Source organism: Desmodus rotundus, chromosome 5, assembly GCF_022682495.2.
Source record: "Desmodus rotundus isolate HL8 chromosome 5, HLdesRot8A.1, whole genome shotgun sequence".
In the NCBI taxonomy this organism is placed as follows: Eukaryota; Metazoa; Chordata; class Mammalia; order Chiroptera; family Phyllostomidae; genus Desmodus; species Desmodus rotundus.
In genome coordinates, this window is record NC_071391.1 from 152,794,339 (window position 1) to 152,902,202 (window position 107,864).

The 107,864-nt window shown below is 50.8% G+C and overlaps 2 protein-coding genes across 2 annotated transcripts; one reads left to right on the forward strand and one right to left on the reverse strand.

Moving 5' to 3' along the window:
• The first annotated feature begins 43,505 nt into the window (after positions 1-43,505).
• Positions 43,506-87,583, forward strand: CIB4 (calcium and integrin binding family member 4). The gene is made up of 6 exons (XM_045189517.2): positions 43,506-43,559; positions 44,004-44,038; positions 48,297-48,393; positions 75,539-75,680; positions 85,297-85,406; positions 86,281-87,583. Exons 1-6 carry the CDS (start codon positions 43,506-43,508, stop codon positions 86,371-86,373), a joined length of 531 nt encoding a protein of 176 aa, XP_045045452.1. The 3' UTR covers positions 86,374-87,583.
• A 1,732-nt stretch (positions 87,584-89,315) lies between these two features.
• Positions 89,316-104,065, reverse strand: CIMIP2C (ciliary microtubule inner protein 2C). Its single transcript, XM_024552916.2, has 4 exons — positions 103,992-104,065; positions 92,455-92,728; positions 91,238-91,350; positions 89,316-89,460 (listed from the first exon to the last, which is right to left on the reverse strand). Exons 1-4 carry the CDS (start codon positions 104,063-104,065, stop codon positions 89,316-89,318), a joined length of 606 nt encoding a protein of 201 aa, XP_024408684.1.
• Positions 104,066-107,864: the final 3,799 nt, after the last annotated feature.

The following is a 107,864-nucleotide window of genomic DNA, read 5'->3' on the forward strand; positions in this document are numbered from 1 at the left end:
CTCTTCTCCATCGTGATTCCTCGAGGCTCAGTTTTTAAAGATCTGGAAGAGGATAGGTAGTTTCCTCACTTCTTGGTCGGAAGGCACATGTATGCAGATAAGACACTATGGGGCCCTGTGACATCTCCTCTCCCTAGGACTCAGGTCTCTCACCAGAGCCTGATGGGAGGGCCCTGATTTGTGGTACCCACCTTACCTCTCCCCATCGCATTGGCACCCCACCAAGATCTTCGGTTCTTTGAAGACACAAACTTTCTGGCCCTGCCCCTTTGACTGTGAACCCAGCCTACTGCAGGCTTTCCCCGTTGGCATCTTCTGGATTTCTGGGAGAGAGACGCTGCCTTTCTTGGCTTCCAGGGGTAGAGGTACACGATGGATTCTATGCTCCTGGCCACAACCCGCCCAGAAGCCAGTTCCCCCAAAGCTGGTCTAGATGAGCAGTGGTTGGCCAGACCTGGTTTTCAGTGTGAAAGGCTATGTGTTGAGGGTCTGCTTGCTTCTGGCTGCCAGGACAGACTGCTGTGCAGGTGAAAGGTGATATGATGAGTGTAAAAGCTTTAGAAAAGGGAAAAAGCTGTCTTTAGGGGCAGGGCATTTATTATTAATTATGATGAAGCTTATTTGCTTAGCACATCAGCATGGGAAGGACCTACAGAGATTATCTAGCCTAACCTTCTCATGTTACAGATGAGGAAACTGAGGCCTAGAAAGTAGGAAGGGGGTTGCCCAAGGTCACACAGTGAGTGAGGGGGCAGGGCTCATGCCCCATGGTTGGGGGTCTTTCCTGTAGCCTCCATTATGTGTGGGATCAGCACACCCACAGTGCCCCTGGAGCCCAGGAGGGCAGTCTGGGTCTTCTCCTCCTGCCCCTCCTCCCCCGTTTCTCCTAAGGAGGTGGCACTGGTGGGGGATTCAAACTGGTGCCTGTCTAAGCTTCTAGGTAGCCCCTGGGACCTTTAGTCAAGAGTCCCATCAGCCCACCCTCAACCTAGGGGTGTATGGGGGGAAACTGTGCCAAAGACCTCACAGTCTACCACATACCCTTTCATCCAACATTCCTGGGACCTGCCCACACCTGACGGGCATGCCCCACAGGACCAAGGGTCAGAGAGCACCTCCGTTGCCTTGTCTGTTATACACAAGAAAGACTGCTCAGCTTCATGTCCCTGTGCTGTTCTTTTTTTCCAATCAATTGATGACTTAAGTGGAGGAAGCTTTGGGCCAATTAGAGATTTTTTTACATCTCTCAAATTATGATATTGGTCCGCCTTCTGTGTGATGATTTCCTGAAATCCTGGGCAGCAAAAAGAACAGAGTGAAGGGTTGGGAGGCCTGGGCTGGGGTGCTGTGGGGCTGTGGGACTTGAGGCCAGTCCCTCCCTCTCCCTCGGTTTGCACACCCAAAAATGGAAGTTTGCACACCCACAAGTAGAGGTTTGCACACCCACAAGTGGAGGGGTCTGAAGCAGGACATGTCTATGCTCTCTCCATTTATAACATCCGATGACCTTCCTGGCCTGCTTCTGCCTCCCTAGTTCTTCCCTGGGGGAAGAATAGGGGAGAGGAGGTCTCTAGCCACTGTTTTTAAGACTTTAGTTTGAGAGGGGAAAGATTCAGTGAGAGTTATGATAAATGATACACAAATTAATTATAATTTGTTGTTGCATATTATTATGCGCACATTATTTTCCAGCTTTATTTTTCACTCCATTCCTTCCTAAGCTCTAGGCACATCCGAGTACTTTCATGTTCCACTCCTGGCTCCCATGGCTCCCGTAACCTGGGATGCCAGCTCCTCCATTTTCTATCTGTTGAACTCCTATTCAGGCTTCACTTCCTCCATGAAGCCACTTCCTCCATGAAGCATTCCCTAGTTGCCATCAGTCAAAACTACTGGCTTCATTGTGCTTCTGAGGCACCCTGTCTAAACTTCAATTCACTCAATACTTCTCCTGTATAGGAGACTAGTCAGCGCTTTAATATTTGTCTTCTGCACTAGCTCATTATCTTCTCCAGGGTGGGGACCCTTCTTACTCACACTGTGCCTTCTGCAGTCGGGAGCCCAATGTTTTGCAGAGTTGCTCCGCATGTCTTCTTGTGTACGCAGTAGCATCCTGCGCCTGCTGGGTTAGAGACCAGCAGTGTCAGTCAGCGGCGAGAGGGGCACCGACGGTGGAGTCCGCAGGCAGAAAACCCCGGCAATCTGCTTCTGTGAGTCTTTGCAGACAGACACTTCTAAAGCTGGAGCAGGCCCGGACTGGTTTAGGGGAAGTGGATGAAGACAGGTGTGAGGGTCTGAAGGCCTGAGAAAGCACACAGAGATGGCTCTGGACTGGGAGCCCAGATCCCTGGTGCTTGGCTTCAGGGCTGCCACCAACTACCAACTCGCTGCAGGGACTTGAAAGAGTCACATAGCCTCTCTGTGGCTCGGCGTCCTTTTCTACAGAAGAAAGGGTTGACTATCTCAAAAGGTCTTTTTTTGCTGACATTCTATGGTATTAATGACAGGCCTGTCCCTGGGACCAGCAATGGCCAAGAATGTGATCTGAAGGAGGAGGGGCCCAGAGCCCTCTCTGTCCATTGCTTTGAAGCCCCTCTTTGTTGGCCAATTTGGCTGGAGGATGAGGGCAGGGGACAGAGAGGTAGGGAGTGAAGGGGTTGACCCTAAGTCAGATAGCTGAGTCCAAATCCTGACTCAGTTACTAGCTGGACTGCAGCCCCACATGAAATTCTGGTCCACCCTGTCTAGACCAGACCACACTGGGCAGGGAAAGGGCCTTACTCATCCCTGTGCCCCTCAACTCTTGGTGTAGCCCCTGATACAAAAAGGCACTCTGTAAACACCACTGCCCCGTTCCAGTAGGCCTGTCTGGGCTAGGTGGGTTGGCAAGGCCTGGGGCCCGTGGTTTGCTATGGGAAGGAATGTTCAGAGTCATCTCAACATCAAGCCAGGGGCAGGCTGGAGACAGGAAGGGGCCCTGCAGGCCCAGGAGCTGCAGCAGAAAGACAGGAAAACAGCTGACACCAAGAGCTGCACCAGGGCCTCAGAGGGAAAGCTGGAGGAAGTCAGGGTGCTCCGGGTGTGACCAAGGTGTTTCTTGGTATATCTCTGTAGGGAGAGACATGGAAGATTAGCCTGCGTTTACAGAGCATAACTGGTCCCAGTGCAGCTGGCTTGCATTTGTCAAGAGACACTATTTGTTTAACATCTCAAGCCCAAACCAAACATGAAACTCAGCTGTTCACAAAGGAGAGGCTCTGGGAGCTGCTGGGAAGACAGCAGCATGCTGGGAGGCAGACACCTGGCTCTGTTCTCAGTCCTGCCCCATGGGAGCGGTGGCCAGCTCAGGATGCAGACTTGGGTCTCCTACTGGTGAGGGTGGGGACCAGGCTGTCTTCATGGAGCTGCTGTGGGGGTCAGGCTCAATCCACTTGTTAGCAGAAAGCCTTAGTCCAAAGTCAGCATCCTTAGTCTCACCACATTTGGCAAATCCCTTCCCCTAGAGAGGGCTCCCTCAGCAGGCCCCTCTGGTTCTAACCACCGCGCTGAGATGAGCACCCTTGGGTGTGCGGCCTTAGGGACTGAAGGGGGCTTTTGCTGGGACACACATCCAGAAGTGTCAAAGTGCTTCTGCCCCACTGCGCGTCCAGGCCTCATGTCTTCCTGGCACAGCGGGGGCTCGAGTCCAGCTAACGTGACTTCCAGACCTTCGCTACATTGCAGAAATTACTTACCAGCCTCTTAAGCCTGTCCTTTGCTGAGATGCTGGAGCAGCCATGGCCTGTATTCCCTAACAGACAAGCTGTTAAGGAAAAAATGAGCCTGGAGATCTAGTCCACAGCCTCACAAATCTTGAAATCTTTCTTTGCAGGTTTATGGCTTCTGAGAATTGAGCAGAGGCAGCCTGTGCTCAACACTAAACACAATAATTATAATAGCGCTTGCGATGATTAATCAGCCAGTGAGTATGGAGTGGTCCCCGAGAGTGTGCACGGCATTGTATGTGTGTATCCGGGTAGGGGAGAGGGCAAGAGAGGTGACTTCACTCCCAGTGAGTTTGAGGTGTCTTTTCCCCCGGTGGAGCTGCTGGGTTGCCACAGAGGCTGTCTTTGGGGAGTGTCCTGTTCTGGTTATAGCTGCACTTCCTTCTGCTGGGAGAGGAATCCTGATCCCCAGGGTCCCTGCTGCAGGGCTCCTGACCATGCTGGGTGAGAGGAGTTGAAAACAGAAGCAGGCCCCAGGCCCATCGGCCAGATTAACGAGGGTCTTACCAGCATGAAGTATGTGGTCCAACCAAAGGAACTTGGGGTGTTGTGTCTGCAGAAAAGAGACAGGGGACATGTCTGCTGTCACATGCAAGAAGGATTAGCTTTGCTCTGGGTGGCCTTGGAGGGGACGGCGGTCTTTGAGGAGAGGCTACAGTGAAAGCGCTGGCAGCCCCAGATACACAGAACATTCTCTATGCCTCTGAAGAACGAATGGGCTGCCCAGGATGTAATGAGCTTTTGGTCCATGGAAATATGCAAGCATAGCTTCACTAATCGCTTAGGATCTCAGAGGCCCTTTTAGAAGGATCCAAGGAGCTAGTACAGTTCTTAGCACATAGTAGGTCTGAAAGAAATGCCTTTTGACTTGATTGCTGAATGTACTGAATTTGGGGCTGGACTAGATGCCCCTTGTGGCTCAGTTGGACTAAGTTCGACATTTACGGAGTGGTCCCTCGGTGCCAGGCTCTCTGCCCCTCCACCCGTGAAGTACTGTAATTCCCTGGCCTCGGGGGGCTGTCCCTGAAGCCCTTGCTGAGCCTTCACAGCACTGTTCCTTCCAGCTTCTCCTCTCTTGCCCAATACCACCCCCCAGCCCCTCCACGTATACCAGACACCCTGCTGTCCGCAGAGGCCCCATGCTCACAGGTGGGAGTAGAGGCCTGGAGGCCAGAGGACTCCAGCACGGGGAAATGGGCCTCTGGCAGGCTAATTACCGGGAGCTGATTCTATTAAGCAGATAGCTCGCTCTAGGCAAAGCAATTACATCTAATCAGCCCCTTGCAGTTTGAGCCAGACACACATGTGAATAGGAGCATCAAAGCAGCCTGAGGCTCAGGGTTGGGCAGGTGGGCAGGTGGGCAGGTGGGCAGGGACCACTGCTCAGAAAGTGGTCCCTGGCGCCTTCCCCAGGCTGCGCAGACCCAGGCCACAGTGGGGCTGCAGAACTGGGGGAGCAGCACTGCGTGTAGACTCAGAGACCTGGGCTGAGACGTGGTTCTGCCACTAAGAATCTGAATTTCACTGGGGAGAGCACTCTCTGACCCGAGCCTCAGTTTCCCTGTCTGTCAAGTGTGTAGGATGGACTAGAGGGACCCATTCCCAGTTTAAAGCTCCAGCCCATGTCCATTTCAATAATGTATTGTATACTTAAAATTTTCCCAAGGGGGATGATCTCAGGTAGTCTTATAAAAATAGTAACAATAATAATAAATACAGGAGGCAGAAGGAACCTTCTGGAGGCGATGGATATTTTATGGCATAGATTTTGGTGATGGTTTCACAGATGTATACTCACCTCCAAACTCATCAAGTTATATACATTAAATATGTACAGCCTTTGGCATGTCAATCATACCTCAATACGTGGTTTTTTAAAAAAACAAAACAGAAACGCCAGCTTCTAGTCCAATCTGGAATGGGCTGACCAGCTAAAGAACCTGTCTGAAATCTTAGATGTGAAAAGTATATGCTGCAGGATCTAATTATTCAGGCTGTGTTTTTAAAAATACTCAAGTATTTTTTAAAAATTATGAATGCCCTCTGGCATTCTTTTTCCTCTAGAAGTTTAATGAAATGTGTGTTCCCAAAAAAACAGCCCTGATTTTTTTGACCATGATTTATTCTGAGCCCTGATTTTTTTGACTATGATTTATTTTGAGTCCCAGATTTTTAAAAAAGATTTTATTTATTTATTTTTAGAGAGAGGGGAAGGGAGGGAGAATAAGAGGGAGAGTAATGGGGATATGAGAGAGAAACATCCATTGGTTGCCTCTCACGTGCCCCCAACCAGGGACCTGGACGGCAATCCAGGCATGTGCCTCGACTAGGAATTGAACCAGTGGTCGGCACTCAGTCCACTGATCCACACCAGCCAGGGCTGAGTCCCAGATTTTCTGAGGACGTTGGGTCATGTCAGAGCTGGAAGAAATGGGAGGGGAAATTTCAGGGGGAAATGAGGGGGTGCTGAGCAGGATGAAGACAGGTGAGACCCTAGGTCACAGCAGTCTCCTTTCTACCTGCACCAGTTTCTCTCCCTGAGAAAGGACCGCCCCCCCCCCCCAAAGGTGTTTGGACACTGTCAGGATGCTGAGGAGGGATTTTGAACATCGTTTCCTTTCCCTGCTGAAATTCTAGGATTGTGGGTTGGTACTAAGCAACTGATGTGGCCCACACTCTCCCCACAAGCAGCCTGGTGGAGAGGACCAGAAGCCAGGAGACCTCAGCAGTGACCCGCTGCAAGAAGGAGACAAGCCACGGCCCCTCTCGGAGCCCCAGTTTCCTCCTCTATCTAACAGGGAAAAGTGGGGAGAGCAATCTTCCTGTGCCTCACTCACACAGCGGTTGGGGGAATCCAGGTGAGATGATGAACGTGAAGCTACGGCTAATTAATTAATTCTGGTAAAAGGTGGGAATGTAAACAAAAAGACTGCTGTATAGCACAGACACCATCAACAAAATGAAAAAGCAACCTTTGGAACAGGAGAAAATATTTGCAAATCATATATCTGATAAGGGGTTAATATCCAAAATACATAACGAAGAGATAATAACTCAGTAGAAAAAACACAAACAACCCAAATAAAAAATGGGCAGACAATCTGAATAGGTGTTTTTCCAAGAAGATGTAGAGATGGCCCAACAGGCACATAAAACTGCTCGACATCACTAATCATCGGGGAGATGCAGATCAAAGCCACAGCGAGATCCCAGCTCACACCTGTCAGAATGGCTGTTATCAAACAGTCAACAAATAAGGTGCTGATGAGGATGTGGGGAAGAGGGAACCTCGTGCACTGCTGGCGGGGATGTAAATTGCTGCGGCCACTGTGGAAAACGGTATGAAGGCTCCTCAAAAGTTTAAAAATAGAACTACCATGTGACCCAGGAATTTCACTTCTGGGTATTTATCTGAAGAAAATGAGAACACAAACTCAACAAGATATCTGCACCCCCATGCTCTTTGCAGCATTTTTCACAATAGCCAAGACACGGACGCAGCCTGCCCACCGAGAGGTGGATAGTGGGATCGTGGTGCATATGTACAAGCGAGTGTTGTTCAGTCAGTACGAAGAAGGAAATCCCACCACGTGCAACAACACGGATATGCCGACCGGCCGCCATGCTAAGGGAAATAAGTCAGACAGAGAAAGACAAATGTTGGATGAATTCACCTATATGTGGAATCTGAGAAAAAAACGAACCTTTAAGATAGAGAGCCGATTGGTGCCAGAGCTGGGGGTTGGGGGGATGGAAATGGGTGAAGGTGGTCAAAAAGAATAAACTTCCAGATCAAAAGGTCCTGGGGACATAGTAGACAGCATGGTGACTAGTTACTGATACTGCACTGCCCACGGAAGTTTGCTCACAGAGTCGATCTTGAAAGTTCTCATGAGAAAATCGTAACTATTTGCGATGATAGATGTTAACTCAATTTATTATGGTGATCATTTCACTATATGTGTGTGTGTGTGTGTGTGTGTGTGTATCAAGTCATTGTGTTGCACACCTAAAATAATGCAATGTTCTATATCAATTTTATCTCAATTTCTAAAAGAAGGAAAAATAGGTGAATTGTCATTCACAGCTGGGATCCGGATCTCCCTCTGCGACCCAGGCCTTCTCTCTGTTTTGCTTTTTGTGGTTGCAGCTTTGAGAGCAGGATGGCCTTGCTGGGGCAGACTGTGGCAGCCACCTGACGTCCGGCTTTCCCTGGCCTTGGAGATCTCAGAGGGCTGGTGCCCGTGTTATTAGACCAAAGCCTTGGTCTGTCCTCCAAGAGGAGGCCTGGTGTGACTGGGCAACCAGTGGCCTTGCGAGGCCACGCCCAGCCCTTGGACATTTGTGGGCAGTGGAGGGTGGGGGAGGAGAAGCAACACTGGGGTTGAGGGGAGCTGGTTCCCCATCAGATTGGTGGGGAAGAGAAGGAAGGGGGCAGGATGTGGGGCAGGTGTGGGGGCACCACGCAGGCCTGGATTGCCCTGCTCCTCAGCACCACACATTAATCATTTGCCAGGAGAGAGGCTATAAGGAAGAAGCCACAGTATTTTCCACAGTACTCTGGGAGTGGTGGGAAGGCAGGCTGGACGGCGAGGTTGTGGGAAAGCCTGGGGAGCCAGCCTGGGACATCTGTGCTGCTTCTTAGATGCAGTGGAGGGGCAGGTGCTCAGGCAGGGCTACTCCTCCACCACGAGCTCACTGCCCTCAGATCTAAGTCTGCATCCCTTGGCTCCACCCCCTGTCTTGCCCGATCCCATCCATACAGCCCGCCTCTCTGGCCTTATCCCCCTTACTCCACTTAGGGCTCTGCACCAGCCAGTCTGCGTTCTTTGCAGTTCCTCCAAACGCTCCAGGCTCTTTCTTGCCAGAAACGCACATTATGCCAGCATGTTCGTGATGGCATTCCATGCTCCCGACAGCCCTCGGAATGGCAGCATTCCCCTCTTACAGTTGAGGAAACTGAGGCCCACAACAAAAAACTTGTCTAAGTTCTGGTGGGTAAGTGGATGACAGATCCAGATTCAGACTCAGATGAGCAGGACTCCAAGTCCCTGCTTGCACCTCTCTGCCACACTCCCTCTCCAGAAAATGACTGAGGGCAAGCTAGGCAGCCAAGGGGAATAGAACAGAGGGTGCTGTCAACAAGACTGGCACAGTTAAGAGGCTTAACAAACAGTGGTTGTGTGAATGAATAAGCAGCTCAGAGAGGAAGGCTATAAGGAAGGCCAGGACCCAGTGTCTGGATTTTTCCCAGGACAGATAGGCATTTGGCTTTGAGTAGGGAACAACGCAGAACTGTGGGCAAGGCCAAGGGACTCCAGCTTGTAAAGGGGCCAGAAGTCCGGACTGTCCATGAACCAGCTGGATTCAGGGGTGGATCTGAGGTGGAGATGCAGGAGGAGGCTGAGTCGTCGCTGGCCCAGGCCCAGCACAGCACCCAGGCACCTGGCCTAGATAGGGACTCAGAGGGTCTCCACCGATGGGCAGATTGGAGGAGGCCTTTGAGCTGGGTGTGTGGGGAAAGAGCAGTGTCTCTAGGGCACCAGGTGATCTGAGGGGGAAGTTACCCTTCAACCACATGGGCGAGGGCTGGTCATGGTGCTGGGTCACCAGGGGGAGGCACAGGTGGTAGCTGGGCTCTGTGCTGAGCAGCTCTCAGGAGACCTACAGATGGCAGAGCCCTGGGATCCATGGAGCCCACAACACGCCCGCCCGAGAGGTGGAGATCAGCTGGGAGGCAGCGCTCAGGCAGAGGGGAGATGGAAAAAGTGATGTTGTTAATGAACAATGTGGCCAAAGGAATGAGCTGTAGTTTGCTGGATCCAAGAGCACAAAGGGGAAAACGGCAGCCAGAGGCCCAGGGGTGTCTGGTGATGGCCTGACATTACCCTGCGGGAAGGCCTGAGCCTTAGCCTGGGGGCCAGAAGGGACTCACCCCTTAGGCTCCATGGACCTTCCCTGTCCCCTAATGCCTTGCTGAGCAAACCTTCTGGTATATTAACACAGGCTTGCTGAACTGAGTTAGGACAGACCACCTGGCCAGAGAACCCATCCTGTTTCAACTGGGTGGATCTAAAGAAGCAGTGGGGAGCGGCAGAGGGAAGAGCACAGGTTCTGGGGTTGAGTCCTCGGGTGGGCCCCACCCCCACCCAACTGTGTGACCCACCTTCTTAAGGCGGGGGTTGGGAGCATTAAGTCGGACTGGCATGTTGAAAATACTTTGCTCCCTCCTGGATAAGGGCTGGGGAAACCAACCCCCAGGAAGCCAGCTGGGAGAAGGGCCTCCTGGGTCTGGCCTGGGGTGGGGGTGAGTGGGCTGTGGAGAGACTGAGCTGATTAGAGGCAGACACTCAACAGAAATGTGTAATTTGAAATGAGTTCCAAGGGGAACTTACGTATGTGTGGAGAGGTGTCATTTGGTCTAAACTCCCACCTACCAGGTGAGGAAACAGAGGCCCAGAGCAGGTAAGGGTCAAGGGCATGTAACACGATAATGGCACTTGGGTCCTGAGTTCGAATCTCATTGCTGAGTGTCCTGATAGGAAGGAACCTTGCCTAACAAAGAGATGATGGCGTCCTAGGCGACGGCCAGGGCACCAGACTGGAGAGAAGTACTTGTGTTGACCTTTGGAATTTGAAGAAACCAGAACCTGCTTTTTTATTATAGTCAAAATTGCTGAGAACCCAATTAGCCCAGGGTTGGGCTCCAGCTCACCTCCTTCTACTCTGTGGGCCCAGCCTTCTGCAGAGTTGGGGCGAGGGGTCTCTCCTGGGAGTGTCAGGTCAGGGGGTGTGGGGGCTGGGATGCCAGGCGGTGGCCAATCTCCGTGGGGTTACCTAGGTGATACAGCAAGACAAGGCCTCTGTCCACCCCCCATGGTGACCCCAGAAATACATTCTCCTGTTTGCTCTGAAACTTGGTTTTAAGAGCACACGCAGTGTGTGTGTATTTGCACTGTCTCCATCTTTCTGAGGAGGAAGGATGGCTCCTGGCAGCGAATGGGAAAGTGGGGCCCCTGGGTTGTTCCCCACAACATGCTGCACTTCGTGCATCTTCCTCCTCTCTGCACACACCTCCAGAGCCTCCCTCCGGTCTGTGGTTCTCCTCGGCTACGAGGCCAGGTCCTCTCATTTCCCTCAATGGAAGTCCCACTTAGCACCTCCTGTGGCTGAGCCCTTTTGCTCTTGGGCCAGACCAACCTTCTCAGCAAGAGCAGGGAGAGGGACGCAGAAAGGGAAGCCCTACAGCTCTGCACAGAGAGGGAAACTGAGGCACAGAGCTGGCCTGAGCCTAGGACGGGATCCAGGCGTCCCTGTCCCTGGGTCCAGCAACAGAGGTCTGGCGCTGTGGAGAAGGCAGCCGGCAGAGAGACACTGCTCTGTTTTCTTAAGCTCTCAGTGGGGCTGAGAACACCAAATCCTCTTTGAAAAAAAACAGAAAAGGATTTAAAAAATCAAGATATTAACCTTGTGAAACTGGATATGCCCCATGTAGAGATTAACTTCTTTCCTAAGCATTTTTTGTTGTTTCTATATATATCTTAGTTCATGCCAGTGTCATGGCCACCCTGGATTATGGATGGATGGAGAGACAACAGCCTCATCTCCGTCACACCTGTGCACACACGTGCACACACATGTGCACACGCACACCTGGAGCGGCAGGAAGAGCTGGGTTTTCTTTACAGCTCTGCTACTGAACCCTGGGCCCCAGTTTCCTCATTTCTAAGGGGCATGGTTGGACCGGCCGCCTTCTGAGACTCCTTCCCAGCGCACTCTCTGGAGCTGCTGGGGCCAGCTCCTCTTGCTTATTTTCCTCTTCCTCCCTCAGCCCCTGCTTCTCAAGGCCCTGCCTGTTTCCCCCAGAACTTCTCTGACAGCCTTCAGACCTGGAGAGCAATGGGTGCGGCGGGAGAAGCATGCATTCTGGCTGTGGGAGGCCAGGCTGCTTTCACGGTGCTTCAGCTCTGCTCTAAAGGTGGTCCCGAGTAGAGCGCCCCCATGAGGCCTGAGCACACTGCAGCTGCTCCCAAAGCCCACTTTTCCCTACCCCTCCCTCTTTAGCTCACCCATCCGGCATCTGAGAATGGGCTCCCTTCATCTCCCTCAGCCACTGGAAAAGCCCGGGTTTTTATTTTTTTGTAGTTTCAGGTTCCCCTCAGCCTGTGTCACATGGTTCCAATCAGAACCCTCATTCCCGTTGCTTTTCGAATGGAGACCTGGGCCCTGGGATTGGCCTGCAGGCTCCTTGCAAGCCTTCTCCCCATCCCTCTCCAGGCTGGCTTCGAAGTCCACTCACCCTGCCCCTCTCTGGGCTTTTGGAGCATTTGTTCAGGTCTCCAAACCCACTGTGTTTCTTCTGTCTCGGCCCCCATGGAATCCCTACCTTTGCCTAGGCACATTCCTGGCTCTGCCTATCTCACAGCTGCTCCTCTGATGGTCCCTTCCTCCGGGAAGTCCTCCTGGACCCGGGAGATTAGGTCCCTCATGGTCCTCTCGTCCCAACACCATCACCACAAAAAGACCAGTTGCACCACAAGACCTGGATGTCCGTCTCCCCCACTAGACTGTAAGCTCAGGAGGGTGGGGACAGATCAGTGTATCTCTGGCTCGGTGCCGTCTCAGCAGCACCTCCTTGGTGACCGGGGCTGCAATGTCCCGATGAGCGTATGAGTGAACGGCGTCTATAACTGCCCTTAAAGACGCCTGAAACCAGCCTCAGCACCGTGTGTGAAATCGGGTCATTGCATTCCCTCAACTAACTCCACTCCTCTCTGGGGGGATGGCCGGCCTTCCCTAAAGCTTTCTGCCTTTCCCCTCCTGACTCTGCAGATTCTCAAAAACACAAGTCTCTTTTTAAATTCATCTCTGATCCACCAACATCAGCGGCCCAATCAGTCGTCAGAGTTCAGACTCACATTTCAGTTCTTTCCACCTTCTTCTGACAAGCCCAAGCATTTCCACACCTTGATTACTGCAGCCAGTTGAGATTACTCTGGGGGCGGGAGAGGAGGGTAGGTGTGGGTTAGCCCTGAGTCGGCGAGGACCAGGAGGGAGATGCTGAAGGAAGGTCCTCACTGGCCGCGGAGAGAGCCGGGTCACTGCAGCGTCTGGTTCTGGCTGGGCCAGAGGTCATGAGAATCCGTGTTTGTCAATTTGGTCAATGTTCCTCAAGGTTTTCTCATGGAACTGAGGTTCCTTGAGATATTCTACAAAAGAAAGGGCCCTGGGCTCACACACATTTGGGAGACTCTGAGCATCCCTCAGAGTTAGTTGTTTACAAGCATCAGAAGCCAACTCTGCTGACTTAGCTTGTAAGGAATTTATTCAGCTACAGAATCTCCTATAGGCGGAAAACCAAGGACAGGGGCAAAGCAACCAGGATCGATGCCCAAAGCCATGTTGTAGGACGGACCTCAGGAAGGCCCCACTGCTGCCACCACTGGGCACAGGCACATGCCACCAGCTCCACCAGCACTGGGTGTTGCCTCGAGTGCCGTCACTGGTGTAGCCTATGGAAACAGATGGCAGCTGCCACCACCGCCCCCACCAAAAGGGCTCTGCACAGCCTTTGCTGCTTCGCATCACAAGCTGTGAGCGCCAAGCCTGGGAAGTGCATCTAGTTGGTGGAGTGAGGTCACATGCCGGTACCCTAGCACAAGAGAGGTGGGGATGATGTGAAACTGGCCGCCTTCAGGTGCTGTACCAGGAGGCAGCTGTTGCTTCACACCACGGGAAACCCTCTCACACAGGAAAGGAGAGCAGATGCTGAGTGGCCCCGAAGAACGGCAACTGATCTCTCACTGTGGACCTTACATACTTCCCTTGGGAGTTCGTAATGCTCCAGGGTTTTTCACTCTTAGTGCTGTTGACATTTTGGGCCCGTTCTTTGGGGTGGGGCTGTTTTGTGTGCATTGTAGGGTGTTTAGCAGCCCAGAGGCTGCTAAAACTGTCTCCGGTTGTGACAACTAAAAATGTCTAAATGCGTTGCCAAATGTCCTCTGGGGAGTAAATTTGCCCCCAGCTGAGAATCACTGCTCTAAGAGATCTGCAGGGAATTTGTAATATGTTTAAGGATTGATTTAATCTGCTCTCCCAAACTTAGTTGACCATGGAAACAATTTTTCTCTCTCACAACTGTTGACTTGATTTCACAGAACTGACTTTGGGAAATGCTAGGCTGGTAACTGGGGACCTTGTTCTGTGTTTCATGAAGGTAGAGGTTGCACAGGCCAAATGGTACTGCGGGCTTCTCATCGTCACCTCCCCAGCTCCTCCTCTGGGAGCAAGGCTGGGTTCCTTGAGGTCCCACGCTCCACGCTCCAGGGAGTTACTTATGGCTCTGGGAAACATCCCCAGGGTCCAGGGAGACAGTCTGTGGAATGCCACTCAACTTGTAGAGCCTTTGCTCCCTGACCTGCAGGCACAGGCATCGCTCTCGCCACAGGGGATACTGTCCCAGGGACAACCCCCCTGCTGGTGACTGCCCACTGCAGCCGCCTGCGCAGTTTGACAAAGACCCCACGAGATTCAGGCTCCAACCCAGCTGGTCTGCAATACACAGTCTCAGCCTCTCAGTCTGTATCTCATAGCCTTTCACCAGGTCAAGGTATTATTTCTGCACAAGGAATGCCCCAAGGTCAAGTCTGCCCTAACCCAGGAAACATGCCCACCACTGTGACGTGAGATGAGTGGTCACAGGCCCTGGGAGGTTGGGGCCACCACCCACTGGCCTTGCCTTTGGGAAGGAGCTATTGGAACAGCTGCTGCTAGGCTGGGAAAAGGAGCATGGGGAAGCGTGAATCCTTGGCAACTCAGTGGTCCATTCTGGGGCCTTCCCCTGGGACCTGGCAGTTTCCCCACAGGGTGCCCCTGCTCCCACTTACAGCTTCACCAGTGGAGCTCCCTCACGTGGCTTAGGGAATCTCTCAGTGACCTTGGCTCTTAACCTTGGGAAATGGGTACCATGGAAATGAAGTGGTGTGAGGGTTAGACAGATCTGTGTTTCATCTTGGTTGCACCACTTATCAGTGGAGCGACCTTGGACATTTCATTCTTCTCACTGAACTTCAATTTCACAGTCCCCATAGGTTTTTAAAAAGCACTTTCCTTGCTCCTATGCTCCAGAATTCCATATATTTTAGGCACTAAAAGGTGGTTCCTAGGTGGAGCTCCCTGGAGCCACTCTGAGAATTTAGGGACCCATGCTCTGGACCCCAGGGTGCATCTTCATGGGGCAGGGGGGATAGCTAGAATGGAAAAAAAAAGGCTTAAAAATACCTTGGATCCCAACCAGCCAGAGGATGTGCGAATGGAAAATTCCTGCTGAGTGTCAGAGGCCCACCTGGCCTCGGTGACAGCCAGCCCAGCCAGACACGCAAGCCCTACTGCCTGTTTAGACAGCACTTTCCTGCCCTGGCTAGGGCTCCCCCGGGCCCTTACCAGTGCTCATCCTTGGAAAGTGGGGAGGGGTGCTGGGGCCTGGGCCAGCTCAAGAATGCTTCCCGTGTCTCCACTGCTGAGCAGCAGTGGAATGAGCTGAAATAAGAACCAATGGGCAGGGGGAGGACTAGGTTCAGCCCAGTCTGCCCTGAACTTGTCTATGTGACCCAGCAGTAGCCATGTCCCCAATCCGGGCCTCAGGGCCCTGATCTGTGCAGTGCGTGGCGTAGACAGGGAGGTCTGCAGAGTCCTCACCGGCCCTAGCGTTCCGCTGGTGGAGGCCGGCCTTTCCTCGAGCATTCCACGTCTGCCGCGGGCGGGGGTGGGCCAGGCCAAGCCCCTTTCATGGGCTGCACCTGGGTCTGCTCTCACAGCTGCCCTCAGAGGCTCACGGTCCAAAGGAGTCATCAAGTGGCTGAACCTGGGACTGACGGCTCTCAGTGCCCACCCAGGTTCACTGGGGTGATGCCTGAGAGGCAGGCTCAGGGAGAGTGCAGCGAAAGGGACTGACCCCCTTCAACGACTGGGGGCCAGACAGGGCCGGGGTGATGGGCCCAGGAGAGGCAAAGAGGAGCCCTAGCCACAGGGGCAATGTTTGTCCAACACCGGCTGGGGGCAAGTCCCCGAATCTAGAACTCCCCCAGGGACCAGGCCTCATGCCCTGCTGCAGGCTGGTAAGGTCACTGGGCCTCCCATGGCCAGGACACAGTGACCCTCAGACCTTGCACAAACCCTACACTCTCAGCCTCGGCTGTCTAGCGGGTCCAGGGCCAGGCCCTCATTAGGGTTGAACTCATTGGCCAAGGCTGGTCTGTAGGTTCCTGACTCTTGGGAGTTTGATTGGCAAGCTGGCCCCATGGATTGGATTGGTTCTGAGACCATGACAAGGTCTGGTCTAGGATAATGGTCAATTTACTAGGTTAATGCCACCTGAGAGGTCCCTTAGTCAATGCTACTTGGCCTGCTGGACCCCCACCCCCACGCCACTTCCATTGATTACCTCTTCTTGGCTCAGGTTCCCACAGAAAGAGTCTCTCTCAGTGCCTTTTAACCTCTCCCCTGATGCCGAGAAGACGTGACAAATCTGACCCAAGGCCACTGCCGCTTCTGAATTTTGCCCATCCCCAGCCTATCTCTGTCCAGACCACTCACTCCTCAGGCAAATACTTAAAGGAAAGTTCTGGAATGACACTGCACACCAGCCTAGGCTGGGACAACCCTGGCCCACACAGGCCACTCTGGCCTGTTGTTGTAGCCCATTGAGAGGGGTTTGCAATCCTGTCCTGGCCCTTCTTTCCTTCCTCCCATCCTTCTGCCTAAGGCCAGAGCCCTTCCTCTGAGCTCCCCCAGTCACTCAGAAGGAATGGTCTTTTTCTCAGGTCCTAAGTCAGCCCCCAGCACCAGGTCAGATCTTCTGAGCAGTGTGACTTAGCACCAGGGAACTGCCCCTCTGGAGGGCAGTTCCAAGGCCCCCTCACTCAGGAAACCCTTTCTCCTGCTTCTTGTGCCCTCCCAGCTTCCAGCTGTGCTTTTCCCTCTACATCCCCCCTACATGCTCCCAGAGATTCAGGTCACCTGGAAACCTCGCCCTTGTCTCTTCCGAGGCTCAGAGTCAACATCACAAGGTGCGTCGCAGAAATCCAAGGGTGCTCCAGGGTGGGTATAGGTAGGAGTGTGTGGTGCACGTGTGTGTGTGTGGGGGGGGGGGGGTTCATGTGATCTGGGGATAGGCTTGGTCCCCAGAGCGAGCACACTAGCTTTCTCTTACAAAAGTGCTCAGAGACCTTCTGCCTCCCTCCTTCAGAGTCAGCCAGGTCGGGCGAGGGCAGGTCCTCAGAGGGCAGCCGCACTCCCCCTGGGTCACATCACAGAGCAGGGCATGGTTTCCAGAGCCCCAAGCTTTCAGCCCTGTCATGGGGCCCTTTCCATCCCATGCTGCCTGAATACAAAATATCCTTGCGGGGTGGGGTGGGGTAGCGGTGGTGGGAGGTGGCTTAATCCTGGGGACGGGTCTGAGGTCGGTGAGGTGTGGGACAATGTTTGGAAGTGGTCATCAGGAGATTCACTTACTTTTCCAGAGTGTTCCTTACTTTTCCAGAGTGTTCCTTTGGTCCCACGGCTCAGGATGCACTCTGATTTATGGGGCCAAGATTCCAGCAGTTCTGGGAAGGGTTCTGGTTTCTGCCACTTGAGCTCCCAGGGAGAGGCAGAAGGGAGGGCCTCGTGCAGGAATGTTAAGAGTTAGGAAGTCGAGGGGGCAGAGACTACGGTAGGACTTAAGCAGAACCCAAAGATGTTTCCACCTGTCTTTGTCTACAGACCCTCAAGCAAAAGGAGGCAGGATGGGAGCCCCAAGGCCTGTGGGAAACAATGTCCTCAAAACGGGCAGGCTCCCTGAACCAGCAGCAACTCCTCATCCTGCTGTGGTGCTGGTTGCTTTTACTTAGAGACTGAGCTTTTTTGCCACAAAGCACGGCCAGCTGTGTTCACTGAAGCCACAGAGATGCTGTGTCTGCTATGCACTTGCCCCCATTTAACAGATGGGGAGACCAAGGCCCGAGGTTAAGAGAAGCTAAGGAGTGCAACTGAAGTCTCACAATTGGAAAGTGCTAGAGTCAGACTCCAAACCTATGCCTTCAGATTTTAGGTTCAGTCTCTTCCCATGAGCACATGGCAGTAGAGAGTGTTTGTTTAGGTGGCATGGAAGAAGGGGTACCCAGCTTTTAGGCAGTCAGGTCTGGGTTTCAACTGAGCCCCCTGCTGATTGTGTAAATTTGGGCAAGTTTCTAAATCTCAGTTTTCTCTTAAATAAAGTGCATTCGGTCAGTGATACACTGGAGCTCATTCTGGCTCCTGAAAGCCAGTTAGTCGTGTGCATTTCTTTCCAATTCCACATGCAGTAACTGAGGTTGGTCAGCTTGCTATAGGCCACGGTGGAAGTGTTTACACCACAGAAATGAGCAAACCTGACAAGTCCCGTCTTTCTTCCAATCAATGAACGTTCACAGATTGCTAGCCTTCTGCCAGGCTCCGACTTGGTGCCAGAGAAGCAAAAATGAACAAGGTAAGGTTTTATCCTAAAAGCCTTCACAGAAGAGAAAGGGGAAGTAAACATGAACAAGGGCCACCAGGAATCAGTCCAGGGGCAGAGGGGCAGTCTCTGTCTCTGCAGCCGTCGCCCCCCAACCCCCACCCCATGCACGCCTCACTGTGGGGTGATTCAGTGATCCAGGACAACGTGTAGTTTCCCTGAACAATGCACGCACTCTCATGCTATGTATTTCTGTACATGCTGTTGCTTCCAGGAATACAATCTCCCCACTGTTCTCCCTGGAAACTCTTAGTCATTCTTCAAGTCTCAGCTCAAATGCCGCCTCTGAGTCTGTGAGGACTCTCCCAGGTCATCCTGGGGACTTTCTCCTGCGCCACTTAGGGATTGGTATGCACCACCCCTGAGGGAGCCACATTGTTTTGGAACTGCCTGTTCAGGAGCCTGCCTGCCCACCAGCCTGGGGTACCCTGATGACCATGGACAGGTTTTCTTTCAGCTTTGGCTCTCCAGAGGAATGGGCACACAGTAGGCCCTTAGCAAACATTTACTGAGTGAATAAATGGCTCTGAGACTTAGTAGCTTTGTAGCTTTGGTGAGTCAAATAATCTCTCTGAGCCTCAGTTGCCCCATCAGTAATTACAGCTGCACCTAAATCACAGCATTTTGAGGAGGCCAATGAGATCATGAATATATACTCTAAAGTTCTAGCCAAATTTTTAAAAATGTAAGGCAGAAGAGAAAAGTCACAGTCTGGAGCTCTGCAGTGGCTGCAAGAACCCAAATGGCCTCAGAAGACCTTGGGCCCATCCAGAAGACCCTCTGGAGAGTGTTCCAACTCCAAGCAGCTGCTGGGGTAGCTGCCTGCCTTTTCTGGTTCCTCCTCTGCCACCCGGCAGGGTTTGAAGCTCTGGCCCTGGGAAGGACCCTCACTCTGCATTTGGAATAAGTCAATAATAACAGTACACATCCAAGCCAGTGGTAGTGAGAAGAGCTGAGGCTTCTTCTAGTAGGAGGAGGCCTGATGAAAGATACCTTGCCAATTGAATACAAGACTAATCTGTGGCTCCTCTTACAGGCGAATCCTGCACAGGGATGCCCTGACTCTGTAAACCTTGTTCTAGTCCACATCCCATCTCTTCTGAGGCTGGTCCCTCCTTTGCTGACGGTCCAAGGAGCCTATCCTCCCGTCCCAGTCCCACTTCATTCTCCAACAGCATCTGCCAAGCTCTTTCACAGTTACCCTTGTCTCCTTGTTTTCCTTCATTCTCCCTTGGTTCCAAGTTCTCTGGAGCCTCAGTATTGTTTCCTCTTCAGTCCCATCTTGATGCCACTCAGAATTTGGGAGCCTTTTTGGTTACACCAATGCATAGAGATAGCCACTTCATGGATGAGTTTATGACTACAGAGTCCCTTCCTTAGCTACAGTATATAGCCTAAAGTACTTCCTTTTACATCTAAGATGTTTAATGACCTTTCAATATATTTTCATTAGACCCCTCCTTAACATTCCAAACATTTTGCAGAACTTCTCGTGCTCTCGTTAAGACCTATGACACTCTTCGCCAAGTTCCCTGGCCTGGTATAGCCTTGTGCCCTCAAGCTTTAGGCCCAGTCCCAAGCCACTTAGCCAGTACCCAATACAAGCAAGTCCTGGTGAAAGTCCAAAATTGTAGAGACATAAATTCTTCCCAAATTAATATATAAATTTGGTGAAATCCCAATAAAAACCTAAGAGTTTTAAAAATGGAACTTTACAAGCTCATTTTAAACATCATCTAAAAGAAAAAAAAAAAAAAGCACCTGAATAGCCAGGAGAATTTTGACGCAGTAAGAACAACGTGGAAGAAACAGCTCTTCCACATACAAATTTTTATTATAAAGTTGCCAATACAGACTGATATTGGTGTAAGAACTGATAATCCAAAAATGGAATAGAGTAAAAAAAACATATTCATACAAATCTAGTTTAGCTAAAAGGGCATTTTAAGTCACTAGGAAAGGGGTGGCTGTTCACAATGGTTTAGGGACAAGAGATTACTCGGCAAAAAAAAATAAGTTAGATATTATACTGGTGATGGCTTTCCTTCCTGAAAAGAGAATTTATTCTAGCTATTTTAATCAGAAAGGAATTTATGGAAGGAAGGTATGTATAGCTGCCAGAATTGTAGGGAGTGTTGGAGAAAGACTTAAGGTTGGGCTTACCAGAATAAGTTCTAAAGTCACAGTGCAGAACCAAGCCCCTGAAGGAGGTGGCATGGCTACAGTGTGGAAGCTGCCAAATAGCAGCATGTTTTTTGCCATGGGTACAGTTCCAAAACCATACCAACTCTGCCACAATCTATGCTAGTGAAACAGAGGCTCTGCTGTCTTTTTCTCCCTATAACTCAAAGCTTCATGAAAGTTGTATCTGCTTAGGTCTTTTAGGAAGCAGACACCAACATGGAGTATAAAGGGCCAGAGATTTATTGGGAAATGCCTATAAAAGATAAAAGGGGGGAAGGAGCAGTCTTATTTAACATTGTACTGAGAGACCTAGCTAATGCAATAAGACAAGAAAAAAAAAGATATACAGAATGGAAAGGAAGAAATAAAACTGTCTTTGTTTTCAGATAACATGATTGTCTAGGTAGAAAACTACAAAGAATAAATAAAAAAACTCTTGGAACTAATAAGTGATTATAGCAAGGATGCAGGATACAAAGTCAACATACAAAAATTAATTACTTTCTTATAGATCAGCAACAAATCATTAGAATTTGACATTGAAAAATGCAACACCATTTACATTAACACAGGAAAGGAAGGAAGGAAGCAAGGAAGGAAGGGAGGGAGGAAGGAAGGAAGGAGGAAGAAAAGCAAAGCAGACTCAGGTATACATCGGACAAAATATGTGTGGAATATATATAAAGACTACAAAACTCTGATGAAAGAAACAAAGAATACCTACATAAATGGACAAATGTTCCATGTGCATGGATAGGAAGACTCAAAATTGTTAAGATGTTGGTTCTTTTCAACTTGAAATATAGATTCAACACAATCCTAGTCAAAATTCCAACAAGTTATTTTGTGGATACTGACGAACTGATTCAAAAGTTCATACTGAAAGGCAAAGGGCCCGGACTAGCCAACCTGGAGAAGAACAAAGCTGGAGGACTGATATGGCGTGATTTTCAAGACTTACTCTAAAGCTAAGTGATCAAGACATGGTGTTGATAAAAGAATAAATATATCAATGGAATAGAATAAAGAGACTACAAATAGACCCATACAGATAGTGTCAAACAGACTTTGACAAAGGAACAAAGCCAATAGAGAAAAAAGTCTTTTCAACAAGTGGTGTTGGAACGATCACACATATACATACAAAAGCCATGAATCCAGACAGAGACTTTATACCCTTCACGAAGATTAACTCAAAATAGATCATAGGCCTAAGTGTAAAATATAAAATTATAAATTTTCTAGATGATGACACAGGAGAAAACCTAGGTAACCTGAGTTTGGCAATGATTTTTGACATATCACCCATCCATGAAAGTCACATTGCTAAGTTGGACTTCATTAAAGTGAAAAACTTCTGCTCTGTGAATGATACTGTTAAGAGAATGAAAAAACAAGCCACAGGCTGGGAGAAAAATCTTTGCAGAATTCATATCTCATAAAGAACTTGTATCCAAAATATACAAAGAACTCTTAAAACTCAACAAGAGAACAACCAATCCAGTTAAAAAAAAAAATGGACCCCCCCCAACAAAAAACCAAACCCTGAACAGACACTTCAACAAAGAAGACATACAGATGGTAAATAAGCATATGAGATGTTTAACATCATATATCATAAGGGAATTGCAATACAAAACAACCCTGAAATACCACTACACATCTACTAGAATGGCTAAAATCCCAAACACAGACAACATCAAATGCTGACGAGGATGTGGAGAAATAGGAACTCTCATTCATTGCTGGTAGGAGTGCAAATGGTACGGCCACTTTGAAAGACAGTTTGACAATTTCTTTCAAAACTGAACATAGGCTCACTATACAACCCAGCAATCCTGCTCCTAGGTATTGACCCAAATGGATTGAAAACTTTCTCTATGCAAAACCTTCACACAAATATTTATAACAGTTATGTTCAAAATTGTCAATAATGAAAAGAAACTCTGATATCTTTTAAGGGATAAAAGATATCATAGTGAGTGAAGGGATAAGGAAACTATAGTACATCCACACAACTGAATCTTTTTCAATGATAGGAAAGGAGCTATCAAGCTATAAAAGGACATGGCGGAAATTTAATGCATATTGTTAAGTGAAAGAGGTGAGTCTGAAAAGGCTACATACTATATGATTCCAACTATATGATATTCTGGAAAGGAAAAAAAAACTATAGAGACAGTAAAAAAAAAATCAATGGTTTCCATGGGTTCTGGGGGAGGAAGCAAGGGATGAATGGATGGAGCACAGGGCGTTTTTAGGGCAGTGAAGCTCCTCTGTATAATACTGTAATTAATGGTGGATACATGACATGATGCATTTGCCAAGACCCATAGAACTGCATAGCAGAGAGCCAACATTAATGTGAACTATGGACTTTAGTTAATAATAGTGTATCAATATTGGTTCATCAATTGTAACAAATTACCACACTAATGCAAGATGTTAATAATAGGGGAACTTTCTGCTCAATTTTTCTATGAGTATAAAACTGCTCTAAAAATAAAGTCTATTTAAAAATGGAAAAATAATCGATATACTGGGCAAAAAATTTGGCAGCAACTATAACAGACAATAATATGGTGGGCATACAATTTAGTTTTCTCAGGGCACTTTGGTTTATACCTGTTGTCCTGGTGTCCCATCTGGTTTAATATGTGTCATTCTTGAGAGTGTTTTGGTATGAATGATAAAAAGTTATTATTGATAATAGACAAGAGCTTATTATCGATAATGTATAATGAACTCCTATAAAGCAATAAGAAAAAACAATCCAGGAGAATAATGGGCAATATATATGAATATCAGCATTGCTTTGCTAGGGCTGCCATAGGAAAATACCACCTATTGGGTGGCTTAAGCAACAGAAATTTATTTTCTCGCAGTTACAGAGTCTCGAAGTTCAGGATCAAGGTGTCGACAGGCTTGGTTCCTTCTAAGATCTCTTTACTTGGCTTGCAGATGGCTGCCTCCTCACTGGTCCTCACACAGTCTTTCTTTTGTGCACGTTAATACGTGTGCTAATCTCCTCTCCTTATGAGGATGAAAGTCACATTGGATGAGTGCCTACCACATGATCTCGTTTTACCTTAATTACTGCTTTCCAGGTCCTACCTCCAAATATAGCCACATGTGAGATGCTGGGAGTTAGGACGTCAACTTATGAATTTGGGGAGGGCACACAATTTAGCCATGCAAATTAAAAACAATAACTGACAACCTCCCCAATAGAATGACAAAAAAAATAATAAAAGAAGATTGATTCTATGTAGGTTTGGCAAGGATTAGGGAACTGCCATTTCTTGGTGGAAAAAATTGATATAGCTTTTTTGGAGGGCAACTTGGTAGGCTCTATCAAAATGAAAAAGTGCTTATCCTGTGACCCAGAAGTTTTACTTCTGAGACTTGATTCTACAGAAATACAGAGATACAAAGAAGCCTGAATAAAGATGCTAATTGCAATGTATTTGGTAAAATTTAAAAATTGAAAATTATTTAAATTTCTATTAACTAATAAGCTATGATACACCCATACTATGGAATACTGAATCGAGGTTAAAAAGAATGAGGTAGACCTATGATAAAATAAATATCACATGATATCTTATGAATAAAGTAGACCTATAACAAAATGAAATCAGAACACATTAGGTAACTCAAGAAGAGGAAATCGAGAACAAAGAACAGATGGCACATAGAGAGCTCAAATAGAAACATGGCAGATTTAAATTTAACCATATCAACAATCCTATTAAATGTAAATGCTTTAAACACCTCAATTAAAAGGCATAGATTATGAGACTGGATTTTTTAAAAGCAAGATCCAAACTACAAACTGCTTACAGAAAACTCACTTTATTTTTTTAAAGATTTTATTTATGTATTTTTAGAGAGAGGGGAAGGGAGGAAGAAAAAGGAGAGAGACATCAATATCAGTTCCTCTCACATGTGCACCAACCAGGGACCAGGCCCGCAAACCAGGTGTGTGCCCTGACTGGGAATTGAGCTGGAGAAATTTGCTTTGTGGGACGATGCCCAGCCAGCTGAGCCATGCTGGCCAGGGCAAGAAAGTCACTTTAAATATAGTCATAAACAGGTTAAAAGTGAAAGGTCGGGTAAAGATATGCCATGCTTATACTAATCAAAATAACCCTGCAGTGGATATAGTCATATTATACAGAGCTGACTTCAAGCAAAGAACATTTCCAAAGATAAAGGTCACTTCATAGTGATAAAGGGATGAATTTATCAAGAGAACATAGTATCCTAGACGTATATGCATCTAATAAGAAAGCTGCAAAATACATGGAGCGGGACAGAACTGCGAAGAGAAATGGAGAAACCCACAGTCACAGTCGGAGATTGCAAATTCTCTTGGCCTTAATTCATAATTCCCTGCTCTAGTTAAGAGGCCTTTCTTCATCTCTTTAAACTCTTAATCAAACTTAGGGTCCTTTTCAGATCGTTTTTTAGTTTCCAGTTCCTCTGGTGTGAATGACTCCCACTTGTTAAGCCAGTGGAATGGCTGTTTGGCGTTGGACTTGCCCATGTATTTTAGTTTTTGTCTGTGAGTTCATCTTCGGCAGGGGTTGTTCTTCACGACAGTCTAGTAACTGCCGGGGGTAATTCAGGCCTCTCGCAGGCTGATTTCACCCTCGCCTCTTTCTACTTACTGTTTTGGGGCTTTGTACCTTTTGACTCTTTGGGTTTCTGTTTCATTTCTGGTGCCTGGAATTTTTTCTTTTTCTTGCTTTTGGGCTCAGGTATGGGCCTTAACTCAATACAATGTTAAAGAATTTGCAAAATTTCACTGTTTGGAGCAGGTTTGGATATTTCCATATCTAGTTAGCCTTTGGTTTCGACTGAAGGTAACAATAGGTCTCCCAAGACAAACCTTTTGTTACAGAACAGACAGGGGTGGGGAGGTGGACAATATACTATTATGGAAAGGACCCCCTTTTTCTCTCTGGGGGTTCCCCCCCCGACACCTACTAGATTCGCCTTGCCTGCCACCAGAGGAAAGACGTCTCTCAATGCCAGAGACTGGTAAAAGGAAAGGAATTATTTATCTAAAAGTTATACAGACTTAGAGTAATGACTTAATGTCTCCATTACAATACTAAAGTCCTCTAGAATACCCACAGATGCACACAGTCCTTCCTTCTCCCTCTGCCCAGTCTGGGGTACCGTATCTCAGGAAAAGAAGTAGAAGTCCGTGATTCAGGCTCCCAGCACCATCAGCTGTGTCGCAGCTATGGGGTCCCCACTCTGGCAAAGCAGCATGGTTCTCTCCTTCTCTGCCAAAGCCTTGTGGTACTTTCTCCCTTCTCCCCCAAAAAACCACGTGGCCCTCTCTCCCTTCTCCGCCAAAGCCGCGTGGTCCTCTCTCAGGTATGGCTGCCGCACCTGGGTTTAAATCCCAGCGCCAGTCTTCCTCTGCAGACCCATTTCTGACTCCTTCTACAATCAGTTACACCTGCCAGCATTCCCTATTCTTCCAGCTTTACTGGGCTGCCATAGTAAGTCTGGGCAGGTGTGGCCCCATGGCATGGAGCCAATCTTCTCCAAGCTTTCATGCAGGTACTGTAAGCAGGGGGAGTTGCTTCCCAGTTACATCTTGGGTAGAAGTCACTCCTATCCCCCTGGCTCAAAGAATGGCCACAGCTATTCAACATATCCATGAAACCAGTTAAAGGCTATAGATAGGTTAAATGACCATGCCAGAGGTTAGCTGCACAGATCTTGCTGTACAAAGCAACTCCCAATGGCCCTGCTCCATGTGTCCCTTTCCCCAGCTCAGGCTTGTGGGGGTGAGGACATCCTATATACATTTTCCAAATATTTCCTGGACACCTTGAGTTCTGGACCCCATTACAAATCCCTTTTTGGGGCCCCCCTCTTGGCTGCACCCTGTTACACTTTGAAATCCGCCTTCACTCATTGCTCTCCTTATTGTCTTTGTCCTGGAATTATAAAATTGCTTTGTAATGAGTTTACAATAAGTTGGTTTTTCTAAAACTGGAAAAATGCCATTTAGGATTACAAGCTGTCTGCCTTTTAAGACGGAGGCTAAAATTTGCTTTGTGAATGATGTTCCTTTGTTTTGGAATGAACCATCTGAGTTGACCCTTTCAGCTACGCCAGTGTAAAGCTAGGACCTACTGATCGTTCTTGGTGAACAGGGGAAGGCACTGATGAGGCCCCAAGAGGGATTTCTTAGTCTGAAATGTTAGTAATACCTTTAGTAATACACACTGAATGAATGTGAGGAATTCTGCCTCTGAGTATGGTTTTATTTAGACTGGCGGAAGGTCAGGTATCGAATTCTGCCTCTGAGCATCTCCTAATTTGGAATCAGACTACCCTATACCTGAAATGGGTGTGTTCTTGCAAAGTGGCGTGTGTTTCTCTGGATCCGTTGTTTGCATAAGATGCGGGCTGGGATGGAGAAGTATGTGGGAGAAAAGCACCCACTTCTTCAGCTTAGACTGCAGAAAACAACTATGCAAATGACCCCGACTGGCACAGCCCAGCTTGCACTTGGGGGTTGGTGTTTCACAGGAGGTTCTATTTAACCTGACTATTCAACTTTCGAAAGATGTCCTGACAGGTATTTTGTTTCGATATCCCTATTGTCAGTAAAGCATTGAATGGAGGAGGCAAATTCTGGGAAAGGACAGGAGGGCTTGAGAGGCAGATCTTAGGTGTGGGCAAGAAGGAAAAACTACTTCCAGGAGCTGGGGGGGGGGGGCAGGTGGTGGGAGGAGATTCATCCCTGACCATATGGCAGCAGTTGGCAGGTGAGCTGGGCAGTGGGCTCGTGAAGAACTTTGAAGCTAGCGTGGGTTCTCAGCAGAGCCACTTCTAAAACCACTCTGGGGGTACTTTCTAATATGTACTTCCTTTGCCCCTTTAAGATTTCAGGCAGTGTTGTGAACGTGCCTTTGGCTGTGGTCTAGAGAATTAGGAGAGAGCCTGGCCCGCGTGATTTGGGTGGAGGAACCCAAGCCTGCCTGGCTCTGGGTGCAGTGGTGCTGGGGGTGGAGGACAGAACTGGGCAGGGTGTGATAGGAGGTGAAGTTGAGTAGGGACCCAGGGCCAGTGCATGGAGGGCTTTGCAAGCCACTGGAAAGAACTGGACTTTCTTGTAGGCCCTGGGGAGCCACTGAAGGATACTAAGCAAGATGGTGATGTGAGCAAACTTAGAAAAATTATATAGAAAGAAAAATAACCTAGACTATCTCATAAATTTGTAGACAGTGGATCTCTGCTGTCTATGTTTGGCTAGCACCTCCTCTATTCCCCTGCAGTAACAGATCAGCTCTTTCCTGTGGGCACCTAGTCCATGTGGTTAGGATAGAGCTGAGCGCAATCTTCTCAGAAGCAGGGAGTGTGCCTGTGACCCAGGCCTGGCCAATAGGCACACCTGACCTGCTGGCCACAGATACTGGTTCAGGGAGGGGCCTGTGCTTCTAATTTGGGCCAGTCAAACCCAGGACTTTTCTGACAGCTGTTGGGAAAGACCACCCTGTGGGGTCTCTAAACTGATAGGATAGGAATCTAGGGCCCCTGGTGGCCAAGAAGGCTTCCTGCTGCGTGGAGAGACAATACTTGAGAGGTGGCTTGAGACAGAGCCCTGGGGCTGTAGTGTGAGGCACAGGACCCAGCCATGGGTAGTGCGAACTGGAAAGGCAGTGGGAGGGGAGGGAGACAGAGACCCCAACGACATTGCTGAGCTCTGGACGCTGCCACTCCTGAAGCCTACATAATCAATCCTCTCACTTACAGTTATGCATTCTCCCTGATTTGCACTTCCCTAGACTCAATGTTCTCAGTTTATTTGACATTTAATCTGGCTTCTAGATCCTTCACCCCACGGTCATCTTCCTCTGGGTGGGCATGGCTACACTGGTATGGCTGGGGTCCTTCTGTCTAGAAGTTATATTACAATAAAGTACATGATGTCTTCTTCTCTGAAGAAATCGAGATAGAAGGTTGATACCTGTGGGTCAGGTGCCAGAGAGGCCTTTTGGAGGGACCCTGGTCATGGCAACGTATGATTTGAAGGATCTCTATTTCTATAAAGAAGAAGCATCTTGGCTCTACCACAGGGAGTTCTCGGAGGCCAGCATCTTGAACCACTCCAGTTTCTGAGAAGAACAGTAGAAAGGGATGTGTCCTCAGTTCTTGCCAAAAGGATCCCGGGGATACCCTGAAATATGGATGAAGCCACTCAGTCATCTTAACTGGCCGTTAACGAGCTGATCCATAATTTAAAGGTGGCGTTAAGAGACAGCAAGCGGGAGGGGCCGGGAGACACTGGGGCCAGACCTGTGCTTATGACAATCTGGGGGGTGGGCATGTGAGCCCACTTCCTTCCATGTTCTACAAAATTCTAGGATCCCCTTGGTGAAGGTGAGCTGAGGACTCTGCCTTCAATAGAGCAGGCCTGGACTTAGGCTCTTAGATGATCAGTCTCCCCAGGTGCCCTTACAGACAGCTCTGAACCTCACATGTCCTCTTTCTTCTCTCTGATCACTTACACACAAGATTCAAATCCCCACGGCTACCATTTCGGGTGTTCCTAAGTCTTATGGCCTTATGGAGTCACTTTGCGTCTTAATATGCAAGAGGAAAAGGATCAAACCCTCAACCCACAAAAGAGGGAAACCCAGGCTTTCCTGCCATACTTTCAGGGATTTGTTCTCAACTTACCTACTGCTTCTGTTGAATTTCCTTCCTTCCTTCCTTCCTTCCTTCCTTCCTTCCTTCCTTCCTTCCTTCCTTCCTCTCTTCCTTCCTTCCTCCCTTCCTTCCTTCTTTCCTTCCTTCCCTCCCTCCCTTCCTCCCTTCCTGTCTTCCTTTCTGTCCCTCTCTTTTCTTCCTTTTGCCCCCCCAACCCCAGGCTGTTTTCTTCTCTGCCTTGTGTCAAAACAAATGTAAAACATGGATCCTTTTCCTTGATTTCCCCAAGGTAGCCTGAGCGCAGGGCATGTGTAACACATTTTCCAAAGTATAATTGAGAGAGCTGGGTTGAGTCTTAGCACAGAAAACACCTTCAAGTTGAATATCAGATATTCCTTTGCCCACCCGCCCTCCTTAGACATCTTGTTTCCTCGAGGCCACGCCCCCTTGCGTTTCCAGTCTCCTCCCCCACCCCCTCCCTCTATCCCCACCCACCCCCAGGCAGCCTCCCAGAGCATCGATTTCTCCTGCCAGCAGCTCAGCCCCACTCCCTGCCTGAGACGGTCTCTGGGCCAATCTCTGCCTGCCCAGAAAACATTAAGGACCAGCTTTGAAATTACTTTTTTCTTTAACGCAATCAAATAATTCGTCTTAGCTCCTTCCCCTCCCAGCTGTCACTATAGGCACATAAAAATTCCTCACCCTTTTGGTATGAATTATGCCACCCCGTGGAAGGCAGAAGTGCTAGAATAATTGTGTTGGTTGTTTACATTGCAGCTTTTCTTTCCCACTGCTCCGGTCTAACTACAGCCCGCAAATATTTCTGTCACCCCGCCTGCCTGATTTGATGCATCCTTCCCCCTCCGATCCCACCCTTCCCTTGTCAGCACCTCCTTAGCTCTACCCGAACTCCCAGTACAAGAGCCTCCTGGAAACAGCCTACGCCTTTATTCCCCAGTTCTCGCTGTCGCCAAGCTGGAGCACCAGCCATGAGGCACCTGGACCTATAAGTAGGCCTGTTCTTTCTCCTCCCGTGAGGTCTTAGGAGTCCTGAGGCTTGCCTAGGGCCACTGTCTCCATGTGGCTGAGGGTCTCACAGTGTGTGTATCAAACCGAGGCCCCCTAAGCCCTCCATGGCTAAGGAATGGTGAGCCCTGGCTAGTCCCCAGCATGCACCGGAGCACCCAGCTGATGGGAAGCATCAAGAAATGTTTGCCTGCCTAATTCAGAGCCCCATAGCATCCCTGGCCCTTCAGGGGAGCAGTCAGACTGGAATTTGGTCTTCCAAGTGCCGTGCAAACCACAGGCCTGGCTCCTCCCACTTCTTGGCAGCCCCGGCAGGTCCCTTGTGAGGTAGCCCTGGGAGGAGAAAAGAGCACTGGCCTGAGAGTGAGGACGCAAGGCTTCTGGGCCGATTCTGCCGTGAACTCATCTCAGCTGTCAGAGAGCTCCTGTTCCTATGTGGGTGTCTGTCCCCTCATCTGAGGAAGGAGGGGGTGGACCAGAGGAGGCTGAGAAACCTGGAGCCCAGCCCTGGGAGGGGACCATCTTACTTCTAGGCAGCAGCTGATTTTGGTGCCTGGAGCCAGGCCTACCTGCAGGGCTGAGGCCGTGTAGCTCCGACCTGGAATGGAAGAGACTGAGCCAGCCCCCTGGGCTGGGGGTCCAGGATGCCTGGGCGGGGGGTGGCAGTTGTGGGACTGAAGGGAGTCCAGTGTGGCTGGAGCACAGTGGGGGAGGGAGAATCATTCAGGATGAGGCTGAGAGACAGGCAGGGCCATGGTGAGGGGTTGGCATTTTACTCTGAGTCCAAAGGAAAACCACTGAGTAGCTTTTTAGCGGGGGCCTAGCTGGATGGCTTGGCCTCTGTGGGGAGAATGGACTAAAGGGAGGCCCGAGGGGAGTCAGGGGGATGTGGTGGGAGGCTAGTTCTGTGGCCCAGGCAAGGGGGGGGGGCGAGACCAGCGTGCAGCAGTGGAGGGGAGAAGTGTGCATGGATGCAGCATACATTGGGGGGCAGAAATGATCGGTTGTCGAAGTTAATATGATGGTGGTGAGGGTGCTGCCTAGCCAGGGCCCCTCAGCACCTCACTAGTGCTCTTTCCGGCCATTTACATGTCAGCGGGGCTCAGTCAGCCCCCAGAGGAAGGACCGCCAGGGCTGTGGGGGGCTTCCCAAACTTTGCTGCCAGCTTAGAAGGTGATTGAGGCAGGGCCTCCTGCCTCCCTTAGAACGACCTCAGGAAGGGTAAGGACGAGTGGAAACAGAAAGTGGCGGAGCCTGTGGCAAGAGGCTGGGGCTTGGCTTTCCCACTGGATGGGCTCAGAGTCAGGACCCACCACGTGTCAGCAGTTTCCAGTCTCTGAAGGGTCTTCACTCGCTGCCCATTCTCTGCAGCAGTGAGGGACAGCTCCCAGCTGGCCAGCGCGTCTCCTTTCAGGAACCCTCTCCTCTGAGGGATGGGTCATACTCAGTTTGATCTGCTCCAACTCCCAGAGGCCTTTGGGCTGGTCTCAGGGCTCTCGGTCAGGTCTGGCAGGTGGGGCAGCTCCACCAATCTGGTTTGCCTGGCAGGAGATTGGGGGCTCTCTTAGGAATAGAGATGGAGGTGGGGTCATGTGGGACAGGAAAGGGGGAGAACAGCAAACAAGGGCTTGGTGTGAGAGGAGTGGGCTATTTGCTAAATAAAATTTAAATCCTTGCTGTGGTTTTTGCCAAGAAGAGAGAAGTGGCTGATGAAAACCATATGTCTCTAAGTTAAGTGGAAGGAGGAGCCCTGCGTTGTGTGAGCATGTTACAACGGTCTCCCATGCAATGGAAAAATCTCGATTTTAAAGAATACAATGTTAAGAGGCACTCGGAGACAAACCGTATTTCGCAATTAAGTAGCTGACAAGGTCAGCAACGGAAGGACAGCATAAACTAGCTGAAAAAGGCCTTGCTCAATACCAAAATGTGTTTAAAAGTTCAATGTTACAGTCCGAAACTGTATTATAGGCTTGTTATATAGTTTTACAAAAATGGCCAAAAGATGAAACTATTAAAAATGCTTGAAGTATTGTTTCCTGATGCTTGAGAAAAGAGCAGTTTTTCAAAAAAATGCAAACGATCATTTTTCTAAGTTGACCCTGAGGCAAACTAAACCCAAACAGAGATGCAGACAAACAGAAGTACTGTTTGCTCCTGGCGGACGGCACTCCGGTTGCTTCCTCCTACGTTCAAATCCAGCGGTCTTCCACGAACGTCCTCCTGAGTGCTGCTGTCGCTTGCCAGCCCCACACCCCGCCCTCCGTCCCGTGGGGGCTGTCACCTGTGGGGCTTCCTCGTGCATTTACCTGTCCCCCGACACCCTTCCACTTGGCTGTTGGAAGAATGTTAACTGTTCTCTGAGGATACTCATTTTCAAATCTATCCACTCCACTATAATTTCCATGTGGTTCTTTGGCATGGAGATTCCAGTTCTCTGGTAAAATTGTCTATCCTGTCATCTACCTTCTTGACCTTATTAATCATGGTTATTTGAACATCTTTATCAGATAACGCCCATATCTGGATCGCCCGCAGGTCTGTTTTGATTATACAGAGACTTTCTGGGCTCTGACTGACACATTTCTCATCCGAGAGGATTTGTCTGGCTTTCCGGAAGGCCGCTGCAGTGCTGGGAGGCCGTCCTGATCCCGTCGGGGACGGAGCTGGCCTGTGCTGGCTGTCGGACTTCGTGACGGTTGCTGTTTGCAGCTCCACGTCCTAGCACCTCACCTTCTTGGGGTTCTCACTGCGGTTTGGGTTGTTTTCCAGGGCCTGTGCTCTTTGGTGAGTCTTTGATTCCCAGTTCATTTCCACAGCCCCATCCGACTTCCAAAACCTCTGCTCAGCTTCTGGGTCTCTCTGCTGTGCCTGCCACTCAGCCCTTCCCTACTCTGGCAAGAGCAGCTTATGAATCAGCAGATGCCTTAGGGGAAAAGGGCCCTGAAATTTTCAGCCAACCTAACGTGCTTCTCTTCTCCTGGACATGTTGACCCTCAGGCTCTGCTTGCCTGAGAATTTTGCACACTAGTTTTGTCTCCCACCCCACGAGATCGCCAAAACCTGCAGCTCCAGTGTTCTGCTTCTTAGCCACCACCTCGGCTAGATTCTTACCCTCTCCACCCCATCTGACTCACAAATCAACAACGCCTTAAGGGGAAGAATAACACCAGATTTCACCTCCACTTGCTCCCCGTCTTTCTGGGACCCTGACCTTTCACACCCTTGCTATCCGCAAACAGATGGCTTTCAGATTTTGTCCAGCTCATTGTTAGTGAGAGGACTGGCCTCTAATGAGCTACTCTGACGTTACAGGACGGGGCATCCTCTGTCCTCTCCATTGGAATGTAAGCTCCCTGAAGGCAGGGACCTCGTCTGCATCCCCAAAGTGATCCCTGGCCAATTACCTCCATGGCTTAAAATATCACCTGTGCCTGGACTTTTCCAGACTTCCGTCTCCAGTCCAGAGTTCTGTTCTGAGCTCTTAGTCCCACATATTTAACTGCCACTTGTCACCTCCACCTGACTGTCTGCACAGAAACTCAACATACCTAAAATCTTGTTTCCCCCCAAACCTGTCCCTCACCCAGGCTGCCCACTCAGAAGGAAGCATCTCCTCCATCTACCCTGCTGCTGATGTCAAAAACCCGAGGGTCACTAGTGACGATTCCCTCTCCTCCCCTCTCCCCCCACTTCCAATCTCCCCGTGTCACCGATTCCACCTTAAAATGTCATATGAACTCATCCAGTCCTCCACTTCTCACCGCCACAGCCCCATCCCGCGACTGCTCCCCCTCCCTAGGTTATTTGGTAGTCTCCTCACATCCTTCCCCAAAGACAGGCTGGCCCCTTTCCAAGTGTGTTCGCCAGCCACCCTATGAGCACGCTGACCCCTGGAAAACAAGAAGCTGATTATGTCATTGTTCTGCATAACACCTTTCAATGACATCCCACTGCTTTTAAGAAAGCTTTGAAGATAAACCTTCAAGGAGCCAAGCCCCTCCCAGTCCCTGCTTGCCTGACTTCTGCTCTTGACAGGCAGCCCATCCTTAGGGTCTTGAGTTCCTTTCACCCCCGGGCCATTGTGCATGCTCTTCTCCTGCCAGGAAACCCCCTCCTTCTCTCAACTGCCTCTCTCCTGTTCACCCTTCAGGTCTCGGCTAAATGTCCCCTCCTCAGAGGAGCTTCCCTGACCCCCCAGATTGGTTGGATGCCCCTGTGGAGCCGCCGTCATTGCACCCCACCCTCCGTCCGTGACACTCAGTACATTGAAATCACATAGTTGACCGGGTGGTTATTGAATACATTGTCCCCTGCTAGGTGCCAATCTCCTGGAGGCCAGAGACTGTGTTGGTCTCGGTCCCACTATAGCTCCAGCTCCAACAAGGTGCCTGGGACATCCCAGAAGATTTGAATAAGTGGCTGAAAGATTGACAAGGACAGCAGCCACCCCGACCCCCGGCCACCCAGCAGAAAGCAACACAGGGAGTGCCCCGCAGCGAGGTGACAGCCGGGGTGGGTTTCCAGTGAGCAAGTGTCTGAGCGCGTAACTATAAAAATGAGGAATCCTAAATGGCTGCCTAACACAGTCTTCTCATCGCCGGGCTTAACGCACTGGCCGCAGAGTCAGCGGATCTGGGTTCCAGTCCCAGGTCTGGCACAAGTCACGGCAAAGAGTGTTTTTATGATGCTTCACAGTTTACGAGGCATTTCCACAGACAGAGTCTCATTAACCGGCCTCTGCCATTCAGGGGCCTGCTGGGAGGGAGGGCACAGACGAGCGAGGTTCCAGACCCAGCTCTGCCAGCACCTCCCCCCGTGATCTCAGGCAAGTTTCCTCTCGGGCTCATCCGCACAATGGAAGGGTCCAACGAGATGATCTTTAAGGCTTGTCCGTGGAAATCTAGAGCTAATAATCCAGGACTGCTTCCATCAGAGAGCCAAGTAGCAGGGCAGCACCCCAGAAGCTCCTAGTAATACTGCGGGTGCCCCAGACAGCTGTCACACGAAAGCAGGACTTCTGTGTGAGGGATTTATTTGCGAGCTGGTCCCAGGGAACAGGAGTGAGGGACTGGGGAGAGATGGGGAAAGAGGAGAAGCCCAGCCAGGGGAGAGGGTCCTCCAGTCTTGCAGAGCCACGACCTCACCAAGTCCTGCTGAGAAGCCACAGAGCCCCTCCCAGAGCTGTTGCCCAGGAGTGTGGCTGTGGGACATTTTCTCCACCAGCGCCCGCCCCCAGCAGTGTTGCCATGACCTTCTGGGCTGTGCTCACTCACAGGCTGAGGAGGCCTCTTGGGAGAGGAGACCTGGGGCCGGAAATGCAGAGAATGCTTGAGACAGCACTCTGAGCTGGACCAAGCTCACTTAGACCTGTCCTCACAGTGCCGCCTAAAGTCACGGTGGGACCTGGGACACCAGGGCATCTGATGCAGTCATTAGAGGGGAGGAGCACCTCAATCCAGGGCCAACACAACATTGGTCACTGGAGCTTTCCTTCTGCACTCCACCAGCTCTCTGCCCTCTGAGTTTTGAGGTCCCCCACCCACTTTCTGTGGAGCTTTTTCATGTCCTGAGCCTTCGAAAATGAAGCCGGGGGTGTGTTCACACGAGCAAGTCAGATGGGGCTTCTCAGGGGCTTGGAAAACAAACTGTCCTTCTGCTGAGCGTGTCTAAGAGAGGGTGGGGATGGAGCTGTGACGGAGCGGCCAGCCCATGGTGAGGGTGCTGGCTGTTCTTGGGGCTGCTCCCCCGGGCATCAGCGATGCTCCCCCAAAGGTTAACAAGGGTCTGACTGTAGGCTTCCCCGGCCTGGCAGTGGCAGTGCCCGCAGTTGGAGACCCTCGTCCCCCCTCCCTGGTGACACAGAGCTTCCTCACCGTCCTTCTTTTGTAAACTCTGGACACGGCTTCCCTCAGCCTTCCCTTTGGATTCCCCAAAGTCTGGTATTTTTTAATAAAAAAGGAACATTGGCAGCTTCTAGCTTTTTTCCCTCTGCTATGACAATTCTACTTTTCCCAGGCAATGTGAGTGAGAGACTAAAGAAAGAAAAGGTCTCTCATGAGAACGTGGAAAGAACACAAAGATTTAAATTTTAAGATATTACCTATCCATGTTTTTCCTCTCCTCTGGCGAGGAAAGGGTCTCTTTCATCTCAAAAGATTGAATTTAGGTCTCTGCCTCTCTAACTGTACCTCACTCCACCCCAGATTTCCTAGTTCTGAGTAATAAAGAATTGGGGGGGCGGGGCACTGATGTCCCTGGTTCATGGAAGGTAACCTTGAATCCTTGCGGGTTTCCCAAGTGATAGGAGTATCGTCGTTGTTCACAGTGGACTGCGCAGACCGGGCTGAGTCCATGCTAATGAGATGACTCAGGATGGGGGCCAACTACATGATTAGGGGGTTGGGGTTTTGAGCCAGATGATATCAGGGTAACCTCTGGGGAGGAAAGGGAGCTGGAGATTACACTCAATCACAGGACCAATGGATGATTCGGTCAAAATGTTGGCATAATGAAAGCCCAATACACACTGGAGACGCCAATGCTCACCAGATGAGCTCCTCCCAGTTAGTGTTACCGATGGTCCAAGAGGGTGGCTCACCCCGAGGACATGGCAGCTTCACATTTGAGCCTCTCTGAGACCTCACACGATGTGTCTCTCCATTAGGCTAGTCCTGATTTGAACACTTTATAATAAAACGGCAGTGCTGGTGTTGCCCGTGGAAACGGGGTCCTTCCATGGAGTCGTGAGGAAAGCATTCCACGTATAGGAGGACAAGGTGGAGTGGTGAGATCTATTGGGGTTGAAGTAGACGACGGTCCCCAGGTTCCTGGTGTCTCATCTCTGTGCCACCATGGAAAAAAAGTCCAGCTTTGTCTTCATCAGGCCCAGAAACAGCTCCGGTGTCCAGAGATTCTGTGCCATGCCAAGGCTTAGTCCAGTTCAGCCGCTGTCCTTGTCTGGCTAACAGAGTCGCTGTTCCTGGCTGTGTTCCGGCTGGCGTCGCATTGGGACACCGAAGCTCGTGCTTGGAGTCCACGTGGCTGTCAGGCTGCAGGTGGCTGCCAGGCCGCACAGCTGGTCTGGAGGGAGAACGTGCAAATGAACGAGGCAAACCCACGCTCCTGGGTGAGAGAGCTTTGTTAAGCTTGGATTATATTATTTGGGGCTTGGGAAGGACCAGCTGCTCTTTCAAAATAACCAATCAATTTGCCAGTCCTTCCTGGGATCCTAACCAATCCAAGATCTTCCAGGGTTGTGTGTTTCTTATCCAATCTGATCCTTTTCCCAGGCTAGGCTCCACCCATCGTGGTCACCACGTTAGTTCCTACTGCACATGTCTCATAGTAGAAAGACTTACCCCTGTGTCATCCAGACACAGGCCCATCCCTACCCTCATCCCAGAAGCCAGATTCAGAGTCACGAAAACCACCCCTGAGTTGAGCCTGGGTGGGTCTGACACAATTGGGGAAAGGTGATGTGTGTGTGGTGAGCAGCTGCCTTGTGTGAAGGCAGTGGTTGGTGCGGGGTGTGCCTGGACAGAATTTCCCACCCTTCCCTGCTTCCCCCACTGCGGTGTCCGGGCTCCAGCCCACGCACCTCCAGGGCCCCCTGGATCAGCCCCCTCTGGCTTCCCAAGCTGCCCCAGCTACTCTTATGTCAGCGCCCGCCCCCCCCCCCCCCCCCCGGCCTGGCCGTGGAGTGTTTCCTCAGTGTGTGCAAAGAGAAGAGAGCTTATGCTCTACAACTGCTCAGATCTTTCTCCCAAGCTTCCACCCTGTGAACGTGCCGTGAATAATACTCCAGGGTCTTCCAAGTCGAATGATTTCTTTCCCAATTAAATAAGCCATCTATTGGAATATTTACTCTGTTTCTAGCTCCAGCCATAACAACCCTACTCTCCCCAGCCAATGTAAATGGGAAACTGAAGAACTGAATTAAACAGTCTCTTTGGATGAGCTAGTCCCTCATGTAGATGTTCAGTGCTTCGGGTTTTGTGCCCCAAGTCTGGCTGCATGCTGGGTGGTGGGGGGGGGTGGTTCCCTGGCTGCAGGGAGGTGTCCTTGGATCCATGTTTGTTTTGGTTTTGTACATTTTTGCTGGGATCTAACAAGGCATGACGGTCACAGCTGACCTTATAGACAATGTGATGACATGCACCACGGGAGTCTGTCTGTCCTATTTGTCCCTGGGAGAGTGCCTCTTCATACTGGCCAAGATTTTGCTTGAGCTCTCAGCTCCCCTGATGCGCTTCCTGGAACACGTGGGGACTTCAGGTTCCCCTGCTTGGCCGGGGAAGCTAAGAGCCCTGCCTTGGTCATGCCTCATCTGCCACTGGGGCACCTTCATGCTGCACCATGCTGGAAACAGCCAAGGGTATAAGGCAGGCTTCTAAAGGTGCACATTCCCTCACTCTCCCCACCAATGAGCCCGAGGAAGCGTGACTCAGGCACCAAGTTTCTCAGCACCCAGGGATGTTTGTAAGCACCCCTGCACCCTCACCCTGAGCCTTCATGGCAGTCTGGTGTCTTCACTGTCTTCACTCCTTGTCCCCAAGACCATAAGGGCTGTCCTTTCATCCTTTTTCTTTCAGCCTGCCAGGAGGCTTCTATAGATTCCGGTCTGCGTCCCTAGGTCTGCCCCTTGCCACAGCACAGGAATTTAGAAAACCCTTTCTCCAGACCACACGTGGCTTCTCAGGCTGCTCAGTTGCTGGGAACTCAAACAAAAGTCTCGTTGATGTTCAAGCTGGGCAGTGACTTGCTCCAGCAGGATCTCCCCTCCTCCTCAGCGCTGAACGACTACAGTGGGTGGAGCCCCCAACTACGAGCCCTGCAGCCTGAGGAAACAGATGGGAAACTGTCCATTGAGAAAATAATATCTCATTTACACACTTCTTTAATCACATTTATGGTGGGCCTGTGATGTACTGGGCACTAAGTTAGGACAAACACACTCCTTGAAATTGTATATAATAACAGCTTTATTAAGAAATAAGTGACTTACCATACAATTCAATGTTAAAGTGTACAACCATCACCACCATGTAATTTTGGAATATTTTTATCATTTCAAAAAGAAACTCCATATTTATGAGTAGTAACCTCCCAATCTACACGCACCCCCCCCCCAACTCCTGGCAGCCACCGATCTACTTTTTGTTCCTATAGATTTGCCTGCTCTGGACATTGCATATAAATGGAATGATATAATATATAGCCTTTTGTGACTAGCTTTTTAATTTTGTGTAATGTTTTCAAGCTTTGTTCATATTGTATCATGTATTAATACTTCATTTATTTTTATAGCAGAATAATGCTCTGCTGTGTTGGATATTCCACATTTTCTTTATGCATTCATTACTTGACGACTAGTTGGGCTGTTTCTACTCTTTTGGCAATGATGAAGAATCCTGCTGTGAACATTCATGTACGAGGTTTCATGTGGACAAATGTTTTCATTTCTCTTGGGTATATATCCAGAAGTGGAATTTCAGGGTCATTTATGTTAAAAAAAATTCATCTGAGTAAATGTTAAGGATCTTACTAGCTTTATTCAACAATTCATAAATCGGACAGCATCCAGTCTAGCAGTTAGAAAGAGTTTCAAGGAGCTGTACAAAATGAAAGACTTTCATAGGCAGGAGGGAGTGGGAACAAGGAAGTTACATCAGCAAAAACATTGGCTGTGGCAAGGTCACCAGGGCTGGCAGCCCCGCAGATGACCTCACCAGTGCTAGTTAGGCGATTCTTGATGGATCGGTTTAAGATGACATTTCTGGAAGAGCCAAAACTGTAAGGAAGTTAAATCTTGGTTTGGTGATGTGGGGCTTAGCATAAGAGACTCCATCCTGGGCTTGTTGTCTTATGTTTAACATATGATAACTCTGCTTAACATTTTGACAAACTACCAAACTCTTTTTTCTAAAGTAGCCACCCCATTTAGCATTTCCAGCAAAGTATGTGTATTCCCGTTTTTTGGCATCCTCACGGACACTTAACTGTAGTTTTGACTTTGGCCATCCTCGTGGTTGTGAAGTGAAATCTCACTGTGGTTTTGACCTGCATCTCCCTGGTGGCTAATGATAATGAGCACCTTTTCATGTGCCCATTGGCCATTTGAATATCTTCTTTGGAGAAATGTCTATTCAAACCCTTTGCCCATTTTTCTTGTTGAACTATTTGTCTTTTTTTTCTGTTGAGTAATGACTTCTTTGTATATTTCCAATACACAGTGTTTTTTTTTCCTCCAGCCCTTTTTGAGACACCTAAATCAAGGTCAGAGTAGAGAGCAGCTGCAGTTTGAACAGTTGGTAGAGTTCATTGCAAGATGACAGAAACCTTGCAAAAAAGCACATTCCCTCCCACGCAGCCAAGGTTCTGGCAGGGACAGGCCTGAGGAGGACGCAGGAGAACCGTGGGGCAGGCCGGGGCCTGCTGCTGCTCAGTTACACCCCTTTCAAAATCCCTGCTGAAGAGGAGTTGGGTGGAGGCGGGCAGGGATGTTGGTTCGTTACTGTATTGAAGAATCATATGGCGGAGGGGATTTTTCTTTGTTTCTTTTAAGGAGCATAGGCTTTTATTTCTGGGGTAACTGAGATGATACATAGAAAAGCAGCTTGGAATGACAAAGGGATATGCAAATGTAAGGTGATATTCTTACTGCTACTATTGTTATTTGTAAGAACCAATGAAAACTGCCTCTAGGATGGAATTACAGAGCCCCTGTACGTGGTGGGAGGGCAGGGGCTGGGAGGAATGTGGGGGGATGAAAGTAAGGGAGAGAGGAGGGTAGCAGAGTTCGCAAACCTTGGTTACCTGCATGTGGAGAGTGGGAAAGAGAGGGAAAGAGATACCTTGTGATTTCTGGCATGTTCCTTCACCTCCTGTACAATTATTTACTTAATATTTTACTTTAGAAGGGCTCCTATTTCTTTTCATTAAACAGATATATTTATACAGGAAACTTTATATCTGTTATAAATGGCAAGCTTGTATCATTTTCAAAATGGAAGGAAGTCTGTAAACAAATACAGTGACAACCCCGCAGTGTCATAAATTCTAGCTGGATGCTGTCAGCTTCTGGGCCTGAAAAACTCCCCCAGCTTAGCCTGGCTCACCGCTCCTTGTCCCTCAGGTCTCCACTCAAGCGGCGCCTCCTCAGGAAGCCTCTCCAGCCCCACCCGTCCCCATCTTTGCTTTATTGCGTTTCTGGCCCTTATCACTGTCTAAGGGACGCTGCTTTTCCTGTGTGGGCTTCATTCACTCTCTCTCCTCTGCCTACCCCAGGACACAGTCGTTGAATAAATAGCTAAGAGCCCTGAGCTGCAGGGATGTTCTCTACTCTGTTTCCTTTCCGCAAATGTCCACCAGGAGTTAAAGGCACCTGCCGCCTCCGTGGCACGGCCACTTGCACCTTGTGTAACAGGTGGACTGAGCAAGGCTTGAGGAAGAAGCAGCCTCTGGGGGTGTCACCTACAGCTCCCCTGGCTCCCACCCCACGCTGTGGGAATCTCCAGGTCTGCACCTGCAGTCCAGGCTTGCATCCTCCCTTGCCCACCTGCATGGGGCATCCCACAGCATCACGGAACCTCACCAGCTCCCACCTTCCCCAGAGTGAAGGAGCGGTACCCTGCTGGCCTGGCAGAGCTCGGTGTGCAGGACTGGAGACAGCGGATATGGATGCACCTGGCAGAGATAAGCTGCTCGATAAATGATGGCAGGAGCTCAGAACGGGCTCAGCAGAAGATGGGATTTAATTACTGACTTTTTCTTCCAGTCTTAATGGTAAAAAGTAACAATATTACTTACCTTTATTGAGAACTCATTATGTGCCCAGGTACCTTGCTACATAAATATAACATTTTATTTTATCCTTGCATTAATCTTATAAAGTAGGGATTTACTATTCCCATTTTACAGATGAGGGAACTGAGGCTTCAAGTAGTTTTATGACTTGCCAGAGGGGAGGTAGCCAGCTCATATTCTTGACCACGACATTATAGTAACCACTTCAATGCCACCACCTGCATGCAGACTGCCATCCCAGGGGTCTCACCTCCTCTAAAGAGTTGTAACTGGCCTATTATGCCTCAGATGACATCTGCTCAGTCTCCCACAGAGTCTATTTGCGTGGCAAGCATCGGTTTCCTGAGAGCTGAGACCATATCCCCTCATCTCTCCCCAGAGTCAGGCTGGGTTCCTGGAATGCTGTAGGTGCCCCACCCGTGTCTGCCAGGTAAGTGAGGGACTGGGGCTCCTGGGTGTCTTCCACCAGGCTCCAGCTCCGAGGACAGACAAAGAAAAGCAAGCTGTTGATTTCCAGAGATATGAATTAGCTCAACAGAAAGCCCTCGGGATGCTTACCTAGGAGAGCGTGTGGAAGGGAGAGACAGGAAAGCCACAGCAGCACAGTGATGGGGGGCCTGCCACCCTCCCCGGAGGCGGCAGCGGGAGATGGCGTTGGGAGGCTCCTCCTGGCCTGAGACACTGATGCTGTAGTGACTTCTCTGGCTCTTTGTCCCTGCAGGAGAGAAGAAGAGGGAGTGATTCTGGGGTATTGATTCCATGTGAGATGCATGATTGGTAGCAACTCCGAGGTGACTAGCCCAGGATCCTGCACTGTCCTGGGCGGCTTCTCTACACCCTGACCTTGCCCTTGTGACCATGTGCTTGTCCATAAAGTTCCTTTCTTTAGGCCCTCTTCAAATTATCCTAATTTGAATGTGCCCTCTGCTCCCGCAGGGCCCCTCTGCGTGGGGTGAACACCACTTTCGGGGCTCTTTGGGCCTCTTCTTGAGGTCAGGTTCTCTGCATACTCATTTTTGTGTCTCCAAACCTGGCACAGTGCTTGGGACATGGTTGTAAGAGCAAACATTTAGTGAGCACCTATTATATGCCAGGCCTTGTTACCTGTATGAACCCAAATAACCCTCACAACAATCCCACGGGTATCATCCCCATTTTATAATTGAGGCAACTAAGACTCAGAGAGGCTGAGTAACTTGCCCAAGGTCACATGTCTTGTCAGCATGGGCAGATCTGGGATTCGAACCCAGGCAGCATGACTCTTGAGCCCACCGTATGGCGCTCAACCCTGCTGGCGGGCTGCCTTTCTGCTTGCTAGTTAGGAGGTGGTGTCTATTAGCATAGGGAAGCAAAGGAGCCCTTTTCTTTGCCCACTCAGGGGCTCAGGTAGAATGGGCAGAAGGTGGAATGTAGGTCACCATGACAACCAGATCATTTGGGCACACGGACTGGTGAGCCCTTGGGGCAAAGGTTCTGCTGCCAGCAGAGCGAAAGGTGTGGCTGGCATGGGGCAATGTTTGAGGTACCAGATACACTGGGAGGACCTGGAAGAATACCAGGTGGGTAGATCAGGCTGGAGATTTGGGGCAGAGGTGACAGCTTCCTGAGGCAGGCAAGGTGAGCGGGAAAGCGCTTGCCTGAAGCTCTAAAGTTTACCAGAGTAGTGGTGGCCCTCGCCTTTGCCAAGGTCCAGCCCAGTTCTCCCTGCCTGTCTCCTGCCCAGAGCCCAGTTTTTTGTCTTGTCTCGGGTCCCCTCTCCATCCAGACCTGTGCCCACAGCCCCCTTCCGAAAGCCATCAGAGATAGGGGGGGGGAAGGGCACCGTTTCCTCCTCGGCCACCCCCTCAGGGAGCCGCTACAGAGGGCTGCGGTGCCTCCATTTCCCGGGCTGTGGGATGAGAGCAGGCGCCTTTCCACCCCAGCCCCCGAAGCTCCCCACTCTGCGGGAGGCCAGGGCGGGGCTGGACAGAGTGGGCAGGTCATCTGTCTGTGGTTTGTTGTAGGCCCTGACCTTCCTGACCAGGAATGAAATCCTGTGGTGAGTAGAGAGCACCCTTTCCCTCCCCCTGAGCTGGGGCTTTGCCCAGCCCCTGTGGGGTCCCTGCTCACAGCCACAGAGCTCTGAAGAGGAGGCTGCACAGGGCAGGCAGAGGCAGACCTCGGCCCCAAGGGCTTGAGGTTCTGAGTCCCAGGCCTGGCTGGGCTGAGTGAAATGCCAGGCTGCTATGGGATCCAAGACAGGGATTCTTCAGAGACTCACAGAGGTGGACAGGGCCTTCTCAGGGTGATGAAGAACAGGAGACAGGTCTGAAGACCATTTGGACCATTAACCGGCTGGGTGTCTGTGATTCACTCACTGAATCTCTCTTACTCCCCCTCCCCCGTCTCCAAGCCCCTCCTCAGTGCGGGTAGGGGGCAGACACTGTGAGGGCAGCAGGGGAGCATTGGCGAGCAGCACGGTCCCTGTGGTTGTGCAGGTTTCTGTCCAGTGGGGGAGGCTTCAGGCCAAGGACACCCATCACAATAGCCCCTCATGGGATTGCAGAGGGAGTGGGAGGCATGAGAGACAGGTGGGCTCACTCAGCCCACGCCAGGTGCTCAACTGGTTAGAAGGGTCAACGAGCCCACCGAGACGTGAGGTAGGGTGAGGCTGGAGAAAAGAGACCACTTTTAGACGCTCAGGAATGGAACCCTGTCCCCAGCCATAATGTCCAGCCCGAAAGCCACACTTCCCACTCAGAGTCCCAGGTAGGCAATGACTTTGCCACAAGCACGAGACTCCCCAGGCACCAATGGGGACTGAGGGATGGCCAGGATGCAGGGAGCTACAGAGACCAGGGACAGTCGTGGGGCTGAATTATTTTCCTTTTAAAATGAAAATTCACTCCTTTTTTTAAACATAGAAAAAAAATATGACAAAACTCCAAATGACTCATATCCTACTACCCTAGTGACATTTTCTAAAAAGTAACTCTTGAGTAAAAATGAAGTAGAATTTTGAAGCGCAATATTGAGCATGGCTAGAAAATTCAAATAGCATAGAAAGTTCTACGTAAAAAAGCGAACGCTTCCCTCCTGTTTTTCCAGGCCTTCTCCCCAGAGTAGCTGCCGCCCAGTCAGCTGCTCAGTTCTCCTTCCAGAAGAATCTTTCATAGGCCTACATATATAGCCTTCAAACATTGTAACCCATTCTCACTGCAGTGTTTATTTATTTTTTAAGTTTTCGTCTTGGCTAGTTTTACTTAACGCACATGAGATCTGCCTCTTTTTGGTTTTTTGCCTCATTCTTTCTTAATGGCTATGGAGCATTCCTTCCTATGGAAGAACCATAATTCATTTTGCCAGCCCCTATAATGTACACTTAAGTTGTTTATGGTTTTCAGTTTTACAAATAACGTTAGAGTAAACACTTAGTACAAAGAGCGAATCCAGCAGGTGAGGATATATTGTAGGAGAAGCTTCTAGCCATTGAAATGCGGGCTTTTCCAGTCTCCATGCTCTGTCCTAGCCATCAGCTCCTGGTCTTCCTGGAACGTCAGAAGGTCAGCGGGTGGAGAGGGGACAGGTTCGCTTCCTGGAAACCGAAGGCCTGAGTTTGAGCCTCAGCTCTGTCACTTGAGGCTGTGTGACTGGGGTGTATTTCTTACCTTCGCTAGGCCTCCATTTCCACGCTTACAAAAACAGTGTGACGTGAGCGTCATGGGACCCACCCTCACGTGGTCACATCAGGACAGTTAGAGGGTGACATTCGTTGTCAGGAGCTAGGGCAGGGCCCGGCGCGAGGGTCAGTGCTGCGAGGGCGGTCATCGTTATTTTCCTGGTGCCATGGTCCCCTTTGCGCAAATGTGGAAACTCGCTCTGAGAAATGACTCGCCCAAGTCGCCCAGCTTGGAAGTAGCGGGTCAGGGGACCAGAAGCCATGCCTTCAGGCTAAAGACAGCGCTATTTATAGAACACCTGCTGGCTGACCACGGGGCAAAGGACTACTGACCCCATACCCAGGTCACTGAGCCCAGGGTGGGCACAGAGGAATGGAAATCGAGGCCTGCGCTGAGCTGAGTTCTCAGTCCTGCCTGTACCGTGGAGACATGGGCGCTTACAGAACCTGTGTCTGCGCCCCGCCCCAGCCTTGAGTGAAAATGTCTACGGGTGGACAGGGATCCTTTCACAAGCTCCCTGCATGATTCTAACGAGGGACCCAGTTGAAAGCCACTAAATGATAGGGCTTTGGAGGCAAGGGGTGATAGGGTGCCAGAGAAAGGGCAGACACAGCTGCAGAATACCTGAACCGGGGGGCTGGCGGGGCAGGGGTCACCGAGACACATCCTACACAGGGGCAACTGAGGCCTGAGAGGGGATGTGCACGTTCAAGGTCCCACCAAGGGTGAGCAGTGGAGCCGGTCCCCTCCCCTCTGGGCTGCAGACAGCCCCTCCCTGTGTCTGGGCAAGGTGTGGAAGGAGCCACAGCCTGGGCTGCATGATTTCTGGCAGGCCGAGTGTGTGAGTTTTTTAAATGACTTTGACTTTGAGTCCATTAGTGATTAATTCAGAGCTCCACTTACAGCCAGCTGATCCATATTTGGAGGAGGGGAATATTCTGTGGCAGCTGGGTTGCAGCCATGATTCATGTGCAGACAGCCTACCCCCTCGGTGGCCTGGGAAGGCATGAAGTCCAGGCAGGGCCCTCCCCATAGCAGCCCGTCCCCAGAAGGTTCTCCAAGTGGGTAGGGCTACCAGCCTCTCACCTGGGTGGGGACGAACACTCAGCCTGAAGAACCTGGTTTAGGGGTCGGTTTAGGGGTTATACCCCACTCCCTCTCCCCCAAGCCATCTGACCTTGGGCATACCCCTTCTTCTGCCCCGTGGTTCCCTCATCTATAGAAATGATCACCCCTACGCCTCTCCCAGGGGCTGTCGGGTAGGTTCAATGAGACAGGTTGCCCCCTGCACACGGAGCTTGGTAAATGGGAAGAGGGCTTCAGGGGCAGGAGAGGGTCCTCCTGTTTCCACCAGCCATCCTGACATCTCCCTTCTGTGGGCTCCTGGGGGAAGCCAGGGCGTCCAGTCGCTTGGGTCTGCAGCTCTGGCTTTCTCTCTCACCACCGTGTGGCCTCAGGGAAATTATTTTACCTCCTTGAGCCTCCGTTTCTTCATCTGTAAACTAGAGATAATGGTTCTGTCCTTGCAAGACCAGCATGCAGTTTCCATGAAAAATGTCCCTGAGAGTTGGCAGTGTGTGGCAGGGACTCCCAGCGGGACACTGGGGCAGTGGGACCTGGGCACCGGCCAAATAGGTACCTGGCCTCGGAGAACTCTTAATAATAGAATTTACTGAAAGTCGGCTTGCTCTTGATTATCCCCTTCCACCTGCAATTCTAACAATAACAGAGATAAAATACTCCTCTGGGCTGGGGCCTGCAACGCCCACTGCCCCTCCCCTGCAGGATGGCTTGCCTCTCGTCCTTGCTGCCCTTTAGTCCCCCCGCCCCCCACCCAGGACTTCCCTGGAGGATGTCTCCCCCCACCCATCCCACACCCCGCTTTTTGGCTCCCTCCCAAGCTTGTCAAAGTCTCTGGTGGCCCTTACAGGACTGACATGGATGGTTCCCCCTGAACCTGGGAGGGAGACCAGAGGGGCTGGGTGCATCCTCTCTTGGCCTGGGACGGAGTTCCCTCTGGCCCGTTCTTCTCAGCGGACACACAGCACTTTACCCTCTGCCTGTCACTCATGAGCAAAATCCCCTGGGCCAGGGCGGGGCCTCCAGACAGAGTCACTGATTATAGGATCCTTCAGGACGGCTTCTCAGTCCCCTGGTCTGTGAAGCCAGCAGGCTGGGTCCGGGGCAGCCACATTGTTTGCTGACTGTAGGCAGCTGCGTTCTCACCTTGACTCGGCTGCACCCACAGAGGGGCCTCTTTTCTCTGGGCTAAAGGGGGGCCTGGCTTCCCTAAGCAAGGCCCTGCTGGTTTCACCAACTGTAAAGGAGGGAGTAGACTGATGACAGAAGTCCCTTCCAGCTCCGGCTTCCAATGACTGACACTTGCAGAATGCGTTCCAGGCTTTAGAGCACGTTCACTCACTTTCCGTCCGGCCTGGTTTGTCTCTGCGTCCTCCATGGTGTGCTACGCACACTGGAGTCCCAAGGGTGCTTCTGGAAGGCTGGAAGGATGTATAACTGCCTTTCCTGTGTCATTCAATCCTGAGTCCCTTTTCTCCAAAGAGAGTCCGGCATGGGGTAGGGAGTGAGGGGGCTTTCTGGTTTCTGCTCCCCAGCCCATCACGTCTCTCTTCTCAGCATCCATGATACCTTCCTGAAGCTCTGCCCCCCTGGGAAGCACTACAAGGAGGCGACCCTGACCATGGACCAGGTCAGCTCCCTGCCGGCGCTGAGGGTGAGTCCAGGGTGGTGGGGTGGGTGGGGTGGTGTCACGGAAACCTGCGGAGGGGCTGCAAGCGCTGGTCTCAGTGTCCTCACGTGTGGAGTGGGTGGTGTGGTGGGCGTGGCCGGAGTGCCCCTGTGCTCGCTAGGGTTCCTTGCTCTCCAGCAGGCTGTGCTTGCCTGGGCTGTCAGCGCCCCCCACTCCCAACCTTTTAGGGACCATCCCTGAGCCTTTGTCCCTGTTGTGAAAAGGCCTCACTCTTCCCCCAGGGCACCTGAGAGAACCCAGAGGTGCCCAATAAAAGGGCTCTCTAATCACTCCTGAGATTTTAATTAAAATTTGTTCAACGCATAGAGAGGCGATGTCAGGTTAACAAATCATGGCGGTGTCAGGCTTCCCTATTTTTCATTTGGATCATGGCAGAAAATGCTTTGCATTTGTCAGTGTGCAGAGAACCCATCTTCATTTCTGTGTGGGACAAGATGCACTGAGAGCTGTGGGCACTCTCGGAGGAGGGCCAGGGACCTGGAGTGGAAGGTGCTTTGAGGGGGAGACCATGCGGGTGGAGGGGCATACAGTCAACAAGGGCCACCGAGTGACAGGTCTTGCTCCAGGTCAGAGACAGAGAAAGAACACAGGGTGGGGCTTGACGTGGAGGGAGGAAGAGAGAAGACAAAGGGATGGGAAGGGATGTGGAGGGCAGTGGCATGGCTGGGGTTTTGGAGAGGAAAGGAGCAGAGTCCTCAAAAGGTGGAATGATTGGATAATGTGCCTGTGCCCAGTGCAGAACGGGGACCCCGTCCCTCTGGTCCCTCCTAGTCACACGCACACCCCTCCACACTCCCATGCCCCCACACGCATGGGCTCAAACACACTACACTCGGGGGCTGGGACTTCTCTCAGACCTGGACTCTGCACTCAGGGACCCGAGAGGCAACCCAGAGAGGCAAGGGCAAATGGGTGGGGATAGCGTCACTGGTCAGTCCCAGAACATCTGAATGTTAAGCCTGGAAAGAAACTTAGAGACCACCGCGTCTCATCCCTGTCAAATGCTCTCCACCCTGGGCTTACCTGTTGAATCTCTGAGGCCTGGAGAGGGAACCAACCTGCCCACCTGATGGCAGAGCTCGGCCAGGCGCTCAAGACCACCCCCCAGGCTGGGCTCTCCACTTCTGATCAGGGCAGGTGGGCAGGATGACTCCGGGGGGTCTGGGGCCTGCTTGGCTGTGGACTCACCACTTGGCCTCAGGGCAGGGGGATGATGCAGCAGGAGGGTCAGGCTGCTGTGAAGCCCACGGCCGCAGGGTGGGCCGGGATCCGGGCCATCTCTGGAGCACTAGACCCCCCCCCCCACCCCCCGGGAGCTTATTCGTTGGGAAGTAGCTGGACACTGAGACGGGAGTCTTGGGACAAGATTATGAATTTCATCTTTCTGAATGGTCATTATTTTATTTTATCATACAAATAAAAACCAGATCATTGTAAAAAAAACAAATATTTCAACCATGATCACCACCATTTTATTTTTTAAAAATGTTCATTTTAGAACAAAAAAAAGTTAAGAATGATCTAATCCCAGAAGCAAGAACAGTCTTTCCACACGTGTCCCTTCTTGTCCTTATTTTTCTCCCTTCATTCCTGGTTGTCAGCCCTTTTTTCACCAACCACCCCTAGCCCTCAGAGGGACCTTCATGGGTTTAGACATAGGACGAAAATCACTATGTCTTTCTGGTCCTGGACGGAGCATAAAACTTGCTTCCCAAAATGAGCAAGGAGAGGCTTGCTGGGAGGTGGGGCTCCAGTGTCCCAGTGTCCCCCGAGGCCCCCAGGACGGGAGCTGCGTGACTCACACTGCCAGAATGCACCTCAGGGAAAGCCCTTGAGAGGGGGCCCCACATGGTCCAGGCACTGCTGCCACGTGGCTCATGGTCTCAGGTGGTCTGGGAAGAAAGTTCTGTGTTCCTAACTTGGTTTTGCTTGTGGGGAAAGTGGGCTGGTTCATCCTGGGAAGGGTCTGCCCGCGGGCGGAGAGCGGGGGAGCAGGGCCTGGGCGGCAGAGAGCAGCGGGAAGAGCGCGCTGACCATTCCCTCCCTTTTCCACTCGGGAGGTTTCTGTTTTCTTTTTGTCTGCCGCTCTGTTTGGTGTATTTAAAAGTGAATTAGCTCAGTGTTTCTGTTCTTGTAAATAACAATCTTGCTTTCTGTAAACAGGGACGAGTAGTGATGCGGTGTGAGCTGGGTTTCTCATTTCCGGGCTCAGGGCTGTGGGTGGCAGGACTGTGGGAAGATTTCAGGGTCTCAGACGGGGTCTGCTGGAAGCGTGCACGCTGGACGGGGCCACCGCACTGCTCTGGCCCCTTCCTGCCTTCCCCTCCAGGGTACCTGAAGGTGGGTGGTCTGTGCCCAGCCACTCCCCCCAACCCCCAACCTACTATATTCTATCTGGGCATCAACCCTAAAAACATGGAGTGGTTTGGAAACATGCCTGAGGTGTCAGGAGGCAATCCAGGTATGGCTCCTGAGGTTTCTGCGCCATGTTAGTCTCCAGGTATCCCCAGTTTTCTGAGCGTTTCTGAAGCCTGCTTAAAGGCCAGGCCTCTCTGCTTAGAGCGGCTTGCAAAGAACTCACTGCTGAGGCTTTCAGCAATGAGAAGTCCTCGTATTTATTTAGTCTCTTGAGAAATCACCAAAGTAGGAGGGGCAGGGATGGGAGTACAGTTTTAAAATTATTATTATTCTTCTTTAAGATTTTAAGTAAAAATAATTTATGCATGCCAGAGTGCAGTCGCCATGTGTAGGTTAGGATTATCTTCCTTCTCTGCAGGCAACCATTTTCAACTCTTAGCTCGTTCTTGCTATTTGCCTCTGTATCGCCAAAGGGCACACTTGCATTGCCCCTTCTCAATGGCCCAGCCTTGGAGTTCCCCTTAGAGAAGAAGTCTAGCTCACCCCCCACCCCACGCTCATCCTACACATCATGCCTTCCCGCTGCCCTCCCGACACAGTTATATAATAATTTTGGTCAGATTAATATGCACTGTTACATTATTATGACCGCACGCACTACTCAGAGCTGAGCCATGAAATAGACCATGGTTAGTTTTCCCTTTCTGCACAATTTTTGTTGGTACTGCCTTTCTTGGTATAACCACTGTTTTTGCTTAGTTTTCTACGTTATCATTAAGTCGGCACCAAACCTCTGCCAACTATCTGAATCTCCTCTACAGGCATGCAGGAGTAACACATTGTTTATCCATTCCATTTTCTTGGCAAGTTTTCTCTTGGAGCCTTCAGGCCCGCTTGAATCAGGGCCGGGTTGCCCGCCGAGCCTGGTACATGCTGTCATTCTGGGATCTCCTCCCACCGTCGTCCAGATTCTTTTCACCGCTGCTTCCATCTGCCATCTCTCATCTTCCCCTCCCTCCGTTTACTCCCTTGTTTTGGTGGAGCACATCCTCTAGTAGCTTCCCGATAAAGGGTGCATGGAGGTAGGTGCTTCGACACCTTACATATCTGAAAGTGTCTTATTCTCCCCCTCACTCTTAATAGAGAGTTTAGAGGGAGTTGAATTATACGTTGGAGGTCAATTTTCTTCAGAATTTGGAAAGCATTACTCTATTGCATGTTAGCTTTTGCTGTTGTTATTGCGAAGTTTCCTGATCTTTTTTATGAACCCCTGTCTTTTTTTTTCCTGGAAACCGGTAGGGTGTTTGCTTTGGCTCCCACTATTCTGAAATGACCAAGAACGTGAGTTAGTGTGGGCCCTGCTCTCATGTACCGGCCCACGGAAGGCCCATTTGGTGGGGGCTGTCCTTCAGTTCAAGGATGTTTCTATGAATTCTTTCTTCAGTAACTTCTCCCCTGTTTCCTTTGTTCTGCCTTTCCGGAACTCTGGTATCCTGGTATCGTACATCCTGTGTGGGTCTACTTTACATCTTCTTCTCTGCTAATTTTCATCTTCATCACTTGGCTGTTCTTCCTGGGAACTTTCCTCAACTTCATCTCCAACTCTAATTTAGTCTGTCACTTCTGCCATCATGCTGTTGATTTCTAAGAGCTCAATTTTATTCTCTGTGTATTCCTCTTTTTTTAAATAGTGTCCCCTCCTTTTTCTGGGAGGCGGCATTTTCTCCCATCTTTTCTCCCAGGCACTTTTCCCCACGAGCTGGTTTGGATCTCCTCCATCCTTCAGGTCAGAGGCCTTGCTTGGCACTCTGGTAATTGTCTGCTTATCCTGAGAGCAGGGCGTGGTCGCTAAAAAGCCAGTCCAAGCTCAAGTGCATGGGTGGGGTGTACCGACTGGAGCTGTCCACCAGGGTGAACCGGAGGGGTTGTTTCACAAGGGTGCTCTAGAGAAGACGGGAGCAAAGCCCTGGCTGCCAGTGTTCTAGAGCTGAGTCAGGAAAGGAGGCCGGGTGTCTCCGACCTCAGCATGCAAGGTGTTTCCTTCCTCTCCAGTGCTCAGCTGTGGCAGACGCCCCCAGAGCAGACCACCTCTGTTACACTCACCCCAGAGAACAACTTTCCAACCCGCTGCAGGGGCTGAAGAGGGACAATCACCCCACAATGTCGAGTAGCCACGAGGCCTAAGACTCCAGCTCCTTTTCCAACCTGTCCTCCTTTTGACCGGCCTCTATTCCCATTGAGGCCTGGTGCCTTCAGTTCCAGAGCCTTTAAAGTATCTGGGGTGTAGAACGGCTTAGCAGCCCCTTCTCCCCACTGTGGGCACAGGGACTTGCTCTCCCGTGTCTGCTGGGTTGGTCCCCACTCAGACGTTTGCTTCTCTCGTGTGTCACTGTGTGACTGCCGCTGTCCTCTTGTGTCCTCTCTCTCTCTTTGTAGGTCAAGCCCCTAAAGACTCCCTTTACCTGAGTTTTACTGAGTGTCAGAAAAAAACAGAAATAGACACCGGGGTTTCACCTGTCGTCTTTACGGAGGAACCACACCTGCATTCCTGATGCTCGGGAAAACCTCCCAAAACGCCCTCTCCTCGTCACTGGTCACTGCCGTCTTAGAGCCTTCCACACGGACAGCAGCTGCCCCGCACTTTCCACTCTCAACTGCCCAAACGCTTTGCTTGGCTGAGTCCTCAGAGTCTTGCTCCCTGCTGACCGTCCCCACACCTCACTCCAGCCCAGCCAGGCTGCTCCGGGAGCTCCTCCTTCCCTGAGGGCCCTTGGGGAATGTCGCCCCTTGTCCTGTTGATTATCAGAAGGAAATTCCCAGGGATAAGAGACTTTTTTTGAGTCTGACGAATAGGGGTTCTCACACCTGGTTCTCATTCATTCACCCCATAAGTGGTTACTACGCACTTTCAATGTGTTGTGTGCGCCGATTGAGGTTTTACGGGCTTATAAGGCCTTTTCTCAGGAAATTCAGGGTTGAGAACAAATGGAGGAATCACAAGCCTTGGGGTTTATTCTTGGCTCCGAGAAGCTCACCCAGCCACCTGGTAGGCACAGCCCCTCCTAGAAAGACACCTTCATCATGCTCTGCCAGCATCTCCTCCCCACTTTTAAGGATCCTGAGTGGCAGGTCTGGGAACAGCACCCCTCCCCGAAGGCCCCAGAAGGACCTCCCTAGTGCTGTCCTGCGGCTGAGCCAGGCCAGCACTTGGTGGTCAGGCACGTACGTGGACTCTCCCGGCAGCCCTTGGCCGACTGAGTTATTATCCGTGTTGACAGCTGGGGAAGCAGAGGGTCAAAGGGGGTAAAGCAATCTGGCCAGTGAAAACTCTGCTAATGTGAGTGACTGTCCTGCAGAGCCCCGGGCTAGAAGGGGTCCTGGAGGACTTTGGGCTCCTGAGCCCCTTCTCCATGGGTGAGGCCACACCTGAAGAGACTCTGGGTCCTCCTGTCCGTCTGAGAAGAGGTTGCGGCGGGAAGGGGGAGCACCTGGACCCCAGGCATCTTCCTGTGCATTTTTTTATTGATTTTGCCAGAGCCTGTTCATGCCACCTCTTCACTGCACGTCCCAAGAGTGGGCAGGTTTTTACAGATGAAGAAACTGAGGCCCAGAGACAGGACATGACCACGCAAAGTCACAGGGCCCATCAGAGGCTGACTGAGGATGGAACCCAGGTTTCCCTCAGCAGTGTGGGGTGTTTCCATTTCTGGCACGTCCCGAGGGAACTCTGAGGTTTGATCCCTGGTGAAGAGCCAGCCTGCCCACTCCTAACAGCCACCTCTGGGCTCCCATGAGCTCAGGGTGGTCCTCTGAGTGTGTCGTAATCAGCCAGTGGGCATAGAACCAATCATGCGGGGAAGGCAGCATGCCAGGAGGGTATCTTTGATTACCTAGAGCCAGGCCAGGCCAGCTGGACCCAGGGATAATCCTCATAGTGCATGTAGGCCACAGCTGGGGCCCCTCCCTCACCCTCAGACACTCTCCCTTGCTTACTAAAAATAGAGGCAGATTGCATCGTTGTAGCAATTCTACTTTCCAGCCCCAAATGTCCACTGCCATTAGTCATGTGCTTCTTGGTTACGAGCCCTCTTCGTGCTCCACCTCATTCAATTCTCACCACAGGCCTGGACAACACAGTGGTGTTTCCCCACTGACAGATGAGGAAACCAAGTCCTTGAGAAGTTAGCAGCTCTCTGCAAAGCCACAGAATTGCAAAAATACATTTGCACCCAAGACCTGCTTGTTCTTCTCCATACTTCTCCACCTTCTGGGGAGAATGAAAGGTCACCAATCAGATGACATGTGTGTGTGTGAATGTTTACATGTGCATACATGTATGTAGCAGGGGAGAAAGGAAGAGAGGAGGAGGGTGTGGCTTGGACTGTTGGTGATTGAGGGGGAACAGCTTTCCCCATCTTTAGCTGGGCCCCCCACCTGGGCCCACCCTTGAACAGGCAGGTCTCATATGTGAATCTTGTGTTTGGGGAAGGCCTGTAGTCAGGCCCAGCTCATTTCGGGAGGGTCCCTCTCAGAGCCCAGCCTCTCAGGCTTCTGTGGCAGGCCCGAGAGTTGTCTGACCCCCAAGTCCCCAAGCCAGGCCCCACCCCTAGTGCCCAGAGTGGAACAAACGCTCACTGAGAGAGAAGAGAGTCCAAAGACGAGGCCTGCCCGGCCTCCCAGGCTCCCGCCCCAAGGCCCCACCTCACGGGCCCTGGGGTCACTCGGAGCCTTTCATCCCATTGGAGGGAAGCCTGCTGGCTCCTTGAGCTTCTGCTCCCTCAAGATACTGGAGCTGACCCAGCGATTCCCCAGATGGAGCTGGTGACTTCAGCTTTCACTCACCCAGGGCTGCAGCTATGGCCACCTCTGTCCTTTCAGCAGATTTAAGTCAGCTGGCCTCGTCCCACCCTCCCAGCCGGCCCTGTTTCTGGGCTGTGCCTGGCACTGTGCTGGAATGTCACACACATCATCTCATATAATCCTCAAAGTAACCCAGCAAAGCGGGAGTTATTATCCTCACTCACAGCTGGGGAGCAGAGGGTCAAAGGGGTGAAGCAACTCAACCACATCATACAGCTGATGAAAGGCAGCGGAGTCTCAACCTCCAGCACCCCCCCACCCCTGTGGGAGGGTCCCCGATCCCCTGATGCAGAGTCAGAGCTGGGAGGGCAATTTGGCAGCTGGCTCACTCCCTGCATTTTCAAGCATCATTAGATCTTTTTCTGACAACTTCATCAGTTAGCAGGGCTCAGAATTGGCAAAAATCCTTATTTAGACATTCATCCAAAGAATTAAGAAGTGGTTGGTTTCAGAAAAAGCTCAGTGATGTAGGACACAGTCTCTGCTCTGGCCTGAGCAGTCAGCAGCAGAGAGGTGTGGCCTGGCCTCTGGCCTTGGCTGCGTCTCTGACGCCAGCACCCTCAGGCACACTGCTGTCTTGGGGCCTCAGTTTCTTCCTCTGCCAGGTGTGTCTTGCCCCCAGGACAGGTCGTTAGGAAAGCCTGGGAGGTAGGAATGAGCTCTGGCTTTTGGTTTTAGCTTTTCCCACCTCTGGCTGAGTGGTCTTGAGCCAATTCTTTCCTTTTTCTTGGCCCCCACCTTCTATCTGCACCCCAGGGCAAGGCCCAGTTGACCTGTGGCTCTGAGCTGGAACAGGGGGCCTGGAGGGAGTCTGCAGGGATGGCCTCAGGCAGCCCCCTCCCACAGTGCATCCTGGGTGGGAGATTCTGCACCGTGCAGTGGCCGCCTCTGGGTGGTGCCTCTAGAAGGAGGCAATGCATAAGGACTCTCCACTGCTTCCCTTGTGCAATTTGCTCAACCCATAGTCCATGTTGCTGTCCAGGGCCAGGAACTAGAGGGCTGTTTGTCTTCATTTGTGCAGAGCTTGAGCATCCCCCTCCTGCCTCACCTGTCATCCCTTAATCAGACCCTCTCATCGACCTTGGGAAGTAGCTCCGTTATTGACGTCAGTTCACAGGGGGGAGTATTCAGGCTGGAGTAACCCAGTGACCTGCCCACAGCCACCCAGCTGGTGTCTGGCAAGGGCCAGAATCAAACCGGGACCGTTCAGCACCAGTCCAGCTCTCCTTGCTTCTTACCATGCTTCTCACTTCCTGGGAGGCATTTCTCCTCCACCCAAATCCACGCAGACTTCTAATGGACTCTGTCAATGAGTGATAGTTTCTCTGAAAGCTCCTAAGAGCACAACGCATGGCCCTTGCTGGAGCACCTGAGAGGCAGCTTGGTTCTGGGGAAGGGCAGTGGGCTCTGGAACCAGGTGGGCCCGAGTCTGGATGCTTTGGGCAGGTGCCTCCACACTTCCAGGCGTTGGCATCCTCACCCTTAAGATGGGAATGACAAGTCCCCTCTTCAGGGCCTCTCCAGGACTCAGCGAGTGGGTGTCCCAGCCCTCCTTAGGTGCACCCGTCATCCATGCTCCTCCCAGTGAGAGGCAAGAATGGCTGGCTGGGTGAGGAAATGGAGGCTCCAGCAGAGGGACAGGGGATGGATTGTCCGGCGGCAGAGCCAGCAGCGACAGGGCTGGGCTTCCTTGGGGCAGTGGCTCCGCTGGGAAATGTTCACATGGCTGAGGTGAGAAGTGAACCCGGGCTTCCTTCCAGAAGTGGAACCTCCTCCTCCGGCTGCAGATGACACTGATGGAATCATTTAAAAGTATCGCTCGCACCCCAGTTCCCCAGTGGCACCAAGGGAACAGGCTGCAGAGGGCTTGGGGACATGCTTGTCCAGCACCCTGGTCCCAGTCCTGTACTCTCAGAGCACAAGATAAACAAACTCCATCTCAGCTTTTTGAGGTCCTGGTCCCAAGGGCTCTCCCCAGCCTGCTGGCTGAGGCTTTGTTCCACTCATGTCTTTTCTGATAACTTCATCTGTGCCCCCAGAGACCTCAGACTTGTTTAAAAATAGAAAAGTAAACAACACTGTTCCTGAAGTGCCCCCTCCTGCCTTGGGGCCTCCTAACGAGGTGCTGGCCAGGCCACCGGGGCTCTGTTCCCAGGATTTTCAACCCTCCACAGGCTTGGGGCATGCTGCCGCCTCCGCAGGAACAAGGCGCCCTGCAGTTCTGAGGGCTTCCCAGTGGCATGAGCGGCTGGCGGGGGGCTGCGTGTGCTGCCTGCCTGGAGCTGTGGGCCACCGGGGCTCCACACAGCTGAGGTGCGGGGACGCAGTCACCCAGGCCCAGAAGGGCAGGCCAGGGGCAACACAGGCCCAACCGCAGAGGGGCGTTCTCGGGACCCTCCCCTCCTCTTGGCTCTGGCTTCAGCCCCTAACAGAGCCACAGACCCCCTCTGGGTGCCAGGCACTAGGTGAGGCCTCCAGGACTCAGCCCCTCAGGTCTTGCAGGCTCGTCAAGCTTGTTGTTGAAAGTCCTAGAGGGGAGTTTGTGGTGTGTGCACGACCTCAGTTTTCCCCTCTGAAAAATGGACCTAATGAGAGCAGCCCTGCCTACCTCAGAGGGTTCTTTCGAAGACTGGATGAGAGCAGATGTGAACAATGGAATACTACTCGGCCATAAAAAAGAAGAAAGTTTTACCCTTTGCAACAGTATGGATGGGCCTGGAGAACATTATGCCAAATGAAAGAAGCCAGACAGAGAAAGACAAACCCATTCCCCTCATATGTGGAATCTAATGAATAAACTGAACCAACAAGCAAAACAGAGACAGACTCACAGATGGACAACAGTATGGTGATTGTGGGGTGGGAGGGGTGTATAAGAGGACTAAATGGTAATGGGAAAAAGTACAATTAAACAAATTTTTTTTAAAAAGAATGGATGTGAAAAAGCTAAAATGCATCAGGCAGGTGATTTTGGGCAACACTCACAGAGGAAGAGCAGGTGGCTATGTACGCAGGAATGTATTTGGAAAAGTACAGGCGCAGACCAAGAGATGAACTGTGGCTTTTTCCCACTGAACTTCCAGCATTTTCTGCCAGGCTGAGCAGGACATGCTCGTTCCCCAGCCCCTCACTGGGCCTGGGAGCAGAGTCCAGTTCTGCCTGGGGCCCAGCCTTTGGGGAGCAGATTACAAAGCAGGAAAGAAAAGCAAAAACTTCTGCTTCCCACCCCCTAGGGAGGAAAGCTTGTCTGCTTGCTTAGCAAATTGAATCTGGAGCGTACTTTTTTAACTTGCTTTTTATTTATTGGTAAAATGGCATGTCAGCATTAAAATACATTTTCTAAAAGTAATTCCTTAGCACCCAACCACTCTAAGAGAAGTTGTCGTTTCTGTTTTCTTTTGTCACATGTCCCCCGAGGCACACTCTCCTTTACATCACTATAGATAGAAATGTAATTCTGTTTTGTGCTTTTTTCCCCCCCATTAAGCATAGATGGGTGGTTTTTTTTTTTTTTTATGTTGCTACATGGTCTGTGTAATTATCACTTTAATGGTTGCATAATTGCATTGAATTCTGATTTACTAAACCATCCTGTCCTGGCTGGACATTAACATTGTCTCCAGTTTGAGATTACTATTTTTTTGCTACTATAAATAATTCTGCGATAAACATCCTTATATATTATTATTTTCTCCTCCTCCTCCTTTTTAGTTTAGATTTCCAGATTGTTCTTGGAGGCATTAGAAAGACAGGGTCATCTGCTCTGGGAATTTGAACTATGTAACCATTAAAAGATAATAATACTGACTATGTAGCAACATGGAAAAACATTTATGTCCCAAGGGGGATAAAACAGCACAATATTTAAAAACCTGGCCTCTTAAATATCCTTAATCCACGAGAATGATAGAAGATAGAATGTGTGAGACATATCGCTAGAGACCTCTCTCCAAGTCGACTTAGATGCATAAGTCACTTTGCGTGTGGTTTTGCAATCGGCACTTGTGCCCGGGTTGTGGTCCAATCCATCTTCTGCATCTTCCCCCGGGTGTTGCTGGAGCACTTCCCCAGCTGTGCTGTGCGGCTGTGTGGCAGGGGCTGCTCTCTCAGCATCTCCTGCTGACTCTGTGGCCAGCCGGACCCCAGGCCTCCTCCTCCTGCACTGCCGTCCAGCTGGTACCATCCTGGAGGGAGCTGCTGTGGACCAGGTGCAGAACTCCACATCGCTTCTGTGGCCCAGCCCTGGCTCATCCTGCCACCCCCACCAAACGCCAGGATTCGCAGCACGTTTTTCACTCCTGTCCTTGGTCCTTTTTGAGCTGGCACGGACACCAGTCACAGCACGCGCCCTGGCGCTCAGCCTGGACCTGCCTGCTGACCCAGGAGCTTGACACCTCCGTGTGCATTTATTTTTCCCACTTTGATGCAGCATCTTTCTGGAACACACTCCACGCCAAGAGCTCAGGTTTGAGGGTCAGACAGATCTGGGGTTAAGTTCCTGCTCTTTCTCGGATTTAGTTATTTAACCTCTCTGCTCGTTGCTTTTCTTCATCTGTCCAGTGAACTCTCTGAGATCTACTATTTGGGTTGACAGGAAGAATAAATGGGATAACACGGTGGCTGTGGCTGGCACAGCATTGGATATATAGTAAGTGTTTAACAAGCACCCATTTCTCTCCTTCCTGCCTGACCCCCTTGGGCCCAAGGGGAAGTATGAATCAAGTGTGATGCAGAGGTCTGAGCTGCTGGTAGGCGCTCATTGAATGCCTAGGTAGTGATGCATCGTGGCTGGCTGGTGGGGCCCTTAGCAGTCCAGGGCACCCTGCTGGGGGTGGGCCTTTGTTCCCAGGATACAGGGGAAAGGGATGAACAAGAAGTTGGAAGTTTCAAATCTTCAATAGTCTAAAATGTTGGGGACTGAAACGAAAAAGGAACTTTGAATTGTTTCATTCATTTTCTAGTGTTTAAAGAGTCACTGGGAGAGAGAGCGTGCGAGTGGTCGGTAATCAAGGAGCTGGGGTGTGAGCCTGTTTCAGTTTATACTGGTTGATTCAAGTGAAGGCGAGATAGATCAACTATTGATGCTGAGATGCGCTGATGAAAGAGAAATTGTCTTGAGGCAAAGATATACATTCTCCAGAGTTCACAGGGGACGCATTCCCAGGGCGCTCTAGGGTGGGTGTCCCCAAACAGCTGCGAAGCAGCCCCGACACCATCTGAGAGCCCCTCCTGCTTGCCCACAGGAAGGCTGCTTATAAACAGCAGGCGGCGGGAACCGGGAAGGCCCTGGCCCTGCTGCTCCTGCTCCCGCTACCTCTCCAGAGTAGCAGAGCAGCTTTGCTCTGGGCAGTTCCCTAAACTGTCCCCTGCCTGGGCTGCCCTGGGTGACCTCCTCACGTTAGTCACAGTTTCCTACTTTGCACAAACTGCTTTTAAATTACAGGTACAGATTGTGTTTTAACAGGTTTTTATATGGGTGGTTCAGAATGCTGTTTGCATTTTCCACAGAAAAGCCTAAACACCATTGTTAGGTTCTCAGCCAGAGCCGCAAGTCAATGGTGCCGTATCTGAAAATAGAGAAAATAATGCTCCTGAGCCCAAAGGCACCTGGGGGCCTTCCTGCCCCGGAAAATGGAAAAATTGGGTTGACAGAGCTGTGAACTGCCTTCCCTCTGAGTCTAGGCCCTTTGGGTGCAAAGAGCCCTCCCCCATTCTTCTGTTCTTTTTGGGGGGAGGGGAAGGGTGCTTTCAAGGGATAAGGACTGTATGAATTCTGGTCAGCACTGCTGAAGGCTGGGGTGGGGGAGGTGAGTATCAGGAAGGATCCCATCTTGGAGCATTTGCATCCACTGCCTCCTCTCCTCTCCCTCTTCCATCTGTCCTCCCTACTTGCACCTCCTAGGAGGCCCCACCGTGCCCTTCCCAGCTGGGCAGAGAGCCCCTCTCTCCATCCTCGCCTCCTGGAGCACAAAGGTCTTCCCACTCACAGGCCACCCTTCTCCTGGTCAATCACTACAGCAACAAAGTCACAGCCCCAAGCTAGAGAGCCCTTCAGCCAACAACTACGCTTTGTCTGGCGCTCTGGGAGGGGTGGTTTTCATCAGAACGACAGAGACGGTGAACAGAAGCATTTCCTAAATAAATCTGGCTGAAATAGGAAGAGGGAAGCAAGGGGGGAAAGAGTGAAAGGGCGTGTTTGTAGGCAGGACAGTTTGTCACAGGAAGAAAATTGTGGGCAAGGAGAGAGAGCAGAAGAGGGAGGGCCGCACGTGGTGGGGGGCGGGTAAGGAGGGCGCTGTAACCTGCCTGCCTCTGCAGGGCCCAGTCTCAGCCTGTGGGGTTGGCAGGTAGGGAGGGGAGCTCAAGGAAGCTTTGTGAGGTGTCCGTGTGAAACCAAGGTTTTCAGGTTGGGGTCAGCCAGGGCGTGAGGTTAGACGTTGGTCCGTGTTTACACCACTTCCTGCACAGCCCCCACCCCGTCCCCACCCATGTCCTTGCTGGGTGGGAGACTGTGTCCTGGAGGGGACAGTGTGGCCAGGGGTAGAGGGTGTGTGTGCAGCGTTGTCTCTGCCATTTGTTAGCACTTCGACTTAGCGTCGGTCTAAGGATCAGCTACCTAAGAACCACCTGGGCAGCTTGACTAAGATGCAGATTCCTGGGCCCTCCCCCGGAAGGTGCTACTCAGAAAGCCCAGGGTGGGGTTAAGGGCTGTGAAGTTTGATTAAAGCCCCCTGTGGGGCTCAGACACACAGCAGGTGGGTTTGCTTCTCTGTGATTGGCTCTCCTCAGCTGCAGAGTGAGGCTGCGCTCACTGGGAGCCTGCCAGTGCTAAGTATGATCTCATCGGATCCCCAGAAACTTTATGAGCAAAGTTACGATTCTGACCATTTTACAGATGGGAAAAAGGAATGGCTCAACTATCTGCCCAAGGTCACGCAGCTTGTTTGGTTGTTACTCTTGTTACTCAGGAACCTGAATATTGTTTAACGTGCTTTCGGACACTATAGAGTTAGTTGATCCCCAGCTGTTACAAATGGTAATGTACAAATGCAAACAGACAGTTATCTATCGTGTAAGTTTTGTTTCTCCTGTAATAGATTCGATTAACAAGTGAGAGGACAATTGGTCTTTTCGGTTCCTTTTGTTTTCTTTTTCTTTTTTTGCTTCAGTATGTTGCACTACTGAAAAATTGAGATTGTCTAAAAGTCAAAGGCTGCAAGATATCCACATCTTGTAACTGTCAAATAAAAACGTATTATACTAACTTTTTAGAGTCAGTCTGACTCCAGAGCCTCTGCTCCTTCCACTCCCCACCTCCAGCCTCGGAAGCATGGCGCAAGGCCCCTGGGCCGCCCCCTAAATCTCAGGCACTCAGGCCCTTGAGCTCCTCTGTGCTAGCAGGTAGCTCTCCTGGAAGGTCCCTCGGGGCAGGGGCACAAACCTATGGGCCTAGAATTCAGGGAGAGACTGCTCTGGTGGGTCTGAGCCAGGTTCAGGACACGTGCTTCCGTGGATGTTTAATAATATTTAACATTTTTACTGCCTTTCTCCCCTACTTGTTCCATTAGCAATCCACCTCCAGCTGCCAGCAGGACACATCCCCAGCCTGTCCCTGCCAACCCATCTGTCACTAGGAGACAGCTCGAACAGGGGCCTCTCTGTTTTTAGACTTCAAGAAGGTCATACATCTAGAACACTGAGACTGTCCCTTTCTTATAAACAACTGGCAGGAAGGATGCCTCCGAGGCCTGGCCGATAGCGACAGTGCATTCCCCCAGGTGAACTTCTCATTCTCCACACTCCCTGTTCCCAGCTCCCCTGAAATGAAAATGCCAGGCTTCTCTCCACCTGTGAAGATCACACAACCCAATCTGGGCCCTGGAGGAGTTTCAGGGTCCAGGGTGAGCTTCACCGCTGCCCGCTACTACTCAACAATTTTATTCATCCAGGTAAAACCTGGGCAGCCTGGAAGGGGACAGGAGAGAGCTGGTGGGCACATAAAGAAGGGAGGGGAGCCCTGCTGCCTAACCCCATTTCCTAGCCCTGGCCCAGATCATCTCCCTGAGTCCCACAGCATCTTGTCCCCTGCCTGAATCTTCCCTTGGCTCTGACTTTGCCTCTGTCCTCCAGTTGGTTTCTCCTTCCAGGCCCTTTAGTCGTCCTGCCTCCAGCAACTCTACCCTGTCTCAACTCTTGTCATTTCACTTTGCCTGTACTTAATCTAGGCACTTGTACCCTTCCAGTTTCCGAAGACACTTCCAACAGTCAGTGCCAGGGCTTGAGTCCCACGGAGGACAGAGGTGGTGTCTCCATCACTCGGGGCCGCATTTGCTACAAGAACATGAAGTTCAGGTCAGGAATTTTGTGTCTTTCATCCCTAACTGAGGAGGCCGCATCCTTCAGCTCTACTGGTTTGTTCTCTGAGCAGCTGCCTCAGGGTAATGCCTTGAACCTGACTGCTCTGGGTGTGCGAGAATGTGATTTTGAGACATTTTCTTGGGAAAAAAAAAAAATCAATTAAATACCCAGTGGAGTCAAGCTCAACAGTGTAGACAAAGCAGTGCCTCAGGAGTTCGAGTCGTCCTTCTCCTGGGCTTTAGCTTCCTCTCTTTGTAAAGTAAAGTGGAAATATCTATCCTGCCGCCTGCCCACCAGATTGTCACAGGCTAACCCAAGCCTCACACACAGTAGGTTCCGTGCTAGTTGGGTTGGTGAGCTGACTGAATGACTCCAACTCAACACTGCCACCTTCTGGTAGAGCTTCTCTAGTGCTGAAGGGTGGGTGGGCCTAAACCGACAACTAGGAATTTCTTCTCTGCATTCGGGTGGAAGAGGCGCCAGCTCATCTGTTCTCAGTTTAGCCCAGAAGCTCCATCCACCTCTGGCTTCCAAGCCACTGCTCCCAGTGACAAGCTCATCGATGTCCCCAGGGGCAGCCACTTCTTAGGTGCCAGTAGCCCAGGAGCACATGGTTAGAATCGATTCCACCTGACAGACCTGGAGTTCTGCTCTTTTCCCCCAGGGACGAGCTCCCACCAAAGGGCAAGGAATTTTTTTAAAAAATCTAAATAAAGGACTTCCGGCCAAGATGGAGGTGTAGGTAGACACACTGTGCCTCCTCGCACAACCAAAAGAAGGACAACAACAATTTAAAAACAAAAAACAACCAAAACTGACAGAAAATCAAACTATATGGAAGTCCGACAACCAAGGAGATAAAGAAGAAACACTCACCCAGACCGGCAGGAGGGGCAGACACAGGCAGCTGGGCGGAGAGGACTCAGAGCAAGGCTGCGGCTGGAGGACCTGGTGGTTCCTCATTCACGCGTGCAGATAAACCGGGAGGAACAACTGGGGAGCAAGACCGACTGCGCAACCCAGGGCTCCAGCGAGGGGGAAATAAAGCCTCAAACTTCTGATTGAAAACACCTGTGGGGGTTGAGCCAGCAGCAGGAGAAACTCCCAGCCTCACAGGAGGTCGTTGGAGAGACCCACAGGGGCCTAGAGCGTGCACAAGCCCACTCACCTGGGGAGCAGCACCAGAAAGGCCCAATTTGATTGTGGGTAGTGGGGGAAGTGACTGAAATCCAGCAGAGAGCAGAGCAAGCGCCATCGCTCCCTCTCGGACCCTCCCCCACATATAGCGTCATAGAGCAGCCAAGGTGGGTTGCCCCACCCTGGTGAACACCCAAGGCTCCACCCCTTACCACGTCACAGGCGCGCCAAGACAAAAAAAAAAAAGGCCCAAATGAAAGAACAGATCAAAGCTCCAGAAAAAATACAACTAAGCGACGATGAGATAGCCAACCTATCAGATGCACAGTTCAAAACACCAGTAATCAGGAAGCTCACAGAATTGGTTGAATTTGGTCACAAACTAGATGAAAAAATGAAGGCTATGTTAAGTGAAATAAAGGAAAATGTACAAGGAACCAATAGTGATGGGAAGGAAACTGGGACTCAAATCAACAGTGTGGACCAGAAGGAAGAAAGGAACATCCAACCAGAAAAGAATGAAGAAATAAGAATTCAAAAAAATGAGGAGAGGCTTAGGAACCTCCAGGACATCTTTAAATGTTCCAACATCTGAATCATAGGGGTGCCAGAAGGAGAAGACGAAGAGCAACAAATCGAAAACTTATTTGAACAAATAATGAAGGAGAACTTCCCCAGTCTGGCAAGGGAAATAGACTTCCAGGAAGCCCAGAAAGCCCGGAGAGTCCCAAAGAAGTTGGACCCAAGGAGGAATACACCAAAGCACATCATAATTACACTACCCAAGATTGAAGGTAAGGAGAGAATCTTAGAAGCAACAAGAGAAAAGGACACAGTTACCTACAAAGGAGTTCCCATCAGCTGATTTCTGAAAAGAGACCTTAGAGGCAAGAAGGGGCTGGAAAGAAGTATTCCAAGTCATGAAAGGCAAGGACCTACATCCAAGATTACTGTGTCCAGCAAAGCTATCATTTAGAATGGAAGGGCAGATAAAGTGCTTCTCAGATAAGGTAAAGCTAAAGGAGTTCATCATCACCAAGCCCTTATTCTATGAAATGCTAAAGGGACTTATTAAGGAAAAGAAGATAAAAATATGAACAGTAAAATGACAGCAAACTCACAGTTATTAACAACCACACCTAAAACAAAATCAAAAGCAAACTAAGCCAACAACCAGAATAGGAACAGAACCACAGAAATGGAGATCACATGGAGGATTGGTTATCAACAGGGGAGTGGGAGGGGGAGAGAGGGGGAAAAGGTACAGAGAATAAGTAGCATAAATGGTATGTAGAAGATAGACAGGGGGAGGGTAAGAATAGTATGGGAAATGTTGAAGCCGAAGAACTTATATATACGACCCATGGACATGAACTAAAGGGGGGGAATGCTGGTGAGAAGGGGTGTGCAGGGTGGAGGGCCATAAAGGGGGGAAAATGGGACAACTGTAATAGCAAATCAATAAAATATATGAAAAAATAAAATAAAAATCTAAATAAACATTTAATCCCTTCTTCTCTGATGAAAGCACTTAATGCTGTTCACTGCCCTGTAGTGTGTGTGTATATACTGCTTTCCCTGAATACACAGATTTTGATATGCTCTTTTCATTTTCATTTAGTTCAAATTATTTCCTAATTTCCTTGTGATTTCTTTGACTCTGAGGGTTTTCAAGATACCTTTCTATTATTGATTTGTGATTTAATTTTGTCGAGGTCAGTGAACACACTTTGTATGATTTAGGTCCTCTTTAATTTACTGAGACCCAGCAGGTGGGCTATCTTGGTGAATGTCACAAGTGTGCTGGGAAAAAATGTGTCTACTCCCGTGCTGGGTGTTCAATAAAACGACAAGTAGCTCAAGTCGTCTGATAGCCTTTCTAAGTAGTTTACACCCCTAATAATTTTATGTTCTACCTTCTATCACTTATCGACAGAGGGATATTAAATCTCCAGCTGTACATGTGGATTTATCTCTTTGAAAGAGTTTTAAAATGAGAAAAAAAAGGTCTGCATTTACTCACATATTTATCATTTTGGGTGTTCTTCATTCCTTGTGTAGATTTACGTTTTCTTCTGGTATTTTCCTTCTCCTTGAAGAACTATTTTTTAAATATATAATTTTTTAGCTCTAGTCTGCTGCTAATGAATTCCCTTAGCTTTTGTTTGCCAGAACAAACAAACAAAAAAAGAGCCCTTTGCCCTTAGATTTGAAAGATATTTTTGCTGGGTATAGAACAATAGGATGAAAGCTTTTTCTCTTTTGCTCTGTTTCAGAGAGCTAAGGATATTGCTTCACTGTCTTTTGACTTGCTCAGTTTCTGACAAGAAGTCTAGTGTCATTTTATCCCCTCCTCCCTCCTGAAAAATATTTTTCTCTTTATTATTGGTTTTTAGCAACTTAATTATGTTGTGCTGTGGTGTGGCTTTCTTTGAGTTTTTGTCTACTTGGGTTTTGTTGAGCCTCTTGAACCTATGGGTTTATAGTTTTCTTCATTATGCTGTTTTCGACTTCCTTAAACACGTGTAGTGTGTTTATAATTGTTTCAGCATTTGTGCATGCTTGTTCTATTATCTGGGTCCTTTTTTGGTCTGTCTCTATTAATTGATTTTTCTACTGGCTGTGGGACTTGTTTTCCAGTTTTGTTTTGTTTTGCATGACTGGCAATTTTATTTTTAATTTTTAGAGAGAAGGGAAGGGAGAGAGAAAGAGAGGGAGAGAAACATCAGTCGGTTGCCTCTCACATGCTCCCAGCTGGGGACCTGGCCCACAACTCAGGTATGTGCCCCGACTGGGAATAGAACCGGAGACCTTTTGTTTGCAGGCTGACACTCAATCCACTGAGCTACACCAGCCAGGGCTGCGTGACTGGCAGTTTTTTATTGGTTGTTGAACACTGTAAATTTTATATTGTTAGGTACTTAGTTTTGTTGTATTTATTTAAATGTTATTGAGTTTTGTTCTTGGATGCAGTTTTGTTACTCAAAATGAATTTAATCCTTTGAAGGCTGGGTTTTAAGATTTATTAAGACAAATACTGTACATCTTTCTTAACAACCATACACTTAGTAAGAGTAATAATAAATTAAAATTGGTAGAACACTACTAACTAATTACAGACTTCATTTGGATTCGATCACTTTTCTCACTGATGCCCTTTATCTGTCCCAGGATCCACTCCAGGGTCCCACGTTGCGTTCAGTCCTCAGGTCTCCTCAGCCTCCTCTGATCTGTGGCAGTTTCTCTGTCTTGTCTTTCTTGATATTTTGGAGAGTGCGGGCCGGGTATTTTCGTAGAATACACGTTGGAGTCTGTCAAATGTTCTCTTGATTAGACTGGGGTTGTGGATTTATGTGGATATGTGGATATGAATACCACAGAGGGGAAGTGCCCTGCTCATCACGTCCTACTGGGGGACACGTGGTGTCCACGTGACTTATTACTGGTGAGGTTAACCTGGAGCACTCAGTGAGGGTGGCATTGCCAGGTTTCTCTACCGCAGTCACTTAGCGGAGAGAGCTGGAGGCACACTTGTGTGCACCCGCCCATAGGTGCCACACAGCGGCATTTACGTCAATATTATCTATGTGTGGCTCTCTGTACGGACACCCATGAGGACACACTGACGTCTCTGAGCAGTCCAGCGCCAAGTCTAGCCTTCTGCCCTCACTTATTTGTAACATCTTTTTGTGACTGAGAAACCTGGCTCCTATTATCTGTTATTTATCTGCCCATTCGTTCAACCCCAGCACCCACGTAGTTTCAGAATCGCTGATACAGATCCCTGTGAGAAACGAAACTGCCAGCTAGGGTGCATTGTTGGTGTAGGGTTCTTCCTGGCTTTAGACTTAAGAGTGCCCAGTTGAAACACCGTTTTCCAAAATTACTCGGTCAGTTCCTCTTTGCCGATTCCTTCCAGGGAGGTTTGCCGTGCATTTGTAATACGGTTACTATTGTTTCTCACGGTCTGCATCTCATCCTCCTGGGCTTACTAGCATCCTGGGTTTTTTAATTTTTATTCATTTATTTTTTGTATCCAGTAAAGTCCATTCATCGTGGTGTATAGTTCTGTGGGTTCGAACAAGTGCACCGAGACATGGATCTGCCACCAAAACACCTGTTCTTGGCCCTTTGTATTTCCATATAAAGTTCAGAATCAGCTTGTCAATTTTCACAAAAACACCTGCTAGAGGACTTCAACAGGAATCACGTTAACTCTGCAGATGGATCTGGGAAGAGTCAACATCACAATATTGAGTCTTCTGGCCCCTAAATGTGGTGTGTTTGGGGCAAGTGTTCGAAAGCACTAAAACACAAGAGACTTTGTGACATCCTTCTCCCAGGACACGGGGTCTGGCCACCCAACCTTGCACAAAACTGTGCAGGGTCTTTCAAGCCCGTCCCCCAGGAACCTGAGGTCTCCCCTCAGGACCTGGGAGGGACTGGCCTCTTCTATGCCCCCCTCTCCATCCATTCCTTCCCTGGACAGGTGCTCTACATCTGTTTAAAACATTTAAAAATATAAACATTAATCATGTTATTTCAAAAAGTTGGTCACAGTTAACATGCACAAAATAAAGCATTATTCAAAAATAATTAAAAATGAAGAAAGCTTCACTAGCAATGAGAAATTTGAAACGAAATAATACTGTTCCATTTTTTTTTATGAGACCTTAAAAACCAAAGTGCGTCAGTGACGTCATTATTGAGTCACTGGTGTATTTTTGTGTGAATTTTTTCCAGCAACTGTCAAAAGCTCTTTTTTGACTGTGTGCTAGTTGGAGAAATAGAGAGGAGATATTTTTAAGCTAAGTCCAAATATTTTCCCTCTGACTTTCATCTTCAAATCAAATCTCTTGTTCAATAACTTTGAGAAGATCTTTAAAAAAAATTCAGGTTTTTTTTTTTTTTTTTGGCTAAGACTTCAGTCATTTTATTGTCAACAAACTGTAGTTTTTGTTTCAAAAAAAAAATCGCCAGCCTTTGGGGTTTGTTCTCACTGTCTTTAGTTTTATCACGCGTAGATGGAGGTTTGCACTACTGAGTTACCTGTATAAATTTATACACTGACATGTTTATGTTCTCTTGTTCAGAACGCCTTCACACTGGGGTGCATGTTACTCTTCAGAGGAAAGCGTTGCTTCATGGGTTGTCATCTTCTTCCTTCTCTGGAGGATTGCAGACTTCTCAATGAGTGTGAAATTGAATGCAGACTATCACTCTCTGGCTAGATCCCCAAATTTATTGGTTCAGATTTCAGTTAAAGTAATAACCACAAAAAGTCTGGAAAAACTTGTGATCACTAATGAGCTCACGCCCTCCCCTGACTCTTCCCAGCTGTTCTTTGCTCTGCTGGTGCCTGGGATGGAACCCAGGACGCCGGCGGAGCTGGCATTGGCCTGGGACAGAGAACAGGGCGAGGCACCAAGGTAGCATCTCTCGGACCCTTAGAAACTCCCTGCAGCAATGCTGGTGTCGCTTTGCGAAGCTGCATCTGCACTAAGGCTGCCTCCTCACCGCAGAAGTCCGGGCCCTGAGGCCTCCCTCCTGGAAGTGGGGAAGCGGGGAGCCTGGAGAAGAGAGATACTGCTGCCATTGTTGGAACAGAGACAGCCTCTGGACCCTCTCTTGGAAGGTGCTTGCTTGGTTCCAGGGTCTGTACCAGCCATCCCTTAGTCCCCAGAGCCCAGGGATGGCTCTGGGGACCCAGCCTGAGCCCTCCGGGGAACAGGGTCCCCTGCTCCTCACTCTGGCTCCTCCATCACTCCCCCACCTGATGGCTCCTTGCGGCCTTCACCTTGGCCTCTGGGCTTCTCCCTCCCACAGCATCGGCTCTGCCAGGGGGCTTGCATTTGTACGGACAGCCCCGCCCACCAGGCAGAGCTCTCACAGGCCCCCGCCACTCCTTCGACTTCCATTTAGGCTCTGTTTCTGCAGTTTGCATCAAAATTTTTTTTATTTAAGTAAAAATTTGAAGCTGGTTCCACTTCCAAGGTTTGCACATTTTGATGGTCACGTGCTCTGCCTCCATCGCCACCTTTTTCTTCCAAGGCACCAAAGTGGAGACATTGCCAGGCAGACTCAGGCGACCTGGGTCTGAGGCTGAGTGACCTGGGGCAAGTCGCTCTCCCCTCCAGGCTGTGCTCACACACCTGTGACACGAGGGGGTGAGTCCAGATCAGAGGCCTCCAGACATTTTTGATCATTTATTCCCAGCAATAAAAAAATGTGGAGCACGCACCCATAGCATACCTATGTTCACTTACAAATTACGTGCCTTCACTGCAATACCAATGTGTTAACACATACAAGTTAAAGATTATGTACACTATTTGAAGAATACATTCTCTTATTTTATATAGCAACATTTCCTCCGTCCACAGTGTAGTTGTTGGCTTATAGTGAATAACACCAGTGTAAGGAAAAGCAGTGTGGTTGGATGTGCTTCATTATTCTTTGAAATCTTGCTTTAATACTTCGACATGGAGCTGTTCCGAGGTCTGGTTGTAGCTGAGTTTATTTTTAATGGCTGTCATAACTAATCCAAAGAGAAGAGGTATATCGTTGGCTGTATTAAATTATGGTTCGCATTATCAGTCTCATCCATCAATTAATGGCTCTTTACTGAAATTAAGCTAGTAGATGTCCATCTTCTCTTACGTCAGTCAGTGGCTCTTTACAAGCTAAATGGAAAACATTGCATTTTCATATTTTTAACACATGGACTCAAAATCCACCAACATTCCTCATTCGGAGGATTTTCAAACAGATTTTAACAAATCTGTTTCCAATATTTTCAGGTACGCAGCTGCAAGCATCTTTTGTAGGTGACACCACGTGCATTCAATAACCAAAATGTTTTTCAAAATATTCTCTTACTCATTATTGACATGAGCCGCTTCTACCCTGAAGAGCTGGAAGAATTTGAGTTCACTTTTTGGTGGGTATCTACAGGTATCAAACTGCCAAGCACCGCTTGTCACCATATAAACCTCAGCACACTGGGGACACTTGTCTTGCTGTGCAAGGAACATGCAGAACTAACTCCTCGTTAAGTCTGACGGCTGTTTTAAGTGCTCTGCTAAAGTAACCAGGCAAACCTCAGGCGGTTCAAAAGATTTTCATAGTTACTTCCCTCTGATTACAGGTCATTGTATAAGTTTTACTATCTTTTAAACTCTTAAAAAAACAGCAACTAACCATATCAATGCATCCTGCAGCGCTTTGTGTACTCCTGGGTGTGAGCCTTGGCCGCAGGAATCCGCAGGCAGCTGGTTCTATGGTTTCACACCCTGCACCCTTACCCAGAATCCTTTTCACCGTGAAGCAGCCCCTCCATCAGTGATGGCACTCATGCAATTTCCCCCACACATGGGGTTCCCATGAAAGCACTAACGTGCTCCCAGAGATGTGGTTCCCCACATACTTCATTACTGAAACAGAATCTAGGAAGACCGTGTGAGAAACAGCTGTATTCTTCTTCCACTGTTTAGCAAACCTTCCACAGTGCGACATTTGTTTGGACGCTTATTTCTCTACATCTTCAGCAAGATTTTCTCCACGTCTTCCAACGGATCTCTGTGGTGACCATGTGGTGTTCTATTCACTGTTCTTGCTACCAACAGCGGCCACCCAGCTGTCCCCTCCCCCATCTCTGCAAGACAAGGTGCCTGCCGTGCAGATAAGTCACGTGACGTGGGTCTAAGGGGGGATGCATTGGCTTTCTGGCAATCTTCTCCCCTCCCCTTACAAAGCCAATCTTGGGGGTGGCCCCCAGGGAAGGGCGGATGACCGTCTCACTTGCCACTCGCCGGTTGGCCCGTGTGCTCCGTCAGCGAGCTTGTCGCTCTGCCTTGCGCCTGTCTGAGAGCAGGACAAGAGAACTGAAGCCTGCACTTCTGGTTATGTCTGACGGGATTCTCATTCCGTGTCTGTCTCGTAGGAAAAAACTTGTGTTTTGAGTACAAGAGGTATCTGCCCTGACGTTTTCCTCTTGTTCCCTTGCATTTGCATTTTAAGCATTTTCTTCAGTTGTGGGTTCCTTGTGGGAATCTTGTTAGCCACCTATCCGTTTGTGGGAGATAATTTAGTTAAAATTGGACAAAGCAATCCATAAAGCCACTTAGCTGTGTACATGTGACCAGGGACACACCACGGCAGTAAGTCTTATTAGCATTGATTTGAGGCAGTCAGAGCAGAGCTTCTGGGGGGTGTGGAGGTGAAAGGGTGGAGGGACCAGGCTGAGCAGGAGCTGGTTTGGAGGTCCTGGCAGGCTTCTTCTGGACCCTGGCCACTCCTGGGACATGCATGCGTGTGTATATGAGGCAAAGCCTGTCACCTACGGATCTTATTTATGGTCCAGATTCCTGGGTGTATTCGTTTGCTAAGGCTTCATAACAAAGCCCCACAACTATGTGACATAAACAACAGAAATTTATTACATCACTGTTCTGGAGTCTGGAAGTCCAAGATCAAGGTGTCAGCAGGCTTGGTTCCTCCTGAGAGCCATTAGGGACAATCTGCCCCTTGCCTCTCTACTAGTTTCTGATGCTTTGCTGGCAATCTTTGGCCTTCCTTGGCGTGGAGAAGCTTCTACATGTAGATCTCTGCCTACATCTTCACATGCTGTTCTCCCTGTGTGCCTGTCCTATGTCCAAATTTTGCCCCAGACCTTGTCAAGCAGGATCTCTGAGCATGGGAGCTTACACTTCATGTTTTTAACGGGAACCTCAGGTAACTCATATGCTCACTAACGTTTGGGACTCCATGGCCACCCAAGGTGACACAGAATGTCCTTCATCCTACCTCAAACACATAGGAATATTAAATAAAATTCAACCATAGATTTTAATACGTAGCTGAGTTCAAGAGAAATGAAGAAATTTTCATGTGCCCAAAATAGAGAAATCAACAGACTTGATTTCTGAGGCTGGGGTAACCCTGAGGAGCATCAGACGGGAGGATATAGGCCCCCAGAGGCTGGGGTTGGGGTTTGAATGTCCATGAGGGAGGTGACTGGGCCATTGCATGCTTCTAGAAGAGAAACTAAACCTTTTGCACAAAGCCTGAAGCCTTGAGGAAATACTTAGTCAGTGAAAAGGGGACCAGAGATTTGTTTCAACTAATTAAAAATTTGGAAGCTTGAAGAACTATTGGCCATTCAGATCTGCTGTGTGAATTCACCAAATCAAATAGCTTTCTTAGCTGAGGTGCATCCAAGGGAAGGGAATCTTGGTTGAGGGTGAGGGAGGGCTCAAGGTCATTTTGGAAGGCTGAAGCAGAGGTGGGGTCCAATAAGGCCCACCAGCAGGCAGGGTGAGTTTAGAACAAGCACGGGCTGAGTCCCCAAGCAACTGGGGGGGAAATGTCCTGGTAGGTAGGGCTGGATTAGGGACACAGAAAGTGTGAGGAGGGGGGGTGCCAAGGATAAACATGCTACTTTTAAAGATGTTCAAGCTTGTTTGGTGCAGTTCCCCTTTAACTCCCGTTAGATCTGCTGGTCTCACCCCCAGCCCACCCAACCTGCCCATTCCTGGGGCCGGAGGGGAGAAGCACGGCACTAGTAAGTTGCCTTGGAGCTGGAAGAGAAGTGGCTGTGTGTTTGCTCAGATCCTGCAGTGCCGGCATCAGCAGGGCCCTGTCCTACGTGCCCCTGGCTGGGCCCAGGTCAGGGAAACCAGGGCCTCCTACAGCCCCATGACCCTTGCTCGTATGGGGCTCTAATTTGAGAAATAGTTTGGTGTCAAAGGGAAAATTGTTATCTATGATAGTTAGGTGACAACTAACAGTTACCCTTGGTTGAGTGGTTTACAATATCGGCCAGTCTGCGACTTTAAAACCATCCTGTTTAATCCTCGCAACCCTCTGACCAGGTAGGTGATTATCCCACCCTATGTTGTAGATGAGAAAGCTTAGGCTCTGGGAGATGATGTAATTTGTCGAAAGTGAGGTCCCTCACTAGCAAATAGTGATGCCAGGACTTAAACCCAGGTCTGTGGGACTCTCTGCCAACATGTTCACAGTGGCTGGCACTGGGGAGTGGATTGAAAACAACTTTAATCCCATTCTTTATTCTTTTGGGGGGGTATTCTCCAAGTTTTATACATAAAATGGAGAAAAATCAGTAACCTTATAAAAGAATAACAGACAAACCTTTGCAAGGTGCGTGCAGGAGGAGACGACAGTGGGGAAAGTGACGCTAAGTGTGCGCCCTCTTCCCGGGCGTCCTCTCTCACAGCCCAGGTCCAAGCTTGCTGACCCAGCATCCGCCCCAGTATTAAGCTTGTTGCTATTACTTTCTTCTCCAATGCAGGGCACTGTGCTTGAGAAGAGAAGCAAGGCCCAGGGAGACACAAACCCGGTGTTGATAAAACTTCCTCGCCCTCCCCACCTACAGGTCAACCCATTCAGAGACCGGATCTGCAGAGTGTTCTCCCACAATGACGTGTTCTCCTTCGAGGACGTGCTGGGGATGGCATCTGTGTTCAGCGAGCAGGCCTGCCCCAGCCTGAAGATCGAGTACGCCTTTCGCATCTATGGTCAGTGCTGTGGAGGGCTGAGTGACGAGGAGGGAAGTGCCATAGAGTCCGTGCCACATCTGGAGTCCACCAGTACCACTGCATGGGTGGGACAGTGTTCACTGGGGGTTACCTGAGTGGTGAGGACATGATTGTGTTTCCCAAGGACTGCAGGTTTTTAAAAAATTGAGTTAGTATTCCAATGGATCAATGCATTCTCCTCTGTGTTGTCGGAGGCCAATGGAGTCATTGATGTTGATATTTCACGGTCATGGGGTGGGGAGATGACAGATAGAGATGGGGAAGGAGACAGAGAGAGAGAGAGAGAGACGGTACATTATGGGTATAAAGGAGTTATGCTTGTTTTGCAGAAGAGATTTAAACAATAAAATTCAGCCGTTCGGTGGCTGAGCAATCTTGGGCAAATCATTTCACTTTTCTCAGTGAAGGGATCATCTCTGAGGTCATCTGACATTTTTTGGTCTCTGGTTTTGTCTTGGGTAGCCATAGGCTCTGCAAAACCTGTGCTGTTCAGCAGCCCCTTGTCCCCTTAGCACAGCTGGGATATCTGCAATTCTCAGAGGGGATCAGAAGGACAGAAACACAGAAACCTGGGAAAGCCTTCAAACTGACCTATGCGAAGCCTTAAGCGCCTTGTGACCACGTCTTGGCCCCAAAGGACTTGTTTATTTAGGCTTACACATTTTGGCCTCTCACCTGCCCTCTATTCCTGCCAGTTCCTCCCGTCTTCATGCAGTAGACACCGTCTCAGTCCTGCCTCGCCCAAGTGGACTTGGATAGGGTGGAGTGGAAGAGCCTTAAGCCAGACGTACCTGTGAGGACTCAGTCTTCTTATCCATAAGGAGGACTTAATGTTATTTTTGCATCCTATGTGTCCTCAGGCTCAGGGTCCGGTAAACTCAATTGCAATCACAGATTGCTCTACTGAGAATGGCTGAGCAAGCTCCCATCACACCGTCGTTTCCACAGATAGCAATCATAAACTCTAAATAAATATATAGAAAGTAACTACTTGACGGCACTGGGAAGCTATCAAAAGGAAACAGATTCTAGAGGCAGCTGACACTTGAAAGAAGGAAATGGTACTAGATGGTCCTTCTCCCCATCCCCAACTTTAAAAAAAAAAAAAGCACAACGTTTTTTAGCCTGAAGGTGGGTGTCAGTGAGCAGCATCGTGCAGGAGCGGTAGAAACTCTGCACTCTCTCTGCCTGGAAGAATCAGAGAGGTTGGGGTGCTTTTCCCTTGGAACACAAAGAAGGGGAGAGTCCATGAGAGCCAGAGAAAGGGTGCCCCAATTCTGTGTATGAACTGTGCCTAATTCTCTTTCTCACCTCTAAACCCCATGTGCAAGGACAGACCCAAGGCAGCTTAGGTAAGGATAAAAGGACTGAACTGAGTTTTGAGCTGCCACTGCGTTTTAACAAGGACCCATGTGACAGGGTTAGCAGTTTGAGTCCAACCAATTGCCTGTTAAAACCAAACATTTCGCATTCTTTGGAGGAATATAACAGGATCTAGAATTTCCACCGGAAAGTATTTATAATGTCCAAGACACAATCCAAAATGAGTGGACATATACAAATTTTAGCCCTGACCAGTGTGGCTCAGTGGGTTGGGTGTTGTCCCGCAAAGTGAAAGGTCACCAGTTTGGGTCATGGTCAGGGCACATTCCTGGGTTGAGGGTTCAATCCCCAGTAGGGTGTGTACGAGAGGCAATAATGGATGTTTCTCTTGCACACCAATGTTTCTCTCCCTCTCTTTCTCCTTCCCTTCTCCTCTCTCTAAAAATAAATAAATACAATCTTTTAAAAAAATTTAAAAGAATCAGTGCATTCTCAGGAATGGAGACTGACTCTGACATGACCCAGGTGTTGGGATTGGCTGATAAGCATCTTAAAACAGCTATTAAAACCATGCCCACTGATGTACAAGAAAGTATGCTCACAGAGAATAAAAATATAGAAAGTCTCAGCAGAGAAATAAAAACTATAAGAAAGAATCAAATGGAAAATATATAACTAAAAAAAATACAATATCTGAAATAAAAATCACTGGATGGGCTTAACAGGAGAATCAAAATGACAGAGAAGAGAGCCAGCAAACCTGAACATAGATCAGTAGAAACATAATCTAATCTGAACAGAGAGAAAAAACATGAAGAGGAAAACGGAACAGAGCCTCAGGGACACATAGGGCAATGGAAAGGTCTAACACATAACCAGAGTCTCAGAAGGAGAGGAGAGAATGAACAGAGCAGAAAAGATGTTTGGAGAAACAATGGCCCTCGGTGTCCCAAATCTGATACGAGACACACATTCACAGTGACCTTCAAGCTGGGTCAGTACAAATGAAGTCACCGAAATTCGGTTGGCTTAATAGCCCCCACCTCCCATCCACTGCGTCCTTCCATATCCCAAGTATTGGGTTGGCCAAAAAGTTCATTTGGTTTTTTCCATACGATGGCTCTAGTAGTGCTTAGCTGTCTTTAACGTCATCTGAAACAACTTTGTTAGATTGTATTGTGACAGCTGTCATATCAACATGCGTTTTTTAAAAAACTTAGCAAAATTGGTGAGTTTTTGTGTAGTCATTTTAATATTGAAGATGGAAGAAAATACACATTTTCATCATATTATGCTGTATTATTTTAAAAAAGTAAAAATGCAACTGAAACACACACAAAAAGATTTGTGCAGTGTATGGAGAAGGTGCTGTGACTGATTGAACGTTTCAGAGGTGTTTTGCAAAGCTTTGTGCTGGTGATTTCTCGCTGGATGATGCTCCACGGTCGGATAGATCAGTTGAAGTTGATAGTGATCAAATCGAGACATTCATTGAGAACAATCAACATTGTACCACATGGGAGATAGCCGACATACTCAAAATATCCAAATCAATAAAGTTATTGGTGAAAATGAAAAATGTGTCTCTTATTTTATGGAAAAAACCATACAGACTTATTGGCCAACCCAAGTATTTCTGAGAGTCCCAAGCATGTTTTCAATGGATCCAAGGGGTACAATTCTGCCAGCCACTGCTCCTTTCCATCAGGCCTTCTGCACCGAGGACTTGCTGTGCTGCCTCTACCCGCTCCTGTCCCCTGTCCCCTGTCAGTATTCTTCTAGATGGGGGCAGCTCTCCTGGATGCGGAATGTTGGCCCAGGCTGGGCGCTCTTGTCTTATCCAAGAATCTTCAGGTTGCAAGTGTAAAAGACAATTGATGAAGAACAGCAGTATATTAGTTTTCCATTGCTGCCTAATAAATTAGCACAGACGTAGTGGATGTAGGTGACACACATTACGTTCTCACAGCTTCTGTGGCTTAGGAGTCCAGGTGTGGCTTGGTCAGGTCCTCCTCCTGGGGCTCTACAAGGCTGCTGTCAAGGTTCCAGCTTGGCTGCATTCTCACCTGGAAAATGCTTGACTCGGGGAAGAATCCACTTACAAGCTCATTCCGGTTGTGGGCAGAGTTTATTTCATTGTGTGCATAGAATTTAGAGCCCGCCCAGGCTTCTTTCTGGCTCTGGGCTGGATGCTGCCAGTTTCCAGAGGCTGATCTGTGCTCCTTACCACCTGGGCCTCCCGACATGGCCACCTGCTTCTTCAAAGACAGCCAGGGAGAGTCTCTTGAGCCAGTGTGCTGGCAAGATGGAGTCTTATATAATTTATTATGATCACGGAAGCCACACCCCATCACTCTTGCCAATCCATTGGTTAGAAGTCACAGTTCCTGCCCACATTAAGGAGGGGTGTCGATTATACAAAAGCGTGAACACCAAGAGGGGCAGATCACAGGGGAAGGGGGCCCTCGAGTGTGTCCACCACAGGAGTCTGGTACCCATGGTAGACCTGAAGCAGGCCTGCAGAGGGCCTGGGATGCAGCCAGCTGGTGGTCAGGGAGTAAGACAGCTACTTTCTCTCTTCTCTCTGTGGCCACCTAGCCTCTCATCTCTGTTTCTCTCTGTGTACTTGCTTTTTCTGCAGATCTGATTTTTATGCCTCTGTGCCTATGGGCCAAAGATGAGTGCCGTGACCTCTCAACGGCCTGCTTCACTCTGACTAGCCTCGAGCATCTCTGTTTCTCACTTCTGTTTTCTCAGGAGATGCTGATTGGCTCAGCTGAACCAGTGCTCTAGTTACCCCCAGGTTGGGTGACTAGCCTTGTCCAATCAACTACAGCCAAGAAGAAGCAGAGTCACAGAAACAAACAAGGCTGCAAGGACCTACCGCTGGGGGTTGGGGACACTTCCCCAAGATGGCAAAGTGTAGGCTGGGCAGATGTCTCAAAAGATGTCTGCTTCAGCTGTCTTTCCATGGTTTCCAGAGCGAAACAAACAAAACCACCCAAACCTTCAGGGAGCTAGAAGAGCAGCAGATTCTCTTCAGGCTTCAAGGCACTGGAGCTAAACTGTGTTCGGCTTGGAAGTAGAGAGAATGCCCTCACTCCCAAGAGGTCAGAGAGTCTCAGCTCAGATCAAGGACCAGACACCACCTGTCCCCCACGCTGTCCTTGTATCTTCCTCTGCCCCTCCTCTCCAGGTCCCCGCCAGTGGTTTCCTTCCTCCTTGAGCTCAAGCACAAAACAAAAAGTGCAAAGCCTTCATGCAAATCAGCTCTGCAGATAGATGCCTAGGGACTCATAAACTCCCAGGTTTCATCAGATACACCCAGACAATCCCAATTCTCTTTGGGCTCCGAAGATTTCTTACCTTACACAGCTGTCCGCAGGATTAGAGATGGGGCCTGTGAATCTCTGAGCCTGGTGCTTGGCAAGTGGTAGCTGCTCCATAAATTGAGGTGGTTGTGACAGTGGTGAAGGAGGAAGAAGAGGAAAAAACTAGAAGGAAAAGAGAAAGAGACAGGAAGGAGAAGACGGTGATGGTAATGCCGTCGTGATCACTCTTAGCCAGAGTCCATGCACCAGCCGCATCAGTGTTGCCGGGAAGCTTGTTGGAAATAAAGCATCGCAGTCCCCCCACCCCCACCTATTGAATCAGGTGGTTCCTCTGTACCTTAAAGTTTAAGAAGCTCCAGCCCACTGGCTCGCAGACCTGGCTGTGCACTGGAATCACCTGCGGAGTTTTGAAGACCCACAGGTGCTTGGGGCCCTGCTGCAGGGACTTGACTGTGATGGTGTTGGGTATGCGCTGGTGGGTGGGCTTTTGAGAAGCTCCCTGGGCTATTCCGAAATGGAGCAGAATTTGAGAACTACTGCTCTAACCTACTCTATCAGTTAGGATGTCATTCAGTTATGAGTAAGAGTGTCCATATTAAAAAAAAAAAACAAAACTCCAAAATACCCCAAACAAAACAAAAACATTTTGGATGAGGTAGTCCGGAGCCAGGACATGGCTTCAGGAAGTCTCCTGACCTGCCACCTTCAGTCCAAGACTGTTGTCCTCCTAGTCACAAGATGGTTGCTGCGCCTACAGGCATCTCATCTTCATTCCAGCAGAAAGAAAAAGGGATGGAAGAATGGATATGGGCACAGTGGACATTCAAAGACCCCGACTAAGTCCACTCTCCCTTAGCAAACTTTCTTGGAAGCCCCACCCAGCAACTTCATATTTCATTGGCTAGAACTGCATCATGTGGCTACACATAACTGCAAGGGAGACTGGAAAGCCAAGTATTTTAAGCTGACCATGATGTCATTCTGAACAAGAATTATAATTCTATTGTAAGGAGGAGGGAGTGAATGACTATTGGTCAAGAACCCAGCAGGGCCAGCCACACCTGCCTGGGATGTGCCTGGGCTCCAGTTTCTGCTCGAAGGGACACTCCTGGCCTCCAGATGATCGACACCACCCCCCTACCCCCAGCACCTCTGGGGAGGTTTTCTACCTACTAGACACCAACGTCCCGGCACTGCCTTGCTGCTCCCATCAGCACGGCCTCCATTGGAAATGAATTACCCTTCGGCAGGTGCCAGAGCGCCGGTGGCAGATCTTCCCACATCTCCCTAACATCTGACAAGGTCACGAGGGATGCTAGTGGCTGGGCAGGGGCCAGGGAGGCCACCTCAGTTCTCGGGGGCATAAAAGAAAGTGTGCCCTGCCTTGCTCCATCAAACGGGCTAATTTTCGCAAAAGTGTTTTGTATGTTGCAAGGAGTAATAGAGAGGTTGGGATGATGATGGTAAGAATGTTTTGGGGGGACCTGAAGGCTGAGCCCTACCCCCACCAGCTCTTTAATCTCCCCTGTGGTTAAGAAACAGTAAAAGGAAGCCCCCCCACCCCAAGTGGCCCAAGGCTGCAGGCCCTGAGGCTGTTGAGGTCCCAGGGGCTTGCCAGCGGCCCAGAGCTCCCAGCCCCCAGCCCTTTCCCAGGCTGCTCTGCCCTTGTCCACCCTCCCCGCCTCCAAAGGCGGGGAACCGTCCAGGACTACACTTTATTCCAGCAAATGACTATGTTTCCAGATGGCTTAGGACCAAAGCCATGTCACTTTGCTGCAGTCTCTGCATGTGGGAGCTGGGCCAGTAGGACGCCTGGGGACACTGCGGGGTCTGTGGGAGAGGCTGCAGATCTTCTCACCAGCAGGGCAATGTCACTGCGGTAGCTCACTGACTGCAGTCCTGGTGACAGGCCCTCTGCTCCCTCCGCCTGCTCTCAGCCATTACCCGTGGTGTGTGACGGCACAGCTGTCCAGCCCCAGGGGACAGCTGCCTGCTCAGGGAGGGAGGTGGTTAATTGCACCTTCCATGTCCATGTCCTGCCTCAGGGAACAGAGACAAAAGTCTTGGCCCTACCACTGAAGGGTCCTGTGACATCAGCAAATTCCTCCACTCTGCCCCAATGTAACTCCAGGTCTCCTTCAACAAAGCAGAATATTACCATTTCTAAGGTTTGCATCTTTGTATTGAAGGACCATAAAGTGAGAGAATTGAGCCTCTCTTATGCCTAATAAGCAACTTCTCTTTTCCAAACCCCATGCCAGCGGACTTCCATGTACTTTCTTACTAATCCTCACAGAAACTGTGGAGGTGCCGCTCTTGCCCATGTTACAGGTGGGCCGCAGGCAAAGAACTGGGACTAAATTTGGTGGCAGATGACAGGAACCCCAAGCGGTTTATGCAAGATCGCTCCCAAGATCTCCGGCAGCTGCATGTGTTTCTCTAACATGCAGAGTCACAGAGGCAGGAGCCCACGGTGGCTGTGCAATGACGGGGACCCAGGTTCCTCCTGTTGTGTTGCCCCATCCTCCATTTCCAAAGTCACCTCATTGTCCCAAGGGCTATGCCTTCTCTTTTTTAGACTTTCCCAGAAGTTGATAGCGCTGCTTCTTGCATCTCATTGGCCAGAAATCAGTCACGTGGCCACATCTAGCTGTAGGGGAGACTGGGAAATGTCATGCTCATTGTGGATGGTCACATGCCCAGCTACAAATCGGACAATTTATTACAATAAGTCATGAGAAGTTAACAGATTGCCTGAGTTTGGTCTTGTCTCCATCACTTACCAAAATGTGACCTTGCGTGGTTCATTCACTCACTTGCTCAGCAAATGCTCATTGGGCAGCTATTCCATTCTAGACACTGTCTAGGAGCTGGGGGCACAGCAGTGACCAGAAGACAAACTTTCTGTCCTTGTGGAGTTTACATTCTGGTGGAGGGACATGAACGAGCTGGTGGGTGAAACCTAGTGTGCGAGGTAGTGTTTGGTGCTGGGAGGAAAGTAAAGCAGGAAAAAGGACGTGCCATTTCAGATAGGTTCTGGGTAATGCCCTGGTGAGAAGCTGGCATTTGAAGGAAGACTTGGGATCTCTGGGTGAGAGTGTTCCGGGAGCAGAACGACGGTGCGGAGGCCCTGAGGCCGGGGCACGGGCTGGCCCCGCTGGCCCCGTGGGGGAATGGCAGGCCGGCAAGTGAGGGCAGGGCAGCGCTTGGGGACTGCCATCTTCAGGGCCTGGGGTGCTGAGGGAGGACTGCAGGAGGATCCATAGCATCGCTGGCTGCTGAGATGAGAATAGACTGAAGGGGGCAGCCGAGAGTAGGGAAACTGCGAACCTATGGTGAGGTGACGAGGTGACGGTGGCTGGACCAGCGGGGAGGCAGTGCTGTGGTGGGGAGAAGTGAAGAGGCTGGGTTTACTGTCCTCTGAAGGTAGAGCTGGGAAGATTTCCTGGCATGTGAGCTGTGGGGGAAAGGGACGGAAAACTCCAAGTTTATTGGCGGGCGACTGGAAGAGTAGAGTTGTCCATTTGCCGAGAAGGGCACAGCTGTGAGTGTGGCAGGTTTGGGCGCAGGGTGAAGGCGGGCCTATGAAGAGTTTGGGTTTGGACAAGTTGAATTTGAGAGACCAATTAGACCACGTGGAGAGGGCAGGAAGGCAGGCGGGAATATACGCACCTGGAGTTCAGGGAGAAGCCCAGACTGGAAGTATGAATTTGGGGACATTTAAAAGCAGGAGACTGAACTGAGATTAAGAAAGTATGACTATTTAATCTCTGTGTGCCTCAGTTTCTCTGCCTGTCTTAGGAGGATTAAATGCAGAGAAATATAAAGTGCTTAGGCCACGGCCTGGTGCACCTGTGCGTGTCATGGTGGTAATTACACTAGCCTAAGCATGCCTAAGAGTCCGCTGCATGGCTGATGAGTGGTTTAGGGACTGTGTCGGGTGTCCTAGGGGAGGGCTGCCTCATTCTGGCACTCAAGGACCTTCAAAGCTCAGCCCACCTTCCAGACCTAACCTCTGACCTTCTCCCAAGCCTTGATCCCCTCATACTGGACTGGTCACTCCAGCACTGCTCCTTCTCTGCCGCTGACCCTGACCCCTTCTCCAATCACCATCTCTGCAGGCCCAAGCTCTTTACTGCTTCTCTGATGCCTCCTCCTCCAAGAAGTCTCCCTCATTTGCACCCCCAACTCCAACCAGGCATGAAGTTGCCCATCTGGAAACCCTTGAAGTCCTTGGGGTGCCTGTTCCCCTCTCCCTGGAGCCAAGCTGCTTGGGTGCCAGGTGGTCTTCCTTTCACCCCCAGCCTGGGAGGACCTTGTAGGCAAGAACCGGCCTGGACATCTCTGCACCCAGTGCAGGGTCACAGGAACAGGTGCTTGTGCCTATGTCCTCGGCTCCACACCCAGCCTGGCTCCTGGTCTCCCCTGCCGCCCACGCCCTGACACCCAAAGACCTACTGGCTTGTGAGCTCTGAGGCCAACGTTTTCACAGCACAGGGGTCGACCCGGGGCTCAGGGACCAGCGGAGCCTGTCCGAATCCCTGCCTTTCCACTTATGGCAGCGTGGATGACACCGCTGTGCCTCGGTTTCCCTTTGGCCCAGTGAAACAAATAAAAGATTGATGGTGAAAATTCAGTGACTTAAATCAGGTGAAACTCTCAGGACAAATTTGAACAGGTACACACTAAATCAATGTTTCTTCTTCTTCTGTTGCTGCTACTGCTGATGCTGCTGATGCTGCTTCTTGTTTATCATGTTATGAGGCACCACCTTCATCTGCAGCCTGCCCTGTGTGGTAGCGCCCCGCTCCTCAGGCCTGCCTGGTCTCGCTGAGTGCCAGGTTCTAAGCTCACCGGTGACAGCTGGCTTCTGCAGGGCATCCCATAGGCTGGTGGGAGCCTGTGGGTCCTTTCTCTCAGGCCATGCCTCCTCCTTGCAGATTTTAATGAGAATGGCTTCATCGATGAGGAGGACCTGCAGAAGATCGTCCTGCGACTGCTCAACAGTGATGATGTGTCGGAGGACCTGCTGACCGACCTCACAAACCACGTGTGTGCCGTGCTGCACAGGCCAGGCTGGGACAGGCAGGCACCCAAAGCCCCGGATGCGGGCAGGGAGGTGCCCTGAGGGATGGGCACATGGCTGGAGGCCACTACCTCCCAATTTTCTGTCCTTCCTCCAGGATCAGGCCTTCCTTCCATGACTCCCTTCCAGGGTCCCCAGAGCAGTGTGCCAAGCCACCCACTCCAAGGGTCGCTCTCACCAACACTGTAGTCAGGTGGCCCAACAGCAGCTTGGCAGCAAATGAATACATCACATCCTCCCCTTCCCACATTTTCCCAGCATAACATAGTGGCCAGGGGTCCTGGCTTGACAGCCCAGAATGTGACAGGACATGAAGGTCGCCGCGTGAGCCCAACAGGGCACGGCCCCCCTTGTCCTAAGACCATGAGAACCTGCGAGGGCTTTTGTCTGAATGGGAACTAGAAGCAAAGCCAACCCCTTGAAGGGTCATTGCTGCCTCCACGACCTGACTGGGCCCCTTGCAGTGCAGGGCGCCTGCTTGTGGCCAGGTGACAGGAGTAGGTGGGGGTGGGGAATTACCGTGTTCACCCCGCACCCATTCTCACTGCCAAGTTTGTGCTGGAGGCACCTAGAGGGTCCTTCTGTGATGAGACCCGCCCATAAGGCCCTGGACCTCTGTGCACAAGACCTGATTTCTCTGCACTTTGGTCCTTGTCTGGGGTGGCGGTGGCAGTTGGGGAGGAGAACCCTGCCACACAAGGGGCCAGGGGACTCTGGGATGTGCATGAAGCCTCTGGCAGGGAGCCTCTGCGGGCAGTGTCTCCCCCGCCCCCTGAGCCCCATCTCCCGTCTCACACCCGACCCCCTCTGCTCTCTGCTCTGTCGACACGGTGGCCAGGTCCTGAGTGAGTCGGATCTGGACAATGACAACATGCTGTCTTTCTCTGAGTTTGAACACGCCATGGCCAAGGCCCCAGACTTCATGAAGTAAGGTGTTCTGGAGTGGGGCTGGAGGTGGGGGTGTGCCCAGCAAAGTAGGGGACAGGAAGGGCCCCCCAGTCTCTCGTAGGCCAATGGGTCACCTCTGTCTTCCCAAGGTGGTCATGAGTTTCCGGGGCACTTCGCAGGTTCTTTCAGAATCAACAAAACTGGAGCACCTGGGAAATTAGATAACCTGGCTCCAGGGAGCAGGGTTTTAACAGGCAAAGGGAGGGCTGCATCCAGGCTTTGTAAATGACATGCATGGTCCAGACTTCAGGTGCTGCCCCCTACAGCCAGCAGCACACCTGCGTGCGGCTCCTAAAGCCCACTGGGCTCTGGGACCCACCTGGGGAGCTGCCTCTGCTGCTGCTGGTCCTTTGTCTTCCCCCACAATCTCCAGGGGTCACTAGGAGTTGGGGGATGTGCAGAGGGATGTGAAGATGGTGGTGGTAGAACTCAGAGAAGAATTAAAGCATTTTTAAACCTTGTTTCAGGCAGAAAGGGGCCTTAATGGTCTCGCCTGGTCCAAATGCCCTCGAGATAAATGACCATCTCCACGTTTGTTAGGAGCGTTCCAGGTATGGGGAGAGCGCTGACCCCGGAGGCAGCCTGTTCGAGCCCCTGCAGTGCTGAGCCGGCATCTCTGGGCCTGTGCCTGCTACTCCTGGGCCCTATTCTGCCCTCGGTCTCATAGTCTGGGAGATTTTGAGGGCAAGAAAGAATGCCCACTCAGAACGATTTAACAAACCAATCAGAATAGAACAAACACATCTAGACCTCAGAGAGCCCCGGCCAGCAACCCAGGATAGCTCAGTGCCCAGTCTCTGCCTCTCTCCTCAGCAACTCCCTCCTTAGCTCTGCATGCAAAGCAGCAACCCCTGCCTCGTCAGACAGGGGCCAAATGTGGCCTCCACACAGCAGTCATCTCCTCGACTCCAAATGACCCTCAGGGACTCCTAAGTAATGTCCTTCAGCCGTGACTCCAAAGGGGCACAAGAGGTCAGAGGGGGTGTTAGACCTGCAGGCTCGAAGTGGCACATGGGTTCTTCCAGCTCTTTTCGGATTCACTTCTGGGGATGCTGATGTGGCCACAGACACCTGCTCCAGAGACTTCGATGGGACCACTGGAACTTGGGATCCAACCCCTTCCAGGCTCTAGGGGACTTGGTTTAGAAGTATGACTTTTTTCCTGCCCCTCCCTCCCTTACAAAATATTGTTTATTTAATAAAGCAAAGAAAAGTCTTTTCTTGGCCCCATTAGTTCATCTTTTTTTTGTAATCCAGGGTCCCATAGAAGTTTGTTTGTTTGCTTGTTTTAAATAAGAACCTCTTGTTCCAGGGGTTAAGTTTGCCGATGATGCCAAGCAAGCTGGAATGTTCTGTCTTTCAGAGGACAGGCTTCAAATCCCAGCCGCCATCACAGCAGGGACTGGGCCAAATGGGTGAAATTCCCTGGGAAGAGACAGGGCCTTCCCTCTCTTCGCTGGATCCTGCCGCCCTCCAACCCCGCACCTGTCCTCGAGTCTCTCTGTGACGCCTGTACAGAGGGGCGCTCAGAGCGGTCATTCCATCGTGGCCCCCTTGGCACCCCCAGGCCCTCGGGATGTGACAGTGTGTGACCATGAATCAGGGTTTATTTGCTTTGTTATCTGGCCAAGGCCTGGAAAGAATTTGGATCCCACAGGAGCTCTTTGGGGTCCAGCTGGCCAGGGACTCCGGGACATGGGAGAAGCCCCTTCTGGGGTTCTCTGAGGGCTGTCAGATGCCTCTCTGATGGGAACATGGTTTCTCGTATCCACACTGTCCCACAGGGAGGGGTCTGAGCACTGGCCCACAGGGCAGGCTGGTCTCCCCCTCTGTACTGAACCCACAGTGGCCCCTTGCCTGCAGGTCCTGACTTGCCTTTCGGGGGTAAGAAGGGCTCTGTTGCTGGATGGAGTCGCTGGATCAAATCCAGGAGATGCTGCAATGTTGGAGGGCTCCTGCTGGCCTGCGGTCCCCACCTCAGGTCCTGCCCTTTGAGGGGCTGTCACCCTGTCCCTTGTCCCAGGCAGGAGGGCTCCCAGGAGGTGGGAGTAGCAGCCTGGTGAAAGAAGACACTCCAGACCCCTGGATTCCCAGGCCACCTCAGGCATGTGACCTCGGAAGCCACTCCCAGTGTCCACGTCTGGCCTAGAGCTTCCCGAAACATAGAGAGTCCTTGAAGAGTGGCTTAGTCTAGGTCGCTCCCTCCTGTTCCCTTCTAGATGGTCCCAGGGTGGATGGCAAATCAGTGTGTCCATGCCAGTCTGGGCAGGACACAGGAAGGTGCACTTCTCCTCAGGGCACCACAGGGTCCTTTGGGATCCAAAGGGCTGCATCAGCCCTGCACCCAGTCTCCATCTGGACCACAACCAGGGCCTGGGAGGAGTCAGAAAGACCTGGGTTCAAGTCCTGGCTGTGTCATTTCCAAGCCATGTGAACTCGGGCAACTTCTCTGGGCCTCAGGGTCTACCAGGGGCCCCACTGCTGTTACAGGGTGTTGTATGGACCACGTAACGCTGAGCCAGGGCTCAAACGGGAATTCCTTTGCATGTGACACCCAGGTCAATAGTCTGGGATCACTTCACCCTCATTCGCAGACATGGGACCATGGGGCTTCCTCGGTTATGCCACTGGAAGGTATCTCTGCACCTGTGCGACCTGCCACCAAGTCTCGGGAGCCCCCCAGTCCCCAGTTCTCCCCCTGCACATCGGGGGAGAGGCGGGCGAGCAGCTCACTGGACACTGCTTTTTCTTGGCTTGAAGCCCCATGGGCTGAGCTTTCCACAGCCCTTAGGACACTGTGCTGTGTGATCCTCCGATGCTGTCCTGCTGTGGCCAAGAGCTCCTGGAGGAGAGGAGTGTTGGGGAGTCATGGCTAATCATTTTATTCCAAAGAGCCAACCTGGCTGAGGCCACGACTCTCAGGCATCATGCTCTGAACTCAAAGTAGGAGTCTCTCTTCTGCCGCTCCTGTGAGGAGACCCTCTTCCCTGATGGGAACGTCTGGTAGGTCTTCAGGTTGTCGGGCGACATTCGTAAAAGGTGCCACTTATCCTTCGGGCTCAGTGGAGGCCTGGGGGTGAGGGTGGAGGCAGTGTTAGGTGGTGTGCCAGGGAGGGAGGGTGTGAAATGCCCCCCACAGCCTCACCTGCCCATTCCCTAGCCCATGTGGCCCCTCGCCCTACTGGCTGCGAATCAGTTTAGCATCTGGTAAGTCACCCTGCCCTTGACACAGGTTACATTCGCACAAGAGTAGAGCGGTTAAGAGCAGGGACCCGGATGGCAGGCAGACCTGGAACAGATTCAGGCCCAGCTGCCACCGGAAGTGTGCGCACACAAATGAACTGATGTTGGTACTTCCCTCTTAGCTCTGTGTTGAGGCGTCAATGAGGTAATGCATATAAAGCACTTAGCATAATGCTGCAGGAGGAGCAAACGCTCAACCGATGTTATAAGGAATGTTGATGGTGATGGTGATGGTGGTGGTGGTGGTGGTGGTGGTGGTGGTGGTGATGGTGGTGGTGATGGTGATGATGGTGATGGTGTCGATGGTGTTGATGGCGATGCAACTCAGGAAAGGGCAGGAACTTGCCCCAGGCCTCAGAGGCAATCAAGGAAAGGGCTGACTGCAGGTGGTGACCCTCTCCCTCCCAACCACCTGGCTGGCCCTCTGCATTGGACATGAAGCCACCAGCACAGCACAGGATGCCAGACAGTCAGGAGAAGAAACTAAGCTGGGTGACGTGGGCTCCCTGCTGCTGTGGGAGATGCAAATCCCGCCCAGAGCAGTTTCAAGAGGAGGTGTGGCCCCAGGAAAGGCCCCACACTGTCTCCAGCTTTGGGTTGACTCAGAGCCACCCCAAGGGGGGAGATGGCTAACCCAGGGTCCTAGAGGTGGCGTCAGGAGGCCTGGGTTCCTCCAACCAGACTTGCCACCTGGCACAAATTTCTGAGGCTATTGCTAAGCCTCAGTTTTCCTGTTTATAAAATGGGCTCATCTATCTTGCAGAGGGGAATCTAGAGAGGCGGTTAAATCTGTTTCTTTAAAAGAATCATTAAACTCTATGGAAAGGGTTGCTGGTTTATCAACAGTGATCATGATGAGACCCGGGGCTCGAGGCAAACCAGGGGTCAGCAAGGAGTTGGAAACCCAAGACCTGCCCACTGACATCCCGATGCCCCTGAGCCCCCGATGCTCCCAACCCCACTCAACACCTTCATGGTACAGACTTCTGATCTCCCTGCCTGGGCAACAGGCATCGGGAGGGAAAGTGAGGCAACTGGGTGCCTGGGACATCTTGCAGGGAAGAGCTGCCTTTCCCTGGGGGAAAGAAAGCCCTCCCAGATAAAAGCAGTCAGGTGCAAGCATGGAAGAACTTTCGTATTTTGCCAGGTGGACAGTTGGACTTTGAAAGCTATTTTCAAGTCCCTAGGAGAACATTTTCCAAGTCCCATTGGGGTTGGGAACACGGGTTCCCTATTCTACATACTGTCCTCCACATCCACCAGAGGGCAGCAGCTCCTCGCTGCTCAGGGCAGCTGTACCCGCTTTGGACAAGTGCCAGGGCAAGGGAAGAAACCTACAGATTCAGCCTAGCAAAAATCGTGGGGTTTGCATCTGGCTAGGAAAACGCTCTTCCTGGTTCAGCCCATTCAGGTTCCTGGCATCCTGAAGCTTCCAGAATCCTGACCCCCTTGCTCTGTAACTGTCACCCTTCAGAGCAAAGGCTCTTTAGGGCAAGATCCTGGCTCATGTCTCCATTTGGGGTGCCTGCATGCCTGGCTGAGCCCAGGTGCCCTGTGCACATGTGCTTGTTGACTAGATGGATGGAGGGAAGGCAGGCACTCACAGGTCGGTGGGGATGGGGTACCGATCCCTCTCCTTCACAGGCAGCACGAAGTAGGGGACACGAGGCACCATGTCAGTCTTGTCTCGATAGTGCTCTCGATGCTCCTGTGCCATCTATGGTTTAACCCGGAAAGAGACGAACGTTTGTTAGTGGGCGGGAGTGACCTTGGGCACCTGCAGTTCCCGCCTGGTTGCACTTGAGCAGGGGTGGTATTTGTCTCCCCTAATGCCCCTGGAGGGGTCCCAGCGTGGCGAGCTCCCTGAGCCTGGCTTCTCACCTGTCTAATGGGGATAAGACCAGGCACCACACCGGCTTTGCTACAGAGAGCAAATGACACAAATGACCAGCAGAGGTAAGGTATGTGAGGCCCAGCACAGCAGGTGACACAGGTAAGTCCGTGCGTTCCTTCCTCCCTTCCCCTCCCTCCTGGATGGAACACGCTCTGCGTGACAGCCAAGATGGAGAGCAAAGGCCAGCGCAGGCCCACTGAGCCACTCCCACAGCTCCTCAGGTCTGACAGCATCGGCCTGGTCCTCTCCCTGGAGCTCCCCGGGCACCCGTAACCTTGACCATCCTGGAGGGCGGTTTGCAGGGGAGACAGTGAGGTTTCCAGGAACAAGCAGAGAATGGGCCCGGCCCCTACTAGGGTAGCTGAGTGCCGGTGACGGCCGAGGCGTGTCTGAACTGGGGCTAGAGGAGCAGGACAAGGGCACTGGGCTATGGGCAGGTCCCCTCCACTTGCCTCTAGGGCATTTAGGGCCCTGTCTGGGGCTGAGGACGACTTGGGGCACGTCCTCAGAGGCCTGTGGAGCAGGAGGTGTCAGGTGGGCACCTGGCTCCAGGTGGGCAAGTACAGCCGAGAGCAGACTCGGGGCCGGGGCCGGGTGGAGACTTGCTGGGCCCTTTGTGCACGCGGTATTCATCTGGGGGAGTTTTCTGCCTTCACTCAGGCAGGGGGTAAGCAAGGGTCCACAGGGCCAAGAGGCTACAGGGCAGCGGCGAGGGCAGGCACCCCCAAAGACTCTGGCTCTCCCAGCAGTGGGGGAGCCAGGACTGAGTCACTGGAGCCCCTGGGGGAGGGGAGATCTGAGAAGCGAGTCTGAGCCCTCTCCTCAGGGCCCCTCGCCTAGCTCACTGGGCGCCCTGCTGGCTCAGGGGCTCTGTGAGAGCAAATGATGGTATTCTGGGGGTGAGAGGCCTCCCCAGCCCCAGCCCACCTGGTAGAAGCGGTAGAGCTCGGTGGAGCGGTCACTGTCCAGGTTGAAGCGGGTGTAGCTGGGCCTCTGCAGCCAGCGGGCCCGGGCGTGGGAGCGGCTACACAGCACAAGGTCGGGGTTTGGGGAGAAGATGGTTGGGAAGTGGCCGCCTTTGCTGAAGGGAGTGTGGCTGTTCTCCAGGGCTGCATTGCGGTGGTCCTGGAAGTACTTGAGAGTGGCGTTGCCATAGGTGGAGCCGAAGGAGAAGTCCAAGCCGGGAACATGGCCTTTGTACCTGTGACAGCAGTGAGGGGTGGGGAGGAGGAGGTCAGGGAAGGGCTCCAGGGCCACCTCCACAGGGGGCCCTTGAAACCTGGGGGTGAGGCCACTGGGCCTGTGGGTCACCTCTGAGCCTCGAGAGGCTGCCTAAGGCTCACTGCCCAGCTCGGGGCCCTGGGGGAAGCACAAGTGAGAGAGACTGTGGACCCCTTCTTTCCCTAGACCTCCAGGCTGGTCACGTCTCCAGACCAGAGGCTTACACAGGGGCCAGAACTCTGGGGTCCTTGTCCTGACCCCCTCAGCAAGGCCGTTGGCAAGTCACTGTCCCTCAATGGCCCCCTTCAGGGGCTGGTCTGGAGATGCTGAGGTCTCCTGCAGCGCCCCCAGGGTGGCCCTGGAGGAGAGGAGAGCTGCTCCACCACCACCAAGTCCTGGGTTCCTCCATTCCAGGGACTTGCCCTGCACCCGAGGCTACAGAATGGTGAGGTCTTTGAAGCCAGCTCTTCAGCGCTCCCTCGGAGGGCGGCTTTGGGCTCCAGTCTGCTCACTGGTAGAATGGGCGCTGGCTTACAACTAGGCGGTGAAGCATGACTTCCTTCTCTTCATCTTCAAGGGAAGGCAAGAAAGCTAATCACAACGACTGACCTTCCCAGTGCTCTCCACTGCCGGCAGAGTGTAAAGAAGAGTCCCTCCCTGCTGGCTGGCACCCCCCCGCCCCCGGCCCTGCCCTCAGCAGCTGTGCCTTCTAGAATCTTGCAGCTTGAGTTTGCCTGGGCCAGAGCAGGGAGAGATCAGTCCACAGAGCAGGCAGCAAGTGGGGAGCCTCCCTTCAGCCTCACCTGTCTTGTCCCTGGGCAACTCTGCTCTCGATACCCCGACCCGGGGGGTCCTAACCCTCTCCCACCTGCCTCTGCCCTTGTGCTGGTCTCTCCTGAGTTCCTTGCCGGTGGCCATGTCTCCTGATTTGAAAAGACGGTGAGCTGCTGAGTGCCTGTGAGCCTGTGGGCTCCCCATGGCCACTACCAGGACAGAGTTCTCCGAGTTGCCAAGGCTCACCCTTCCTGCCTCCACTTCCCCCCATCGGCCCCTCCCTGTTTCACTCCACCTCTGCCCTTCCTCCTGGCCATCTGCAGTCGCTCCTTCCCTCTTAGCTTCTCCCCTTCTGCCTACGAGCGTGCACATTTTCCGGCATTTTTCCTAGACTGGGAACGCCTCCAGTAAGCTGTGTTTTCTCACGTACCATCCATTCTCTTCCTTTGTTTTTAAATTTCTCTAAGGAATCCTCTGGAACTTCTTCATTTCTTCCTCTCCTACTCTTTCCATGACCTCACTCAGTCTGACTTCTGACCCACCACTAAACGTGAACCTGCACTTTTTCATTAAAGCCACATAAGGTCCTCCAGTTGCCAAGTCCAATGTCCTTCACTCACTGTAACATTTGCACCGGAGGAAACTCAATGGAAGAAACAACCTGAGAAGCAGAAGCAGAGCTCCTGAGCGTTCTCTGTGCTGGGTTTGAGACTTAATAACAGTATGAGTTCACTAAAGCCAACAATCAAAGCAAGCGGTAGGGAGATGCCTCTTCCTCCATCTCAATGAGCCCTTCCACGAGGAGGGAGCCCCCCACGAGGTCTCTGTCCCCCACTTGCTCTTCTATGTAGAAGGTGAAGGAACACTGGTGAGTGGAAGGGAAAACACAGGGCTCGTTGAAGCCCACCCCTCCTTCCCCCTTTCCTTGGAAGCAAGGAAGCCCCCTCAGCACCCTCATGCCCTGTTTTGGATGGATACACTCCACTCTCGGGAGGAAAGCCTGCCCCGGCCCAGCCCTGCCGACTCAGCCTGGGCTCAGAGCCTTGTCCCCACTCTCTGCTGTGGCTCTTTCATCTCATTTCTCAAGTGGTTCAGAACACAGAGAATGAAAGAGGTGCTGGTCCCCAAGTCCTGCCAACCCCCAATAACGCGACATAAATAATAATAATAATAATAATAATAATAAAGTGACAGAAGGAATACGAGACCCTAGAATACCAGACTGGCCAAGTGGTCACTCAGGTACAAAGGAAGTTGCCAGTCCTTCCCCAGCAGGAAAGGACTGAGAAAATAAAGCCCCCCTGGCCTCTTCGGGAACATGGAGTCCAGTGACAAAATGCCGCCAATCAGAGATGATGCACAGAAAAAAACCAGTAATGTAGCAACTGTTAGAATGACTGGTGGTTAGCTTCAACCCTACCTAAGGATAACACTAGGGAGAGTAACTAGGTGAAGGCTGGTTGCAGGACAGAATGTAAGTGTTATAATCCTGGCAAAGAAAGAACTAATTTAAACAACTATTGGGGAGTGGGTGGGGGAGATGGGAATGCTCTTACTATGAATTTCTAAGGCAGGGTTAGCACGCGGCATGTAAAACCGGACTGTGCCGCTAAACACACGCACACATATGCACATGAACACGTGCACACATGTGCATGTGCACACACACACATATAGAGGCACATACAACATCAAGACTCTAACCCCGCCATGGTCTCTATAGTCTCTCTCTCTCTCTCTCTCAGACAGAGCCTTTATGAACTAGTGTCTCCTGTGATGAATGAGCATTTACCTGAAGTCCGGCCCTTTCCCCATTTTACTTCAGTACCCTTCTCTTCAGCTAACCCTTGTAAGAGTACACTTCACACTCAGGCAGCAAATGCGTATGGTCCTCTTTTTGTACAATTGCTCCGTCTCTCTCCCCATCCACCCATCCATCTCGTCTCTGATCTGACTATACATGTAGCGAGAAACCTGGACTGAAGTCACCAGATGCTAACTCTGGGGGATTCTAGGTGTGGATTAAGGGATGTGGGGTTGTTGCTTTCTTCTTTGTACATGTACTTGTTGTTTTAAGAGTCAGGATGGCATTAAGAGTTACTTTATTGGGAACCTACTGTGTGAAGCACAGGGCTAGGTGCACAGGGAATCACAAAGGTCCACGTGGCTCAGCCCCCCTTCCCCGAGCCTCCCCCCGCCCCCATTCAGTGCTCATTGAGCCATGGGGCGTGTGTGCAGGGGCTGTGCTGATGGTCAAGGCTCTGATGCTATTAAAGGAGAGGAGACCCATTCCCACACAGTGGGGGGTGGCGGAGCTCCATAAAGGGGACCCCACTGGGTGAGGCTTTGAGGAGAGCCCCAGTGTGGAGGGGGACAAACGGGGGTCTGGCTCTCTTCCCCTGCTCACCTTCTAGGTGCTCGTGTTACCCCAGAGTTCTCTCCTCTTTCCAGAGCCCCACTGCCTCCGGGGGGGCTCATGTGTGTCAGACTCCCCAGGCCAGGTCACCCAGATCCGCACCTCTGGTCCGACCCTCCGCCCGGCGAAGATGCACGCACCCAGCTGTCCACTCAGGGCTCGCTCTCAGACTCCCCACTTAGAGTGACTGAGAGTAGCCTGCTCCTCCTTCTGGATACCCTGGTCCTGGTTAAGGCCACCCCACCCACCAGAAAGCACCAGGGGTCACCCAGCTGTCCTCCACAGCCAACCCTCCTTGAGTCTTGCTTGCGCTCCCTCGTCAGTGACTCTCCCACGATCCTCCTCCGTCCCACGGCTACAGGCCTTCCTCTTCGCTCACTGGACAGTCTCGGATCTCCTAGCTAGGGTCCTGGAGCAAGTTCTGTCCCCCCCAGCCTGTCGTCCACACCGATGCCAGGTCGCCGAGGCTGATGGCTCTCTTACCCCGTCCCCACAGACGCCCTAAGCCCAGGAACGTTACTGGCATCTCGGGGGCCCCACATGCTCTCGAAGCCTGCAAGCCTTCACATGCACTTCTTCTCCTGGTGCCTCTTCCCTCCCGCCCCTCAGGGCATTTCCCACCCACTCCCAGAGCCAGGGCTCTCTGCCACCTTCGCTGACCACACGACCTCTACCAATATCTCCGCTTCCCAACAGGATTATCCTTCATCCACACAGACCTGTTAGTTCATTTCCTCTGCTAATCTGCGTTCTCCTGTATCCCCAGCACCTGCACAGCGCCTGACATGTGACAAGTGTTCAATGCACGTTCACCGGAGGAGGCAGAAGTCCAGAAACCCGGGGGTACCACGTCTTAGAATGCTGTTTCCAAAGGGGCTTGTCTCTGTCACAAAGCATCCCACCCACGGGGACGTTTGCACTCCTTCGAAGAAAGTAGCTATAGAAATGTGACGTGTTCTTGTGATTCTTCTCTTTGCCACCCCCAGGCTCTCTGTGTACTCCTCCTCTGCTCCCCGCTTCTCCGCCTTCTCCGAATGCCAAGGTATTTGCATTCCAACAGAATAGGAGCCCGCTCCTCCGCACCCTCCTAAGTTCTGCCTGGATTCCAGACTCCGTGCAGAACTTGCTGCTTGGGGAGGGGCACGTGCAAGTGTCCACATTTATTTAGCACTCCGTGGGCATGCCTTGGCCACCTCGGCTGTGTCCCTTGTGTGCCCCTGCGTCTGTGAGCCTGGAGCATGACCCCATGCAGTTCCACTGGAGAGCCTTCCAAAGGCCTGTTTTGTTGGTCACGTGGCAGGGCAAGGTGGAGAGGAACAGAGGGGAATGGCAGGTCTGGCAGGGCCTCAGACAGTCCCTGTTGTGCCACCACCCCTCCTCCTTGATGCCTTCACCACTCCCCCGCCCCTCACCCATCTGCACGCCACACGAGGAAGGAGCCAGTGCTCAGCCGGCCCCTGGGCAATGACCGCACAAGCATCCCAAAGTCCACTGTGGTCGGTTACGTGCGGATTGGGAGCAGCCCCTCCCTGCCACTTAATAGCACTGGTGGCTAACATGAAAATTAATTACCAGGAGCCACTGGGATCCCATGAGCAGCCCGATTAACTAATTAACTTGTTACCACTTAGCGTGCCCTCATTCCACATGCTCCCTCCTCTCCACAATGCCACCTGCTGAGCACAGTTCCGGTCAGATTCTTCCCCTGGGCAAAGCCCCCCAGGGCTCCCCATTGCCTGTGAAATCAAGAATAAACTGAGCCAGGCGCACAAGGGCTTGCTCAATTCAGGCCTCTGCGGAAGATCTTTGCCATCTTATCACCCACTTTCACACCGTAGTTTTCCCACTCCAGCCAAATGGGCCACTTGCTACTGTGGGCATGTATCCTGTCCTCACCCCCACCCCATGCTGTCCTCCAGCCACCCCTCTGTCCAGGAGATGCTGCTGTCCTCCTCTGCCCACACTGTGATCTCACCCATCCTCCAAGGAGTGTGTCAAATGCCCCATCCGCGTGGAGCCCCTTCTGACCCACCCAGGGGCCATGGCCGTTCGTTCCACCAAACTGTCTTTGCTCTTTGTGCCTCTGTTATGTCTCAGTTCATGCTCTGCTGTGTTGTAATCACCTGGGCCCTCAGTATAGTCTTTCCTTCAGAACTGTAGACGCAGTGGGGAGAGAGGGCTGAGCGCTGCTCATATCTCCACCCTTAGCATGCCTGGCACTTTGTAGTTGGTGCTCTGTAAATACCGTTGATTTGAACTGACAAGTGGAGGCACATTTTTAAGGGATAATGATTCCTCTGGAGAGAAGGAAGTTCCCTGTTCCAAAGCCCAGGTCCCCAGGGCCTGTGACCCCTGCTTTTAGGGGAAGTCTCCCCAGTTCCTCAGGGCCGGGTGAGGGGCACCGGTCACCTGTCTGGACACACAGGCCCTGCTGCACCCTCCTGCACAGAGCCCCTTCGTTTCACAGCCCAGGAAGCACTGGCCTGTCTTCAGGGCTGCCCCCCACTCCCCCATGAGCCAGAGCCTGGGCTGAAACGAAAGGGGCTTCGGAAACAGCTGCCACATCCTGCTTTCCCCTCCCCTGGCTGGCCGCCCAGCCAGCACCCCAGGAGGTGAGACCTCAGGCCTGAAGCAGTTGTCAGGATCAGGCAGAGGGGTCCCGGGGGCGGCTTGTACTGGCTCGTCCGGGCTCGAGGGAGCCGATTGCTAAATTTTCAGGATATTTGCACACCTGTTGTTAAACAAGCTACCATTAAAAATTAAATTACATAAAGTTACTATTACAGAAATGATATTAAAAACAAAGGTAGTAAATACTGAAAACTCATCACTTCCTAGGTATTTTATACACTTCACTGTTGTCTGTGTTCTTGAGGTAACTTCCGTCGACGGCATCTGTATGGTGGGATTCGTGTGACGCCTATTGCTGCGCATCCCTTCCCAGCTCCGTGTTTGGTGCATCGTGTTGACAGCTCCACTGCAGCTGTGGCAGGAGTATTTATAGCACAGACATGAGCGAGCCCTACAGATCAAGTCTTCTTCTCTCCAGAGACTGGGTCGCTACTCATTTGCCAGCACAAACTGGGTTTGCCCATCTGTTGTGTGGGGATTCTGGGGGAGTGGCACAGCCCCCTTGTGGGGCCACCCTCTTGACAATGGCAAGCTGTCAAGGCCCTGAGGCCAGGACCCAGCTCAGTGGCAGGTATGGGCACCGCTGCCCCTCCAGGCAAATGGAGGGAGGGACTGGGGGGCAAGTCCTCCTGCCCTCCCTCCCTCCCGGGCAGGAGCTGTGGGCGCCAGGGAGCAGAAGTAGTCTGGGTGTGAATGAACACATGGGGGGAGGTCACGTGCTTGCACAGAACTCCTGGGAAGGTGTGGTGGGAGACAGAGCAAGGGAAAGGAGGTCACCCAGATGTGACCTGCAAGCAGGAGGCACAGAGTGTCACTAGGCCAGTCTCATCCCTTCATAGGCTTTTACAGTCCCGGGGATGCTGACCCAAGCGCTCTCTGCTCACTGCAGGGATGGTACACAGGCCAGACAAAGGTAGGATGCTCGAGGACCATGCTGTCCGGAGCAGCCAGGAGTGCCCTGGCCAACCAGTCTGAAGACCAGCATCCCATTTCCCACGGTACCTGCAATCAGGTCATGAACAAACACCACAGGGGTCTGACTAAGGGTGACAGATAGCAATGGGAGGGACTGGGGGAGACTGGGGAGAGGGGATGTTGAAGTCACGAAGACCTGGCTGGGCAGCTTGCTGAATGACTTGGGGCAAGTTTCTCATTTCTCTTCTAGGTTGTTGTGAAGGGTTTTTAATAAAAAGTTCATAAAGAACCCAGCACAGTGCCTGTCACATAGTAGGTGCTCATAAATGGGGGCTCACAGTGCTGCTATAGGGCTTCAGTGACCTGGTTCCAGCCCAGCTCTTCCATTGCCAGCCCGGGGTTCAGGCAAATCCCCCCACCGACCTCGATAATGGCGTCAGAAACAGGAGAGGGCTGGGTTTCCTGACCTCTGAGGTCCTTAATGGTGTCAGAAACAGGAGAGGGCTGGGTTCCCTGACCTCTGAGGTCCTCACCAATGCGGGTATTCTCTGTCTCCATGAATGAAACGGGTAAGGGGGACAATTTGAGCATCAGAAGACACTGGTTGCACTGAAAATCCTGTGATTAATGTTAGAAAACACACACAAAAACAGTAATTACCCAAGTGTGGTGGGGACTCTTGGATTCTTTCATTAAGTTAACAAAATTGCCAATGAGGTAACATTTGGAAAGACAAGATGACTCAATTCATCCCCTCACTGACGGGGATCTTTAGGGAGAGTGTGCCCCTCCCAGGAAGACCCAGCTGAGAAAGCAGCGGGTCCAGGCTCAGCTGCTCAAACCAGCCCAGTGCAGGCTTGGAGCCTTGTCCACAACGCACTTGTTATCACAACCTCTAGACCAGTAACAGGACAGAGAGCTCAAGGAAACGCAGGCAGTGCTGCAAACAGAACAACATCGGGGATTGCTTCTGAAACAATCACTCCCCGCCCACCCACTCAGACCTAAACAGAGTGGGGGAACTGTGGGAGAGGGTTAAGTTCCACGTGGAGACTGTGGGGGGCTTAAGGAAAAAATATATCAATGTATCAAATCAATGTATCAAACCTTATGAGAGACACCCACAATGTGATATAAACACCACTCTCCAAGACTGCAAAGATGGACTTGAACTAATGTGCATTTACCCCAGACTGGGAACCCCTCAAGGGCAGCCCCCACCCTGTTTTTGTCTTAATAAAACACCTGGAATATCCCAAGCATTCAACATGTCTTTATCAAACAAATGCCGAAAGGAATGAAAGAACAGGAAAGTGTGGCCTGGCAAATCAGCGCTGCCCCATGGGAACCCAAGGAGCTTGTGAGCTCTCCAAGGTCCTGCCCATGCATGGGCTGGTTAACACTGCAGTACCAGCCCCTAGTTACTGCACCGCCTCTGTGTGCAGAAACGATTTTGATACCACAGCCCCTCAAATGTCTTGTTTGTCCTGCTTCAAAACAACCCAAACTTCACACTAACTATGTTATGGAATCTTGTGTGCATTTTTCAATGTTCAGTTCACAAGGGAGAGCATATTTGTTTTCCACCCACACGAAGATCTGCCTGTAGAACTCTCAAGACATTAAGTTCATTCACACACTCATTCATTCATTCATTCATTCATTCATTCATTCTGTACAGATGTGCTGAAACTGTGAAGGTTGCTTCTCAGAATGCAGCTTCTGCCTCAATGCCTGTGATAACTGGTAGGAGAGACAAGACAATCTTAGACCCTAAAGAGGAGGTTGGGAGTGGAAATCTCAGACACTTTGGGAGAAAGGGCAAGAAGGAAACAATCAGACTTGCCTCTTGGATGTTTGGAGTTTGAAAATATCCAGAGAAAGAAAAGGTAGGTTTGACCCTGCATCTGGAAATGCTAAAGACCAGGCAGTCCTGGGGGCTGGGAAGCTTTCAGAGCCAGCACACTGTGAGGATGCAGTGAGGTCACTGGGAGAGCTGACCACACACCCAAGGATAGGGCACACTACCGTCCTGCCAGTTTCGAGCCGCACCCCTAGGCACCCATTGGTCTCCTTAACTTTTTAAAAATATATTTTATCGATTATGCTATTATAGTTGCCCCATTTTTCCTCCCTTATATTCCCCTCCACCTTGTACCACCCCCCCACCATCATTCCCCCAACTTAGTTCATGTCCCTGGTTCGTACATATAAATTCTTCGGCTTCTCCATTTCCTATACTATTCTTAACCTCCCCCTGTCTATTTTCTACCTACCATTTATGCTTCTTGTTCCCTGTCCCTTTTCCCCCGTTCTCCCCACCCCTCCCCACCCCACTGATAACCCTCCATGTGATCTCCATTTCTGTGATTCTGTTCCTGTTCCAGTTGTTTGCTTAGTTCATTTTTGTTTTTGTCTTTTTAGGTTTGGTTGTTGATAGGTGTGTTTGTTGTCATTTTAGTGTTCATAGTTCTGATCATCTTCTTTTTCTTATATAAATCCCTTTAACATTTCATATAATAAGGGCTTGGTGATGATGAACTCCTTGAACTTGACCTTATCTGGGAAGCACTTTATCTGCCTTTCCACTCTAAATGATAGCTTTGCTGGATACAGTATTCTTGGATGTAGGTCCTTGCTTTTCATGATTTGGAATACTTCTTCCTAGCCCCTTATTGCCTGTAAGGTTTCCCTTAAGAAATCAGCTGATAGTCTTATGGGAACTCCTTGGAGACAGGTAACTGTCTCCTTTCCTCTTGCTGCTTTTAACATTCTCTCCTTATCTTTCATCTCGGGTAATGTAATTATGATGTGCCTTGGTGTGTGCTTCCTTGGGTCCAACTTCTTTGGGACTCTCTGAGCTTCCTGGACTTCCTGGAAGTCTATTTCCTTTGCCATATTGGGGAGTTCTCCTTCATTATGTTTTCAAACAACTTTTCAATTTCTTGCTCTTCCTCTTCTCCTTCTGGAATCCTTATGACTTGGATATTGGAATGTTTAAAGTTGTCCTGGAGGTTCCTAAGTCTCTCCTCATTTTTTTGAATTCTCATTTCTTCATTCTGCTCTGGTTGAATGTTTGTTTCTTCCTTCTGCTCCAAACCATTGATTTGAGTCCTGGTTTCCTTCCCATCACTGTTGGTTCCCTATACATTTTCCTTTATTTCACTTTTCATATCCTTCACTTTTTCCTCTATTTTTCAACCATACTCAATGGTTTCTGTGAGCATCCTGATTACCAGCGTTTTGAACTGTGCATCTGATAAGTTGGCTATCTCTTCATCACTTAGTTGTATTTTTTCTGGAGCTTTGATCTGTTCTTTCATTTGGGCCATATATATATATTTTTTGTCTCCCTGGGCCTGTTACATAGTAAGGAGCAGAGCCTCGGGTGTTTGCCAGGGTGGGGCAACCCTGTTGTGCTGTGGTGGTGTATGTGGGGGAGGGGACAGAGAGGGAACAATGCCACTTGCTCAGCTCTCTGTGGGCTGTCAGTCACTTCCTCCTCTACCTACAAGCAAATTGGGCCCTTGAGGTGCTGATTCCTGGGTGGTGGGGTTTGTGTATGTTCTAGGAGCATGTGGGTCTCTCCCATGAACTCTCTTGTGAGGGCAGGAATTTCTCCCACAGCCTCAACCTCCATAAGTTTTTACAGTCAGAAGTTTTGAGGCTTTATTTCCCCATGCTGGAACCCTGGATTGCGCAGTCTGTCTCACTCCCCAGTTGTTCCTCTGGGTTTATCCACACACAGATGTGGGACCACCCGCTCCACCAGCCACCACCTTGGCCACCCCGATCCTCCAGCCACTGCCTTGTCCCATGTCCTCTCCACCCCGGCTGCCTGTCTCTGCCCCTCCTGCCGGTCTGGATGAATGTTTCTTCTTTAACTCCTTGGTTGTCGGACTTCCATACAGTTGCTTTTCTGGCAGTTCTAGTTATTTTTTGTTTTTAAATTTGTTGTTGTCCTTGTTTTGGTTGTGTGAGGAGGCAAAGTGTATCTACCTATGCCTCCATCTTGGCCGGAAGTGTCCTTAGCTTCTTAAAGGACAAATACTAATGTTGCTCAAGTGCTGAGTGCCCAAACTGTGCTGGAGGCTGACAAGCCTGCTAACTTTTTGGAGATTTCTCACCTTCTTGCTCCTGCCTGGGGGTCTCCAAACTCGAACCCCATACCAAGTCTCCCACTCCTCCCCCTAACCCGGCCCCCATCCACTGGAGGTCCCCTTATCACGGCCTGGGTATATTCTGTCTCTGCCAGGGACTGACTTCCTGCCAAGGGGGATCTGGAGAGCCTCACCTCCGTGCCCAGTCACCGCCTGCTCGGAGCTCTCATCCGAGGGAGGAGGGACCACCCGGCTGGGTGGAAAATTGGCACCTCGGGTTCCTTCAAACCCCACAGATGTAGGGGCGGAGTTTGAACGACAGAGGAGGGTTTCGCGGGCAGGGGAAGGGAGAGGTGTCCCCCGGGGCTCCAACCTGCAGGTTCAGCCTGGGTGCGCTGTGGCCTTACCCTGGCATGAGGGCAGGGGGCCTGTAGGCAGCACTGAACTCGGTCACTAGGGTGCCAGCACTGTGGGAGGCCATGGTGGGTGCGGCGAGTGCTCAGCGAGCCCTGCTTCTGGGTTCTCCGCCGGGGGGGCGGGGGGGGGGGGCGGTGTCAACAGCCCGGGTCAACCGGCAATCGCGCGCCTGGCAACACCAGTGCGGCTGGGAAGCCTCGGTGTTCCTGGGCTGCCGCCCACCCCCACTCAAAACCCACTTCCTGGAGCAGACCCTCACGGCGCGCGCTGAAAATGCTCCATTCTCCACGTGCAATAGTGGTGACCCCGCAAATCGCCGATCCCTCCCAAGCTCCGCTCTCACATCCAGAAATGGGCTCATCTCTGGACTTCCCTGCATGGTGTGGTGACGCCCAGATGCTGGACGGAATTGGAAAGTCGCTGAGGAGGCCCAGCTGGATTCACCTTTGCCCTTCTCTGCAGCGCAGGACTCGTGGTGGCCCTATTTGGAAAGCCCTCGCTTTGGAGGAGGCGCAGGAATCAGCAGCCCCAGGCGGGAGCTGCTGCTCCAACTCTGGGGGCCTGAGTGCCCTCAGGACGCCCCCCCTCCACCCCATCCCAGAGTCATCTCTCCCCAAAGCTGCCTGCTGCACTCTGGCTCACCAGGGGGATTTTCTCATGAATCTCTCCTCTCTCCCTGGGACTTCTCATCTCATCTTGCCCCTCAAACTAGTAGTTTGTAGGGGCAAAAAGCGAATGATGAAAACATCGGGGTTTGTGACTGACGTTCGTCCCCAACTCCACAGTTCAGTCAGCCCAAGTCTACAGGGATGGCGTGTTGGCCCAGAGAGCAAACCTTTGGAAGGCCCCTGAGGGTTCTTTTGTAATAAAGCAGCCCTCCTATAGCAGGTGCCCCACATTTGCATTTCTCTGGGGACCCTCACACCTGCCTGGGTTCTTCAGCCGGGGTGGGGTGGGGGGGGTAAGAAGCCTTAGGTCTTTAATACACAGCAGGGGGGGCAGGGGGGGTAAGGTGACAGTCTCCAAAGCCTCATGCCATGTGGGGCTCGGACCCAGACCTGCCTTCCCAGCAACCCTAGCAGAGTCCTGGGATCCATCAGAACCCTCTGCAATTTACCCTTGTCCTTCGCAGTCTCATCTCATCTGCCAGATGAGAAGTGTTCTCTTCACAGCGTGACTCTGTGATGGCAGCTGATGAAGACCACAGGCACTAATGAGCTCACAGGCCGCTGAAGCAGCCAGAATTCTCAAAAGGCTTCCTCTGGCGGATAACAATGGGGTTGGGGGAAGCCGCAGGCTTCCATGAGGTGCAAGAAGCAGGAAAACAGGTCTGGGAAGGAAAAGAAACTGAAAGGGAATGAATGATTGCAAACGAGGTGGGAGGAATTTTACCCAGACTTCACAATTCAGTCATAACTGTATATTTCTAAATTCTCCTTGCAGAGCCTGGGCTACAATAAGAAAAATATTTGTAAAAGTTATAAAAGAACAACCATCAGTTCAGGGGTGCCATACTCCAGGAAGGTGTTTCTAATGACCCCCTCCCCAACTCCAACCCAGAACAAGGTCAAGTGTCTACTCCTCTCCCCTATTAATGGCTCCTGCGCTTACTCTGCCCATGGACCCATCACGCCCGTGTCTACTTGTCTGTGTTCTAGGCCATCTGCCTCTTATACTTGAGGTCCAGTGCTGTATCATATTCATCCCTGAATCCCCAGGGCCTGGTACTAGCAGGGGTTCAGTACATGTTTGTTGAATAAATTGTATATTGAGTTACCAAAATGGGTAATGGGAGAATGGAAATTAAAAGTGGGATCTGGCTCAGATTTCAGCAGGGTCAGCTGGCTCAGCTGAAGGGTGTTCTGTGTTGGCAGGGTGGAACTGGCAGGTGGAACAATTTTATAGATATGGAAACTGAGGTTCAGCAAAGCTTAGTGCCTTGCCTAGGGCAAGTTCATGGGCTTTTTTTTCCAAAGATACACAGGTGCATTGGAGACCTCATGAAATTCACCCCCTTTAAGAAAGAACCTCCAGAGAGCCTAGGGAGGAGATGGATTTTTTTCCTATTACGTGCCACCAAGTCAATTTAGTTTAAAAAAGAGATATTGACTTCAGGTCCGGATGGCGGTGTAGGCAGATATGGCTCACCTCTTCACACAACCACGTCAAAATTACAACTAAAATATAGAACAACCATCACTGAGAACCATCAGAAATCAAGTTGAATGGAAGTCTGACTATGGAATTAAAGAAACCACATCCATCCAGACTGGTAGGAGGGGCACAGACGTGGAACGGGCTGGTCCCTCACCCACATGTGGTGGATAAAAATTTGGGAGGGATATCTCTAGAAGAAGGAGTACCAGCCCCACACCAGGCCCTCCAGCTCAGGGTTCCAGTGCCAGGAAGTTAAGTCCCACAATTTCTGGCTGCAAAAACCAGTGGGGATTGAGTTGAGTTGGTGGAAGAAACTGCTGGAACTCCAAGCAGTTCCTCTTAAAGAACCCACACACAGACTCACCTACTCAGACTCACTCCCTCTGAGCTCCAGTGGCAGGGTGGCTGTTTGAAGGGCACCAATGGTGTACAGGGAGAGATTGAAGTGTCTGGCATCAAAGCGAGCAGAGGTTGTTGTCCCTTTTCTCAACCGTGCCCCCACAGAGCCCGCAAGCTGGTGCCATATCTGAGACTCCATCAACCTGGCTAACACTGTTTGACCTGCCTTGTAGATCCCCTGAGACTCTGCCCCACCCAACTTATGGGCCCACGCAAGTTTCTTTTCCATATGAATGGCTGGTTTTGGCTCATACCTCACAACTCCCTAAATCCTATGAAATAAGAAACAGTTGGCCTCAGTGAGTCCCAAGCCCAGCACTAGCAGCAGCCAGCCTAGATTCACAGATTGGCTTTGCCTGGGAATCCCAAAGCCTAGCACAGGTAGCAGACTTCTCAGATTATTTTATAGCTCAGGTAGGGTGGCCCCAGGCAAAACACAAGTGAGGGCCGATTTTGGCCTGCACTACCTAGGAAACCCCAGGGCCAGTGTACCCAGTGGACAGCTACAGACCATGTCAGAGCACTACCACCCTGCCCCTGCACAGCAGATCCTCCACGGAGGGCAGAGGTTGGTAGTATGTGATCACAGCCAATCCTTGCACTTGACTGGCCTGGGTAACTCCTTCCCATTGATCTGCCAACAGCAACCCAGGGTCAACTACAAGAGAAGGGTGTACTCAGCCTGCATGAACAGCACACCTAGGGTACCCAGCTTAGGTGATAGGGGAGACTGTGCCACTGGACCCTACAGGACACCTACTACATTAGGCCACACTACCAAGACAGGGAGTCAAAGCAACTCTACCTAATACATAGAAACAAACAGAGGGAGGCTGCCAAAACGAGGAGACAAAGAAACATGGCCCAGATGAAAGAACAGATCAAAACTCCAGAAAAAAGAGCTAAATAAAATGGGGATAAGCAATCTTTCAGATGCAAAGTTCAAAACACTGGTTATAAAGATGCTCAAGGAACTTAGTGAGGACCTCAACAGAATGAAAAAGATCCAGTCAGAAGTGAAGGATACACTAATTGAAATAAAGAACAATTTATATGGAAACAACAGTAGAGTGGATGAGGCCTAGGATCAAATCAATGATATGGAACATAAGGAAGCAAAAAACAAACAAGAGAAAAGAATCCCCCAAAATGAGTATAACATAAGCAGCCTCTGGTACAACTTCAAGAAGTCCAACATTTGCACCATAGAGGTACCAGAAGGATAAGAGAAAGAGCAAGAAATCGGAAATCTATTTGAAAAAATAATGAGAGAAAACTTCCCTAATTTGGTGAAGGAAATAGACATG

Bases quoted from the DNA above. Each gene is read 5' to 3' on its own strand.
- CIB4 (XM_045189517.2), top strand. From the start codon at position 43,506: ATGGGGCAATGTTTGAGGTACCAGATACACTGGGAGGACCTGGAAGAA. The intron at 48,394-75,538 runs GTGAGTCCAGGG...CCCCACCTACAG, and splicing joins GCTCCCTGCCGGCGCTGAGG to GTCAACCCATTCAGAGACCG. The intron at 75,681-85,296 runs GTCAGTGCTGTG...TCCTCCTTGCAG, and splicing joins GTACGCCTTTCGCATCTATG to ATTTTAATGAGAATGGCTTC.
- CIMIP2C (XM_024552916.2), bottom strand. From the start codon at position 104,065: ATGGCCTCCCACAGTGCTGGCACCCTAGTGACCGAGTTCAGTGCTGCC. The intron at 92,729-103,991 runs GTAAGGCCACAG...CTGCTGTCACAG, and splicing joins CCCCCTGCCCTCATGCCAGG to GTACAAAGGCCATGTTCCCG. The intron at 89,461-91,237 runs GTGAGTGCCTGC...CCTCACCCCCAG, and splicing joins TACCCCATCCCCACCGACCT to GCCTCCACTGAGCCCGAAGG.